This window comes from Erythrolamprus reginae, chromosome 5, assembly GCF_031021105.1.
Source record: "Erythrolamprus reginae isolate rEryReg1 chromosome 5, rEryReg1.hap1, whole genome shotgun sequence".
Taxonomy (NCBI): Eukaryota; Metazoa; Chordata; class Lepidosauria; order Squamata; family Dipsadidae; genus Erythrolamprus; species Erythrolamprus reginae.
Window position 1 is genome coordinate 82,676,320 of NC_091954.1, and position 144,179 is coordinate 82,820,498.

Genomic DNA, 144,179 nt, shown 5'->3' on the forward strand with positions numbered 1-144,179 from the left:
AAACCATTCCACTCCCTGACATGACTGGACAATCAAATGCTTAGAAACAGGAGTTAGTAGAAACCTGACATTTGATAGGCAGAAAGTAGACTATCATTCACAGTAGAAAACAGCAGAATCTTAAAAGCAGACTCTTACAGATATCTGTTCTGAAAGCCCACTGTATTTAATGAGTTATGTTTTTTGCTAAATGTGAGTATAAGAACACAACTACATTAAACAATATATCTGTCTATGTTTCTCTAAATTAAGAGAAACATAGTACATTTTTAAAGAATTTATTTGACAGCAAGCTAAAAGCACCACATTTCAAATTAATTGTTTTTTACTAAATAATTCACTGTCTCTTTACCTTCCCTTATTTCCACGGGTGCTTGTTCATATAATCATTCCTAATAAATTGTGAACATGGAAACAAAACAAACCAGAGTTAAATGCATGACATTTTCCAAATAAAATTAGATAAATACAGGTAATCCTCAATTTACAACCACAATTAAACTCAAAATTTATGTTGTTAAGCAAGAGAGTTATTGAGTGAGTTGCACTTCATTTTATAATGTTTTTTCAGTTAAGCAAATTACTCCAGTTGTTAAGTGAATCATGCAATTAAGTGAATCTGGCTTTCTCTATTGACTTGGCTTGTGAGAAGCCAGCTGGGAAGGCTGCAAATGATGACCACATGATCTCAGTGCAACTGTCATAAATACATTCCAGTTACTAAGTACCTGAATTTTGATAGGGGATGCTGCAAACAGTGGTAACTATGAAAACCAATCATAAATTGCTTTTTTTCAGTGCCATTGTAACTTTAAAGAGTCAACTATTGTAAATTGAGGATTGCTTGTAAGTGTAAGCATGGTATCCCCTTCATGGTTTGTTTGTTTGAGTTTTTTTGGCAAAAAAGCTGGCTAGAGATTATAACAGGTTCATTGGAATAACGTTTGCATGTTTCTCATTCTGTGTTCCTTTTAAAATTGCAAGCAGTCCAGACTTGTCAGGAGTCAAATGGCCTCTAAACAGTCAAGTTAATAAAATTATCTCAAATGCAAACCAGGATCGGTTTTCTCTCCAGCAAATTGATTTCCCACATCTATACATTGGAAATGAGAAAGAAAAAGTGTATAATCCAGTGTTTCCCAACCTTGGCAACTTGAAGATATCTGGACTTCAACTCCCAGAATTCCCCAGCCAGCTGGCTGGCTGGGGAATTCTGGGAGTTGAAGTCCAGATATCTTCAAGTTGCCAAGGTTGGGAAACATTGGTATAATCTGATAAAAAGAAAACAGATATAATTCCTGCCCCCTGGAAAAGATGATGATTTAGACAAGTCTTTGCTCCTACCATTTTGCTTTACAAATAAAAATTACAGTAGTCCAAAGTACTGCCCTTAATTACTTCTCAACTTCATTAAAAACCTATTTATTATGTTATGTTACTTTTCCTCAGCCAGGTATTGTGGAAGAACCTTGGAGTCCAACTTCTATCACCAACTTCTATCTTCACCTAACCCCCCAAACTTTATTTACCCTTAGACTATCCATCCACTCTTGACCTCTCCCGATTCCTAAGAGGTCAGTAAAGGACGTGCATAAATGCATCAGAATGCCTTCCTAATGTTTCTCTTTTACTAGTATCATGTATATGAATATTATATCTTTGTATACCAACCATACTTGGTGACAAAACAAATAAAAATAAAATAAATAAAGCAAAAATAGCTGTAGGATGCGTCTTGGCTGGGAATTATGGGGTTTAGTAATCTCAAGGCGTCGGGAAGGCCTCATTTCGGGGAGGGGGGAGCCGATTGACATTGTCTTTCTCAAATGAAAAGTTATTGCTCGGGTGTGTGTGTGTGGAGCAACCCAGCCATGTTATGACTTATGGACTTCAACTCCCAGAACTCCCCAGGCAGCAAAGCTGGCTGGGGAATTCTGGGAGTTGAAGTCCACAAGTCTTAACATGGCCGAGTTTGGAGACCCCTGGCACTGTGGAGAGATGAACGAGAATGCAGAAAGGACACGAACGACCAGCCTGGGCAAAACTTGAAGACCCGAGCGGTTGCCAGGCTAACGCCACTCGCGGACACCTCTCGGTCCTGCTTCGGCCGGTTCTGCCAGCTGCAAGTGAAGGGAGGGCAGCGCTACACTGGGATAATTGAATTTAAATGAGAGAGAGAGAGAGAGAGAGAGAGAAGCGGCGCTGCCTAGGCTACCAAACAACAAGGCGCCTCCATGAACACGGGGTCCTACCTTCGCCCGCAGCCCCTCGCCCGCTCCGCGCAGCCTCTACGGGGAAAGCATCCCGGGGCATCTTTGGAAGCTCGCCCGACGCCTCAGGCAACAAGTGACGGGAGACGCTGCCCTCGCGCGCCCGTCCGCTGTGCGGGGCCGCCTTTTCTGCGCGTCACGCGGAGGTGGAAGCTTTTCTCCCCTCCCTCAACTCTTGAGAAGCGGTTGCTTGTCAAGGTGCACGTCTGAGGGAGATAAGGAGAAGGCCGAGCGCTGGACGTGGAAGAGGCCGGGACAGACCCGGAGGCCTTGGCAAACTCGAGGGGGAAGTTTGCGAAAGGGCAGCCCCGTCGGCGCTTGGCGTTGCTTTGGCGTGCCACGCGATGCCAGGCGTTTCTATTGGTGGTTTTAACAGGTTGAAAGGTAGCCAGCCGATTGCAGTTCGCTTGTTTGTCAAACATGTATAGCACGGGTCCTCAAACTTGGCAACTTAAAGACTTGTGGACTTCAACTCCCAGAATTCTCCAGCCAGTTATGGAGAATTCTGGGAGTTGAAGTCCACAAGTGTTAAAGTTGCCATGTTTGAAGACCCCTGTAGGGTGGTAGTACACTGCTCAAAAAAGGGAACACTCCAATAACACACCCTAGATCTGAATGAATGAAATATTCTCATTGAAATACTTTGTTCTGTACAAAGTTGAATGGGCACAACAGCGTGTGAAATTGATTGTCAATCAGGGTTGCTTCCTAAGTGGACAGTTTGATTTCACAGAAGTTTGATTTACTTGAAGCTATATTGTATTGTTTCAGTGTTCCCTTTACTTTTTTTTTTTTTGAGCAGTGTAGTTTGTATAACATAACTAAAAAGTAACAATAAAAGAGGATAATAGGACAGTGGGACAAGGATGGTAGACACAGTGGTGTGCTTATTTATTTAATTTTATTTGTTTTGTCAAGTACGTTTTGGTGGTATACAAAGATATAACAATGTTTATATACATAGTGGTAGTAACAGAGAAACATTAGGGCAGGGTTTGGAAGGCACGCTGGTGCACTTATGCACGCCCCTTACTGACCTCTTAGAAATGGGGAGAGGTCAACTGTAAGGTTAAAGTTTTTGAGGTTTGGGGAAGAAACCACAGAATCAGGAAGTGCATTCCACGCATTTATCACCCTGTTGCTGAAGTCTTATTTTCAGTAGTCAAGTTAAGAGCAGCTTACCATCAGCTTGAACCTATTATGTGCTTGTGTGTTCAGTGGATGAAGGTAAAGTAATCATTAACAGGAAGGATATTTTGGTATATGATTTTATGAACTACATTTAGATCAGATCGGACGATGTAGTAATAAATTGTCTAATCCCAGTATTTCAAGTCTGGTGGAATAAAGTATTTTGTTGCGAGCGGAGGAGTGGAGGACTCTTCTTGTGAAATATTTCTGGACACTCTTGAATGTATTAATGTCTGATATGCAATACAGGTTCCAGATAGGTGAGCTTATTCCAGAATTGGTCTAACAAATGTTTTGTAAGTTTTGGTTAGCAGTGTAATAGTGCCAGAGAAGAAATTGCCTAAGATTAGAGATTCAGATGAGAGGAAAAGTGAAAACCAAAGCTAGTGTGAGTAAAGTCATGCCTGCTACCTGAGCAATTCTTAAAAGATGAAAGGTTCTGACATTGCCAACAGTTTTACATGGTTCACTGCAAGTGGCAGAGATATTGGGGATAGCATAGCACAGCATAGCAAAACAGAAATTGGAAGCCCTCTGAATGAATGGGGTCCAAATCAGGCCTGGACAACCTGAAGCCTCCAAGCAGCTTTGAGCTGTCCTCCCTCAATTTGTAAAATGTCAATAAATTCCCTGCTGCTGCTTTGTTTCTATCCCTCCCATTGCCACCCATCAGACAGTTGATTGTTTTTAATTTCTCAGTGTGGCTCTTTTCCTTCTCCAAGTTGAATAACCTGGTCTAAACTTTCCAAACTAAGGATTGCATTTAGCTTTTTTGAATGACAAGCAAATAGTCCAATTAATGGATAAGCCAACACATTTAAGCCCAAGCATTTAGGAGGTTCCCACACCATACCCAAAACTTCCAGGACAGGACAGGAAACATCCTGCCTTAGAACAATCAATTTGAAGACTAAATTTTCTCATTTGTAAGAGCTTCATTATAATTGTCATGTATAATGTAGAGTTCTTCTCACATTTAATTGTTCATTTAGTTTTTTTATCCATATAATTTCCAACACTGTGTTTGAAATATATTAGCCGCCCAGAGTCCCTAGGAAGTTGGGCAACATAAAAATCAAATAGATAGATAGACAGATAGACAGACAGATAGACAGACAGACAGACAGACAGACAGACAGATAATGAAAGTTCTGTTTCTACAGTAGTATGTATTTCAGATATGGCAACCAACTGATATTATAAAAGCCTTGAGTAATGACCATGCATATAGATTTTTTCCAAAAAGAATTAAGTCTCTGCTTTCAATAGTTTTAGTTTATATTAAGATGTAAAAATATATTTAATGCACATTTAATGTAGCATGACCTTACTTTATTGTACTGTTGTATTATGTGGAAATTAAAGGGCCAAAGCTTCCTAAAGGTTTGGAATAGTAGAGAGATATGACATCATATGAAAAAGAACAGCTTTATACCTTGTTCCTAGAATTTCCTAGACCACTGATGGCGAACCTATGGCACAGCTGCTACAGGTGGCACCCAGAGCCATATCTGCTGGCACGCAAGCCATTGCCCTAGCTTAGCTCCAATGTGCACGTGGGTGCCAGCCAACTAATTTTTGGTTCACAGAGGCCCTGGGAGGGCGTTTTTGGCCTCTAGAGAGCCTTTGGGGGAATGGGGGAGGGTGTTTTTACCCTTCCCCGGTTCCAGGGAAGCCTTTGGAGCCTGGGGAGGGTGAAACATGAGCCTACTGGGCCCACCAGAAGTTGGGAAACAGGCCATTTCAAGCCTCCAGAGGGCCTCTGGGAGGTGGGGAAAGTTTTTGCCCTCCCCCAAGAGACATTGAATTATGGATGTGGGCACTCACGCATGCACGATAGCACACGCACACGCGCTTTTGGCACCCTAGGAAAAAAAGGTTCGCCATCACTGTTCTAGACCGTCTTCTGTCTCATACATCCAGCAGCTGGCCAGGGCCGACAGAGTCAGCCTTCTCCAGGTCCTGTCAGCCAGTGTTGTCTGGTGGGCCCTAGGGGAAGAGCCTTCTCTGTGGCTGCCCTGGCCCTTTGGAACAAGTTTTCCCCACTCTTTCTACCTTCTATAAAGCTTTGAAGACCCACCTTTGCTGGCAGGCTTGGGCCCATTGAAACTTTGACATCTTTCCCTGCCCAATGAATGAATGTCGGATGTGTGAAACTGTTTGCTTAGTTTTAAATGTGGGTTTTTAGAAAATTGTTTTATGTAGATTTCTAATACATTGTAAGTCGCCCCGTGTCTCAGAAGGGCGGCATAGAAATTGAATTAATTAATTAATTAATTAATTTCTGGACTTATATAGCTGGTTCTCAAGTCATCCATAAGTTAATTAAGCTGGTTGGATTCATATAACATGCAAGGCTAAAATGTGGCTAACTGTGGGAGACAGGATATTGGGTTAACTAAATTAAATTAACTAAATTAATGGTTTCAATCTTTTATACTGTATTCTAAAGTATTTATTACTTATTTTATCCTGCTTTGATTATGAATCTACATACAACCAGCATAAACAAAACATTACTTTTCACATTATTTTTGTTATCAGTTACAGGCAGTTTTAAGAACAATGTTCTTTTATTATTCTTAAGAAGAAAGCTAATCGGGACTAGTACGAATTACTATTAGTAATAGTATTAACTGCTATTAGTGGATCAATTTACGTTTAAATAACTTTTCTCATACATACAAACACCAATACACAAAAATAATGTAAATTAAGCAGTGCAAAATAAGTTTTATTTTGCCTCTTGAATCCAAAACTTTCATAGTGCAGTCTTGTCTTAGATATAGAAAACTCAATATTCAGGTTTTACTCTTGAAATACCCTAAAATTGCTTTGCTTGGTCGTCTTATAAGATCATCAGGGGAGGAAGTCGCATTCCACCTATATGACTTTCTCACACTAACAGTAGTATACATACCATTGGTTGAAAAGCACTGAGTAGACTAGACCTTTTATACTGTTTCCTTTTATAGTGTGCAGTTTGGCTTTTAGAAATGAATATCCCTGGATTTATGGACAAAGTATTAGACTAGAGGAAATTGTGAGAAGACACATTTTTGCCAATTTTTATCACCATGTTAGAATCAATTCCTCCATGGAAGGATGGATAGAATGGATAGATTTTCTGATAATCTTTCCCGAACCAGGTCTTTTAGGTCTACCAATGGTGCACTCATTGTCACTTTAACTGAGTCTATACATCTTACGATAGGGCATCCCCTTCTTCTCTTTCCACCTTTCATAGTATTCCAGCCTTCTCCAGAGAGCTTGAGTATTTGCATAAAAAGGATAAACAAAAGTGTCTCCAGTGAGAGCTTTGGGTTGATTTAATCAACTTTCAGTTTGTTTTCCTAACTGTCCAAGTATTCTCAAGCATCTTCAACATCAAAGTTCAAAAGCATTCATGTTCTTCCTATCTTGCTTTGTCAAAGTTCAACTCGTCCGTCTGGTTCATCATCTCCAGATGAACTACCAGTATTTGGTAAAATTAAGGATTGCTACAATATGACATGGCTGTGGCATTGGAAAATGAAAACGAGAATAAAACCTTTCTTTCCAGTTTTCTTCTGGAGTCAGTGATGATTCCCTTCATTAATGGGTGGAAGCCTTTATCTTCACAAAGCACTATGCCTACTGTAGATCCAATGCAAGGATTTTCAGTTATAATCTGTTAGGAAATAATATATACATTGCATAATTATTTCTCAAATAATTGTTTTACATTTACAATCATGTTTTGAGTACTTTGCAAAGTTAAAAATAACTCTTTACCTGTTTTCCATGGAAAAAAATTCAGCTGCAAAAATTTATTTACTCTCCAGAAGGTGAAATTCTTGGAATTTCATAATTAAGAGACCATAGTGGTGTAATAGCGGTGGGATTTAATGTGCCAACCGATATCAGTGACATCAGTTGGCAAAAGGTACACTTGAGAATAAGATTTGCTGGTCTTTAAAAATAGTTGGGAAAACAAGATTTTACACGAAGACAACATTTTTGTTAAAACATTTTATCCAAGTGTTTGTATAAATTGATAAATACGTATTGAGTTTCTGAATCAGCTCGTTAAAAGTAACAAGATTCCTTTTCAGGCTTAGAATTTTGGGAAATAAACTAAAAATCCCAGCACCATCTCTTTTAATGAATAGCAGAAAAATAGTTGCTTTGACATAAGGCCCAAACACTTCTCTCAAATTATTTTTAAAACAGAGAGCCCCTTAATAGAATAAATCTTCAAATCCAATGTCCCCTTTTTAAGGAACATGTTAATGCAGCAAAACTTACCTTTGTATAGAGCTGTTCTGATTAAGTTAAAATATGCAAATTGCAGTATATTTAAAAAAATTGTAAGAAATATTATTTTGCCTCTTATCGAAAAAGATAGAGTCCTAGGGGTATATAAATTACTTGGTTTAATTTTCCTCTTCAGAACAAGTTTATACAAATGCATTTGTATGTGTGTATGTCCAAATTAATAGGCCACTTATATTTAATTAAGTTGCTGGAAGGTTTGGGGAGAGTTAGAAAGTCTAAGAAATTCTGCCTACGGTTAGGTCAAAAATATCATTAGTTTTATTGGTAGCAAACATAATTGTGTGCTAGAAGTGCCTAAGTCAATAACTTTTAAATTACAAGAATCCAAAGTGATTAGCAATTTATGGGAGTTTTAACCAGTATGGCAACAGGATCTATATTGAATAAATTCTGTTTCCTATCTAGCAAACCTGGATGCTATTAAAAGAAAGATAGGCAGGACCAGACCTGGTTACTATTAGGAAGAGTAACCACTAGAAATCCCAGGCCTGAACTGAAAACAAAAATGCATGCATCCATTATGGCATCCAGCAAGAACGAAATGGGTAACTATTCTAAAACTGCCTTATAATAGTTCATTTTATTGTAAAGACTCAGGAAATTACTAGAAAACCCATGACTTATCAGGGGCATTGTTTCAAAGATATTTCCTTATTTAAACAGAGAAACAGAATAGCCACAGGAGTAAAAAAAAAATAAAAAACAAAAAACAAACCAAAGCAAGAGTAACTTTCAACTTCCTGGTGGCTCCCCCCCCCCCTTAGTTTCTTTGTGGAAAACTCTCAGGAATCATAAACCAACCTTCATTCTTGTCAACATTTCTCCTGCATGCTTTCCACAAAGTAAATGAGGAAGCTGTTAGGAATTCAAGAGGGAATCATGGCTCCCAGATTCTGTAAGTTACACTTTTTGAGGTACCTTGGCTCAAAAATTATTGCCCTATGATACACAGTTTCACCTAGTTAAAGATCATGATGTGGGTTTTAATAATAGTATATAACAGTACTATGCAAAAATGTTAGGGAGTTGTTAAAAAATGTTGTAAATTAAGAATACTTTCAGAAATAGAAATGTTTATTTTTATTCATTAACAAAATAGAAAGTAAATGAACAGAAGAAAAATCCAAATCAAGTCAATATTTGGCATGACTACCCTTTGTCTTCAAAACAGTATTAAATTTTTATACTTGAACAAAATCAGGGAGTTTGTAGAATAAGTCAGGTGTATGGTTAACCAATTACACAAGCAGATGGTAATAATTATATATTTCATATATACAGTAGATTGAACCGATCTAACTGAAACAAACACCTATGCAGGAGGCTTAATGCTGGGTGAGGGACAATTAAACTGCTACTAAGGTGAGATTGTGAAAGACAGTTTGGTGTCATTGTCACTGATCATATACCATGGCAAAACTGAGCACAGGAGTAAGACAAACGGTAGTAATATCCTGCATCTCTCCCAGGCAAAGATTTCAAAGCAGACTGGGGTTTCAAAATGTCTGTTTAAGCTCTTTTGAGCACAAAAAATCCAGGCAATGTTTAGGATTGTAGATGCAGTGTTTGGCCAAGATGCAACAGATGAAAGACACATCATACTTACTTTTCAACATTGAAAGATGTCCAGCAGTGCCATCAGCATAGAATTGGTGGAAATAAGTGGGACCCAGGTACACTCATCTGCTGTCTGGAGACGTCTGGCCAGAAGTGGTCTTCATGGAATAATTGTGATCAAATAACCATACCTTCAATGTGTTAACAAAGCTAGAAACAAAGCTAAACAATTTAAGTATGCACAAAATCCGAAGAACTGGGGTTCAGAAAAATGGCAGCAGGAACTCTGGACTGATGAGTGAAAATCTGAATTATTTGATGGTAGGAGTGCCTGCAGGCAAAAGTGACATGTGGCGATTCCTTGAAAATGGATTTGGAGATTTAATCAAAATCAAATGGGTCCTCGATGCTAAGAAATACAGGCAGATAAAGGCAGACACGCCATCAGCGAGGTGTGCGATTGGTCCCACATGTATTCTACAGGACAGGGTACCCAGATACCGCCAGAGTAAAGATGAACAAATAGTCCTGGAATTGATGGTTTGACCCCAGATCCCTGATCTGAACATCATCAAGTTTTGGGGATCACATTTAAGAGACAGAAGGATATGAGGCAGCCTACATTCACAGATCTATGATTAGTTCTCTAAAACGTTTGGAACAATCTTGCCAAGTTTCTCAAAAAAGCTATATGCAAGTGTAACTAGAACAATTGATGCTGTTTTGAAGGCAAAGGGTGGTCACACAAAATGTTGATATGGATTTCTCTTCTGTTCATTTACTTTCCATTTTCTTCACTGATAAAACATACTATTAACACTTCTATTTCTGAAAGCATTCTTAATTCGTTGCATTTTTGCATAGCTCTCTAAAATTTTTGCACGGTACTGTGATGGTCCACAGGTCTTCGGAGAGTTCCCAGTTTTACTTAATCATCATTCTCTGTACATGAACTCTGTAACCAAGGGGGAAGACTCCACTGTGTTATATAAAGTTCTGTTGTTCCTCATGTGATGATTAGAATGCAGTATTGGCCACCACATTGAGGTCAGCTGTAAGTGTCCTTGTTAAATGCCATCATAACTTCAAACAGTCACTGAATGAATGGTTATTAACCAAGGATTACCTATACGCATATTTTTTTAAAAATATTCTAAGTAAAAACAAGTACACAATATCAAAAAACAATTAAGTACACATTAACTGGTCTAATTAACATTAGCAATTCCAACTGCAAGAATATTTTCTATATTTCTATTAGTTTTTCATATTGCAGACAATAACTCAAAATGATCTCCATTGCAGGAGAAAAAAAGGGAAAAAACAAAGTTTTTTCAAATAGTCAGGGGAAAACATTCATTGCTAATAGCAACCCTACAATGCAGAACCAGGCTTACCACCTTTTATCTGCCTAAGCAGACTTAAATATTCAGTACTGGGGAAAAACCTGTTATACAATTGTACAAATAAAGTACAGCAATAACACATGAAAAGCTCAATGAGAACTTCATCTTTACAGAATTCAATTAGTTCTCTTTCCTATTCATGCTATATACATTTATTTTTTTTTTAAAAAATGTTACTGTTACATCCAAATAATATTTATGAATTTAAGCTAAAACTAAATTGATCAGCAGCACTTCATGATTTTTGCACAAAAAGATAGAATCTTTGTGAACTCATTGCTGTAAAACTAGGTTATACAATATAGGAACTACAGTACATAAAATTTCATTTGGTATCAGATTACATATAAAATGCTATCACAATTTTTTTAAAAAATCAAATCTTAAAAGCTTCATCCTTTACCCACCTTGAGAAGGAGAAAGTACTTGTTGCAAGAACTGGAGATTTAATAAGATCAAAGTAACAATATTTATTGCATTTTAAGATTGCATTTTAAAACAGTAAATTAATAGTGCACAGTGGCTTCATTTGAACCTCCTGAAAAGTGAGAAATTAAAAAGATGTAAAAACCCCTTCTACCTCATGAACAGAGCATAGGTTAATGTGCTTCTCCAAGGGGCAATATTTGGTTTAATAAATTGCCATCCCTGTGCTGTAATACATTTGACTTAGTGCTCTGTGTACACTAAAACCATTTATTTCAAATTTGTTTTGTCTACATTGAATGAAATAAAAACATTGCTCTGTACAATTCACTGAGCAGTGAATACAACAGCAAAAAGTATGATACAATTTATACAGACTAATGTTTTCCCATTTCTCCTATAAAGGAATCAGAACAAACCTAATTAGTATGCAACTTCATTTGGAAGATCTCAAATGACAAAAGGCCAAATATTACAGCCCATAATAGTGCCGAAAAAAAGATTCTTCCCCATATTAATTGGAATATGAATAAAGTGTAGGTGGAAATAAAAACCAAACCAAATCACCAGACTTTTATAAATTTACCAAATAGTAAATTAAACACGGTTCTTTAAAGAAATGTCTAAAACAGAGCAGTATTTTTGAAATAAATCTTACCATCATGTGTTTTTCTTGTAATCCAACGTATACAGTGCACAAAGTGCTAAGCAACACTACAGAAAACACATTTACATCAACACTGAAGATTTGGGGAAATGAAATTTCAACAATTTTATTTTTTTTAATGAGCTGTATTTTCTAAATTAGTTTTTATTTATTTTTTCCCATTTTCATACAGTATTGAAAACAAAAACGCGGCACATTCACATTTTGCCGAGGAAACTGTAAGGATGATCTCTACAGGGATAAATGCTGAGAAGCTTGAAGCTCAATCATTTTGATGTTGAAAAACTTTCTGAAGGAGTAAAGGCTTGATCTGACTGGTCTAGAACATGTATTGTAATTTAATAGAAGATATGGTCGTCTTAATATTTAATGATTTTTAAAAGAACTTCTCAGTTCATGCGAAGAATATAGTCCAAGAATAAATCATAGTTGTGGGACACGTTTTATGCTACGTAAGTGTATACTTTGCGGTCCTCAGGTGTTCGTGCCAAATATTCTCGCTCAATAAGTCCTTCAATACGCTTTTTAATAACAACTGGACTTGGGAGGAATCGTGCCTTCAGTTGTTGAGTTACCTGGAACAGAAGGTAAAGTATTTTAATATTATTTATACTAGCAATTAAGCAGATCTGGATATGACATTGTGTGAAAAACAAAACATGATCAATTATTGATGCTTTTACAAATTTCATGAAATGAAAAACTAATTCTGTATTTTGGGGCTCCTCTGGTATTCCTGACTATAAGCAAATACAGTAATACCTCGTCTTACGAACCTAATTGGTTACAGGGGGAGGTTCGTAAGACGAAAAGTTCGTAAGACGAAACACCTGTTGAAACAGCCGTGGGTGCTTCCCAGCGTCCTCCTGAACCCGAACGCCAAACCCGAACTTCCGGGTTCGGCGTTCGGGAGGCCGCCGAGAAGCCCCCTGGCTGTTTTAAAAGGTGACAGTCGGGCGGCGGGGCTTCTTGGTGGCCTCCCGAACACTGAACCCGGAAGTTCGGCAAAAGTTCAGGTTCAGGAGGCCGCTGAGAAGCCCCGCCGCCCGGCTGTCACCTTTTAAAACAGCTGGGAGGCTTCCCAGCGTCCTCCTGAACCCGAACGCCAAACCCGAACTTCCGGGTTCGGTGTTCGGGAGGCCACCAAGAAGCCCCCCGGCTGTTTTAAAAGGTGACAGCCGGGCGGCAGGGCTTCCCAGCGGCCTCCTGAACGCCGAACCCGGAAGTTCGGCAAAAGTTCAGGTTCGGGAGGCCGCTGGGAAGCCCCGCTGCCTGGTTGTCACCTTTTAAAACAGCCGGGGGGGCTTCCCAGCAGCCTCCTGAACCCGAACGCCAAACCCGAACTTCCGGGTTCGGTGTTTGGGAGGCTGCCGAGAAGCCCCGCTGCCCGGCTGTCACCTTTTAAAACAGCCGGGGGGGGGGGGGTGTTTCTCGGAGGCCTCCTGAATGCCGAACCCGGAAGTTCGGGTTTGGCGTTCGGGTTTAGGAGGACGCTGGGAAGCCCCCCGGCTGTTTCAAAAAGCGACAGCCGGGCGGCGGGGCTTCTCGGTGACGGCGGGTTCGTAAGAAGAAAAAAGTTTGTAAGAAGAGGCAAAAATTTTCTGAACCCCGAGTTCGTATCTCGGGTTGTTCGTAAGACGAGGGGTTCGTATCATGAGGTACCACTGTATATGGAATTGGAGCTAAGACTGTCTCTAAGCAGATGCAAGCACTGGGTTTGGCAGGTAATCAGAGATGGAGATGCTTGTATTTGGGTACCAGGGCAGTAAATTAAAGTCAAAAACATCATGAAATGTGATGATGGCCAGCAACCTCACCACTGTTGTCCAAAACAAGGTATGACTGCTTTTTTCCTCTGCATTTTAGCTGTAACTCTTCAGGAAGAGCAAACCTGCTTTCAGTTATACATGCTATATTACATCAAAGTTAGACTGACTATAATATACCAAAATGGAAGCTAGGGTTTCCCCAACCAACTCAAGGGACTGATTTTGAGACTGAAGTGGCCTGGGTGTAAATTATTTACTTCTAGAAAAAAAGGGTTCAGTGTGTAAGTTTTTTAAAAGAAGGATCACTAGCTTTGGTGGTATAAACTACTTTTATGGTTATTATTAAGATTATAAGATGGGGCTAGTACTAGAGCATCACCCAATCTTACCAAAGTCCTTCCTCAGGATATATGCCTAACTCCATTTGTGAGTACTTTTAAAGAATTGCTTTAACTCACTTTAATTGCGAGAGTTTCCATGAATCTTTTCAGTCTGAAATTTTAATTTAAAATTGTTTAGAAACTTAAATACTTTAATTTCAGCGTTTCACTGATGAATTAAATTACCTCTGCTACTAGCACATTATGTTGCATCTTCTTTCTAGATTTCATTATCCGCACTATAGCAGCCTCTATCTCATGCTTTCTGTCATCATCTACTTTTTGTCTTGTTTCTTTTCTTTCGGGGTCTGACTCTCCTTGTTTGGCAGCAACTGAAAGAATAGAATAGACAATTAAAATTAAAATAGTATTTTTAAAAGTAGTAATCATCGACAATTTGAAAATAAGTCAAAGTATCTAATAATATAATAGAAACATAGAAGATTGACAGCAGAAAAAGACCTCCTGGTCCATCTAGTCTGCCCTTATACTATTTCCTGTATTTTATCTTAGTATGGATATATGTTTATTCCAGGCATGTTTAAATTCAGTTACTGTGGATTTACCAACCACGTCTGCTGGAAGTTTGTTCCAAGCATCTACTACTCTTAATAATGAAACCTATTTGATTTTCATTCCTTAAACAGGGTGAGATTCTTATGCTCTTCCCAGATAAAATTCCCAGCATCTTTCATTGATTAGGCACCCAGAAAATGTTGAAAATTGTCTTTTGGCAATATCTGGAAGGCAAGAGTAATTTGTTCCTCATTTAAAAGAGGACTGATGCTTTTCATGAAGAAATACTTTAATGAGAGACGTTTTGTTTAAGTCTCCAGAGGCAATATATTAACAGACAAAGGATGAGTCTTGGCAGAAGCCCTTAGATAGAGAATTACCTGATACAGAATCAAAGAGATCTAACTGATAAATAACAAAGTAAATCCAAGTATTTTGGGACTGGATCTAGAAATATGAGAATGAAAACCTTTAGATTTGGGAGTTTCAATGGAATGCCTGAGAGATTATCAATACTAGAAAGGAGAATGGTGTTAGAATGGAAAATAAACTAAGAATCACCCCCCCCCCCTTATTGTTTTTTGGACAGGACAGTGAAATATTTGAAATCATTGGAGAAGAAGCCAGAGAAGAGGAGCTGTGATGAAGGGTGAGAGAGAGAGAACAATCAGGAATCAATAAACAGTAAAACTGACACCCAAGTGAAAGTGAACATACCTGTTTGAATTTTGACTCTGTGCAGTTTGGATGTGAATTGATCATTCACTGTAAATATATGTCCATTTTCTATTTCTTTTGATTTTGGCTCCTTTGTAAGAACCCGTTGTGTAGGTTTTCCACATGCGAGGGACTGCAGCGCTCGTACTAGCTCTCTTTCAGGAATATCTGTCTCTTGTTGTATCTCCTATATCAAATTGAATAAAGATTTTGTACAGAAAAAGGCAAATCTTTAGAAAGAGCTCTTGGGGGACTATCATTCAATCTCCTGATCAAACAGGAGAGGTCACAAAAAAGAAGCTATGGTGATGTCATCAAAAGAGCATTATGGAAACTTCAGTCTATGTTCAGCATTTTTAAGGGTCTTAGAACTGGGAATGACAGACATACTGCAAGTAGTTGGGGTGAAGAAGAAAAATTGAAATGGTTTTCTCTTCAGAGGTTTAAGATTTCCATTCCCAGTTATTGAAAAAAAATAACACCCACTCAAAATTGGTCTCTTAGTAGTTGAATTTATGTGATGTGTATTTAAGATATGGGATGACCAAATAAGATATTGGGGAGTTGAATACAGTTTTTTTTTAAAGTTTTAACTAAATTGCCAATCTATTAAATATTCACTTTTAAGATTACTTTGTTCTTAATTTCACACTGAACCTAAACGCGATGCGTAATATCTCAATGCGATAATCTAACTATAACACCCCATGTTACCTGCATTTTACAGCTCATTACACAGCAAAAAAAGTGAGCATTACAGAAAAAATATGCAGCATGAAAGTAGTAATAATAACACTAAATACTCCAAATAAAAATAATGGGAGAGAGGAATTGCAGCATATCAATTTCATTTACAATGTTGTAATATAATTTCAAGATTATATTAAACAATGTAAAGCATAACAAATATGGCATTCTTATATTTAATTAACAAAAGAAAATATAAGATAATTAGTATTCTAGTTATTAACATTGTATATCACATACAGAATTTTTATGCAATTACTCAAATATATGAATGATTCATGATCTGTGAAAATAAAAGCATATTCAATAGATAGAGGATAGTGAACAGCTAACAAAGACTTAGCTCATACCTCAAAAGTATATTTTTCTCTGTTATTAAAAAGCATGAGTATTGTCATCTGGAAAGTAGAGACTTGTAATATGTGCTTCCTTGTATTAGAGCCAGTTACTTGGGCACCTCCTACACCAACCTCTGATCCATCTTCCTGTTTTAATTATAAAAAATAAAATCAAAAGTCATTCTAGAAATATTTTTATTTACTTACTAATTGAGTAATTAATGTATTTACTAAAAAGCTTAAATTGTTACATACTTTTCATTTAAATGCATTTATTTTTGTTTTCTTGTCACAGGACTTAAATTATTTTGCATTTAATTGTGGGCCTTTTTTTTTTAACAAGTTATTAGAAAATCAAAATTGCCAGTGTATCTTTTAAAAAAACTTTCAAACTGTACCTATAAGCATGGAATGCAAAAGTATCTGTGTATTAAGCCAAATATAGTTCATTGACAGAGAAAGTAATCTTTGGAGCAAGCATAGTAAAAAACTCTATTTCTTTTTTGTCTTAGCTAATGATGTCTTGCATATCTCTGGATGGTTTTGAGAAAAGAGCAGAAACAAACCACAAAAAAGCCAAGAAGCCACCAATAAACCAGAACTGAGGAATTTACAGTTTCTGTTGGATAAAGTTGCTCAGATTCAGATAGACTTGCACTCTGATTGGGCAATTTAGACAGAGATGATGGGGCAGATCTTAGTCCTATTGTGAGGGATAAATTTGAGCCTGCAACACCTGAGGAAGTGGACAAGGCTATGGGAGCGATGAGTTTCTCCACTTGTTTGTTGAACTCATGCCCCTCATCATTAAAAGACCACTTGATTTATAAGCAAAGGCACTTACTTTTTTTACAGGGCCATAGAAGGTGGCATTAAGATCTGCAGAACCCATGTGATGTTGGAGTGTTAGCTGCCGTCCACTATGTTTGGCTAAATAAAATCTACAAAATTCAAGAAAATCAATCAACAGTTACCTAACTGTATTGAGAATTTCCAACAAAAAGTTTTCTGAAGTCCGCGTAAACATTTTATTAATAATATTTATTATAAAACATTACATACTAATTATAATCTTAGAATTATGAACCAAATATGTAAGATGAATAGATACACAAACGTAATAAATAAGAACTTAATAAAACAACTGCATGAAATCCAAGTAATGTTTCTAAGCCTTCAATGTCTACATCCCCCCCCCCCAAAAAAAAAACTTGCAATAGTAGAATACTATTTTTGAAATACCTAGTGAGATGCAGAATAATTTAGCACATAAATGCTTACAAAAATCTGGGCATTAACTATGTTTTAAAACAAACAGATTCCAAGCCAAATAAAAAAGTATCATATGAATTTCTTACCTCCTAAATATTTCAAAAGCATGCCTGGGGGCTGGGGGAATGTTGCACTTTGGTGTGGCCGACTGAGTGGGCCAGTAACCCGTTGTTAGAACCCGCACTGTCAGATCAACACCGCCTAGTGAGACCTATAAAAATAAAGACAAATAATGCATTGTATTCTCTTATAATTCTGTCCTTTCAATATTCAACATATTTTACATATCTAGATATAGGAATTTATATTCCTAGTTTTCATTATACTGGCACATAATTTATTTATCAAATTTATACAACTACCCAGCTAACTAGAAGAGACCGTATTTTGTTATATAATATAAAATATGAAGTGATGCTGAAAGAAACATTCTATTGAAGAATCAAATTCATCAGATACTCCAGACATTGGGACTATAATTGTAAATGAAAGTTTAAATCTAAAATCCCTTTGAAGCTTTCAGAACCAATAGCCATTCTTAACTGTTTATCATATAGGTCAGCGGTCCCCAAACTACGGCCCGCGGGCCGGATGCGGCCCGCTGAGGTCTTTTAACCGGCCCGCGGCAGCTCACAAGATTTTACCGATTGATATAATAAGAGGGAGAAATAGAGAGGGAGAGAGAAATGAAGAGGAGAGATAGAAAGGGAGAGAGAGAGGGGGGGGGAAGGAGAGAAAGTGTGAGAGATACAAAGAGGGAGAGTTAGAAAGAGAGTGAGTGAGAGAAAGAGAGAAGAGAGAGAAAGAAAGAGAAAGAGGGAGAGATAGAGAGGGAGAGAAAGGAAGAGGGAGAGATGGAAATAGAGAAAGAGAAAGAGAAAAATGAGAAAATGATGGAAGGAAAGAATGAGGGAGAGGGAAATGAAACAAATGAGAGAAAAGGAAGAGGGAAGAGAGAAGTGGAGAGGAAGGAGGGAGGGAAGGAAGGAGAAATGGAGTTTGTTGATTTAAGTTTAAATTTACTTGTTAATAAAGAAATATACAGTGATCCCTCGCGGTTTTTCCCACCCGATGACGTCACTCTCTTCCTTCCTTTCTCATCTTTCTTTCTCTCTCTCTTTCTCTATCTTGCTTCTTCCTCTCTCACACTCTCTTCCTCCCTCTCTCATCTCTTTCTTTCCTTCTCTCTCTTTCTCTATCTCTCCCCCTCTTGCTGGCGGGCGGCGGGCGGGCGGGCGAGCGGGGGCATCAGCGAGGAGCCGGGGTTTCCCCTTTGCGTGCAGCAGCAGCGAGCAGACGAAGATCGGGGTTTCCCCGCCGCCCACGCAAAGGGGAAAGCCCGATTTGGCTCCTCGCTGCTGCCGCCGAGCAGATCAGCTGCTGGGCGGCCGCAGCAGCAGCGAGCAGACGAAGATCCGGGTTTCCCCGCCGCCCACGCAAACTCCACCATCTGCGAATGCGCGGCCATGGAAAAAGGGCGCGCATGCGCAGATGGTGTTTTTACTTCCGCAACCCTACATCGCGAAAAATCGATTATCGCGAGGGGTCACTGTAAATTACTTTATTACTTAATTATTAATTACTTAATTACTTATTACTTCTTCTTTATTTTAAATATTGTATTTGTTCCCATTTTGTTTTTTACTTTAAATAAGGTATGTGCAGTGTGCATAGGGATTTTGTTCATAGGGTTTTTTTATAGTCCGGCCCTCCAACAGTCTGAGGGACAGTGAACTGGCCCCCTGTGTAAAAAGTTTGGGGACCCCTGATATAGTTAGTACTTGATTTAGTAGCACAATTAAGCCCAGAATTTGTAAGTTGTAAGTCATTCAAGTTGTAAGTTTATTTTTCAATTTAAAAAGTTTTTTAAAATTTATAGTAGTTAAAAACATGATATACACACAATATAACACAATATAAACAGATGAAAAATATAAGGAAAAAAAAGTACTTGACAGACTATCCAGTTTGCTTATATAAATTAATCATCCCTTTTTTTCCTATTAATTTTCCCAATATCTATATAAACTTGAATTAGTTTTGAATATCCTCATCATACTCGCTAACATTTAATCTTGGTTCTCCTTGTTTCCCATCCAGTTATAGAATTTATTCCAGGTTTCAAAATAATCTATGTCCGATTTGTCCTTCAATTCTAGTATCAGTTTGTCCAAATGTTAAAATTTTGAATAGAATTTTTTCTTCTGTAGGGACATCTTTACTTTTCCATTTCTGAGCATATGCTATTCTTGCTGGTTAAAATGTGCAACATTGTATACTTTGGGGTTTTTTGTATTTGTCAATGGTTATTCCTAGGAAATTCCTTCACAAATAGCACATTCACCTTAATAGCTGATAAAAACAATAGAGGAGATTGGATATAACAATGTGCAAAATATTTTGCGATCTATTTTGTGAAGGAAAAACTGGTATTGAGTGATTCATTTTCAAAGTGAAACATGTACATACTGGCTATTTTGTCTAGAAATGAAGCAAAATAGAACTATTCTGTCCAAGTAGTAGTTTGGGGCAAAAGGAATAGGGAGAAATGCAGTAAGCTGATGGGAAAGAGGGAAATTGCAAAGTAACTAAGAACACAGATGGGTCAAGGGCAAATGACAAATAACTGCTGAATAGAGAAAGGAAGCAATATACAAGTAGTCTTTAACTTAAGAGCACAATGGAGACTAAAATTTCTCTTGCTAGATATTTGTTGTGAGTTTTGCCCCATTTATGACCTTTCCAGTGACAAACGTTTAGTGAATCACTGCAGTTGTTAAGTTAGTAACATGGTTGTTAAGTGAATCTGGCCTCCCCATGGACTTTGCTGGTCACAAGATCGCAAAAGGAAGATCACACGATCCCCGGACACTGCACCCATCATGTATGAGTCAGCTGCCAAACACCTGAATTTTGATCGTGTGATCATGGGGATTCTACAACGGACATAAGTGCGGAAAACGATCAAATCACTTTTTTCAGGGCTGATGTAACTTTTCAGTCACCAAATGAACTGTTGTAATTTAAGGGCTACCTGTACCCCCTTTTTGTTGCCTAGATTTTGTTTCATCCCAAATCCAGAACAAGATGAGAAGATCCTCAAATCTCAGTTAGATAACTTTCAAGTTATTATAATCTATAAGAGATGTTGTTATATTTTTAAAATGTATGAATTACAAAAAGGTTTTCAATGCAGCACAGTAAGTACAATGTGACACACTAAGTACTATCAGATCTTAAATTAGCTTTCATTACAAAAATCAAAATCTGCCATCTGCTGGTGAAGCAATTCAGTTAGATTTTTGAAATATATCTAAACCAGGATTCACATGTAAGGATGGAGTGACAATTATATGCAAATTAATGAATACTAATTATGTATCCTGTCCCTAAAGCCCTCAGAATCACAGCATGGATTTATTTTGTAACTCCAGTATGGAAGAAGTGATTTTAGAATGAAGGGCTGGACTCAGAATCTCTGGAGAGGGGTGGCATACAAATCTAATAAATAATAATAATAATAATAATAATAATAATTATTATTATTATTATTATTATTATTATTATTATTATTATTATTATAACAACAGAAGTTGATTTCTCTGGCTAGAAATATGTACTACAGTGGTATCTCTACTTAAGAACGCCTCTACTTAAGAACTTTTCTAGATAAGAACCAGGTGTTCAAGATTTTTTCGCCTCTTCTCAAGAACCATATTCTACTTAAGAACCCGAGCCCGGAAAATTTTCTCAGGAAATTTGAGAGCAGCACAAAGGCCCGGCCAGTTTCCTGCCATTCCCAGCCATCTCAAGCTTTTCTGGGCTGCCAGAGAAGCCTTTTGGTGTTGCTTAAGGAGGCTTTGGCAACCCAGAGCGAACAGAGGGAGGTGTGTGCTCCTCCTCACCGTCTCAGTGTCCCTTCTTTTTTTTAAGCATCCTTGTTTCCTGGTTGAATCTCTTCTTGATCGTCTGTCCTTCCATTGCTTTGGAGAATAACGTAACCACTCCTCTCCATGGCAGCACCTCAAATATTGTAACACTGCTATCATGTCTCTCCCTGATCCTTCTGTTAGCTAGACTAGCCATGCCCAGTTCCTGCAACCACTCCTCATGTGTTTTAGTCTCAGTCCTCTAATCATCCTGGTTGCTCTCCTCTGCATTTTTTTTCTAGAGTCACATTTTTTTAGTGTGGTGACCAAAACTGGTTGCAATACTCCAGATACTGTCCAACTCCAGGGATTATAGAATGGTATTAGTACCCCACTTGATCTAAATTGTATCCCTCTGTTAATGCAATTTAGAATTGCATTGGGGTTTTTTGGCTGTCACTGCACACTGCTGGCTCATGTTTAGCTGATTGTCCAGTAGGACTCCAAGATCCCTCTCACAGTCAGGAATTTAACAAATTAAAAGATTAAATGTATGCAGGATCTAAATAAAAAACCCTGGTAAGTAACAAGAGGAATATCCGTGGAAGACAAATACAAATTTTACCATGAATATCAGAGTACAAGATGTTTTTACCTTTGGAAATTATTCCAATACCAATTGTCAAATGAGTTTATTTCATTTTTTAAAAACTACTGGAAAGTAATAATTAGATCAGGGTTTTTTTATATCAATGGCATTAAGTTCAAGAATCCTAGAATATGATTATGGAATATATGGAATAAATATTGGAATAAATATTAATCTAACTTTTCTGTCAGCTGTGGGAGTATGCATTAGTGCAAAAAATACCTCTGTACTTGAAAAATAGGTTTGATATCAAATTTAATTCAAGTTGGAAACCATTCATGAACTGTTATCACACTGAAGCATTTGAAGTCTAGACTTCTCTAAATGTTTTAATAAATGAGGACAGAACTTTCTAGATAAGGTAGAAATTCTGGGCAATGGTTTAGATATAATTTTACTGCTTATTTTTTATTAATTATTTAATATTATTTTAAAATGATTTTATTCTCTTTTATTTGCAGTAATAGCCTAATATTACTCTAACATTTTTATTTAGTTTTACATAGTTTTTAATTTCTATCCCAGGAGTATTAAACTCAATTTCATTGAGAGCCGCATTAGGATTGTGTTTGACCTCCGAGTGTGTGTAGGGCCAGGGTGGGAGTAGCCAGCTCAACATCACTCGTGTCAGGGTTACTTGTGGTGTCCTTATGAATCTGCCAGTGAAAACAGGCTCCTGAGCTCTATTTTTGGCTGCAACAGCCTCCTGCAACCCTCTGCCAATGAAAATGGAGCTTGCAAGGGCTGCGGTTGTTTTCACTGGCAGAGGCACTGTGGCCAATCCTTTGCTGTTTTCAGGGCATCCCCTGAGCCGGATATGGCCCCCAGGCCTTGAGTTTGACACACCTGTTCTATACTTTTCTTTTGTCTTATTTATTTTCTGGATTTTGGGGGTGGGTGGGTGTTCTGGTTTTTAAATATCTGGTGTTTTTAAATATCTGCTTTAAAAAAAAGGTATATAGCAAATTCTACCACCTCATTACAATAAGTTGTATCATTTCCTTTTTTAGAAATAACTTTTGAAAACATTACTGTTGTCTGGTTTCAATTCTTTTTTACTCTTACTTTTTCAAATGAGTTATAAAGCTTAAAAATTGGGTGGGAGTTTATATTGAAAATCTGTGGGGAAATAAACATATAGTCCATGTGAGAAGGTCACAGAATACTTAATCATTGGCAAAGTTATTCAAGAGTGAGGAAAAAAGTCCAAACTCCTATACCTGCCAAATTCATTTTTTGAATTCACTGCCTTCAGGTATCTGTACAAATAATAAAAGCATGCAAGCAAGCAAGTTCAATAAATCAATATCTGGATCCAGAAAAAGACTGATTTTTGGGGGGGTGTTATATGAAATAGATGGCCACAGCATAGAATCTAGTTTTAAAGCATGGCTACCTATTCAGAAATATAAGCATTTGTAAGAGAAGTACCAAATATACAGATTAGTATATAGACTCCCGGAAAGTGATGCTTTGAAATGTGTCTGTGTCCCACTTAGAGTAGCCATTCTTCAAAACAGTTGTTAAGAAATACTTCTCATACTGTCAGAAGAAAATTACCTACTATTAAATCTTTCCTAAAACAAGTTAAAACTTCAGCCACATGTCCAAAAGAGAGGGTTCTCCAGTCTATTGCATAGCAAAAATGTACTAAAATAAACATTATGATTTTACTATATAAATGATGCACTTTGCATACCCAGTAGTTGCATTTGCAAGATTTCTTTCTTAAGATCCCCCACAACAAATTATTTGCTATGCCTTAGCAGGGCACACCTGACAAAGGTTCAGACATTCTCTTCCAAAAATTCAAAATGTCACCACCAGGTCAAAAAGTCTGTGAATCCTTGAAATAAGTCAAACATTTGCATCTTACCCCTGTGGCCTGTAGATGTTGCCTAAATTCATCCATTGTTGTGTTTGAGATGCTCATGTCCCTGAACATTCCTTCCAATTTTGATGTGAACTGACATCCACATTCAGTCTGCAAAAGAAAGAATTATTTATAGCATGATTTAAACAGAGATGAAGCTCTTAGGTTATTTAAAATTTCAATGTATAACTATTTAAGTAAATTTTAAAAAGTTATGAAAAAATAACATGGTTCCAGACATAAATTAATCAACAGTAAATATCAACAGGCAATTACGCTAATTTATATTTTGATTATCAGATGTCTAATTATTCTAATAAATTTTACTGAAAATAAGAATTTATTATTCAAATATTTTAAAATTCAACATGGAAATGAGATTGGGAATATTCCCATTAAATCTCTTTAAATTGATATAGTAAATATTCACTTTGACCTTTAAAAGCATAAATCATTCTTAAAATATCATTGCAGGTACATATTAATTTAAACACATACCAAAAGCAGGAATGTAAAATTTTATGTTTGGGGATGGGGTAAGAATTTTGCCTTTTAGGAGAATTATTTTTAGAAAGCATTAGCCTAAAGCAGGAGTAGGAAAAGTTGGCTCTTCTATGACTTGTGGACTTCAACTCCCAGAATTCCTGAGCCAATCATGCTAGCTCAGGAATTCTGGGAGTTGAAGTTCACATGTTATAGAAGAGCCAGGTTTGCCTAACCCTGGCCTAAAGTATCCAAATGCTTCTTCCAAGCAAAGGAGGAAAAGCATGGTCTCTGGATATGAAGGTTACTTGCAGCTTGAAGAAAAAATACTTCCCTATCCATTACGACTCTCTCAATAGTCTACAATGACAACTCTTGCAACATTTCCCATCTTTCCAGTGTAAATGCATATTCAATGTTCATAGAAAGCAATTATCTTAATTTTATCAACTTTAGCTATTTGAACTTCTCAGTCTTAGTATAATTTCTTAGCCACTCCACCACAATGGCTTAATAATTCTTTGCTGACAAAAAAAAATGTTTGAACTAAAAATAATTTGTTTATCATTGTATAACTTTTACAATTAACTGACCCAACTCTACTTCAATTTATCCCACTGAATAGATGTTACCATAAAATTAAAGCTAAGTGGAAAATTCACTAAGAAATTGTTATACTGCTCTTACCTTTAGCTTAGATATCATATTTTTTTCTGAGTCATCTGAAACACTCTTGTTTGTAAGAAGCCTCCTTGCTAAGTGCTGCTTATAATATCGTTCAAACACATCTTTTTCTTGCATAAATCTAAACAAAACCATCGCCTTGTCCAATATAGTCTCTACCTCTTGCTCAGTTAGCTATAAAAAATAAAAGCAAAGACAATATATTAATTATTAGAATATTCAAAACTATAATTTTTATAGAAAATATTTCTCAAAACTAAATTCTCTTGCTATTTATTTAGGCAGGGATTCAAAAACCAGGAATAGATTATCTGATCCATTCTATTTGTGAACAAAACAAAAATCAAAACTTATAAATAAGTATGTCTGCAAGATTTACAAGGTTCATATTAATAAAATTAAGTTACTTAAGGTTTTAGTTTTGAATCTTTAAAAGTAACAGCTTAAAACAACTAGGATGTCATATGTAGACTAGTTTCATTTCCATGAAAAGCTTTATAGGTAAAACCCAGCACCTTGAATTGTACCTAGAATCAAATGGTTATTAGTACAGCTCACAATTGGAAGTGCATGTAAGTGAGAGACCAGCTGGAGCTTCCAAATAGTCATCAAGGGCAGCTTCAAGTAGAGTGCATTGTATTTATCCAATTATGATGTAAGTAAGGCAAAAGTGACTGTAAGCAAGGCCTCCCAAGTCAGAAGTGGATATAACTGGTGCATATGGCAAAGCTGTAGAAAATGTCACAGCTGCCACCTGTTCTTCAAATAGGAGCCATTGTGCATTGCAGCTGTTTGCAGGAGTACTACTCCATCAAGAACCTCCACAATCCACAACCACTCATTCTTACAAGAGATGAGTTTGAACCTTTTTTCTTCATCTAAATCCCTACAGATCCCAGAACTTCATCAGCATTGGAGGGTCTGGATCTGAGCTGCACAACAGAGAATCATCAGCACATAGATGACACGTAGCTTTGTGCCAATGAACATAATTGTTAAGTTGGAGCAGGAAGAACTAAATCCTGAAGCATTCTGCAAAGCAATGCTTTGCCCCCTACCCCCTGCCCAATTCCAAATCATAATAATTCTGAACTAGCCCTGGAGCAAGGATCATCATGCCTCCCATCCATGGAAAAAGCATGACCAGTGCTTTCTTAAAGTAATTACAGATCTGAAAACTAACTGAAAGGGATCTAAATAATGTAATTCCTTCAAAATTCTTTTGTAATAGCAAAGAAAAAGGGATGAGGATAGAGTATTATTATTATTTATTAGATTTATATGCCGCCCCTCTCCGTCTATTTTTAAAAAATCTACGTATTTAATTTTTTATATTGACATTCATTTGTAACATTTATTATTGCACTATGGAAATAAATTAGCATATAGAAATATATATCTTTGTAGTTGTTTTGTCAGAAAAACTGAGTAATTGTAATAGAAAGTATACTTACTCCCTTGACTCCTTTTTTTAGCTTATCATCAATAAATAATGAGAGATACTCTGGAGATCTAGAGTTGAGGTTAAGGAAATATTCAAAATCACCCGCAATTGTTTGTTTGAAGAGCCTGTCATTATTAAAAGATTCTTGAAGGAAGCGGTCAAACCTACTCTTCAAATCCAGTAAGCCCTTAAAACAACAAAGCATATAATTTTTTAAAGATTTCTATTACATTCTAAATGAAAATCAGTCACCATTGTTCTCTCTCTCTCTTTGTGTGCATGTAAAACATATTTTCCTGATAATGAAAATGAGATATGAGGGAGATATATACCGTGTTTCCCCCAAAATAAGATCCTGCTTTATAGTTTTTTGAACCCACTTGGTCTTACTGCCATGAACTCAAAAGCCCGATTGGGCTTATTATGAGGGAATGTCTTATTTGGGGGGAAACAGGGAGTGTGTGTGTGTGAACACACACATATATAAAACAGTTAACTTTACATTGTATCTACAGTATATTCATAAATATATATACAGTGATCCCTCGAGTTTCGCGATCTCGATCTTCGTGAAACGCTATATCGCGATTTTAAAAAAAATATTAATTTTTTTTAAAAAACCACTTCCGGGTTTGGCTTCGGGACTCAGCTGGGAAGCGGCGCGGCTGTTTTAAAAGGTCGCAGCCGGCCTGGGGGGCTTCCCAGCACCCCCCCGAACCCCCAACCTGGGTCTTCCCGGCTGCCCACGCAAAGGGGAATCCCCGGCTCCTCGCTGATGCCCGCCGCTCGCCCGCCCGCCCGCCAGCAAGAGGGGGAAGACCCAGGGAAGGTTCCTTCGGCCGCCCAGCAGCTGATCTGCTCGGTAGCGCAGCAGCAGCGAGGAGCCGAATCGGGGTTTCCCCCTTGCGTGGGCGGCGGGGAACGCAAACTCCACCATCTACGCATGCGCGGCCATAGAAAAAAGGGTGCGCATGTGCAGATGGTGTTTTTACTTCCGCAACCCTACATCGCGAAAAATCGATTATCGCGAGGGGTCTTGGAACGGAACCCTCGCGATAATAGAGGGATCACTGTACACACCTTTTCCCTTTAATATAGCTCTTTCATAACCTTTATATATGATCTTTATATCTATTTTCTAGCCATTTATACCATATAATAGTTAACCTGTCCATTTCTAAACAATCAGGAATATTGTGATTTATTATCATTTCATCTGACAGTGTGTTGCTCTGCTTCCAGTTTTGTTCTTTAGAGTGAGACTTTCACAAACTAGTTTAGAGAAAGTTTTCAGTGGAAGGAAAATGGGAGCTGTGTAGACATTTTTGACTGGAGTATTTTGTGCATCTAGTATGAACCATATTAGGAAGCTGTCTAGAAAAGGAAAACTGGCACTTTAAGTAAGATAATTATTTTCTCTGTTTAAGATACGCTGGTCTAGGTGCCACATGGAATGATCTATATGAGTGAGATATCTAGCTGTTTACTGAAAGTGAAAATATTTTTATTTGTCTCAAAGATGCTTTTCCAAAAATTTGACTTTTTTTTCTTTGAAAACATTTCGCTTCTCATCTAAAAAGCTTCTTCAGTTCAGACTGGTGGAGAATGGAAGCATTTATATTCTTTTCAGACATCTAGTTGTTGGCACTCTGAGGGTGCTATAATTTTGACATCTATGTCAAAATTGAACAGCTGTCCATCAACAGAGGGGGAGGGATACGACACCACCTATCTTCTGTTTACAATACAGTCCTTTCAGCAGTCCCAAGGCATTCCACATTCATTTAGTCTGATGGTGACTTAGAGCAGTGTTTCCCAACCTTGGCATCTTGAAGAGATCTGGACTTCAACTCCCAGAATTCCCCAGCCAGCGACTTAGAGGATACACAGAAACCCCAAGTGGCCCCAATGATTCTCAGAACTAGAAAACAGATGACTGCAAAGAATATAAATCCTTCCAATCACCATGAGTCAGTTAGAACTGAATAAATTTATTGGATGAAAAGTAAAATGTTTTCGAAGAAAAGGAAAATCAAAGTCCAATTGAAAAAAACTCATTTGGGATTGAAAATATCCATTGGTATTTTGCTATGTGAATACTTTTGTAAAATGCTTTTGTAACTTGAAAGCTTATTCAAAATGCCTCCTTCAGATTAAAATCATAAACTTTCTAGGATTTGAGAGGAAATAACTTTTCTGAGAAATGTCTGTTTAGTCATGAAAAATCTAGCTCAAGCAATTCTCAATTATTTCTCTTTGCATATCTCTACTATGAAACATTGTTAAAGCAGTACTTGAATTATGTAAGTACATTTCTGCTAAAGGAAACAGCGTCATAAGGAAAAATTAGTATTTAAAGGCTTTGATTACCTGAATATAGTCCACTGGGTTTTTTCCTTCACCTTCTTCAGATACAAGTGCTTTACCTTGTTCCCTCAAATAGGTACTCATACATTCGCACATTGTCTTTAAACCATTTGGGACACGACTAAATAATTTGTACATACACGCAAGATCTGCAGTAAATATACACATACATTTTATATTGTCTACTACTAATATATTTGTAACCTTACAAAGCAAATAATCCAAATATGATATTTCTGATGTTTCATTAAATTTTCCAATTTTCCAGAAGTAGGCTTACTTTTTTCCTCCTAAGTTTTTTATTTTGTTTTATATATTATATATCAATGCCTAAACAGTGTGGCACCTGGGTGTCATACATTCTAATTACCGGTACAAATAAAACTAGTAGAATTAATCATAGTTATTACGTTCACCCAACTTATATATTTCTAATAATAATGCACATTTATAGTTGTAGTCTGCCATTATTCAATTATTCCATGTTTTCTCGTTATTGCTTTTATTATATAAAAGTGTATACTAATATTTTTCCTTTCTCTTATTTTATTTTAACCTTTAATCATGTCACCCTTTCATTAAAATATGTTTTATTTCTATCCTACCTAGCTTCTAAGCATGTCACTTACATTAAAAAGAAAGGAAAGGAGAGAGAAAAGGGCAAATCAGAACAAACAGGAAAAATCAGCTATCCATTATCTCTTATCTGCTTCAATACTTTAATTGCTATAGTTTTCTATAAAATGTTTTTATTATACCTTTTCCTTTATAATACATTTTCAATTTTATGATGGTCCATCTCTTTCCTTCTCCTTCCCTTCCCCCTTCAGCTTCTCTCTACTTCCCTCTTTCCTTCTGCTTTCCCCTCTACTTCCCTCTCCTCCTCTCCCCTTACTTCTCCTCCCCCCTCTCCTACTCCTCTGTATTTAGTTCCCTCTCCTTTCCCCTCTCTACTTCCCTCTTCTTCCGTCTCCTTCCTTCTCCTCTTCCCTCGGTGTTTTTCCTCTTCCTCAACCACCCCACTCCACTTTCCTCTTTCCCTTCATCTCTCCACTTCTTTTCCTTCCATCTCTTTCTTTTCCTTGTCGTATATAAATTTTCATTTCCCTACAAAATACAGTGTATTTTCCAGGTACTGTCTCTTTCAAACATAATTATACATTTTCTTAGAATTACATTAGAAGAAAACAAACTTAATATCTACATAAACAGTGTTGTTTGGGAGCTCTTAAAAAAAACCCCAAATCTTATAGTGATAGCAGTAATAATTATAATTATAGTAAGATACTGATAATATTTATTCTTTGTACTAATATTTTTTCATTATGTGATTAATAATTTAACCTTTTAATTTCTAGCTTTTGTTTCTATTGTTAATTATTGATACATACGGCCATCTTTCAGTTTTTAATCTTCATAATACTTGAATGTTGTTATATAGATATATACGTAATGATATTTTCCCCATTTCTCAATTCTACCTCTATCGCCATTCTCATGCACACAATGCTTGGCTTAAAAGGTATTCTACAGGTATGCCTCAACTCCTGCCCATACCCCCCCCCCCCCAGCTCTTATTAACTTCTTGGCACATCTCCATTGTTCTTTCCCTCGGATCTTGTATCTTCTTGTCTCATTCGCATTTAACCTAGTTATTTTATCTACCTGTATCACTTCTTCACACCTTGAGTCTTCAAAAAGCTTTTCATTGATTCTTTCCTCATTTCATGAGAATATTTGTGTATAACTTTAATTTTTTGTCTCTTGAGGTATGAAAGATATCTAGAATATAATTGCTTTTTCTCTTTCAAGTGTTTTTGCCATCTCGTCTTTTTTATTTTGTATCATTTGTTGTGCCCCCCCGCCCTATTTTCTCCTCTATTTCCTGGGATTCCTGTTCTTTATTCAATGCTGTTTTTTTCATAGCTCTCTGGTCTCACAGTTATATCTCAAATCAATTGTTTTATCTCCCTATGCTTCCTTGTCATCTCTTCCTGCATATTTTGGTACATCAATAGTATTCCTTTTAATAATAAATTTATTTCTCTTTGTTGTGATATTTTGCCTTTTTTTTTTTTTTACTAATTTAAGATTTTACTTTACTTTAAACTTTACCCAATAGTGAAAATCCCAAGTTCTTAATTGTCTATCATACCAAGGAAAAAAGCAAATATTCTAGCAGTTCACAAATCACTCTGTTGAATAGTCCATTAGCTGTCTCCTTAGTTTTAAAGCAAGTCCAAATTGTTTCACACCCGCGCACTGTCCACCAGATTTGTACATTTGTAATCTTCACAGTTTCTAGAAGTTAAATGTTCTCACAATCTGTCTCCAAGCTGAAAATATAATCAGTTATAGGTGTTTTCTCCTTCTCTTTTAGACAGAACAGGTATTCACTTGTCACTTATTCATTTCTGTAATGTCTTCCCCAACCAGAAGGTGTTAGTCTTTTTAACATTTTTGTTCTTTCTTTTCTGGGTCTGACAGTTACTCCCAATTTTTCTTTGGGGTTCAGGAAAGACCCTACCACCACTTCAGTTGAGTTCCACTTTCCTTAGGGGGGGCTTTAGGGAAAACTTTGCAGCAAAAATTAGAGATTTCTCACCCACATCATGCGCACTGTTGCAAGATCTTTTCCTTCTTCTCTTCCATTTCAGCTGTTACGGCTTCAGTTCAGCAATAATGGCCATCCTTTCTTCCATTGGATAAAAGGGTTTTTTTGGTTCAAATGAGGAGACTCTGCTCTCCTCACAATTTCCAAAGCATCCTTTCTTTCTTTCTTTCTTTCTTTGTCACCCCTTCAAGGTGATTTGGCCCGGCAGGGCTTTTACAAGTGGGAGAAAAAGATGGGAGTTTGCGGAGTTCTGCTCGTCTGTGTCTCTATGCCATGATTTCAACTGCCCTCTCAATACTTTAATTGCTATGCTTTTTTGGACTTGCCTTCTATATTCCTCTCTTATATTTTTATCTCTATCTGCATCTACTTCTTGGCTGGTCAATCTAAGTATTTCTCCCATCTACCCTCTTCCACTGCTAATTTCCAAAATTTTTGCCAAACCCGTATCTCCCTTTCAAAAGTATTTTCCTATATCTCCAATTGTCTTTTCAATTCTCTTAAAATATTTTCCCCTGGTTTAATTCATCAATCGCTTTTATTTTCAATATTATCTCCTTCTTGTCTTCTTTTGTTCGCTGGTTCTTTTCTTCCATTCTTTCTGTTGGCTTCTCCCTTTCCTGAGTGTCTTGGTCTTTATTAATCTTTCCACGTATAGTATATTCCATTTGTCTCATAGTCTCCTTAAATCTTTTCTCCATGATGTCCTTTGTATTTTGAAAAAGCAACACCATCTCCTTCAAGGTTCCACCCATTTCTTCCTTATAAATAATCTTATGTTGTTGTTTTTTAATTCAACTTTTATCCAGCAGTCCAAGAACCATTTATTCAATTCTAAAGTTGCCCTTCAAGGAGTACGCTAATCACAGTTCTTTATATACCATAGGTAAACAATCAGTTCTGTTTAAATAGTCCCAGAAGTTATCAAAAGCCTCTTTACGTCCCCTTTACAGATTCAATCTTCTAGTATAACATTCAGGGATTCCTTTAATTAAATTGCTTCCTTGTTTTCTTATTTGAGTCTTCAGTAGTCATATGATAGTTAGGAATAATCCACTAAATATTTTCATAGTTGTTGATATAAGTCCTCCCAGACTTGTACATTTTTCTTTTGTCAGCAGGTGGTATGCTCAACTTAAATTTCTGTATTGCCACTAATTAGTGAAAGTAGTGAAACTACTAAGACTCTCTCCCAGTTGCAGTCACTCTTCACCTATTTCCCTCCAGCACCAGTCTTAGTAGTTTCACGGTTGTCCCAACTTCATGCAGCTATCTTTAGGCTGCCTCTTCACCTCGCCGTGGCTGAGAGGAAAAAAGAACCCTAGGTCAGACAGGAGAGCTGCGACTCTCCATGACCTCACAGGGTGGCCCTCTTTGCTTTACTGACCCTATAGGGTGGCTTTGGCTTTCGGAGCCTACCAATGGAGGAAACTCGGCACAGGAGCATGAGACCCGCCCCAAGTATCCGATCCTGCCACAATGTCAACCGGAAGTCCTGAGAAGCAGGTTTTCTTGACCATAGCCCTCTCCATCTTAAATCAGCTTGCTTTGCTTTTTTGTTATCATTTTGAAATCACCTGGAATGTCTCAATTAGCATTCATCCACATGGAGCTTCACTATTGTTGCAGAAAGCACTGCACAGACTTACCTTCTGTTTTTCCATTTTTCAACATGTGAACTAGACCAGAATTTTCCATTTCCACTATGGTTTTCATATGCTTGGAAATAAGCTCCCTCTCAACAACCTTGACAATTGGCTCTTCAGTTGATTTATCAAGACAGTGCATCACACGTTCTATTTCTTCATTAATTCTAGCTTCTACTTTCTTTATATAAACTGAAGCACTATTTTCTGCTAAAAATTTCTGACTTTCCATCTGTAATAAAATAGAGAGAAATAGAACACTACATAAAACACTAAAAAAAGTAAACCAAAAGCCATTCAGTTGCTCTTAGAAGTAATTGCTTAAGGGACTTAACCATCACCCTACTGTGTTAACTCATGCATTAATATCCACCAATATCTAATATCCTCTATTTAGCCAATGAATGAATGAACACAGGCTCGTGTTAAGGGCAAAAGGAAAATCTGAAACAAGAACCACTCTATGTTAGGGGCCAATAACAATTTTCCAGACTTGGATTTATTAATCTGGAATTAAATAACTCAAATTTGTAAATTTGTGGGATGGGAGGATGTTCTTATTCCTATCTGTAAATACTGAAAAGCAGTATTGTACCTGAAAGAATTCTGCTGACATCTCCAGAAATGGAGCTTCAAAGTCTTCTTCATAGACTGATCTTCCTTCAAGGCCTAGAATCATTAACATCTGGCAAGCATTTCTTATTGCTCCTCTGTCAAAACAGTAAAATTTTCAGATTAGGTCAATTTTTGTAAAATTAATATTTGCTAACTATTCAGTAAGTGGTTCCTGTAATATTTCCATATCTATTTTATGTTTCACATGAAAGCAAATGCTATATGTACCACAGCTCCCAATAAATGAAATAACTAGAACATTACTGAGAAAGATCTTTTATATTATCACCCAAAGATACATAATCATTACCAAAGCCCCCTCCCCCCCAAAAAAAATAAGAGAAGAAAAAAGAAATCAACAATAGTTTTTAGATTGATATGCATTTTGGAAAAACTTCATTTTATTCCTGAAAAATAAATTGACAAGAAGTTTCTGGATGCAATTCAAGGCACTGGTCTTCATTTTTAAAGCCCTATATGACATTAGGCCAAGTTCCATGCAACAGGTCTGGTCCCAATGGTTTCTACACATTCCACCCAACCTAGCAGAGTGGGCAAACTCTGAGTTCACTCAATGAAGCGCTGTTAACTCGTACCTTGGAAGCATGCCCTCCTCTCTTACATGGCAACTGCCTTATGGAACAGCCTCCATTCAGGGATACCAACAGCCCTCTGATTTGTTGGCCTTTTGTAACTAGGAGTTAATTTAATGGAACAATGAGGTGTATACATGTTAATTGTCTGAAAAAAGATTTCTATGGGGGCCTCAAGTTGCTTCTCTCCAACAGATAGGTCAATAATTTATTCTTTTGCTGTCAGAATTCTACTAGTTTGATAGCCATATAAGATAAAGTAGAGCTATGATTATATATTCAGCTATGAATCACGAAGCGCCTCAATTCAGTTGCTGTAGGTACTGTGAACTGTGTAAATAGTAGGTTGAGCTCCCCCATAATAGGCCAAAAAACTAAAATTCCAGAGTTGAAAAATGTAAAATAAAATGTTAGATTGAAAGGGGAAAAAAACAACTAACAGCAAAAAAGCGATTGAGAATCAACCCCCCCCCCCAAACTTATAGATTTATCCAAAATGATGTCAAACTTAATTTATTTGTGGAGACATACCTATCTACCACTTCTCCTTTCCGTTCCCTTGCAATCATGTCTAACAAAGTCTGTCGGAGATGATCTCTAATGCACCCGTACCGTACAACTTGATCTCGAAAAATTATTAATCCCAGATTGTAGACATTTTCCACATTGTTTTGTTGTACATAGACACGATCCTAAAATCAAAATACAAATACAAAGCCTCTATATAACATATTTTATTTATAGCAGAGTCATTTAAATCTGCCTGAGCATCTCTAAAATATGTTTTTATTCAGTTTCTTACCAAAATATTACATTTAATAGTATCAAAATTGCTATTACTATTATTAAAAATGTATACTGGATAAATGTATTAATCATTATTGGGTTCAATTCAAGCCTAATCATACTTGGAATAGAGCTATTGAAATAAAAGGGACTTAAATTAGAAATGAGATCAACGGTGACAAAATATATAATCTAGACTAAACTGGGCTCCAATCCAGTTATAGACTGGATTACAGACTGTGGAAACTTCACACTAGCATCTTGTTGTGTGTACTTCTCCATTCTTCCTCCATACTCTGGGTCCTTGGTTTCCAAATGAGATCCAAAAGTTTCCACAGTCTGTATTGATTTGGGGAGCCATGTCATCTGCTGGTGTTGGTCCACTGTGCTTCATTAAATCCAGGGTCAAAACAGATGTCTACCAGGAGATTTTGGAGTACTTCATGCTTTCTTCTGCAGCCGAACTTTATGCAGACTTCAATTTTATGCAGACTTTATGTGGACTTCAATTTTCCAGCATGACTTGGCACCTGCCCACACTGCCAAAAGCATCAAAACCTGGTTCAGTGACCATAGGTTTACTGTGCTTGATTGGCCAGTAAACTCGCCTGACCTAAACCCCATAGAGAATCTATGGGGCATTGCCAAGAGAATAGGCGTTGATTGCTTACCTGAACGCCTCTTCTCGTACGGTGAGCGGGTACAGCAGTCACATGGGTTGCTCATGTCCAATCCGGTGGAACTGAGCCTAGTATTAAAAAAGCTTGCCGGATCCGCCCCTTCCCCAGAATTCGCGAATCCATAGACTAGGCTCAGTTGTGAAGCTCTGTAGTGTTCAACTCTCATAGTTAGAAAAGGAAAGATATAGAAAGGTAAAGAGAACACACAGAAGGGCGGGAAGTGACTGCTGTACCCGCTCACCGTACGAGAAGAGGCGTTCAGGTAAGCAATCAACGCCTATTCTCCGTACTGAAGGAGCGGGTCCAGCAGTCACATGGGACATACCCAATAGATGGTCCCTAGGGTGGGATTAGCTTGCTATCATGTGAGATAACGGATTGGAGTACCCTTCTGCCGAAGGCAGCATCCGCTGAAGCGTAAGAATCAATTTTGTAGTGCCTGATGAAGGAATTTGGCGAGGCCCAAGTGGCTGCTTTGCAGACCTCCTCCAACGGGGCTTGAGTCGCCCAAGCGGCCGAGGTGGCTGCGCTCCTGGTGGAATGCGCAGTGATGTTCCTTGGAACTGAGAGGGAGGCCGACTCGTAGGCCTTAGATATAGTCCCTCTGATCCAACGGCCTATTACTGATGAAGACACTTTGGCCCCCATGACTCTGGGATGATAGGCTACAAAAAGTGCTTCTGACCTCCGAAAGGGTCCTGTGCGTTGGATATATATTCTCAGCGCTCTGGTGAGATCCAGGGTGTGCCATCTAATTGCCAAGGGATGGTCTCGTTGGAGGCAGAAGGAAGGTAGTACAATATCCTGAGATCTGTGGAACATGGAACTGACCTTGGGTAAGAAGGTGGGGTCCAGTCGCAAGACTACCTTATCCTGATGGAATTGGCAAAGGTCCTGCCTGATTGAGAGGGCAGCTAGCTCCGAAATGCGTCGGGCAGAGGTAATAGCCACCAAGAAGGCTACCTTAAAGGATAGGTACCTGAGGGACGCCGATTTTAGGGGTTCGTATGGTGCCTGCGTGAGGGAATGTAGAACCCGAGGCAAATCCCAGGATGGATACCTGTGGACCTTGGAAGGTCTGAGGTTGGCTATGCCCTTGAGGAATTCCTGGACTTCAGGGAAGGATCGGAGAGGCTGTCTGCGGGGACCCCCTAGGACAGATGAAATGGCTGCCAGATGACGCCGGAGGGTGCTGGTGGAAAGTCCTTTATGGAAGCCTTGCATAAGGAAGGAAATAATTCTGTGTATGGGGATGCACAGAGGGGAGAAACCTTCCTGTAGGCACCACTGGTGAAACTTGGACCACGTGTGGTCGTAGATTCGATTGGTCGAGCCCCTCCTGGCCTTTAGAATGACCTCCACTGAATCGGGGTCATGACCACGCAGTTCTAAATCTCTCCTGATAACAGCCAGGCGGTGAGGTGGAACCACTCCGGGTCTGGATGGAAAGAGGCCCCCTGCCGCAGCATATCCCCCGAAACGGGGAGACGCCAAGGGTCCTGGACGGACAGCTGTTGGAGATCTGCGAACCAGGGCCGGCGGGGCCAATGAGGGGCGATCAAGATTACTCGGGCCCTCTCGGTGAGGACCTTGTGAATCACGTCCGGGAGGATTGGAATTGGAGGAAATGCGTAGAGTAGGCCTGGAGGCCATGGACTCCGGAGGGCATTGATTGCTTCCGCTCCCGGGGATGGAAATCTGGAATAGAAGCGAGGGAGCTGGGCGTTCGCATTGGTCGCGAAGAGATCCAGGACTGGTAGGCCGAATCTGAGGGTGATTTGGTGGAACAGGTCTTGGTGAAGGTTCCACTCTCCTGGGTCTATCGTTGCTCGGGATAGCCAATCCGCCTGGACGTTGAGACTCCCCGAGATGTGATCGGCTAGGAGCGACAGGAGATGTTTTTCCGCCCAAAGACCCAACTTGAGGGCCTCCCTCATGAGAGCCTTGGATCTCGTGCCCCCCTGTCTGCAGATATGGCTTTTTGTGGCAATGTTGTCGGTGAGAATGAGAACGTGCCGGTTGGGAATGCGAGGAGAGAAATGCTTCAGAGCCAGGGAAACGGCTCTTAACTCTAGCCAATTGATTGGCCTGGAAGCTTCCTCCGGGGACCACGTGCCCTGGGCTATCATCCCCTGGGCGTGGGCGCCCCATCCCGATAGACTGGCATCTGTGGTGATGACAAATTGATCCGGGCACCTGAACGGGGATCCTCTGTCCATGGCTGGAGACTTCCACCACTTGAAGGATCTGCGAACACTCAGTGGGATGACAATGCGTCGATTTGAGTTGCTGTGCCCCGATCTCTGAAAAGGCAACAGTAGCCACTGGAGTTCCCTAGCATGAAGGCGAGCCCAGGGAATGATGCCTATGCATGACACCATCTTCCCCAAAAGGGAAGATAGAGTAACTATGGATACTGAAGGATTAGATAAAATGTTAGAAATTAACTCCACTATACTGAGTTTTCTCTCGGGAGAGAGAAAGACCTGGGAGGATTTTGAATCAATAATGGATCCCAGGTGAGAAATGGAAGTGGAAGGTTGGAGGTGGCTTTTATCAAAGTTGATGGAAAATCCATGGTCCTGGAGGACTGACATGGTGACAGAAAGGTCTGTTTTCACTCTCTCTAGGGAGTTCCCATGAATTAAAATATCATCAAGATAACATAAAATGTGGATGGGAGACGCCCGGATATAGGCCGCCAGGGACCCCAAGAGCTTTGTAAAGACCCGAGGGGCCGAGGAGAGGCCAAATGGCATCGCCCTATACTGGAAATGCCTGCCTTGAAAAGAAAAACGTAAAAATTTTCTGTGGCACTTGGCTATAGGAATGTGAAGGTAGGCCTCAGTGAGGTCTAAGGAGACCATGAAATCTCCCGAGTGAATGGCGGCCAAAATAGAAGACAAGGAGTGCATCTTAAACTTCCTATATTTGATGAATAGGTTTAGTTTCTTTAAATCCAAAATGGCTCTCCAACCTCCGGAGGACTTTGGAACCATAAATAGGATGGAATAAAAACCTAGGCCCCTCTGACCGGAAGGGACCGGTTGAATGGCTCTGATGGACAAAAGATGAGAAATGGCCTCCTCCATACGGTTACAATCTGAGGATGACCTGGGAGAAGGGCAGGAAATAAAACGTTTTGGGGGAGGAGAAATAAATTCTAAAAGAAGGCCTGATTGAACAGTGTCAATGACCCAAGGGTCCTTGGAGGTGAGACGCCAATTAGAGGCGAAATGAGCCAGGCGACCCCCTATGGGAATGGAGGTAAGATTACCATCTAGGTTTTTTTGAAGCCCTGTTAGAGGAAGCTCCCCTTTGGAAACGAAACCCTCTACCCCTGGAGTTCCTGCCTTGGGAACGAAAGCGGGGGGAATACTGACCTGGAGATCTCTGATAGGAAGCCGCTTGCTCTTGCTGGCGCCCTGGGCGACGAAAGGACTGCGTTTTGGTAACCTTTTTCGTGGTTGGACCCAAAACCTTCTTCTTGTCCGAGGTCTCCGTGAGGAGTGGATCCAGAAGATCACCGAAGAGAAGGTCGCGCTTTAAGGGGCCCTGGGATAACTGCCACTTTTGGCGAACTCCCGCTTGCCAAGGGCGAATCCATAGGAGTCTTCTTGCCGTTGTAGAGGCTGCAATAGACTTAGCAGAAAATCTAGTCGATTGTAAGGTGGCATCAGCCACGTACTGGGCAGCTGCAAAGACCTTGTTGAAGTCTTGTTGACCTCTCAAGTCATCGGGAGGAATGTGCTGTTGAAGTTGGCGAAGCCACAGCAGCATGGCTCTGGAGAAGAAGGAGGCCGCTGCAGAACTTTTAATAGCCCAGGAATCAGCGGTGAATCCTCTTTTGAGCATTTGCTCGATGCGCTTGTCCTCTGGGCGGAGGACTTCCTCCGCCTCGCCTGGCACAGCCGCTGCCGAGTGAAGAATCTTGACAGGTTCATCTGGTTTGGGAAAGGATAGAAGCTCTTCATAGGAAGAGGAGAGTTTATACAACTTTCTGTCCTTGGTAGAGGGATTAAGGCCAGAGGCTGGAAAATCCCACTGTTTGAGTAAGGCATCTTTAAACAGTTTAGGCATAGGAATTACCTCGTTATCCTCCTGTTCCTCTGTGAAGTAAGGTAGATTCTCCTCCGGGGGATCAGTGGAAGTGGAGGCTTGTTTCTCCTGGGCCGCTAATCCCGTAGAAATTCTAGCTTTGAGGAGGAGAGATTTGAACAGTTGAGAAGGAAAAATAGTAATTGGAGGGGGGACCTTTATTTGGGATTCCTCATCCTCTGATAATCCCTGAAAAGGGACTTCATCCTCCTCAACATCCTCATATTCATCCTGGGAGGATTCTGAATCATCCTGAATAGGAGCTCTGACCGCTGGGGAAGAACCCAAGGGGCGGGAGGAACGAGAAGGAGGAAGAGGTAAGGGAAGCTCATTGATGGTAGAGAGTTTGGCATCAATGGCTTTGGACAACACAGCAAAAATAGATTGGAACTCAGGAGGTAAACTGGAAATATCAGCAGAAATGGCAGAAGAATCCCTAAAGGCCTGGGAGGATCCTGGCTGGGGGGAATCTTCAATAATATCTGGTTCCTCTGGACCTATGCCCCATAGGTTAGGTTGGGGTCTGTCTAGGTTTGGCTCATCCAGAGATAACACAGGGACCCCTGAGGGAGGCAGACTAGAGGCCTCTGGTGGGTCTTGACTACTGATTACTTGGGCCTGCACTTTCAAACGTTTGGCTGATTTGTCATGAATTTTTTGTAGGGCTAGGTCCCTTCTCTTCTCGGCCCTGGTGACCTTGGTCGAGGGGCGGGCCCCTGGAGAAGAGGAGGAAGAGGCCTGGGGGATACTAGTAATCTCATCGCCTGTAGGCCTGGCCTCTCTGGGACCTTTAGTTGTGCCTCTCTTGGGAAAAGTAGCCATAGTCTGACAATTAACAGAAGACAAGGCTGAGCCAATAACTGAAATATAAGGAGAAGATTTCAAGGACTTCCCAAGAGGAATGGATCCTGCTTCGAGGCCTCGAAGCTGCTGAAACGTGAGGACAATCTGGGCAAACCCAGAGTTCGTGCCCCCAAATCCAGCGGGGCCAGCCTCCCTAAACTTTGTAATTAAGTAAAACCAAGGCACTCTGGTTGGAGGCTTAGCCGGTGGAGAATTTAGCCTGGGACCCCCAAGGCCCGCTCCCGGATCCACGCGGTGGACTGAGGCCTACGCGGCTGGCAGAAGGCCAACACGAGAGGCCTAGATTTTTAAAAAAAGGGCGCGAAGGCCTTCGCGCCGAAAAAATCGCTCCGTAGAAATTCTTAAGGGAAAAGCGATCGACTAAGTCCAGGAGACTAGAAGGCGTCTCACTCCGCAGGAGGTATTTTATAAGCCCTTAATATTTTTGTATACAATAAATAATCAATAATTCAATGGATAAATACTTGCACCGGGACCTCCAGGCCAAGGGATTAGAAGAATCCACAAGCGGCCGCAGGAATCGTAACCGGCAAAACCGCCGGGGGAAAACGAAACCGCAACTTCTCCCAAGGAAAAAAGCCGAGCCGCTTCTTTTCTTTTTTTCTTAAAAACGGCTGGCGCAATTAGTGCAAGTAATAAATAAAGACAATAAATCTTACTACTTTTTTGAAGGAAAGATCGAAGGGAAGGTGTTAGAATGTTGAACGAGCTATCACAATACAACCGCAGGATATGCGAACTGAGCGAATTCTGGGGAAGGGGCGGATCCGGCAAGCTTTTTTAATACTAGGCTCAGTTCCACCGGATTGGACATGAGCAACCCATGTGACTGCTGGACCCGCTCCTTCAGTACGGAGAAACATGAGAGACATGAGACCGAACAATGCAGAAGAGCTGAAGGCCACTATTGAAGCATCCTGGTCTTCCATAACACTTCAGCAGTACCACAGGCTGATAGCTTCCATGCCATGTTCCACTGAGGCAGTAATTGCTGTAAAAGGGGCCCAAACCAAGTACTGAGTACCTATGAACAGTTATACTTTTCAGAGTCCAATAGTGTTTTATGTACAATTCTTGTTTTATTGATCACATGTAAAATCTTATTTTATGAGATGGTGGATTTGGGGTTTTTAAATGCTATATACCCCATAATCATCACAATTATGACAAATCACGGCTTGAACTATCTTGCTTTGCATGTAATGAGTCTCTCCTTTTAAGTTACATTACTGAAATAAATAAACTTTTGCACAATATTCTAATTTTTCAAGTTTCACCTGTATTTTTAAAGCCAGATAAAATATAGAAACAAGGTTTTTTCCTCTGTATATCAGTTAATTATGTTAGTTTGAATCAATTTTTCCAACATTATGGAGTAGGAAATTTTTGCATTTCAATTAACCTTTTTTATAACCAGAATTTCAGATTTTACTTACCATATACATCAGAATATCTCTAATCATCACCATTGCTGTCTGGTGATCATTCCATGCTTGGTTTAATGTTTGAAGAAAATTGTTATTTAATGAGTTTAATACATCTTCTCGCACCTGCAACAACATATTTAAATAAATTCTTTACTATAAATCAGAGATGAACATTTATATCCTGCATTATCTAGAATGAATGAAGTCAAACACTGATTTTTGGGAAGGGGGACTGAAGGGGCAAAAAATAGGGAATATTTTTCCTACACTGAATTCATTAAGTAGTTGCATAGTGAAAGCAAACAATAGCATCCTCTTTATTATCTGAAGCAGGAAAATGTTAATGACCTGCAGGACTCTGCTTTCCTGACAAATAAACAAATGAATATAGTTTGTAACCACTATAGGACTACTGCTCCATCAGTTATTTCATTTTTCTATTGCTGTCCCTCTGAATATAAACAGGTGAAGAGAATTTTCAAAATTCCCTATGATGTGATTACTTTGTGAGAATACCATGTGCAAATCATATGAAAAGGTTTGGTAACTTTACATTACAGTTTGGAGGTGTTTATATTCTTTGCAGTCATCTGGTTTTTTTAGTGTCACTTGAGAGTTTATCTGTATTTTCAGAGTCACCTGAATAAGTGTGTAAACAGGTGTGGAACCTTCTTGGGATGGCTGAAAGGGCAGGTTGCAGTCCCAAGGAGGTTCCACACCCTTTACACTCTGATTCAGGTCACTCGGAGGATACAAATAAACTCCCAAGTAGACTCTCAGAGAGCTAATAAGCAGATGATTGCATTCCCCACCTGTCAGAATTCTTGGGTAATGTGAACTGTTTTCAAAGAGAAAAAACAAGAAAGTTCAGTTGCCTTTTGGAAAAAACACTTTTGAAATTATCATGACTTAGATGATTTATAATCTCCACAGATACACTACTATTTTTCTCTTTCATCAGCTACAATCACCGATCTTTCATTATAAATCATCAACAAGACAACCCACTGGAAATACAAAACATGCTGAAATCAGCATCCTATCCTAAGGCCTTAATGTCCCACTGGATTGTATTATGCCCCCAAAGTATTCTTTTTGTTGTATTTTAGGATGTTAAAATGGTAAAACAGACATTCTGCAGAAATTTAAGTATGCATACAAGCTCTTACAAAAAGCTAAACCTCATAAACTGAACTCTCTTTTTTGCATTTTAAGGAGCCTAATGTATCAATTTTATCCTTTCAATTTTCTCCAAAGCAAAATTAAAAAATCAACAAAAGGCCAGATCTTAAAATTTGAGTTGCTTAATCCATCAACATTACACTGTCATCAGTCATGTTCTGCATTGCTCAGGCAGGAAAGAAATGCACCAAAGCCAAAGTATACTTGTCTCTGTTCTAAAGACAGCCAAATGTTCAAAGAAGATATTACTTTCTATGTTTTCAGTGCATTATTATTGTATTCAGATACCTTATTTATAAGATGCTCTGTAACCACTTCTCGTAATCCAGTGTATAATTTTTCTCCATGTTTATGTAATACCATAGTATATGCATTTCTATACAGTTCTTCAAAGCTGAGACCACTGTTGTTTTTACGCTGAATTTCTTGGATTGCATTTTTCAATAGATCCCAAATGCTGTTAACATATTTTTCATCCATGGTCATCTGTATGTGGACATAAAAAAATAGAGTTAAGATAAGAGTTTATTGGTGTCAGGTTTTCAAAACATATGTATTTTAAAACAAATTAAAGGCCAAATTTACTTAAAAGGTAGATGCTACTGCATTTAAGAGAAACCCCCCCAAAGAAAGAAAGAGTGTGATAGTGTGTGCGTGTGTGTAGATAAGTACAGACAAAAATTCATATAATTCTGTCCAACTTCCCTGTCTCTTCAATCATTATTCTCAAAACCATTGAACCCAATCTTGCAAAACAACGTATGCTGCTTTCTTGCATGAGCATATGTTTATACAAGAAAAAGCACAATCAGGTCATGTCTATTGTATAAAATTGTCCATAAAGTTACCGATCTCATTTTCATATCCAGACATTCCATTCCCTCAACATAGAAAAAATATTGCAGAAATATGGATTCAACTAGCACAAAACTAGAAATGTCTTGTGTAACATAAATTCAAGTGAGTTCAATTTGTTTTCCTCCATGATATATAGGCATGGACTCTGTTGTGCTTGGCAATGACCTCCTTATCTGGGATTAGCTAATAAAGTCAGTCCTAGCTAATACCTGGATCATGAAGAAACAGCAGATACATTGGCTAGATAATTTGAAAAATCATCCTAGAAACAAAATGGCAAGCAACGTTCATATACATACAAAATTATGTAGTATATTCATGAAAGCCCTAGAATCAAGCTTAACATGGACAATATGTTATATTTTTAACTGTGAAGAACGAGGTCAAGCATTGAGCCATTTTTTTCCCTCTTCTTTTGGCAACAGAGGAATGGTGTGAGTAAAGGGGATCTAAAGGCCATCTGCAGGAAAACTAGTGGGTTTTCTTGTACAGTTGGTTGATGACGATGAAAATGACTGATCCACCCACCTCCCCATCTATTTCCCTGTCTCTGTCTTTTTGAATGTTCTTCCCTCTGCAGTCCCACATTCTTTCCAGCTGACCTTCATTGACTTCTTCCGCTCCTGATGAGGTGGGCCTGGGGGAGGCAGCTGCTGGCAGTGGCACATCCCTGAGATCTTGGAAAGGTCACACAGAGCCAGTAACTGTCTCATGAAGAAGGGGGGGGGGGAATCTTGTCAAGAGCAGAAAAAAGATGGTGGCAAAGGCCAGCTGGGGGTAGCAGAGGGCAGGGTGAGGGGAAAGGAGGAATGTAAGCTGACGTAAACAGCAGAGATGGCAGGGGAGATAGGCGGAGGGGGTAGCTGGAGGTGAGCACAGCAGGGCAGATTCTCACCTAACAATATTGGAGTCCTGCCCTAATGAGCTCAACAGGTACAACTGATAGTAAAATGGCAGAACTGTTACTAAGTAGTAAGGCTATGTGATGTCTCTTGGCATCACTAGCAACTGCTTTACATAGTGATAGATATTCCAGTCCTAATCAGAACTGATAAGTGAGGACTACCTGCATTCTTCAAATCAGCATATTAGAATGAGTAACCTTCTTCCATGGTTACTATTTAACAATTGTAATTTATAGGATTTTGCCTTTGATTCCAGAATTTGCAAATACAAGTTAGCCATTCATCCCGATCTTCCAAAATTTTGTTTTCTGCTCTTTTAAAATTATTTAAATCAAGCCCAATATAGCATTTCATGCCAGTAAATCCCAGCTTAAATATGTGTTGTGTTTTAGAAGCACTTGTGTAAAAGAAAGTACTTCTTTTATTTGTCATGAATCTCCCTAATTTAGTTTCAGTGGAGATCCCTAGTTGCAGCACTGAGGAAAAAATACCTGTATCCAATTTGTGGTTTTATATGCATATTGTATCCTTATCTTTTCACTTTTTTCACTGAGAAAGAGCTTTTCTAGCCTCTTTTTAAAAAAATAAGTTTTCTAGCCTCTTAATTACTTTAATTGCTTCTCTCTTTTCTAAAATGCTGCTACACTTATCCATCCTAAATGGATAAGTCATCCACTTAAATGACTGCTACTCTTATCCATCTTATTCCAAATACAGGTAGTCCTTGACTTATAACAGTTCACTTATTTATTTATTTATTGGATTTGTATGTCGCCCCTCTCCACAGACTCGGGGCGGCTAACAACAGCAATAAAACAGCATATAATAATAATCCAATACTAAAACAGTTAAAAACCTTTATTATAAAACCAAACATACATACAGACATACCATGCATAAAATTGTAAAGGCCTAGGAATTGTAAAGGCCTAGGGGGAAAGAGTATCTCAATTCCCCCATGCCTGGCGGCAGAGGTGGGTTTTAAGCAGCTTACGAAAGGCAAGGAGGGTGGGGGCAATTCTAATCTCTGGGGGGAGTTGGTTCCCGAGGGCCAGGGCCGCCACAGAGAAGGGTCTTCCCCTGGGTCCCGCCAAGCGACATTGTTTAGTTGACGGGTCCCAGAGAAGACCCACTCTGTGACTGTTCAAGATTACAAAGGCACTGAAAAAATGATTTATAACCAATTATCACACTTACAACTGTTGTAGCATCCCTAGGGGCATGTGATCAAAATTCAGATGCTTGGCAACTGACTCATATTTATTACAGCTGTAATGCCCTAGGATCATGGATCACCTTTTCTGACCTTTCGACAAGCAAAGTCAATGGGGAAGACACATTTTAAAAACAAATGTTACTAACTTAACAACTGCAGCGATTCACTTAACTGAGGCAAGAAAAGTCATAAAAGGGAGCAAAGTTCACTTAACAACTGTCATGCTTAGCAAAAGAATGTTGGGGTTCCCATTAGAGTCATACTGTTGTTATATAAATGAAGAGGCAACAGCCATTGCGATCTCTGGAACATTTAAAATTGATTAAAAACTACTAAAATTAACTAAGCTTTTGTTAGTCCTCTACTAACGTCGTCAGAGTGTTAAAATATTTCCTACTACAATCAGTCAGATATAATCCTCATATGGATGCAATGGTGTTTTTTTTTGGCTTCTTCTACAAGCACACAATCTCTTCACTTTAGCTTTTCGGTAAATTTGAGATTAATCAAAGAGTATCTGTACATTTCCCTTAGTTCAATTTCAATCAAAACAGTAAAGTCTGGTTCCTGACATTAAAACAGAAGAGGATCTAATCAACTTTTGAAAGTGTTGAAAAACTGTTCTGAAACTGACAAATGGTTCCAATTGAACTGTCAGGGAATTTAACAATTGCACAAAGAGAGAAAACAAAAGAGCTATATTTTTTTAAAGGGGGGTATTCACATTAAGGGGAGGTGCAATCACTCAAACCATGCTACAGAATCAATGCTGAATAAATTGTTGTTAAAGATATATTTATTCTTTTAAAATCTACTATTCAAATAGAATTACACTTCAAGACAGATTATAAAGACATAAAAATTCTGTGCTGAATACAAAAACCCATAGCAGCACTCTCTACTGCCGTGATGGCGAACCTATGGCACCTGTGCCACAGGTGGCACCCGGAGCCATATCGGAGGGCATGAGAGACTTTGCCTTTAGCTCCAGCGTGCCAGCTGATTTCCAGCCTTGGGAAAGGCCATTTCGTCTTCCGGACACTTCAGTGAAGCTTCCCCGAAGCCAAAATAAATAAATAAAAATAGTCCAATGGACAAACCGGTGGTTTAGAAAAAGGCACTCCCAGTTTGCTGTTGTGATGTTTTTTACACTCCAGGGGGTTCAGGGAAGCTTCCTGAAGCTCTGAAGTGTAAAAAACAGCATAATAGGCAAACCAGAAGTGCGTTTTCCAAACTTCCGGTTTGCCCGTTGTGCTGTTTTTTGCACTCCGGCGTTTCAGGAAGCTTCCCTGAAGCCTCTGGATTGCAAAAAACAGCACAACAGCATACTGGAAGTACGTTCTCCTGAACTTCTGGTTTGCCTGTTTGGAAATATTTTTCTTCTAGTACACTAAATCACAATGAGTAGGTTCAAACACCAGAGTAAATTCAAATAAACAAAACATGATGATGATCAGAACTAATTTCAAATGTATGCATGCACATACAAACACACTACCATATTTTTCGGAGTGTAAGACGTACCTTAGTTTTTGGGGAGGAAAATGGGGGGGGGGGGATCTGCCTACCATATATTCATCTTGCTAGCGTTCTTAGTCTGGTCAGCTTCAGCACATTATTTTATCCACTGGTTAGGGCTTAAAAAAACCTTATTAGGAGAGAGTAACAATGAAACAGCTTACAAGCCAGTAAGAGCTGGGAAAATCATTAGCACCTGGTTAGGGCTGTTGTAAACAGCCCCGAGTCTTTGGGAGGGGTGGCACAGAAATCCAATCAATCAATCAATCGATTGATTGATCAATCAGTCAATAAATAAATAAACGAACAAACATTTGGAGCAAGTAGAGCAATGAAAAAAACCTGCAAAGACTTAAGGCTTGGAAAATATTATTTGCAGAGAGAAACAATGAAAGAGCCTGCAAGGTAAGAGCTGGGAAGATCGTTAGCAGCTAGCTAGGGCTGGGAAAAAAAGCTTTGGGGGGGGGAAGCTACATTCAGAGTATCAGACCCACCCAAATTTTTTAGCCTCTTTTAGGGAAGAAAAAAGTGCATCTTATACTCTTAAAAATACAGTATTTGTATATATCTAAATGTCAAATCCCATAAATATTTCATTAATATATAAACATAAGTGGTAACAGCAATCAAGTGTTATTCTCTTATGATTATGTGAATAGAAGAAATGGATGATCAGGATCAAGGAAGTAATAGCAAACCCTGGTTTACTGTTCTTTCTCAAAAACTCCTATAATTTACCAAAGAGAAGTCACTAATCAGATTCATATAAAAACAGCTGACATTACAGCATGGAACAACCTTAACAAATATAATTCCAAAGATTGGAAAGAATCAAGCTATATGTTATGTATATGTCTATGGTTAATTGTGGAAGACACTGCAACAATTCATTGTATAAACATGAAACCACTTCTCTTTTAGCAAACAGAAGTTAACAATAACATTAGAAAATGTAAGTTTCATGCATTATTTTTTCCTAGATAATTTCTCACAATCTGAGTCAACTGCACACCTAACAGAAAAGAGACATTCAAAACTAAATCAAGACTTTGTTCTAACTGAAAATATGCATGCCTTCTCTGTAAGTTAAAACACGGTATCTTAATAAAGCTTAATATAGTGTCTGTGTGTGTGTCCAGAAAGAGTTCTAATATTTAATATTGTATTTATTGATGGTTAATTATATCAATACAGAATGAATAGAAATACTTACTCAGCAATTTAAGAATCTAATAAATTACCAAAATTCCATTTCAGACCAATTTATTTCAAATTCTGTCCATAATCATGAATTACCTTCAAGAACCCAGCAGTTACACATAGAACGACCTATCAGCATTGCTGAGACAAACACAAGAGGCTGGGTGAAACAAGTCAAGCACAAAATTAAACTTCCAAGAACATACTAAGCTTAAGAATATGAGCAACTGCAAAGTTAAGATACAGCAAATAAAGTAACTAGGGATTAAACCACATAATGGACCACCTAAAACCAGAAAATTTATAGGCAATATGTATACCGAATAGATTTTTCTCCAAATCAAGCATCGGGAATAATGTATTACCTCTGAAGTGTTTTCTTTACAATCATTTTCTAGAAATCCTTTAAAAGGATTGTTTTCAAGTATTTCAGATAGTTTTATAAAAACCGTCTTCATTAACATGTATACACCATTCATACAGAAACTCAAAGTTCTAATTTGGTTACTAAGAGGCATAAGACAGTCTGTGACGTCATTAGAATGTTGAGGTACTCTTAATGAAATGTGTTAAGACTATACATGGCTTCTTGTCACAATAACACTGCAGGAGAAGACTTTATTAAACTCTGAATATTTCAATGTAAAATGAAGAAAGTTCAGATACATTTGGAATAATCAGGTATGTTAATTTAGCCATCTGGAGAAATAAAGCAATTTTAAAGATAAATAAGCTGAAGGTATGGATATCTCTAGGACTACTTTGTCTCAATCCATCAACAAGAGCTGAGAGAGAAGGTTTGCTGAAAAGCACACCACCAGGGGAACATCACCTTCAGGGACCTGATCTCAAGTCTTCTCAGTGCTGGCTTCTTCCTATGAAACAGTTTCCTACAATGTGCAGATCATCCTCATACATCTGCATTTTCAGATCACTCTTAAAATCATAACTCTTTTTAAAAACATATGGGTATGAATAAGATCGTGGTATTCTCACTAATTGACATTTGCAAGACAATAATATAAACCAAAGAAAGCTGTCTTACCCATTTACTTTTATATTGATTAAAAAGACAAATTCAAAAATACAGACACCTTATCTTTTCTAGGTCTTTATTACTCACATAACCATTTACACTTTTAAAAAATTACTTAAAGCTTTTAGGTCACTCTAAACCTTTTAACTCCTTTATGAAGCTCAAAATATTATTTCAGTCCTTTATAATTATTATTTTGAAACCAGAAAAACAATGTATACAGAATAATCATTTATTTACTGATACAGTACAATGGCCAGTCTACTTCTAAATAGTTAACAATAAAACATAAAACAATAATCCATAGAATAAACGTTAGCTTACTTGAATGTTCGCTATATGTCTGCTGTGGGAGAGTCCAAGCATGGGAACAAACTCTGGTTGGTGTTAGGGACTGAGTTTAAATTTAGCTTGCAGTATGCACTCTATCTGCTTTGCTAGTCAGTTTTCAAACAAAGGCATAGATTAACATTTGATGTAGAACAGTCAAGTAGTAGGTGCCATAACCCTGGATCACACAAACTCTCCCCGCAGGCACAGAGAAGACTATTCAGGTAAGTCAACGCCTCTTCTCCTGTGCCGTGCTAAGGAGAGTTCAAGCATGAGATATACCCAAGCTCAATTGTTTAGGGCGGGAGAAGGCTGGTCTAGGGGAGCAGACTCTCTGTAGTACCTACCTACCAAAAGCAGCCTCGGCAGAGGCAAACACGTCCAGTTTGTAATGTCTGATAAATGAGGAAGGCAACAACCACGCAGCCCCTCTGAATATGTGTTCAATGGAAGCTTATGTGGCCCAGGCCACTAAGGTGGCTACTCTATGGGTGGAATGTGCAGTGATCCTGCCAGGGATAGGCATGGACCTCCTTTTAACCATAGTCTTTACCCAATTTAGCTGTGGCCCAGGCCTTAGCAAGCAGCTGAAGGAAAAGAGCTGGATCAAAGAGCCCCTTTAACATAGGGCTGACAGGCCCCTCCTGATCTAGATCAGACAATTTCCCCTCCACTCACAGCTCATCTTCAGAGAGAGATTGATGGCTAACATTGGAAGGAGCCAGGTAACCCTGATCCTGAAACTAGTAGGCATCCTTATACCCCCAGAGATCTGCCTGGGGGGGCAGATAGGCCCCCAGTCCATATTGTTGTTGCTGCTGCTGCTGCAACTCTGCAATGCCCTCTTTGATGGCTGATCCTCTCCAATGCCTCAAGATGGGAGGCATGTTCTGTTCCCACCAATTCTCAGTCCTGAGCCCGGACACGGTTGGTGCAAAGATGGCGTAAGGAATACTGTGAACTTGGGGTACTGAGGCCTGGACTGGAGCGGGGATGATTTCAGCAGCGACAGCTGGCTGAAAGCCATCTCACTGCTAGATTTTCTTATTCTGGCAATTTCCTTCTCCACAGCTCTTTGTCTCTGTCATTCTGCCCTTCCTTCCTTCCTCGATGAGAATCTGTGAATTGAGGATTTTCCCTTGATCTTGTCTGCCACGGCTAGGCCCACAGCTCTAAGTCTGATTGAGGATCTGTGAGAGGAATCAGAAGCTGGGGGTGACCAAGAACCCCTTTGTGAGCACCCAGAGCCAGATCTGTCCTCCTCCATTGGGAATCAATCCGGGAGCCCCTTGTCTGAAACAAAGGAACAAGCCAGATAAGAGGCTGGCCGGCCCAGTCTCCCAATAAGTGAGGACATGCACAACGAGTAACCAACTTACCCAGGTGTGAAGCTAGGGTAAGGAAAACCTCTGACCTCAACTCAAAAAGAGGCAGCCAATGCAGAACTGCGACCAGAACTCTCACTCTATGAGCCTGACTGGAAAATGTAGGCACTATGAAGTCTAAATGCTATTGCTATCCCTTCTACTACGTCCCGAGAATTCGGAGATGGGCGGCATACAAATCCAATTAAATAAATAAATAAATACTTGACTGAGTTTTGAAAACTGATAACAACCAACCAGTGTTTGTTCCCATTCTTATAGTCTCCTTAGCAGTGTGCTGGAGAACACTGATTCAATACTGAATCTTCCTGTTATTAGGTACTCCCTTCTTTTCCCACCTTCAAATTTAATTAACATTTTGATTTAACAAAATCCTGCCTTCCTAAATAGTCTGTTAAATTCAGATTTGGCTGTAATGCTCTTCCATATTCTTTCCCCCCCACTTTTTTTCCTCTCCATTTGACCCTTGCCAGGCATATCGTCACATATTTTATCAGGGCTTTTGATACTGTGAGGTTAACATCTATTTTATGTGATTCCATAGCATTATAAATTGATAATAAATCTGACAATTTGTCAGATTTCATTCAACCATTTTTATATTTGATATTTGGAGTATTAAATATGGCTGATCATGATACATGCCCAAGTACCCAACAGCCACTTTGCAATAGGCAATATGGCAAGGATGAAAACATTTTGAATTATGGGACTTCAATTTCTAAGAATTTTTTTCACAATTATAGCCAGTAGTAAACTGGCTCATCTAGAAGAAGTATTACATTCTTTATTAAAATATGTATGATCAACATATTATTTCATTTTACAGATGGCACCTTTCATTCATTAAAGTACCACATGTCACTGTCTCAGTATTTTTATTCTGTTAACATATCTGTACTGTACATCCAACCTAATCATAAGTAGAAAAAAAACAATCCCCCCCCCCTACCTTTTGAATTACTTACATTCTTCTGCAGGTTTTTTTTATTATACAAAAGTTTTCATGCTATTTATGCTAATGAAGAATCAATTTCTGTGTCATAAAATGCTGGGTTGACTCAGAGGAAAAAGAAAACGCCAAACTGTTAAGAAGAAATATATCTGAATCTTTGAAAAATAGAAAATATGAGAAATGTATCTCTGCCATGATTGGAATAACCATAAACTGAAGGACATTGGAATAACCATAAACTGAAGGGATTCCCACAGGTTTTCAATATTCTGTCACAGTACCTAACCATATTAAAGTATATTCCAAGACTTTTAATGACTCCCATTTCTTGACTTTCCCATCGTAAAAAGCTGACACACTACTCTTAATCTATTGTTGGCTTATTTTTCAATACATCATATAATTTGAAAAATACAAAGTATGTATTTACATGCAAAATTCTGAAATGCCTATATTTGTCTGATGTGTTATATCAATCAAATCAATTAATAGCTTCAGTATACTAAATAAAAGCTATACTGATTTATAATCATAATTCATTTTCCAATTGGGGAATATATTTATTATTTGGGGTATTTTGTTTTGTTTGTGCTCTAATATTTTTATAAACATAAACAAGTTTATAACTTTTTCTTTTTGCATTTACATTTCATTATTTCATGAATGGTTTACATTTAATGTTGTCAAATAATATTAATTTAAATGTTTTTGCCGTATCCAAAATTTCTCATGTAAATTCTCTTGATCTGGAACTGTTTCCTTCTCCATCTCCTTCTCCAACAATAGGCAACCAATTACTGCTATTCAGCAGCAAAGTTTGGCTGAAGCACTATATTTATACATACAATTCTATATTTCAGAAAACAAATGTTTAAGGTATTACCCGGAAGAAGGAAACAGAAGTATCAACAACGATAATTTCAGATTAAGCTGAAATTCTTGTATTGTTTTCCAAACTGTCACTTATAAACTAATTTTAAAAAACAGCAAAATAAATACTTCCAGGAATCAAAGTCCATGTTTGCTGTTGCAAATCTTTTTTTCACAAAAAGTACAAAGCTTTTCCTTTTCTCATACAAAAAAAAAACCAATTAGTCAAGCGACTGTAGCAAATAAGTCAGCAATAAAATGTAAAGCAACTACACTTCTATACAAGAAATTAGGAAAGCATTTGGAATTTTGGTCTTATACTTGAACTATCCACTCATCTCATCCAATGAGAATGACAAGCCCTAACAATCCTTCTAACCGCACATCAGGGAGAAATTAGCAGGCTATGGCTTTAACAATTTTAAGAAATAATTTCAAAAGCCAGATTATAACAGGAGATGGAAAACTGATGCCTTGAATGCTTGATGAAAATATTGAGAGCATCTCAATACTAAATCAAGTAAACTATTAGAAACACTATATTAATGAAGTTAAAGCCTTAATATTTTATAAATACAGTGCAAAGGCAACAGTCACTAGAAAAAAAAGTACAGTGGAACCCCGACATAAGAGCTGCTCTACTTAAGAGCAACTCGAGATAAGAGCTGGGAGGGGAGAGATATTTTTGTTCTACTTACAAGCCCAAATTCGAGATACAAGCGCCAAGGAGCTGTCTCCTGAAGCCAAACGCTAACTTCCGCGTTCGGCTTCAGGAGACAGCTGCGAAGCGGCGCGCGTGTTTTAAAAGGTTGCAGCCGGCCTGGGGGGCTCGGGGGGGGGCTTGTAGCTTTCTTTCTTGCTCTTTTTCTTTCTCTCTTTTACCTTCCCTTCCTCTATTTCTTCTTTTCTTTCTCCTTCCCACCTTCTTCCCTCCCTCCCTCCCTTCACTCATTCCTCTCTTACTCTCCCCTTTCATAAGTTTCCTTGCTTCCTTCCTCTGTTCCTGTCCCTTCCCTCTTTCCTTCCTTCCTTCCCACCCTCCGTCCATTCATTCACCCATTCCTCTCTTGATCGCTTAAAGCCGGTCCCTGGTGCAAAAAGGGTTGGGGACCTCTGTCCTACAGGATTGGGTGGCAGAGAAGTTGAACATATGTAAATTTAAAAGTTTAAGAAAGTTTACAAGTTAAGTGAAAGAAACTTCATTATTCATTTATATGTACATGTACATTTCTTCATTAAAAACATGTCTTTCTGCATAATTTAGACTAACTTTGTGAGTTTTTTGAGGGCTGGAACCAATTAAAATTATTTACATTAATTCCTATGGGGAAAAGTCGTTCAAGATAAGAGCTGCTCGACTTAAGAGCCCAGGTCTGGAACGAATTAAACTCGTATCTCGAGGTACCACTGTATATGGAAAAATATCTGGTTTCACTTAGATTAGTAAAACACAATTAAATGTAAATATTAGAAAGATCTATGTTCAAATGCCAATGTCTAGGTCAGTGGTGATGAACCTTTTTGGCACCAAATGCCCAAACTCGAACGTGTGATCATGCCCCGGAGTCCCAGAAACTCAAAGTCCAGCTGGCTGGAAACCAGAAGACCAGCTGGTGATGTCATGCAGGCCCACAGAGAGGATTTTGTGTATCACTTCTGGCACACATGCCATAGGTTTGCCATCATGGATCTAGCACATGTGCCAGAGGTGGCATGTGGAGCCATCTCTGCAGGCATGTGAGCTGTTGCCCTAAGTCACCTCCACTGCACATTCATGCAGGCTGCCAGCTGCCTAATCAGAGAACGCTTCAGGCACCCTTAAGGCTTCACTAACATTTACCTTTTTTCCCCTTTTTTAAAAGTTTACATTTTTATAATGCACAATCCAGCTGTTGCTTATGCATGTAAACTCATCCAGTTGCCAACTGAACTCTAGTTTGTGGAACAATCCAAAATTATACAAATGAAACTTGAAAATTTGGACCTGGGCAACCTAGAACTACGCCATATATGGCCTGACCTAACCATAGTACACAAAATTATTTGCTACAACATCCCACCTGTCAATGACTACTTCAGCTTCAACTGCAATAATACATGGGTAAACAATAGATACGAACTCAAAGTAAAGCACTCCAAACTCGATTGCAGAAAATATGACTTCAGCAACAGAGTGATCAATGCCTAGAATGATCTACCTGACTGTTGTTGCATCCTCAAAACTTTATCCTTAAACTGTCTACCATGGACCTCGCCCAATTCCTAAGAGGTCTGTAAGGGGGCATGCATAAGTGCACCAGCATGCCTACGGTCCCTACCATACTGTTCCCATTTATTTGTACTTATTTCTTCTGCATATATTTTATTTATTTTATTCATTTATTCATTTGTCCAATACACAAATACATAGGAAGAAATAGACATGTAGTAATATATATAAGGGTAAAAGTGAACTTAGAGGAGAGGAGTTGCGGAGAGGGGCGCCATACAAATCTAAATAAATGAAATGAAATATGAAAGAAAGAAAATATATATGATAAGTGAGAGAAAGGAAAGACATACTTATATACTTAAACCTGTTCATAATTATTTGTTTATACAGTATGTTATATTCATACTTATGCTTACTTTATCATACATAGTTGACAAAATAAATAAAATTAAATTAAAAAATGATTTTCAGCTGGCCCCACACACACCATCCCTTCCCTGAGTCTCCATGCGGCCCATTTTGGATGCCAGGTAAGTAAGGGCTTGTCCGGCGGCTCTGGGAGGGCGTTTCCAGCCATCAAAGGACCTTTGGAAGGCTACAAGGGAGCCATTTTTGCCCTCCCGGAGGCTCCAGAAAAGCCTCTGGAGCCTGGAGAGGGCAAAAAAACAGGCCTACCGGGACTACTGGATATCCAGAAATGGGCTGTGTCTGGCCTCCGAAGAGCCTATAGGGGGCCAGGGGAGGCCATTTTCGCCCTCCCCAGGCTCCAGGAAAGCCTGGAGAGGGTGAAAAACAGGCCCCACCAGAGGATTCAGGGAGGCTTGCTAGATGCAAAATGGGGCGCAGGGAGGTCATGGGCCCATGTACGGGACAGTGGAGGGCATTGAATTATGGGTGTGGGCACGTGCATACGTGATATCGCACGTGCACATGTGCATTTGGCACCCAAGGAAAAAAGTTTAGCCATCACTGGTCTAGACCATCTAATCATTGAAGTGCAACATTGTTTACATAAAAAGAATCAGATACAGCTAATCCTCCACTTACGTCCACCATTGAGCCCAAAAATTGTTATTAGGTGAGACACTTGGTAAGTTTTCCCCTATTTTATGTCTTTTTAAGTGAGTCGATGCAGTTGATAAATTAGTAACTCAGTTGTTAAGATAATCTGGCTTCCCCATTAACTTTGCTTGTCAGAAGGTTGCACATGATGATCACATGACCCCGGAACAATGCAACAGTCATAAATATGAACCAGTTGCCAAGCATTAGAATTTTGGTCCTATGACCATGGAGATGCTGCAAAGATCATAACTGTGAAAAAATACTCGTAAGTCACACTTTTAATGCTGTTGCAATTTTCATCAGTCACTAAATAAAAGGTTGAAAGTCAGAGAGTACCTGTGCTGACATATAGCTTGACATTGGACCTGCATCACACCGAAGGGAGGATTCCACACCTCACCTATACAGAGTGTCCTGGCAGACACTGTGCGATATGAAAATCCTACTCAAGCCTGTCCATTGTGGCAATTCAAAGCCCGTACCTTTTTTTGTGGGTCATTTAGGTCTATCTATGTCTGAATATTCAGCAAACCATGTGGCTTTCCATTGGGAAGGGATGTTAAAGTTGTTGGGTAGATGTTGTGCAAGTGTCAGTGGGGGCTTCCTGGATTTGAGTCTTCTAACTATGAATGAGAAAAATTGGCATGCATAAGAGTTCATAATTTTTCTGTATTCTCTCACTAGTGCATCTTGCCTTCCTACAGCGGGCGGTTCTATGTGGCTTAGAACAGGAAGCTAGCAAGTGAAAGTGGTTTTAATGCATCCAGTCCTCATGGTCTTGTTGAGTCTAGCGTTTAACCTATTAACATGGTAGTTGTTAAGCTGCATAGGGACACAGTATTCTGCTGCAGAGTAGACGAACCCTAGTGCTGATGACATGAGGGTGTCAGCTGAAACACCCCATTTAGTTACACATAATTTATGTTACTCCTAATATTTATTTTTTGCTGCTGTGTTCTCTACATGCATCTTATAGACGAGAGTTTTGCATAATCTTCTTACCTTACTTTTGTTATCCCCCATTATTATCTGAAAGGACCTATCAGGGTTTTATTAGTCAACAGACATTTTTGCAGGGGATAGTATGGCACAATTTGTATAACCACCCATCCTTCCAAACTGTATTTTATGCTACAGTTACGTACTGTATATGAACACAGCTATGGTTTTGGGCCCTTGTTGGAATTATGTTTCAATATAACTTGTGTGAAGGGGTGTGAAACTCCTCGTGGTGCACTCTGGATATCCACCAGTGTGAACTAAGTGAACTGGCAATTGCTGGCAGCCAGAGTACTCTGTAGACTTTCTAGCTCTCAAAATACATGGCAAGGAAAACAATTGAATAAGAGAAGGTAAGATGACTAAATATTATCACCAATATCGCAATCATGACCTTGCAATAACTCATTGTAGTAGTTACTGACAGACAATCCAGGCAAACTAATATCTATCAGAGCTTGATAACTCTGAAGTGAATGACTGACAAATATAGATATCCTTATTTAGCAACCACAACTGAAAAGGCAATTTTGTTGTTAAGTGAACCGGTTGTTAAGCGACATTTGTGACTGTGCTTACAGTCTTCAGCTTTCTCTATTTTGCAGACTTGTGAAGGTCATAGATGTGGGCACTCATCATAAAATAATTGGCGCAATATCATTGTAACTGTGAACGTCATTGTTTGATGCATTCAGTAAACAAGGATTATTTCTACTACACTTGCACTGTATTTTTCAGAAGTACCATAAGTCATCACATACAATCTATAAAACAACCTCAGTCTTTTCTTGAGTTTCTCAGCAGTTGATCTATATTTTAATAGTTCTTAATTCATTTCTTGAATAAAAATGAGTTTGGACTAATGTTGTGCTTTTGATAAACCACCAATGGAAAGCATTAGTACAGTGGTACCTCTACCTAAAAACGCCTCTATATTATATTATTGGCTAGAACTGAGTTAATTATATTATAATTATAAATTATATATTAATTAATTAATTATTAATTATATATTATATTATATGTTTCTCCTTCCTTCCTTCCTCCATTTCTCCTCTCTCCCTCCTTTCATTTCTCCTTGCTTCCTTGTTCCCTCCATTTGTCCTTCCTTCTTTCTTTCCTTCCTGTCCACTTCTCTTTCCCTTTCTTTCTTTCTGTCTCTCTCTCCATCACAAATGCCCAAAGAAAGTTAAGTCAACTTACACAAAAGGTGGAGAGGGTGAGGCGAGAGCTCCGGTGTAGGCAGTCAGCCGAGCAACAAGCAGGCACGACATGACCACCTTTTTCCCCTCGCAGGTGGCGAGACTGTCCGACTCCACCGTACGGCGTTTGGAAACGGTGCGCGGTGTTTGGATTTTGCGTGGGTTTTGCAGGTGATGAGGCTGTCGAATACCACTGCGCGTTTGGAAATGACGCACGGTGTTCGGATTTTTCCTGTGCGTGCATGCACGCGCGCAGGTTGGACCAGCTTCCGTGGGTGGGCCGCATGCGGCCTGCGGGCCACCACTTTCCCAGTGATATACATGTACAAACAGGCACACTGTTTAACCACACTGTTGCAACCACCATCCTGCCTATTTTAATACCCCCCTTTCAAACACCAATGCAGCTATCACCAAATTAGCAGAGTTGAGTGAATCAGAATTAATGGGTCCATGCTAAAGGCTGGGAACAAGATAATCATGATTCCTCTCAACCACCGAATTACTTTAAATCAGTGATAAGTTTTATAAGTGATAATTATATAAAAAAGTAGATCAAAGATTGAACATCCTTTCTCTACTATCTTGTCTTGGATGTAATTGCTTCAGATGTTTTTCCCCCCACAAACCTGCAACTAATACCCGAGGCAAAATACTTTGAAGTAGAAAAATATAAGATTCCTTATCACCCACATCTCCCTGTTTCGGTAGCATTTTAACAATTAATTATGTCTGGTTAGATACTGCAAACATTTTATAATCTTAGTCCAAAGAAAAAGAAAGCAATTTAGGGAACTTAAAAGCATACACATATGAATTTAAAGAACAACTGTTTTCTGAAGGACTTTAAAATGAATTTTATAAACTATTGAAACTTATATCAAAATTAATTTTGAATATACTGTTCATACATTATATACTTTATATTTTATATAACAATGTGAAATGGAGTTGTTATCTTCAATTATTCATACTTCAAAGCAACTGGTTGTTTTCTCAGTGTAATGTGAGAATGCTACTAGTTGTTACTTTAGTTAATCACAAACCATAGTTTGCAAACCATAATAGTTTTCATTTTGATTAAGAAAAACTTGCATACCAAAAATATTTCTATATAATTGTCTCTATATAAATATGGGAATGATGGCCTTCATTGATTTCACATTCTGAAAACCTAAAAATTAGGATAAGAACGTTTTAGGCTAAAAATGGCAAATCAATGAATGAAACAAAGCAGCATAGAATATTACAATATAATTCAAACTACTCTACTGTGTTTCTGCCTCCATTACACTAAGGAAAATAATATAATTAATTTGGGATCCCACTGAAATACTTTGTATTTATATCTAAAAAGGCTGTGCAAATCATTTATTTATTTATTTTATTAATTGGATTTATATGTCGTCCCTCTCCGAGGACTCGGGGCGGCTCACAACCTATCAAAGAAAATGACAATACTGTACATCTAGATCCAATTAATATAATTTAAAAAGTTAAAAGTTCTAATATTAAAAACATTCATTACCATTCACTTTGTGAAAACACACTAAAACACTAGTTAGTCAGGGAGGAAGATCTAATGACTCCAGGCCTGGCGGCATATATGAGTCCTTAAACTTTTTCGGAAGGCAAGGAGGGTGGGGGAAATGCGAATCTCCAGGGGGAGCTGATTCCAGAGGGCCGCCCCCCCCTTCCCGTTGTCTGGTTGAAGGGATCCTGAGGAGGCCAAGTCTGTAATCTGGTCCGATGCCATACAGGGCTTTGTAGGTCATAACCAACAGTTTAAATTGTATCCGGAAACTAATCGGCAGCCAATGCAGTCCGCAGAGTGATGGTGAAATATGGGTATGCCTTGGGAGGCCCATAACCATTCGCGCAGCTGCATTTGGGACCATTTGAAATTTCCGAACACTCTTCAAAGGTAGCCCCATGTAGACAGCATTTAGAAAGAACATTGGTGTAATCAGTGAAGGGCGCAGTGAAGGGCGCAGTTAATACCTTCTACAGGAGCACCCTCCAAGGCCGTTGCAGGCATACATACACCCATTGGGAGCGTGCACGCCCATCGGTGCAAGATTTGGTTTCTCCACATGTGCAGCAAGCGAAATTTCCTGTGAGGACACACGCGAAAACAAGTTTTTGGCGATTTTTGCCAATATTTTTGCTTACGTGCATGGACATAAGCAAAAACAAGATAGATGAAAATAGCCAAAATCTCGCTTACGCTAGTGTCCTTACAGAAGACTTCACTTGCTGCACATGCACAGAAACCAAATCTCATATGGGTCACACAGCTGCATCCTGGAATTTTGTACTGGGACAGAGCACTTGAGTACACCGGCTGCTGCCTACCCCTGGGTGTAATCTGTCAAATTATTAATGCAGGCATATCCAGAAGATAGCTGCTCCAAAGGCTTTCTATGCAATATACTCATATGTGTATAGGTATAAACATTGGCACTCTGGATACTAATGAAACAGCTATGTATGCCTGTATACCAAGTTTTATAGAAGAAGAGCCCTATATGGCTCAGGACCAGACTATCTATGGGACCGCCTCTTGCCACATACCTCCCAGAGACCAATTAGAGCAGAAAGAGTCAGCCTCCTCCAGGTCCCATCAACTAAGCAATGCAAGTTGGTGGGACCGCAGGGGAGGGCCTTCTTTGTTGCTACCCTGGCTCTATGGAATCAACTGTCCCCCAATATCCGCACTGCTCTTACCCTGCTGGCTTTCCGTAAGGCCACGAAGACCTGGCCATGCCAGCAGCCTGGGGGCCCTGAATCAACAACTAGCTTGGCCACGTATATGAATGTACAGTATATGGATGGCATGTATGCATGTTGTTGAGTTATTTTATTATGAGTCTTAATTAGGGTTTTTAGACTGTATTTATTGACTTCTTTTTATTGTTCTGCAATTTTCTATTGTTGTAAACCACCCTGAGTCCTTCGGGATTGGGCGGCATAGAAGTCAAATAGATGAAGGAAGGAAGGAATGAAGATGTTTTAATACTTAAAGAATAGGTACTTGCTTCATGAAGCATCTTTACTGAATGCTTTGAGCAACGTTATCTAGTGATCATAAATAGAATTATTCAGCAAACATTTATTGGAAATTTTATTTAGGCATTGACAAAACTATACCTAGTTGGATTTCCTCGGAGTGAGTCAAACTGAAAGTCTTCCAAAGAAATCCAATGCTGTATACTTGAGAACTCCTGGTTTATAAGGTAGAAGTACACTAAAAATAAGCTAAATTTATTGACCACAGAGATAAAATGTTATCTGTGAATATAGTTATCAATAATCTTATATTAATCTACATGATTTTATGATGCAAATTACAAATTATTTAGGATAGAATAAAGCAATGAAGCATTTTGCATATTTAAAATGTTAAGATCCAAGCCAGAATAAAGAACTTTTTCATAAATGGTTACCAATAATAAATGTGAATCGTTAAGGTATCACAAGAACCCCTGTAATCTTTTTTTTGATACAATGTAATATCTAGATTGAAATCACTGTGAATAGTTCAAAAATGGTTGATCATCCTTTATTCTATTATTCATATTATTATATTTCTAAGTGTTTTTCAAAGAGGAACAGAATAACTCAAATATATTAATCTACATATTTTTGTGTTTTATCTACATCAAAGGTTTCTTACAATTTCTAAACCACAAATTCTAAAGTTAGTCTTCCACAGGTTTTCAAAAGATATTAATAAGCTGTAATTGTTAGCTGATTTCAAGGGAAAATTATAAAATGGATTTTAAACTACAATATGATTGGACCGTAAACAAGTTTTGTATTTTTAACACTATTATATTTTTGCACTGATAAGACCATGAAACCCTGAAAATGTATGGAGACAAAGAAAATTGACACCTAAACAATTACAGACTGACTCCATGTATTAAACATGAAGTAACTACAGAAATATGATTCAAAGAATGTTGAAAATATATCACTGTATCTGAAAGTATACACTCAAGAATACACATTATATACCATATTTATCAATGGCATATAATTAAAGGCAACGTGACATTGCCATTGGTTTACTTGTTTGTTTGTCTGTTTATATATAATATTTATTTATTTGTTCATTTATTTATTAATTGGATTTATACGCCACCCCTCTCTGAGGACTCTTTTGTTCACATTGCATTTTTAAAATGTATGCCCACTCATAATCCCCCCCCCCTCAAAGAATGGTTTCTCCTTTCAGGGAAAACATGTTCTTAAGAACCTATCACTTAAGTTTCTTAAGTGAGAAGGAGGGGGAAGGCAGATGGAAGAAATCCAACAGGATTTTCACAAAACATACAATGTATGCTCCTTTTCCAAGGAAAACAGATATAAAAGATAGCACAAACATGGACCAAGGACTTTCTAACAAACGTTTAGGACAGCAGGTTAATCTCATCAGAATAACATATTAAGAAACTTCAAATAATTGGTAATAAAATCATATCTTCATAAATTAATGCAGTGCTTAATCATATATTCATACTAGTAGGTGACCAATATAAATAATCTGTTCTTAAGTCCTATTCATATCAACTCATCATGAGGTAGGGTTGTCAATTTGTATATGTAATTAAATAACTGATATTTATATTATATCCAAATTATATAATTTACAGTTACTGTATTGTTCTATACAAAAGTAGAAAAATTAGAACTATTTCAAAAATGTCCATGCTACTGTACAAAAAAATCCATGTTTGTCCACTCAATTAATTCACTAAACTTGACTCAATACTTTTTAAAATTAAAATGTCAGAACTAGTACATATTCTAGTTTTAGTTCATTAACGGGACATTACTGATGAAGCCAATTAAAATGCATATTGCATTAAGCCATGAGATCCAGTTTTAATTTAACATAATCTGCAGATCTACCTACGTTTCTTTATTGTTATTTAGGATTTTTTTTTGTGGGATGATCTATATATCGCCTAAGCAAAACATATCATGCTGAGGTTCACTGCTACATATATATCAGAAAAAAAACCTGATTTTGACTGTTCTCCAAACATTTTCTATTATCAGAAATAGAGTTGATACATATTCTTTGCACATAGAATCACTGACTTTTAAATGGGGCATCCATTTATACTCTATGCATGTTGTAACAGTTCTACGCTTGTTACTATCAGAAAACTTTTAGATATTTACTAATATGAAACAATTTCATGGGAAGAAAACAGTAATACTCTGTGAACAATGTTCACTAATCAACATTTTACAAGCTCATCTGTAAGAAAGCAACCAGAATAAAGAATATTTATCCTGACTACAAACTTTGTTTCTCTTGTTCAAGTTAACTTTTGTATATACAGTACTAAAATATTTGCTGCATAGATCTCATTTACTAAACTTATCAGGCGACTAGAACATCCAGTGAATACCTTCCTCATAATGTATTAAAATACTAAATGTGTTACTAATATGAATAGACATATTGATTACAGTAAAAAAATAACAAAACTTCCTTAAAAAGAGTAACATTCTATCCTTGAAAAAAATCCCACTGGCTCTACAGTCACTTCAAAATCAACTAAATTAATCAAAAAATAATACTGTATTTCAGTTCTTAAGAAGCATCTACTCAAATACAGTTAAAAAGGCAACAAGATTTAAAGAGCATTTGGAAAGCATATCTAGTAAAATAGACGGAAGGTTCATATAATTTTTTTTAAAAGCTGTTAAAATTATCAATTATATGAACTCAGGCCAAACTACAGAAAACCACTAAATTTCTTTGTAAACTGAAAGGGATAGTGACATTTTATTTTTAATCTATTTAACCGTATTTTCAATAAGGAATTGTAGAATGTACAGTACTGTGATAGTTGCCAAATTACTTGTTAAATGGATGAAGTTTCTATCTTTACTAAGACCAACTATTTTTTTGTCATTGCATTCCTTAATCCAGTGTTTCCCAAGCTTGGCAACTTGAAGATATTTGGACTTCAACTCCCAGAATTCCCCAGCCAGCGAATCAACTCGCGGAATGATGGCTGGGGAATTCTGGGAGTTGAAGTCCAAATATCTTCAAGTTCCCAAGCTTGGGAAACAGTGCCTTAATCAATAGTGAAGCTTTTGCTTCATGGCAAAATGAAAAGTCTATTGCCTTTCACATTTATAGCTATGTGTCCAGCAGACGTGGTTGGTAATACACAATGAGGATTTTAGTGGGTATACACATAGTAAAATACATGATGAAGGTTACAGAGGATATACTCATAGTGAAATATATCTAAGAAAGAATAGAAGATATAGGAATAAAACATATCAATGAAAGAATAGAAGAAGATATATAGGAATAGAAGAAAGATATAGGAGAGCAATAGGACAACCTTCAGTTGAAGCAACTGTCAACTGAAATCATCACAAGGTATATGAAGTAATTATGGAAGAAATCACCCCCCAAATGACAACAACTGTGCCCTACTTCAGAACTAGGTTGGAGGGGGGGGGGTTGCCTTCTGATTTCAAACTGTGCAGAATTTCGGTTGTTGCTACTGGCTCCAATAAAGAGAGGCAACTTTGCAAACATCCCAGGTGGGTCCGCTGACTGAGGCGCGACAGGTACGAGGCCGAATCGAGGTAGGGAAGAGGGAAAAAAAGAGGCTCCGGCCACTTAGCAGCGAAATTAAAAAGAAACAACAGGATCCCTTACAAAGGCCCGGGAGAAGCGTCCTTCCCTGGGGCAAACGACGGCCCCTCCAACCTCCCTCTTCGCTTCCTGTGACGGAAACTTGGGCTCTCCATTGCTCGCCCAACCGCGGCAACCAGGGGCTTGCCGTATAATCTCCTGAATCTGCAAGGCCCCGAAACCCCAGCCTTGAAAGTCAGTGAACGGCCGGGGTCGCAGGAGCGAGAGCGCAGCGGGGCTCTCGGGGGCCCAATGAAAGCAGGAGAGGCCGGCGTCTCGTCCCTCTACCAGGCCGAGCCAAAGGCAGGCCCTGCGCAACCGACGCAGCCTCAGTTCACTCACCGGGAACGCTCGGATCCGCATTTTGGTGTCCCTCCGGCTGCCCGTCCCCTTGCTCAGGTTCGACATTTTGGGGCTCGGCGGGAGCGGAGCCCCTTCCTGGGGACCAGGAGGAAGCGGAAAGGGATCGGGGAGAAGCTCCCTCCGGCGACAACAACAGAGGCGCCGGCGACCTTTACTCAGACTGTAGTCAGTTTTAAAAAAAGAAAGAAAGCCGAGCCGTGGCAGGCCCAGGCGGCCGTCTATTCTCGCTCAGCAGCGGCGGCGGCAGCGGCGGCGACTCCCTCAGCCTCCTGCGCCTCCTCTTCCTCCGCCGCGATGGCGGCCAAACATCGCTCAGTGCGCAGGGCCGAGAAGGCCCCCTCCCCTCTCCCCGAGACACAGACACAGACAGATCAGGCGGGGGCGGCGGCGCGAGAGAGCGAGAGAGAGAGAGAAAGGGGGGGAGGGAGGAGAAAGGGGAGGAGCACAGCCGGCGGGGAGGAGGGATGAGGGGGAGTGGCGTGGAAAACCTAGCGAGGAAGGGGGGGGGAAAGGAAAGATTCGGCAAGTCTCGCGAGAGCTCCAAACGGCTGCCGCGGCAAACGAAAAAGTGGGGTGGGGGAGGAAGTATTGTCTTCTCCTCTACTGTCGCTGGGGGCGCGCAAGCGAACGGGGCGGTAATTGGACGGCGGCGGCGGTGGCGACAGGGATTTCGTTGTCACGCGGTAAAAGCTCAGAAAGAGGAGGGCTCATTCATACGTAGCGTTGCTCGACTGGTTCTCTCCCTCCCCCCCCCCCCTCGCCGTCGCCCGCCCCGTCTTCAAGTTTGCCTGACACGTATATCAATGCCTAGTTCTGGCAATCCAGACATCTGTGGGGGTCTGTTTGGTTTCTTCTTGTCTGCCCAGAAACAAAAAAATATTTATTTATTTATTTATTTGTCAAACAAGTATAGTATTACAGTACATACTAACATAACATAAGTAGAACGTAGTAATAGAAAGGATAATAAGACAGTAGGAAAGAGACATTAGGCACAAAAGTGCACTTATGCATGCCCCTTACAGACCTCTTAGAAAAGGGGAGAAGTCGATTGAAGATAATGTAAGGTTGAAGATTTTGGGGCTGGTAATGAGTTCCAGGCGGCAACCACTCTATTGTTGAAATCATATTTTCTGCAGTCAAGTTTGGAGCGATTTAAGTTCAGTTTGTATGTATTACGTGCTCTTGTGTTGTTGTTAAAGGTGAAGTAGTCACTGACAGGGAGTACATTATGATGTATGATTTTATGAACAACAGTTAAATCAGTTCCGAGACCACGTAGTTGCAAATTTTCTAGATGTAGTATTTGAAGTCTGGTGGAGTAGGGTAATTTGTTACGTGAGGAGGAGTGAAGGACTCTTCTTGTGAAGTATTTCTGGACTCCTTCAATTGTATTAATGTCTGATATGCAGTGTGGATTCCATACAGGTGAGCTATATTCTAGAATAGGTCTGACAAATGTTTTGTATGCTCTGGTTAATAAATCAGTGTTTCTAAGAGAAGCTAAGTAAGATTAATTTACGTTTTTAGTGGGCTGAAAACTATAGGAATCTGTGGCTTTCACAAATCTAGTCCAGTGTATGTCGCATCGCAAAAACAGTAATGAAACCAATTCAGGCTTCTTAATAAACTTTATTTACAGTAAATCAAAACTCAGGTTGCTTTTAGACAGATCCATATGAAAATTGTTGTAAAGCGTAGCTTTCATCCTAACTGCCATCTAACTAATACTTTTGGAGAACAAAAAGTAGATTACGAATACATCTAGTCTTTGACTTACAGCCGCAATTGAGGCCAGAATTTCTGTTGTTAGAGACATTTGTTAAGTGAGTCTTGCCCCATTTTATGATCTTGCTTGGCACAGTTGTTAAGTGAATCACTGCAGTTGATAAATTAGTAATCTGGTTGTTAAGTGAATCTGGCTTCCCCATTGACTTTGCTTGTCAAAAGGTTTCAAAGATCAAATGACATTGGGACACATCAACGGTCATAAGTATGAATTAGTTGCCAAGCATCTGAATTTTGATCATGAGGATGCTACAAAGGTTGTAAGTGTGAAAAATGGTCATAAGTTAATTTTTACAGTGCAGTTGTAACTTTGAACCATTACTAAATGAACTGTTGTAAGTCGAGGACTACCTGTACTGGCTAAGTACAGCCATGTAAAGAATCGTAATACAGTGTTCCCTCAATTTTCGCAGGTTCGAACTTCACAAATGGCCTATACCACAGTTTTTCAAAAAATATTAATTAAAAAATACTTTGTGGGTTTTTTTCTATACCACGGTTTTTCTCACCCGATGATGTCATATGTCATCGCCAAACAAATAAATAACCAAAAAAAATTATTGTTAATAAATAAATTATGTTTATAAATATCAGGATCACTAAGTGTCTTATTCAATGGTGAGCACCAGTAATAATGGTGAGTAAATGGTGACTAAGGGAATGGGAAATGGTAATTTAGGATTTAAAGTCTTAAGAGATGGCTTGTGATACTGTTCATAGCCAAAAAAGGTGTTTTTACTTCCACATCTCTACTTCGCAGAAATTTGACTTTCGCGGGTGGTCTCGGAACGCATCCCCCACAAAAACGAGGGAACACTGTTCAATCCTGTGCATCTTGTTCAACATGTTAAGAAACCATATTTTACAAACTACAGCATGGGAGTTATCATACAAATGCTAAGCGAGACCAACCACAATAAGGCTATTACTGTGACTGAATTCTGCTAAATTACATTATTATTGGAATAAATAAATATAGCAAATAAACTTTCAGGTTGCCAATGTGAGGGACAACAGTACATTTGCATGTACATCTTCAGATTAACATGTCCAAGAGCCATTTGAGGGACAAAACAGATGAGTATTTTGCTTCTTCAGACATTCAGGGAGTAAGTGCTGAGAGGTTTCCATGCTCCCCTTTAAAAATTTTAAATTGGCTAAAGAACATCTGGAATAACGAAAATACTGTTTCACAGTAAAAAGCTAAAATACAAGCCATAAACAAAGTCATAACAGTATGGAAGGATATTTTGTGAAAACAACATTTAACAAACCATTGATAGGTGTGTCCATTCATTATGCAAGTTTCCTATTAAAAGTTTAAGACTATATGACACACCAGGAAATGAATTGCTTATATCAAAAGAAAACAACAGCATGTATTTCTTGTTACATTTTTACTAGCTATCAGTATTCTTTTAATAGGAAACAAAAGTATCTTTTATAAATGAGTAGTGTTGGAATATGTGGAATTTAACTATGCCACTGTAAATATATTGCATTTCTACCCAAATTTGGAGTAGACAAGTATGAAAGCAAACATTTTTAAGAATGCAAAACAAACCAAAAAAATGACTTAATTCTTTTGAGGCATATAATTTTATTTCTTGATAAAATAGAAGCAACTGTTCTTACCTCACTAATCACATGAATTACTGAGTTTGAAATGCAAAGAATGGTGTAATATAAAAGTGACACTGTCATTCTGCATATCAGCATAAAATTAAATGTTTTGTGGAAATGGCATTTCAGAAGTTAACTAAACTGTATAGGCTTCTGGTTCATGAGCTCCTTCATCCATCTCCCTGCTTGGAGAACTTAAGAATTTAATTTTTAAAAACTTTATTATGTCAGGTGCAAATAATTAGGACCATAATTTAAGTTCCAGCTAAGAAGATTTATTGTTCAAGCCTATACATAAGGATCTAGTCAACTAATGGTCAGCACTAAATTGGTGCTAGGTAAGCATCAATGGAATTCAAGGGGTGCTGGACTTGGAGCATTTGTGAACACATAATGATTCTAGACTGAGTCATCTCTTGACTCTGTCCCCAGGTTCTGCCTCTTCAACAGGTTCTCTGGAATTTTATATAGATACACACACACATGTATTTGTTTTCGTATATTTTCACAGGTACAGGTATGAATGTCTTGGCATATTCAGGTTTCTTCCCATGTAAGTTTCAGAGATTCCTGGTGACGTTTCAATGAGATCCCACTCGTCATCTTCAGGCTGGTGCTTTTGCCTTTGTGCTAGAGCGAGCTTTTGCTCTAGCACAAAGCCAAAAGCACCAGCCTGAAGATGACGAGTAGGACCTCATCGAAATGTCGCCAGGAATCTCTGAAACTTACATGGGAAGAAACCTGAATATGTCAAGACATTCACTCACACATATATACACATACACATAAGAGTATATGTTCTCCGGGACCGCCTTCTGCCGCACGAATCCCAGCGACCGCTTAGGTCCCACAGAGTTGGCCTTCTCCGGGTCCCGTCGACTAAACAATGTCGTTTGGCGGGTCCCAGGGAAAGAGCCTTCTCTGTGGCGGCCCCGACCCTCTGGAACCAGCTCCCCCCTGAGATTAGAACTGCCCCCACCCTCCTTGCCTTTCGTAAACTCCTTAAAACCCACCTCTGCCGTCAAGCATGGGGGAACTGAGATAACTTCCCCAGGCCTATACTGTTTATGTATGGTATATTGTGTGCATGTTTTTTAAATTATGGGTTTTTAGTTTTAATTATTAGATTTGTATTATATATTGTTTTCTATTACTGTTGTGAGCCGTCCCAAGTCTACGGAAAGGAGCGGCATACAAATTTAATAAATAAATTTAATAAATAAATATGTTCTATTTGTTGTTTACTTCTAGGTATGGTTTAAAAAAGGAATTCATAAGGATGAAATCAAATAGCAGTTGCACTTAGAGTTATATACTGACTTACAATGCTTTATAGCCCTCTAAGCAGTTTTCAGAGTCAGCATATTGCTCCCAACAATTTGGGTCCTCATTTCACCCACCTCAGAAGGATGGAAGGCTGAGTCGACCTTGAGCCTGGTGAGATTTTGAACTGCCAAATTGCAGGCAGGCAGCAGATGCACTATTGCACTCTAACCACTATGCCACTATGGCTCATACTGCTATTTGTAGGTGAATTCCTGTGGCATCTCTGTACCAACTTTGGGCTGTTTGTTGTTTGACAGATTTGTGACATAGATTTCTTAAACCCAGAACTACAGAATGGAATGTTGAGATGATGCAAGATCAGTCCTACACCATTATGCACATCCCCAAAATAAAAACAGAATACAAATACAGAAGTCAAACATGTTAAAAAATAGCAAAGTAAGAAAGCTTCCAATTGGTAAATGATAATCTGGAAAATGAAGTAGAAACATAACTTCCATATTCATAATATAGCCATCTTGTTCTCATAATAACAAAAAGAAATATGTCCAACATTTCAACAGCTATCAAGGAACTTAAAGGGATTTTTTTTAAAGGTAAGTTTTAATTAAGAATTATTATGAAGTTGCTCAGAAATTTGATTCCCTATTTTCTTTTAAGTCTTATTTTTTGGCGATTTAAGGCCTTCCTTTGAACTTCTGACATAAACTACATAATTAAATGCATATATAACATAATATGGAAGAATTAAACATGCTTTCATAATTTAACCAAAATTAAATATAATTTGCTGTTTGATAAAACTGATTTATACAATATGCAAAGCTTTAAAGTGTCCTGCATTATTTCAGACTGATAATGGGAAATATTTTTTTTCTTCTAGATATAATTTGTATTATGTGTGTACCTCCAACCACATAAAATTATCACTAATGTGTAGAGACAACTTAGCTTGCTTATATCCAAATCTTTTTTTAGCAATTAAACTAATCAGATGTTTAAAAGTAAGCCATTTTGATATAATGGTTAAATTCATGAGTCTGGAAAGCATGAGACAAAGAGTCCTAGTCCTGTTTTAGGCTTAAAGGCAGCTGGGTGACTGGTTATACTCTCACAACAGTAGAAAGGAAGTACTGTAATGGCAAACTAATTCTGAAAACTCTATGTAGATAGTTATCTAGTCACCAATAATAAAAATTACCTGAAAGCATGTGCACACACAAGATATTTAACTTGGGGGTTCTGGACTCACAATCCCTGCTTGAACAGCAGGTAGCAATTAAGCTAGAATAATATTTGTACAATTTCATGTTGTATACCAATTGTGCTTTTTCTTGCATCGAGAGTTTTTGTGCTCAAGTCACTTAAGCCCTGATCATCTCATGTTTGGATTATTTCAATGCATTCTACATGGGGCTACCCTTGAGGACGTTTCAGAACCTGCAATTGGTATACAATGTGGCAACATAGGCAGCTCTTGGGGGGCCCCTAAGTTGGTCCATGTTACATCGCTGTTCCACAAGCTGCATTAGCTACGGTTTGCTTCTGGGTAGAATTCAAGGTATTGGTTATTATCTTCCATGACAAAGGTTCCAGCTAACCGGGATTGATCTGTTCCACCCATACCAGTGGAAACCACATGCTGCAGACCTCGTCAGTCAAGGAATTTCAGTTGAGGGGTCCAGGAGAAGATCTTTTTCTATCATAGATCCTGTCCTTTAGAGCATTGTAGCCCCCAAAGTGACATCTACACCCATCTGTATAGTTTTTAAATTGTTGGGGTTTTTATATAATTTTATTATTAGATTTGTTCCATTGTTATACTGTTTTTTATTACTGTTGTGAGCCGCCCAGAGTCTTCGGAGAGGGGCGGCATACAAATCTAATAAATTGAATTGAATTGAATCTTCCTGATCTTCTGTAAGGGCCTGAAGACCCAGTCCTGCCAATTGGCCTGGGGCCTCAGTTAGGGGTGCATGCTCTGGAGGTGACTTTTGGATTAAGAGGAGACTTCACCTCTCTCTGTGTCCTTCATGCTGCTTGCAAATTATCATTATTGTTATTTATTGTTTTATCATTTTAATATTTATTAGTTTTTAATATAAGCTGCCCGGAGTTGCTTCTAGATGAGATGGTGGCAAACAAAACAAAGAAAAATTTAAATATCTGCAGATAACAAAGGATGGCCCAAAGCTGGCTGGTCCTGTTTCTTGTCAGCTTTTCGTGGAAGAGATGTTTGTGTTCCAGGTTGAACGTGGAGTTCAATGACAATATAAAATGGTCAAGTTTGGAACTTGGAATGGAGGTCAGCATGTGTAACCTCCCATTCTTTACATGCATTTAAATATCCTGAGGGAGTTTGTAGTTCACAGCTGAACAAGGTTATAGGTTTCTGGGAATTCAGTTCTGTTCTGCAAATAGCAATAGCATTTAGCATTTAGACTTATATACCACTTCATAGTGCTTTTATAGTCCTCTCTAAGCAGTTTACAGAATCAGCATATTGCCCCCAACAATGTGGGTATTCATTTTACCCACCTCAGAAGGATGGAACACTGAGTCAACCTTGAGCCGATGGCGAGATTTGAATTGCTGAACTACAGCTAACAGTTAGCTGAAGTAACTGGTCCTGCAGTGCTGCCCTCTAACCACTCTAACCAGCAAAGGACTCCTCATCCAAAATCAATGACCTCCAATTCAGGTTCGGGTTCATAAAGGCAGGATTCAAAAAGCTAATGAATATTTAAAAGATGGGAAGAACTCTATTGGATATCAATACTTAATCCAAGTTTTCATAGTGGACAGGTTAAATATTAGGTCCCACAGAGTTGGCCTTCTCCGGGTCCCGTCAACTAAACAATGTCGATTGGCGGGGCCCAGGGGAAGAGCCTTCTCTGTGGCGGCCCCGACCCTCTGGAACCAGCTCCCCCCTGAGATTAGAACTGCCCCCACCCTCCTGGCCTTTCGTAAGCTCCTTCAAACCCACCTCTGCCGTCAGGCATGGGGGAACTGAGATAACTTCCCCAGGCCTATACTGTTTATGTATGGTATGCTGTGTGTATGTTTTCTTAAATCATGGTTTTTTAGTTTTAATTATTAGATTTGTATTGTACACTGTTTTTCTATTACTGTTGTGAGCCGCCCCGAGTCTACGGAGAGCGGCGGCATACAAATTTAATAAATAAATAAATAAATAAATAAACAAACAAACAAACAAACAAACAAATAAATAAATGATTTAAGAAGAGTATCTGAAAGCAATTGTAGTCACGGTTTCATCCCTGTCAAGGAATGTCAAGGACTATCAAGGAAAAGCCAAAAGCAGCCGGTATATTTTGTCTGTTGAAGACGTTTGGTTCCTCTAGTATCTATTCTGCATTTTGGCCATGCCCATCCTGCTGGGAATGAAATTAAGGACTTCCAAAGAGCAGAGAGGGTGCTATTTTGCAGATTGAATTTGCAGTAACAGTGACTTTAAAAGACATTCTCCCTCTCTCTCCCTCTCCCTCCCTCCCTCTCTCTTCACGTGTGTGTGTGTGTGTGTGTGTGTGTATTTGTGTGTGTGTGCACGTGTCTTGTTGATTTCCTTTAAAATCTATGACACATATCCAAGAACTTACCTTTGAAGTCTACTTAGAAGTCATAATTACAGATTTCCTGCTTGTTATGTTTAATATAGATTAGACTTTCCTCATCCCTTATGAATGTGGAAAGCAGAAATTCAATCCCACCTTTTTACTATCCTGTAATATAGATCTGATGAATATTTTTCACTCTGAAGGCCACCTTTCCCTCCCTCCCTTTCTCTAACTTGAATATATATGCTAGCTGTATGACAAGAGCCACAATAGGTGATTTTCAAGCCACGTGTAGGTCCACAGATATCCTATTCCTCTCTAGAATCCATGTATCTACTGGTAGGTATGCAAGTATTTATTTAGTTGATTTCTATAGTTGCCCATCACAACAAATGACCTGTGAGCAGCTCGCAATTCAGAAACATGTATTACAATTAAAAAATTTAAAACAATAAAAACAATAAAAGCCATTAAAACACTAAAAATCATTAGAAACATAGAAGACTGACAGCAGAAAAAGACCTCATGATCCGTCTAGTCTGCCCTTATACTATTTTTTGTATTTTATCTTAGGATGGATATATGTTTATATCCATCAGTTACTGTGGATTTACCAACCACGTCTGCTGGACGTTTGTTCCAAGGATCTACTACTCTTTCGGTAAAATAATATTTTCTCAGGTTGCTTTTGATCTTTCCCCCAACTAACTTCAGATTGTGTCCCCTTGTTCTTGTGTTCACTTTCCTATTAAAAACACTTTCCTCCTGAATGTCTAACTTGAATTAAATAAGTTCAACTAACGAACTAAATTTAGTTAGACAACTAAAATGACTAACTTGAATACATACAAAATAAGACATCTAGCCCATTAACAATATAGCCAGAAGTGGGGCCCTTGGTGCATGTAGCACCCCAAACGGGGTCTTTAAAACTTTATAGAAGGCTAACAGGGTTGGGGCCATTTAATCTCCAAAGGCAACTTAAAAAAAAGTGTCTTCTAGTCCAGGGGTCCCCAAGACCTGGGCTGCAGCCGGTGAGCAATGGGCAAGTGTCCACATGCATGAGCCACATGTGAGCAGAGGATGATTGTGTAAGTAGTGAACATTCACACTGATGCCCAGAACTTCATTTGTGCAAGCAGTGGGACGTGTACCTGTCATTTGTTTGCAACCTGTCATGTTGATAGACTCCTCCCCTCCCTCCCAGGCCGCCAAGCCTGAAAGGTTAGGGACTAGTGTTCTAGTCCCCATCACCCAACATTCTTTCCCCTGCCCTTTCTCCAACATATTCATCTCCATGCTGCTGTTTAAAGCAAAGTTTTACAGGTTAGTTGGACTGAGGTAGATGGTATTACACATTTTGAAATATTGATTCCACGGTTTTTGTTAAATTTATAGCGTTAAGCTTTAAGATAATGAATGCAAAGTACATTGGCCACTTTAAATGATCTGTAGGATATTGGTATTGCTGTCATGGCTTCCTCTGTCTGATTTAAGGAATAAGAAACAGTGATCAATCATGTTATCAAACAATAAGGTCTTAAATTTACATCAATAGTTACCCAAGCAACAATAGAAAAACAAAAGAAAACTGGAGAACCATATAAAACATACACTACAGAAAATGGTTTTTATATTTCTCTCTATATATTTCTCTACATGCATTTGAAACCAATATGTTTATTTCATATATGTATTTGTTAAGAATAATATCCTCATCTTCCTTCAGGAACTCAAAGGGAATTTATTTTTATTTTATTTATTTTTGTCAAGCATATATAAGATTAGAGTAAAAGTATAAACATATATACATGAGATGATTTTGGGTACGTGGGAATATTAAGACAGGTACGGTAGGCACGTTAGTGAGTTTATGCACGCCACTTACATACTTCTTAGGAATGGGGTGAGGTCAACAGTAGACAGTCTAAGGTTAAAGTTTTGGGGATTTGGAAAAGAAACCATAGAATCTGGTACTGTATTCAAGGCATTGACCATTGTGGCTGAAGTCGTATTTTCTACAATCAAGTTTGGAGCGGTTTACCTTAAGATTGTATCTATTGTGTGCTTATGTATTGCTGTGGATGAAGTTGAAGTAGTCATTGAAGGGCATGACATTATCGCAGATAATTTTATGTGCTACACTTAGATCAGACCAAAGGCGGCATAGTTCTAAATTGTCGAAACCCAAATCTCAAGTCTGGTGGCATAAGATATTCTGTTGTGAACAGAGGAGTGGAGAACTCTTCTTGTGAAATATCTCTGTACATTTTCAATTGTATTAATGTCCGATATGTAGGAGTTGTATTCAAGAATTGGTCTAGGAAATATTTTGTAAGCTCTAGTTAAAAGTACAATATTACCAGAGAAGAAGCTATGCAAGATCAGGTTAACAACTCTTAATACTTTTTTGACAATGTTGTTACAGTGGGTTCTGGCACTTAGATCATTAGAGATGAGTACTCCAAAGTTTTTAACAGAGTGAGAATCATTTACAAGGTAGTGTCCATCCAGCTTGTAATTTGTCTTTTGATATTTTTTTTTGCCAATGTGCAAGGCATAATTCCTCTTCCAGTTTTCCCCATATACATAGTCCTTGATATGCAACTTTTTAGTGACTATTAAAAGTTATGACGGTCCCCCAAAGGTACTTATCACCCAATTCCAAAGTTCCTGTAGCCAGGACAGCTCCTATGGTAACGTGACTGCATTTTGCACTCTTGACAATTGACATGCATTTATGGTTGTTTGCATTATCCCATGGTCACATGACTGCAATTTATAATGCTTTTGCCGAAAACAAAAATTTACTTCTGATATTCAGCAAAACACGCCACAGTGAATAATGAATTTCCTTAATGACCACGATATTCACTTAGTCACCATGAATTTGCTAAATTATTGCAGTGATTCACTTAGTGGCCACTTCAAAAAGTTGTAAATTTGGATCAGTCATTGGGTTGCCCACTTTATGACCATCATGACTTACAACAATTTTATGACCATCATGACTTACAACAATAAGGGGAGGCTCTATTACAGTCATAAATTGAGGACAACTTGTATCAACAATCCTGAAAATCACTTAGTATACTTACATTGTAGAGAGTAGATTTGAACTTGGATCTCTCTAGTCCAGGGATAGGCAAAGGTGGCTCTTCTATGACTTCAACTCCCAGAATTCCTGAGCCTATCATGCTAGCTCAGGAATTCTGGGAGTTGAGATTCACATATCATAGAAGAGCCAACTTTGCCTATCCCTGCCCTAGTCCAAGGGTGCAGTTGGATTGACACAATAGGGTTCCTAATTATGGTCCTTTGTGTGGCCTATTTTTGTCCAAGGAAATATACCAAGGGCAGTTCATTCTGGAAAAGTCATATGACAATTCTAGCATCTTATGCAATCACATATTTCCATTTAGTTCTGTACTTTCAAAATAGGACTTTTAGAATTGATTGGTACAGCTTTTCCAAATGGAATATTTTTGCAGGCTTCCCATCCAATTCAGCCAATTACGGTAAATCTAATATTTAAATGCAAATAAACATTCTTGGGAAGAAACTGTTGTATGAAAATGTTATTACCCATTCTCTATCATAATATAAATTCATCACAAAACAATATGTAGGATGAAAAAGGAAACGGCAAGTAAAGTTTGGGAAAATTAAGACTTTGGTCATTGAAAGCTTTGGAAATCTTATATTCCCCTTAATACAGTACTTGTTGTGTTGTGATTCAGCCTGAGGCTCCTCAGGGACCAGCTGCGTCTCTACTGGATCCATGCCCGGAGGAGGAGGACAGTGAACAGGAGGGGGAGGAACAGGCAGACGGGGGAGAGGAAAGTCAGGAAGAGGATGAGGGAGAGCAGCCTGAGAGCCCCGGGGGGGGCTCTCCCCAGCCAGTAGCCTGGACTCATTGGATGAGGAGGCGCAGGCTATAATTGACATGAGACAGCGACGTGCAGCTCAGAGACGGGACCAATTAGAAAGGTATTGGCATCACTGAATTGGCAACAGCTGGGCTTGGGTGTGGTTCTCCTCAGCAGGGTTTAAAAGTAAGGCCAGCCCTTGGAGCCATGTGGAGCGTTATCAACTGGAAGTTCTGTGACCCTGCTTTGCTTCTCGGTGTCTCTGATCTTGGCTTGTGGCCTAGAAGCCTGGAAGACTTGGGGGAGGCGTATGTTTGTTATCTCCAGCGTTGTTTTTGCCAGCAAGAATCCTGTTTTACTTCATGGCCTTCGTGAAACATCTTTGACGTTCCAGCGTGTTCCTGTTTGTAAGGACATTTTCTGTTACCTGTGTTTGCTTTGAATTCTATAAACTGCCTTTGCTTTTTACCAGTGTGTCTGGATTCTCTTTTTGGGTTGGTGTTTGCTTCTGGAGGGACCCAGACAGAACATGTTGTAAGTCTTTCTTCCAAATACAGGTGCTTAGGAATACACTTCTCTTATGGATCCAATTGGATTTTCATACATATATCTTTATGTTTATGTTTAACATTTTTCAGTATGTTTTGTTTCTCTCTCTCTTTTCACCTCCCTCCTTAATTTCATAGGTCACTCCAAACAGGAGAATACAGCTTCCATATTCTACCAGACTACGTCTACGTTATTCTGAGCAATTTCTGGTGCCCAACTTCCTTGAAGTCTTAACTCATAAAGGTGTTCTAATTACTGCATCATGCCATGGCACATTTTCAAAACAAGTTGAGCAAGACAAAATATGCAACACAAAAGCACATAGGTGGAGTTTGCCTCTTGCTTTTTGGTGTCAGTATGTCATCCTCCATAGCTTCCTCCTGGATTAGATTCTGTTTCCCTATTTTTCTCATGCATGAGAGTTATTGATTTATTGATTTGTTAAATTTATTTGCCACTCCTCTTGCTGTGGGTCTACTCTGAATGACTTACAACAAAAAAACAGGGAGAAAAGGTTAAAATATATAAAAATAAGAATAGTAAAGGAATGAAACAATTAAAAAAACAGTGGAAGTATAGTAATTTGAAATTTTAAAAGATGAACTGAGGGGGAACAGGAAGCACAGGGGAAAGGAGGGATCAGCAAGAAAGTCTAGCAACCATGTCCAATAATGTACTTCACAATTAAGTCCCCAGGCCAACTGGCAAAGCAAGTCTTCAGGTCTTTGTGGAAATAAGAAGGTGGGGACAAACCTCACCCTGGCAGGGACAGGATGTTTCAGAAGGCTAGTAGTACATCAGAGAAGGCCCTTCTTCTGGATCCTACCAGTCAGAGTTCCTTAACCAATGATATCTTCAGCAGCCTCATTTTTATTTTTATTTATTTTCATTTATTTATTTGTAAAGTGTGTATATGATTACAGACAAAATACAGTAGTACCTTGTGATACAAACCCCTCCTCATACGAACTTGTTGAGATACGAACCCGGGGTTCAGAATTTTTTTGCCTGTTCTTACAAACTTTTTTCGCCTTACGAACCCGCCACCACAAACACCGAACCCGGAAGTTTGGCAATAGTTCGGGTTCGGGTTTGGGAGAACGCCGAGAAGCGCCGCCACCAGTCTGTCACCTTCCGAAACAGCCAGGGGGCTTCTCGGTGTTCTTCCGAACACCGAACCTGGAAGTTCGGCAAAAGTTTGAGTTCGGCGTTTGGGTTCGGGAGAACGCCAAGAAGCGCCACCGCCCGGCTGTCACCTTCGCAGAAGAGCCATGGAGCTGTTGGCCAGTCGGGAGGCTCAAACGGAGGTGGGGAATCCCAATAAGGAATTCCAGGGGTGGAGCTTTGACATATGGAGATGTCCTTCCTGGCCAGCCAAAACGTGGACTCCAGGACGGCCGTCTTCGGAAGGTGACAGATGGGAGGCGGCTCTTCTCGGCGTTCTCCTGAACCTGAACCCAAACTTTTGCCAAGCTTTTTGGTGTAAGGTAAAGAGATTCTGGGAAAAGACATAGTGATAGAATTAAAACACTGACAGCTAAATCTTTAGGAGTAAATAGCATTTGGAACAAGAAGCTACATCCTGGTTTCACCAGGCTAAGATTTCCAGCAATATAGTTTCTTCCAATCATGGGCATTTGGTGTGTGAGTACAAAGGTCAACATGTGCCCAATCACTTAGTTGCACAAATGATTTATATACTTGCATTAATGATCCCGACAAAAGTACACAATCATGGTGTTTCTGTGTATCATTGTGGCACTATGAGTAGACTGTTTACTGCAGACACCACTGGCCCCAGTGTAAACATTGTGAATATGGAAATAATTGTTCTGATTATAGTAGCAAAATATTTTGACTCAAATCAAGCAATATTTATTGTTAGTTGCTGCATAAACTTCCTCAGGTAGTCATAGAATATCCAAAATAGCAGTCACAAATGCAAGGAGCTGCTTGTAAGTACAAGACTAGAGTATATTGTTGCCATGGTTCAATTTATAATTGATCCATTTTATTAATTAGTTTATAATTTATTATATGTTTGAAATCTTTCATGAAGTACCCATTCCTGAAAAAGTATCAAAATTATACCTTTGTTATTTATTTATGCATTTGTTTAATATGTTCTTATGCTATCCTTTCTTTACAATGGGCTTAATTAGAGTTTGGATTAGCTGGAATTATGTTTGCAAAGAAATGCCTTAATCACATGGACAAATGACTTAAAATAATTATTTTACACTAAAATCTTATATACTTGAGCTGCCAACAGACCTCCTACAACATTATCTGTACTAAAGTCAAACTGAATTACAATTTTTAATAATTCAAAAGAGAATAATAGTTAAAACATGGAAAGTATCAAATTAATTCAAATCAAATTTAAGTTTTATTCTGAATCTGCTGATCTCCTAGACTGAAAAACGTTTCTTGCAACAAAGAAGAAACAGTCTCTTGGTATCAAAAGGAGATTTGACAAGAAAAATGTATGATGTAAATTACTGTTCTTTCTTCTCTACTCTTACTGACACCAGGGATTCTAATTTATAGTTAACTTAACAGAGCTACTGATTTTAGAGACCCTTCTTAAGTATGCAGTTAATATAAGGATAAATTGCATAATACTCCTTCTGAAAATATGCCCAAAGTTAAAAAGTGAATGTTGGAAATGCAAATCTTTACCTGGTACTTACTACCATATGTGGTGGTCATGCCCAGAAACAATTTTTTTTTTTGATTATGACTCAAAAAATATTAAAAGAGATACTAGAGTATGAATTAGAACTAAAACCTGAGACTTATTTATTGGGACTAATTAGAAGTCAACACGAAAATGCTAATTATTATTTAATAATACATATATTAACTGTGGCTCAACTGGTTTTTGCTCAAAACTGGAAAAAAGAAAACGTACCATCAGAGGATTTACTAATTAAGAAAATATTGGAATATGCAAAATGGAGTAAACTTACTTTAGAGTTACAGAATAAGCAGGATAAAGAATGCTATATCATGTGGGGTAAATTTTATAATTGGATTGATGGAAAGAACGAAACAGAATCACTGTAAATTTAAAGAAAAATGGAAAAACCGAAGATACAGAAATGTAATTGTAAATATGTTTTTCACATTTGATGTTTTTGTTGCACATTGCTTTTCTTTTCGTTGTTCTGTTGTTTTGGTTCTCAAAAAAAAAAATATTTTTTTAAAAATTGCATAATACTCCTGAGCACGCAAAGAGAATTGTTCTTGATATTCTTCAAGTGATAAACGGAGATGAAGCAAAGTCAGAAGCACCAGATATCAACTGGAACTTCTTATTGCAATGTATAAGTTTGAACCATTCTTCCTGACTAAAAACAAGCATCTCTTATTGGAACATTTGGATTCAAGGCAGGAGAAAATGATGTAATATTTGAATCTTGCATTTGCTGTATACATATGGTACAAGTCTCAACCTTTTCTTTTTAATTATTGTAATTTTTAAAAAATCAAATGCACAGAAAATCTACCAAAAAAAAAAAATGAACAAGAACAGTAATATCCAACAAAGTTCACAATTTCATTATAAAAACAAATAAAATTCAATTCAATAAACAAATAGAAAATTATACATTGAATTAAAATAAATCACACACTCACAATCACACTTATATTCAGGCAATAACAGTGTATCATTCTGTGTATTCCATTTGTCTATTCTTGTAAAATATTTTGAAAACATACTGTGTCATTCTTTATCATTAGGAAATATAATTTTACAAATTAACATTTTTGACCTATTATTTGATACCAGGTTCATCAGTACTTTTCAGCATAATTCTCTTGTCTTGGCTATTTCCTATATCCAGTATAATCAATATTTTTTAGAAATGGTCAGTTTCTGTAAATTTGTAATATAATTCAAGACAATGTTGGCACCTTTAACTTAAAAACATTTTTTTTTGTTTTAATTGTCTTCCAGAAAAAGAAAAAAAATGGGCTTGTTTGAATGGACCTTCATATTTCTTGTAACAGTACACAGAAAAATCTAAAGTCTATTCTTTATAATGATTTTTTTCAATAGACTCAGAATAAAATATTTTTATTAACTTTGTCCAAAGAAGCAAACATGGATCCCCTGGGGTTCCATTATTGGAAGCTTTTATTGCATTAAATCATCAATGCAAATAAAATATAGCATCTCAAATTTAAGGAAGCTAAGGTTTATTTCAATAAATGCTCAGGGTTATTATATTGCCTTTGGTGTGTATTAGGCAAAGGGAATTAAAACCACTGGAATAATTACAGTAAAGTAACTTACAGACTCTTGTCAAACTTTGCAATACAACATCTTACAATCTATTTATCAAGTAGATTTTTTACACAAATCTTTGCTACACTCTGCATCAAAACTCAATATATTGTAGATTACTGTAAGGGCAAATTTTGTATGTCTAACTGAGGTAAGCAAGAAAATGTAAAAACTTTCTTTAATTACACCTTGATCCAAGAAATTGCCAAGAATTAACAGATGTACTTAATACATTTCCAATAAAGCCACAGAAGTTGATATACAGTTCAATTTTTATTCTACATAAATATGGATGATAAAATAAATGCCCAATTTTTAAAAATACTGGTAAATTAAAACCTATTTAAAGATATCATTTTCTACCCTAGCCAATAGAATCCTTATGCCTTTCTTTTATTATATCTTTCTTTACCTAGTCTTACTATTAGCAGTTAATGTGTTTTTTCCATCCAATCTTGTGACTTTTTTAGTATCTTTAATAGAGATGATTTTATCAAGAATGATATCTTTCAATCTCTTCTTGCCAAATCATTTCTAGTTCAAATTTTTGCCTGATAAAATCCTGAGTGACCATTGCTCCACTTAACTTCAATACATTTTTTAAATTAAGATATTAAAATTGAAAATTTTTGCATTAATCTTACACAAAAAGCTCTTTAGGCCCTGTATGAGCCCTGTAAATGCTGTTCAGTTGTAACCCATTACTACATTTGTCCATGTCCTAATTGCACAGGGAAAAAAGACAAAATACATAAATAAATTGGCTAGTAATGAATACTATTTTTCATATTTTAATAGCTAATTTGTTTTAAATATTTAATAAAATTATTGGTAAGATGTAAGAAACTTGAACAGTAAAACCCACTCATAATATAGAAACCCTATATTTTATATAATGTAAAACACTTACCGAACTGAACTCTAAATCAAGAATGAAAACGACTAACCGTGATCAAAGTAATATAAATTGCAACGTGAAAAAGTATGAAACTATAAATTTATCCGTATCACCAAGATACTGTACTTATTTGAAAATCCTAAGAGGTTGATATATGAACTTTATACATCAATTTGAGAAACTCAAACTGCATTGTGCATTACTGCAGTCAGAATAACTTCAGCAGTTGGCATTTTGGGAAATACCGTATTTTTCACTCCATAAGATGCATCTGACCATAAGACACACCTAGGTTTAGAGGAGGAAGACAAGGAAGAAAAAAAAAACCAGGCAAAGCCTGAGAGGACCACAGATAGGTGACCCTGCCTATTAATTTCTGCTCTGCCTATTCATTCCTGCACTGCAAAAAAGAGACAGAAGAGGCGGGCAATGACGAAGACAAAAGAGGCGGAGTTCAGCACTGTAAACGGACCCTACTGTTACGAACCAGTTACTATTCACCAAAGTCACTGTCCAGCTTTTGGGTTGGGGGAGAAGTGCATCTTCTCATTTATGTCACCAGGCTTGAGGCAATCAGATCATGGTCCGCTGGCTGATGAATGTTATGTATGGGTGATGTCTGAATGGGTACGATTGTTATTTTAGCATAATTGGGGATTTTAAAGTAGTTTATCTAGTGTTAATTAATTGGATTTAGCCATTGTGTTTATTGCTTCCTTTTATATGTTGTAAGCTGCCCTGAGTCCTCAGAGAGGGGCGGCATATAAATCAAATAAATAAATAATTAATTAAATAATTAAATAAAATTTTATGGAGCAAAAATATGGCAGTTGTTTTGTAGTTGGCTGAACCGATAGGGCAGCCATTTTGTAAGCTCAGCATGGCCATTTCAACTATGCTCTTCAATTTGTAAATATGTCCCCTAAAGTGGACTGTCTCTGAGAAATGTAATGTATACTAGGCCATCATGCCACTTGGCCACCTGTTTTGGAAAATGAAAGGCGTTTCAAAAATAGATCAATTAATGTTAGTAAGTTGCACTGCATAGAAATAAAAATAAAAATAACTTATTACCTCTTATTCATTTACAGATGCATATTTAATATTGTATGTTGCATAATACTGATATTGAAAATAAGGTTAGGTGAAAAAGGAAAACAAAAACACACCTACTAAGCTGTATTAAAACCAGCTGGGTGACAATATGCTTACCACTGGCCCATGTTGAAACTGGGTTGTTCACAAGTTTGCTAATTTAATTTAGTACTTCATGTTAATTAGTGATATACATCTACTGCTAAACCTGTAATTGCACTTTTGGAGCAGGCAGCCTGTTAAAAAAACTTAATCTTTCCTCATGATGAAGTGAAATTAAGGGAAGTTGCTTATCAACTTATTTCTGAAATGGCAAAGACTTCAAAATATCCCTTTGATACAGTATTTTGAATATCCCTTTGATCGTTTACAATTTCCTCTTTGGTATTATTTTAGTTGAATTGTTTAAGATTGTATTTTTATATGTGGATTTGGGTAATTTTAATTCCTCGAGTAAATGGCTTCATAGCAGTAGTGGGTTGCTCCTGGTTGAAATCAGTTCTTAGAACCGGTACCAGTGGAAGTGGGAGGCTCTGCCCACTGGTAGCAAATTAATTCAGAACCTACTACAGCTTCATAGAGACTCTAGTACAGAGTCAATGATTTTATTCTCCTATCCCTTTAAATTACTTCATTTATTTCATAATATGGCAAACCAGTCCTGATGTGTTGGGTAATATTTCCTGTTCATCCTGCTGAGTAGATTTCTGCAATTCTACTCTGAAGTTTGTGTTATTTTTATCCAGTGTAAATGAAGTATATTCCTGAAATCCTCAGAATGGACCAGACTTCTGGTTTGGTTTCTTCTACCCTTCATAATAAGAATATGCAGGATTCATAATTTAAATAATGGTTTTTATAAACTAAAAATAAATTTCTATGACCCTGTTTAAGATGAGGGATTCCAAGGGCTATACAAAATCTGAAAACATTGTTAATTTCAAAAAAACTAGTGATAAGGTAATACCAAGAAATGGAAAAAAAATATTACACCAGTGAAGTAGTTAGATTAAATTTATTACTATATTACAAGGACTAGCAATGCAACATTCATTGGCACATAGCACCCACAACATTACGAGATGGAGTTGGTAGTGGCTGCTGTATTTAAGTTAATAGTTTAGTCATGTGCTTCATTGCAGGAATTCACATTAAAGTGCTCTTACAGCTGCCATTTGAACCACATGTAAGAGATGCACTGGTTTTCTTCGGTGTTCTGCACTCTGTAACAACTATTCATTTTAAATATAGTAAATTATTTGCATCAGCTTTGTCATAGCAATGGTTATATGACAATATATTTCTCTTTTCAAGAACGTTAGTAAAGTGCATAAAGTTGTAAAAGGCAGTGTGGAGAAGAATGAATAATCTTTTTTCTAATACTTATAATTTTATCTCTATCTGACTCTATCTCCCTTTCTCTCTCTGTATATCTAGTATATATCTCTATCCATTGTTGGCGCTCTCTGAGATTGACTGTTTGGAGACATTTAATTACCAAACTAGGCAATGGCATTAGTGCTAGAAGGAAGTGGTATTTGCTCTCATTTTATATACTAGTGGTTTGACTTGCGGTGTTGATGGAAGTGATCTTAGTAATTCCTTGATGAGGCTGCTGTTTGCCTTTGCTTGTTTGTCTGCATTAGTAGTTCCTTGATTGGGTATTGTTTACTTCTTGATTGTCAGTTTCCTTTTTGGTTTTTTGATATAATTACCTATCTGGTTTGGGTTTTGATATAATTGCTTATCTATCACAAGGGTGTCAAACTCGCATCATCACATGACGTATCGGGATTTCCCCCCCTAAACCAGGCAGGGGTTGGGTCACTACTTCAACTTCAACCACAACAACACAAGAGCACACAACAGATTTAAACTTAATATTAACCGCTCCAAACTTGACTGTAAAAAATATGACTTCAGTAACCGAGTTGTCGAAGCATGGAACTCATTACCGGACTCCATAGTGTCATCCCCAAACCCCCAACAATTTACCCTTAGATTATCTATGGTTGACCTATCCAGATTCCTAAGAGGTCAGTAAGGGGCGAGTACAAGTGCACTAGAGTGCCTTACGTCTCCTGTCCTATTGCTCTCCTATATCTCCCATACCTTTCTTCTATTCCTATATCTCTTCTTCTATTCTTTCATTGATATGTTCTATTACTATATCTTCTTTTCTATTCTTTCTTAGATATATTTTACTATGAGTATCTCCTCTATAACCTTCATCATGTATTTTACTGTGTGTGTGTGTGTGTGTGTGTGTGTGTGTGTGTGTGTGTGTGTATATATATATATATATATATATATATATATATATATATATATATATATATATACCCACTAAAACCCTCATTGTGTATTGGACTAAATAAATAAATAAATAAATAAATCCGACCACAGCCGCAAGTTTGACAACCATGATCTATCATCTATCTATCTATTGTCCGTCCATCCATCTGTCCATCCACCCATCCACCCACCCACCCACCCACCATTTTATTCTTCAAGGAAAAATTGTAATTTCTGTATTACTGTTCACTGACTTCAATATATCAGATTTCATCCACATAGGCAATTCTGTTGTCCCTACACCAGATAAATCAAAAATAAGGTTCATATTAATATGATTACAGAGATTAAGAGCCAGAGTGGCACAGTGGTTAACTGCTAGCTATAGTTCAGCAGTTCAAATCTCACCACCGGCTCAAGGTTGACTCAGCCTTCCATCCTTCCGAGGTGGGTAAAACGAGGACCCAGATTGTTGGGGAAAATATGTTGATTCTGTAAACGACTTTGAGAAGGCTGTAAAGCACTATGAAGTGGTATATATGTCTAAATGCTATTGCTATTGCTATTGATTTCTTTTTCTACTCCTCCCTTCCATACTACCTCCATTTGAATTCTTATTGTGATGAGCTAATAGGTCTCACTAATCAGTTACATGTTAATTTCTTAGCTTAATTTCTTGGCTTACTTTTTGCTTGGTTTTGTAACCTATTCAACTGATCCATTGGCATGAAATGAGCATCTATAACTAAAAGAAAACAAATCAGGAATTGATCAAGCAATCTATGCATACTTTACTGATCTGCAAGACAGAATATGCTGGATTTTGACTTTTTCCAATTAATTATGGCACAATACCATGTATAAGTATAGTTATTTATTTACACTATCATACATTTGAAGATTCCTTTCAAATATCTTATATTTTATACTGTTTGGAGTTTTTAAAATCCAAAATGCACTTTGTAATCCAATTTTACTATGTGGACTGTTGAAGCAAGTACAGATATAATTGATCTTGGACATAACATATGACAATGATGCTGACCTCTAAGGATAGTTGCATTCATCAAACTACTTTGTACTTCATTACACATATTATTACTTTAGATTTCAGTCTTGGGCAGCACCATTTCTGTAATATTTGCTATAGGAAATTGCCCTGTGCCAGTTATATTTCTCATTTTTACTAAAAAGAAAAAGAAAAAAACCCAACCATTTACATGTCTTAGAACTTTGTTAAAATGGTGTTTATGCAACACTTGATTTTGCTGTACATTCCAGTTCTGCTATCACTAATTAATGACATTATTCTTTCAGAGCTTTTTTCTCTAGTGTTCTAATTCCTGTAATGCTAAATTTCCATTCCCAAATTCATTCACTGAAATAATCTCACAGTAGATCCAATTTTGAGTCTGGATCATTCATCATTCTTAATGTTTGTTGCTATCTATATCCCCCTAATATATAGATTCTTATTTTTATTCTTTTATATAGGTAGTCCTGGACTTATGGTAACGACTGAGACCAAAATCTCTATTGTTAAGCATTTGTTAAGTAAGTTTGGTCCAATTTTAAGACCTTTCTTGCCACAGTTGTTAAGTTAGTAAGACGGTTGTTATTGCTATTGATTTTGTTTGTGAGAAGGTCACAAAACAAATAACATGAGCCTAGGACACTGCACTGTTATAAATATCAGTCAGTTGCCAAGAATCCAATCTTTAAACACATGACCATGGAGATGCTACTATGGTCATAAATTTGAAAAATGGTCATTAGTCACTTTTTTCAGTGCTGTTGTAAATTTGAAAAGTCTGTTGTAGCTGTTGTAAATTGAGGGCTACCTTTATTGTGTTTTATATCTGTAGTATCCTTTTGCTCTTTTACTCAAAGTTTCATAACTGCATAAATATTTAATCCATGATTAAAATACTACATGTCTCTTTATGTGTCAGCGGAGAATCATAGTTCCCTAAGAAGGTATATATAAAGTCAGAACTAAGCTTGCTTAAAATTACCCTGGAAGCTAAATGTATCAAATAAAGCCAGAGTAGTGTTCAGTATTTTCTTGGAAATCATCTGGAGAAATTATTTCCTACAACTCTAAGCATATAAGGCTGCAAACTAAAACATTTAGAACATGAGCAATATAGTTATACAATTAGGGAGCAGCTATTACAGCTGTAGTACCAAAGATTTTATTAGGATAGTAGTTGGGGGAGAAGATAGATAAATCCATAAATGCAGAATGATGAAAGAATGATGAACTACATCACTACTACGAATCAGAGAGATGAAGACAGATATTGGTAGTCTTCAGGATTGTCATTTCTACAGCCTGGAAACTCTGCACTTTTGTGCTATATAATAAAACCTAAATATAAACATGTGATATAGCATGGACTAGTCAGACATATAGTCCAATTTCATTTCCCCATACTGACCAATTATAGTCTTAATTGGTCTACCTACCTATTTCCTACCTAGCCTTTTCCTATTTTTATTTTCCAACAGTTGTTCAGAGGATATTAAGGGAACCACTACAGATTAGAGAGATGACTGTAACCGAGCAGTGTGGGACTTTTGTACTAGGAAATTAATATTAAGAATGCATACCGTAGATATTCCTGCCTTTTCAGCCAGTTCTTTAATTATCTACGACTGATAAAACCAACTTATAAGGGCTAGCATGACTATATGCCAAAGTGCTGTTGCCTTCCCCCCCCCCAAATAGTACCTATTTATTTATTTGCATTTGCATGCTTTCAAACTGCTAGGTTGGCAGGAACTGGGGCAAGAACGGGATCTCAACCCATCCCATGCTTCTTGGGTGTCAAACTACAAGCCTTCCAGTTAGCAAGCCCAGCAACTTAAGTGGCAGGCCACCCCACCCCACTGTGACTGAGCAACATGGGGCCAACTATAATTTTGTAGTCTTAATTATTTTCAAAGGGCTGTTGTAAAAAAAAACCCCCATAGAAGTCAGAGCTGTACATGCCTTCTTAAATTCTGAAGGAAAGGGCAGGATATAACTTAAGCGAATAATTTAATAATAGCATTAACTTGGCTCAGACTGATTTCAGTTTTGGAATGCAACAGGCAGAGCCTTTCCTACGTTCATAAGTAAATGTTTTTCTTATCAACATATAATTACTACCATATTTTACAGTGTTGAAATGTTATGTTATTAAATGCATGATGCTTTTCTAATCTGCGATATGTAAAGGCATACTTGGAAATTCTCCCTCTAGTGGGCAAATTGTAGCAGGTTCCCATATCATATTTGCATGAAAAACAGAGATAAAATATTGACATAGAAACATAGAAGTCTGATGGCAGAAAAAGACCTCATGGTCCATCTAGTCTGCCCTTATACTATTTTCTGTATTTTATCTTAGGATGGATATATGTTTATCCCAGGCATGTTTAAATTCAGTTACAGTAATACCTCATGATACGAACTTAATTGGTGCAAGGAGGAGGTTCGTAAGACGAAAGGTTCGTAAGACGAAACATTGTTTCCCATAGGAAACAATGTAAAGTCAATTAATCCGTGCAACCAAACCCCCCCCCCCCCCCGCAAAAAACGGCTTTCGGCGACTGCTGGGAAGCCGCGCGGGTGTTTTAAAAGGTGACAGCCGGCCTGGGGGGTTTCCCAGCACCCCCCTGAACCCAGATTCGGGGTTTGGGGGGTGCTGGCAAGCCCCCCAGGCCAGCTGCGACCTTTTAAAACACCCGCGCTGCTTCGCAGCTGTCTCCTGAAGCCGAACGCGGAAGTTCGGCTTTAGCGTTCGGCTTCAGGAGACAGATGGGAAGCGGCGCGGCTCTTTTAAAAGGTCGCAGCTGGCCTGGGGGGCTTGCCAGCACCCCCCCGAACCCTGAACCCGGGTTCGGGAGGGTGCTGGCAAGCCCCGCAGGCCGGCTGCGACCTTTTAAAACACCCGCGCCGCTTTGCAGCTGTCTCCTGAAGCCGAACGCTAAAGCCGAACTTCCACGTTCGGCTTCGGGAGACAGCTGCGAAGCGGCGCGGGTGTTTTAAAAGGTCACAGCCGGCCTGGGGGGCTTGCCAGCAACCTCCCGAACCGAACCCAGGGTTTAGCAAAATTTTACCTCTTCTTACGAACTTTGTTCGAGTTACGAACCGGCGTTCGGGAGGCTTCTGGGAAGCCCCGCCGCCCAGCTGTTACCTTTTAAAACAGCCGTGCGGCTTCCCAGCAGTCTCCGAACGCCGGTTCGTAACTCGAAAAAAGTTCGTAAGAAGAGGCAAAATTTTTCTGAACCCCGGGTTCGTATCACGAGTTGTTCGTAAGACAAGGGGTTCGTATCTTGAGGTACCACTGTACTGTGGATTTATCTACCACGTCTGCTGGAAGTTTGTTCCAAGGATCTACTACTCTTTCAGTAAAATAATATTTTCTCATGTTGCTTTTGATCTTTCCCCCAACTAACTTCAGATTGTGTCCCCTTGTTCTTGTGTTCACTTTCCTATTAAAAACACTTCCCTCCTGAACCTTATTTAACCCTTTAATATATTTAAATGTTTTGATCATGTCCCCCCTTTTCCTTCTGTCCTCCAGACTATACAGATTGAGTTCATTAAGTCTTTCCTGATACGTTTTATGCTTAAGACCTTCCACCATTCTTGTAGCCCGTCTTTGGACCCGTTCAATTTTGTCAATATCTTTTTGTAGGTGAGGTCTCCAGAACTGAACACAGTATTCCAAATGTGGTCTCACCAGCATTCTATATAGCGGGATCATAATCTCCCTCTTCCTGCTTGTTATACCTCTAGCTATGCAGCCAAGCATCCTACTTGCTTTCCCTACCACCTGACTGCACTGTTCACCCATTTTGAGACTGTCAGAAATCACTACCCCTAAATCCTTTTCTTCTGAAGTATTTGCTAACACAGAACTGCCAATACAATACTCAGATTGAGGATTCCTTTTCCCCAAGTGCATTATTTTACATTTGGAAACATTAAACTGCAGTTTCCATTGCTTTGACAATTTATCTAGTAAAGCTAAATCATTTACCATATTACAGACGCCTCCAGGAATATCAACCCTATTGCACACTTTAGAGTCATCGGCAAATAGGCAAACCTTCCCTACCAAACCTTCCCCTATGTCACTCACAAACATATTAAAAAGAATAGGACCCAGAACAGACCCTTGTGGCACACTGCTTGTAACCCGACTCTGCTCAGAATACTCGCCGTTAACAATAACTCTCTGATGTCTACGCTTCAGCCAGCTGCAAATCCATTGAACTATCCAGGGATTAAGTCCAATCTTCACTAATTTATCTATCAGCTCTTTATGTGGAACCGTATCAAAGGCTTTGCTGAAGTCCAGGTAGGCAATATCCACGGCACCACCTTCATCCAACACCTTTGTGACATAGTCAAAGAAATCAATGAGATTAGTCTGACATGATTTGCCTTCAGTAAAGCCATGCTGATTTGGGTCCAATAAGTTATTGTTTTTTAGGTGCTGATTTATCCTCTTTTTGAGTAGAGTCTCCATCATTTTAACTACCACTGATGTCAAGCTAACTGGCCTGTAGTTACCAGCTTTTTCTCTACTGCCCTTCTTGTGGATAGGCTCAACACTGGCCATTCTCCAATCCTCAGGAACTTCTCCTGTTAACAAGGATTGGTTAAACAAATCAGTCAGGGGGGTAGCAATGACAGATCTGAGTTCTTTAAGAACTCTGGGGTGGATGCCATCTGGACCCATTGCCTTATTTATCTTTAATCGTTCAAGTTCTTCTAAGACATCGGCTTCTAAGATCACTGGAGCTGAATCCGTACAGCTGGAAGCAATGCTATATCCCACTATAGTATTATTTTGTAAGGTGTCTTTTGAGAAAACTGAACAGAAGTAGCTATTGAAATGGTCAGCGGTCTCCTTATTCCCATTAATGCATGTATTATTCCCGGTGCTAAGCTTCATGATGCCGCAGCTTTTCTTCTTCTTATCACTAATATATCTGAAGAAGATTTGGCAATTTCTTCCTCTTTTGAGGCTTTAGCAGCATATATTATCTGTTTCGCCTCCTTCTGTCTCATTTTATACACCTCTCTATCAGCTATACTTCCAGACTCTTTATACCTCCTATAGGCAGCCTTTTTTTCATTGACTATAGCCCTTACATCATTGCTAAACCATAGCGGTTTCTTCTTCCTTTTACCTTTAGTTATTTGTCTTACATACAGTCCAGTGGCTTTTAAGATGGCCTTTTTTAATACAGTCCACTGGGTTCTCGCTCCTGCCATTTTATCCCTCCCCTTTAATTCATTATCTAAATATTCCCCCATTGCATTAAAATTTGTTTTTCTGAAATCCAATACTTTGGTTGCATTACAGGATTGCTCACAATGAGTTTTTACATCAAACCACAAACATAGATGGTCACTGCAACCTAAATTTTCTCCCACCTTGACCTCTGAAACCCAATTCCCATTCGTAAAAACTAAATCTAGAATATTCTCCCCTCTAGTTGGTGTCTTAACCAGCTGTGCCAGAGCTGCTCCTGTAAAGGCCTCTACTATATTCTTACTTTTGCATGTAAGGGCACTGGGGATATTCCAGTCAACATCAGGCATGTTGAAATCACCCATAACCACAATATCTCCCTTTAGTGCCATTTGGGTAATTTCATCCACCATCTTGTTGTCATATTCCTCGGATTGCCCTGGAGGCCTATAGATCACCCCAATTCTAAAATAACTTCTTGTGTTGAAATTTGTACTTTTTTCTAAGAATAAGTAGCTTTGACAGAAAGCTGTAAATGCCCATTCTGTTGCCCATAGGCCTGGCCACATTGCATTTCAAATTTATTATATAAATCTGCTATCATTAAGTAGAGCCTTGGTGGTGCAGTGGTTAGGGTGCAGTACTGCAAGTTACTTCTGCTGATCACCGGCTGCCAGCAGTTTGGCAGATCGAATCTCAATAGACTCAAGATTGACTCAGCCTTCCATCCTTCCAAGGTCAGAAAATGAGGACTCAGATTGTTGGGGGCCATATCCTTACTCTCTGTAAACCGCTTAGAAAGGTCTGCAAAGCGTTGTGAAGTGATATATAAGTCTAAATGCTATTGCTTTGGTTGGGAGATACTCATTGACCATGGGCAACCTGACAAGAGAAGAACTTCTTCTAATGCAGTTCCTCCAGAATCCACGTGTTACTGTTTAACTTGCAGCTGAAATGGTAGACAGGGCAATTCCACTTTTGCAATTGGTTTAAAATCTAGAGGCAATTGGTTTAAAATTATTCAAAGTAAGTATGCCCAGTATGTGGACTTTGAATTAGAAGCAAGCCTTCTGTGTTCCTCAGCAACTAAGATCTACACATTCTTGATCCAAATTAAAATATGATTTTATGAGCCTTATTTTTCACAAACAACCTTAAGGAGAAAACAATCCAATGTTATGTTTTGGTTTACTGTTGGTTCTTTTGCGATTTGAGTTATAATATTTCTGAACTTGTATGATATATGGGAAAAAAAGGAATGGGTTTCAAGCAAAGAAAAGTAAATTGGCCCATCTGTTTGTTAAAAAAATTACAGCCATTTTTTTCTTCATTTGTTTTGCTCTTGCTTGATGGTAATAGCAGAATATCATCAAGAAAAGCTAAAGGTTTTTTGGGGGGGGGGGGTTATTTTGTTTTTTGTTTTGTTTAGAATGATTTATTATTTTATAAAATATATGGTTTATGACTTGTGTTACAAAAGAGTTGCAGAGGTTCAATATTTCCCTAAGGTGTTTTATAAAGCAGAAATTTATATAGTATGTGATAGGATGGAAGACGGTCTAAAAACAAAAAAAAATGCACGTTAAGTGTTGTGGTTAGCTCTGGCCCAGCTCCTGCCCCAAGGAATGTGCAGGTGGATGTGGGGGAAACATCCACATGCCGCAGGCCTGTTTTGCTCCCGATGGAATCTGCCGACGAAGCCTCCTCTGACCAAGGAAGTGTGAGTGACAGGGAAGAGGGGAGTTTGGCAGACAGCCCAGGAGGAGATCAATCATCTGTATCATCCCTGGATTCTGAACAAGAATTAATGACACATCCACGCATGCATAGAGTGATGAATAGGAGACAACAACTGAAGGATTATTACAAGAGAAAATGAGGCCACCTGTGGTTGGGTGGGGCTGCTGTAATTAGTGTTACAGATAAAAGTGCAGCTTGGTGTTTTAGCCTCATGGCAGTTTATCTGATTCATTGTTTCGTCAAGATTGTGGTTTTTGTGCTGTTCAAGATTGTGTGTGGATTCTCTGGACTTTAGAATTGGACTCAATTTCCCAGTTATTGGGTGAGTGATTGGATTGCATTTAACCTGTGCCTTGTGTGTACCAGAAAATCCCATTGACATTTAAAAAGGGAGCTGCTTCTGTTTTTCTGTTTATAAAAACTTTTGGGTTTTCCTTTTATCATGTGATGTGTGTCTTCCTGGATTAATTACCCTGTAATTAAGGGCGGTTGGAACACACCGGCAGAACATTAAGATTAAGAGATGCAGAAGAAGAAGACAATAAATAAGATGGATGAATGAAATAGAAGAATAGTATAATATCCTTAGAAAAATAAAAGTTGGTGGTGACATGTCAAGATGGCTTTTGCAATCACCAGTCAAGCTTGGTTTGATGGCATTTGATCAACTAATTATGTTTCTACAGTTCAGTTCTACATGAAAAACTCTTGTTTTGTTACTTGTTTTTAGCAACAAAACCTCTCTGACTCATAGATAATTTTGTCTCCTTTCATAGTGTACTGGCTGCTCATTAGAATTATCTTACCTAAAAGATTCAATTGAACAAAAGTGTTATGTGGGCCATGCATTTGCTCCATTGAGGGCACTCTAGAATCCTGACGTTGATCTTCTGGATTTTTAATCGGAAAACACCCAACCATCCTATACTTCCGTTTTCAACTTCAGCACCACGGACCCCTGGACAGCGATGTCAATTTATTGGTGTATTGCAGCTTAAATCAGGGGAAGTTGACTGGAAGTAGGATCGGAAAGATCTTTCCGCGATGGGTAACCCAGTTGCTCTGATTGGTCTTTTCCTCGAGAAGGGCCAAGACAACATTGCAGTGGATCCCAGAACAGAGTCATTAGATTGCTGCGGGATGCGTGAGCGCGTTGGGGTGGGGGAGAGCATGGGGATTGTAAGCAAGCCGCGCTAGCTTGCTGACTCCCCGATTAGCTGCTGACTCCGACCTCCCAGTCTGCGGGAGAAGCTGGTTAAGGGGGATGTCTAGATATCATCTGGCATCATTCGAGAGAGAGAAAAGGGCCATACCCACCATATACAGAACAGTAGACATTCTAGACCAAGAATCCCAATCTTCGGGAATATGACAGTGTTGCACAATTCGTGCATTTGAGATGCGTCAGAATGGTAAGTAGCGATTGCTCTGCGACCACCACCATCACTCCCCTTGGGTTTATTTCTATTTGGAGAGGGACTCTTAAGGATGAGAGGAAGAGGAGAACCTTAGACTCTATGCCGATATATGCCAGTTCAGTTCTGTTACCTGTCTAGGAGAGAAAGGGGGGACGGATGGAAACTCGATCCACGCAGCTGTCACTCCAGAACAGCTCTATTAACTTTAGAGGGAATGCTCTCGGACCAATTTCTTGGAGCATCCTAAACTGGTGCCGCTTTGTCAGTGCTATCTCGGGTGAAGTGGTTTGCGATCCCATTCCAGGGATCTTTGGAAGGGCCGTTGGAGAGTTGTTCCTCCCAGCCCCACTTCAATCCCAATCGCCAATAAACTCGGAGGACTGCTGCTGATGTCAAAGAGAAGACATGGGGTCCACCTTTTTAGATCGGGGAGAGAGCAAACATAAGTACTACGAGTAGTAGGAACGTCTGCTCACTCGAGTTGAAGTCAAATAAATATTCCTCATTCTTGGGGATGACGTTTGGCTTCCCCCGCCCTCCCGTTCCAAGGCTGTGTTCGCTTTTCCTAGTTGCTCGCGTCCAATTCCAAGTAGGTGGAATAGCGATAGCAGGGAAATTATTTGTTTGCTATACGTACTAGGTACGTATTAACCTAGTTTGGGGGGCTATACTGTTTCATGTTTCTTTCAGTAGCTGTGCCGTGGAACGTTGGATACTAAAGCTGGATTCCTAAACACAGCTTTATGTGAGCTCGCAATTGGTTGAAATTCTTGGCATTGAGCATCGCTCCTCCGAACGTTTCATATTTTTATTTCCTCCTCGGGGACGGCGATGGAGAAGCGCAACTAAGCAAGCGGGGTGGAAATAATCGTTTCCCTTTCTCATTACGTGTCAAGGTTATAAAGTCTGTGAATGTCTGGTGCTGAGGTTTAAGACTTTTAGCTGTCTCTAGAGGGCTTCCACGGTATTAAGGAGCATATTTACCTATCCATCTTTAAAACAGCAAGAAAAGGAGGAGCTCATTTCACGATAAAGTATTTGATTGGATATCTGATATCCTTCAGATCTTTTAAATTACAATTCTTTCCAGAAACCTTTCTTAGGATAAAAGAGATTGTAGTCTAACTTATCTAAATGGATCTGTATCTCTGGAATTTATTTATTTATTATTTAGATTTGTATGCCGCCCCTCTCCGCAGACTCGGAATATTGTGATCAGATTCTTTTCATATAAATCATATAAGAAGTGGACAGTTTGAATGATGAAAGTTGGATGGATTTTATATGTCTGACACTTAGTGTTTTCTTTCTTTCTTTTTAAATAATCCCAAGGAGACAGATACAGCTAATCTGTTAGTCAAGCATGAAAAATGAATAGCAAGAGGACAAGTTTAAAAGCTACCGGGGATTGAAATTGTGGAATGAACCTACATTGATTCATACAGTTGAAAGAATCTATACCTAAAATCATGTAATATTCTCTAAATTGTACTACCAATAATATAAACCTTTATATTTTCTACGATGACTTCTTACAAGGTCAATTTTGTTTCCAAACCAAACCTACCAGCAAACAGATTACAATATAATTAGATAAGACAAGTATTTCAATTTTTCCACTGGATTAATTGAGCAAAAGCATGTTTGTTTGTTTCCCATCTTACATCAGAGTAACTCTTTTACCACCAATTTTTTGCAGAATTGCATATGCAGAATATATGTAAACAATAATAAACTGTTTAACGTAGAGTGACCTACAAATGGCTTTTAATAATTTTTTTTATATCCCTCCAATTATTTTTATATCAAAATTGTAGAAATACTACAATTAAACATCTCTATTAAAACAGAAGGACTTGCAGCTTTAAAAAGATGAGTCCAAAATACATTGGGATTTATTTATGCAAACATGTACTGACTTTTATTATTAAGATTTAAAACGGCAGTTTATATTTCAACTGTTATTGGCTAACATTCTGTATGCTAGATAATTTAAGACTTTAAACCTAATGGTCTTTGTTTAATGCTCTTCCTCTCTCTGTTCCACTGTGCTTTTAAATGGGAATATATAGCATTATTTTCTAAGTCTAGGTCAACTCTGCCATTCAAATGCTTTCAATATCAGCTGCAAAGTAAAAGCTTGTTTAAAAGGAGTTATTGAATACATATATATAGAATTTAGTGTAAATGTAATTACACTAGTTTGCTCTAAGATTTCAATTGATGGTATAATTGTCACAATGATGTCTTAAAGCTAAGAAGCACAGATTATCAATACCCCCTCCAATCAGAAATCAATATTTTTTAAAAAGTAAAACGGTGTATCATTATGTCTCTATTTCACCAGTTATTGTCAGGACCAAAATGGAGCTAAAATTAGTAATATCATAGGTGATAATTTTAAAATAAAATAAGGTTATCATTATTTGACTAATTCCTTTTCTTTTTATATATACTGATTTTATTAAAAATTACAGTTACAAAGGTAAAACTAATATAAGCAAAAAATACAAAGTGCAGAAAAGAAAAACGGAAAGGAAAAAAATAAGAATATAGTCAACAAAAAAAATGCACAAAGACTTTCTCTTCCATCAAAACAATTATTTGATCAACTCCTTTTCTTTTTCTTTTTTTTAAAAAAATAATAATTTATTGATTTATTGAAAGGGGAACGGGGAACAGGGAATACAAAAAATAAGAAGGAGCGGGGAGCAGGGAGTACAAAAAATAAGAGGGATGGGAAAAGGAATAGTATACATATCCAATTAGCATCTGTAGTATATATAACTTATTGTATATAAGTTCATAGTATTAGACTAAACCTATTCGTATTACATTCACGATTTACAGTTGGAATGAACAGAGACATATGTCCGAATATAATCCATACCTTATGTTACTTAATGTTTGTCAATTCAAAGTAGTGGACTATAAATTGCCTTATTGCATTCAAAGTTTTAAGCTGTATAATTTTTTATGTAATACATATTATAATTTGAAGTGGGATTAGTAAAGTATTATAGTTATTAGTAGATATGTGAAGAGGTGGGAATTGGGTGGGGGAAGGGACGGGTAATGGACAGGGAAGGGTAGTACCTGCAGAAATAGCAGGCGTTGGTGTTTAGTGACTTGTTGTTTGCGGTGCGTGGTGAATGTAGTCGATAGAGATAAATCGAAGTTGATTTGTTAGTATTTATGCATGTATATCAGTAGGATTAAACCCAGGCAGTGTCTAGAAATCAATCAATCAACTCCTTTTCAATTGTCCATTGTATTCAATACTTTGTTTTGAGAAATTTAATGAAATAATTTGCAATGAGTTTACCAATTCTTTATCTATGTTCGGTATTACCTTTCAAGAGCTAAATGGTTCAATACTATTTTATAAGATTGTTCTAAGACTTTTTATATGATCTACTGAAAAAGTTGTTCCATGTGCTGTGCCTGTGCTGAGCTATGGCTGGCAAAAATAAGCAGATGAAAGAAAACAATAAGCAAACTCAGGCCTGGCAATGTACAAGACCCATGAGAAAACTGTTCCTTCAGACAAAACTAGTTGGAATGATATAGTCACATAAACTGACCTAGCTTCTAATCCGGCACTAACGGCAGCTTCACATAGAGTGCTTTATTATAATTCAGTCTGTAATAGAAATTCTTGTTATTCTCCAGTGAAGTGTTAAATTGAAGACATTTCCCAGTTTACAGTAAACATATTCATGGAAGATACAACGCCTTTATTGGTGGGCATTTTTAATAATCCCACTTAACACGGGATTCCTACTGTCGACAATGTTTGAGCAATATATAATTTGCCTCTAAATAAAAACATGCCTTGAATTTATCATAGTATAAAACAGTGGTCAAGCCACATCCTGATACAATGGTACCTCTACTTAAGAACTTAATTCGCTCCGTGACCAGGTTCTTAAGTAGAAACATTCTTAAGTAGAATCAATTTTTCCCATAGGAATCAATGTAAATGCGTGCAAACCCATTAGGAAAGAAATAAAAGCTCAGAATTTGGGTGGGAGGAGGAGGAAGAACAGGAGGAGGAGGAGAGTCACTCTTGAAGGAAGGTGAGGTGAGAGGAATCAAAAAAATCCAAAACTTTAAGGCTTAAAAAATAAAGAAGGACTCTGAGGTGGCGAGGAGGAGCACGCGTCTCCAATACATCTGGCGCGAGGCTGCCTCCCATACACTTTGATTCTGTTGTTACATCCTCGAAACCCAAAACTGTTTACTGTGGACCTCATGTCATTCATAAGAGTTCTGTAAATGGATGTGCATAAATGCACCAGCATGCCTACCGCCCCTGTCCTACTGTTATTTGTACCCATTTCTTATGCATATTCTTTACTTGTTTATACTTATATGTTTGTACGTTATGTTCAAACTTGTTTTCTCATAGATGCTTGACAAACTAAATAAAATAAATAAATAAATAAATAAATAAGTAAGTAAGTAAGTAAGTAAGTAATAACTAGGATCTTGACTTGCATCTGAATCAAACTGGCAACTGTGTAGATTGCAAAGCAGAGATGGTACATCAGCTTATTGAAACATGGCCATTATTGCTTCCACTGCTGCATTCTGGACTTGTTGGAACTTTTGGGTGGCCTTCAAAGGCAGCCCCAGGCAGGGTGCATTGGCATAGGAAAATAATTAAGCACAAAATATTTTATATATGTTTACTTAAGAAATGTTTGCAAAGATTGCATAATAGACATACATTGGTACAGAAACAATAAAACCCAAAAGTATACATAGTAGCAGAGACAAGCACTAGATGACTTATCAGCTCTTTATTCAACACAGCCTTAGTTATAAAAACGTAAAGAGGCTTCAGTTTACTGTTATATGGAAGTCAGCCAAGAGGGCAAGACATATTTTAGAAAATAAATGGCCCCTTCACCAAGGAGGTTAAAAACAAAAGCCTCATATTTCCACAACATCTTGGTTGCTTCAAGATTCTCACTCTAGTTTACTTTCATTGGCTAAAGTCCATTGCTACTTTTTCCTTTCTCCTATTTTAGATTGATCTCACTTAGTTCAGCTTCAATATTTAGGGCCACCTTCCAACTTTTAGTCATTGTGATTACTAGAGAAAAATGTTACATCTTTTGAAACACACCCTACAATTCACAACCAAAATCTGTGAGAACCATACCAGTCTTGGCTCTCCTTCATTATTTCATTAATCTCTTGTTAACATTTGGATTCCAACTATCTCCTTCTGCTTTCAAAGATATTGTTGGAGATCAACTATCCCAGTCATGGGGAGGTCTTGAGATGGAAATTAGCTTGGATTCATCACATAAACACAAGATGGCAAGGTCTGACACCCCTTTCTCCCAAATGCCTTTGAGCCTTATTTGGTCTTATAGCTGACAGTCTGGGGAGATTCCTGCATTAAAGAAAGAGAGCAATAAAGTAGCTAGTTTGAATTCACACATGACTGGTTGTTTGAAGCTAGTTGTTTGAGTCTACAGTTATAGCATTCTAGCCTATTGTATTACAGGCAATGCTAGATAGTCAAGGGAGTATAATCCCAACAATAGCAAGTGTAAATTATCCTTCTAGTAAAGTACAGTATTTTACTATTAACATTGAAATCTAAATAATGCAATTTTATTTTTCACATATGGTATAATAATATCAGGACCTACTAATAATCTTTGAGAATAGCAAGTAACAGAACTACAGTGATACCTATGAATTAATATTACTTTAATTAAAAAGAGAAAGAGCAAAAGAAAAAGTGGGATGAAGAAATCAGAAATTCAAGCAAAAAACAAACTCAGATGGAAGCTCAACTCATAGACAAGAGTCAATCAAAAATAGAATTGATTTTCAACATAAGTTTACAGATGTCTCAGCAAAAATGTTTTGATAAACCTCTTCCTGATATATGTTTTACCAATGAAAAATAAATATGGGAGAAATAGCCAACTTGATTACAGATCATGGAAAATGTAGCAAAATATTTCTTGAAGATGACCTACTGAGAAAAGCTGTTATTAATGTTTATTTTGGTAGTTTTTAATCCACTAGAATGACTTTGCTTATAAATGTTAATAACTTTTCCATAGAAATTCAACTACATTAAAAGATCCAGATAGAGGGTTTGTAAATAAGTAAAGAATTGTAATACAAATGCAAGAATTATCGAGACTCATAGAGTGCCATATTAATTCTCTTTCTCTATATTTCTTACTTCTGTTTCTACAGTATGGATTTATAAACACATGCCTAAAGTCTCTGGTAGTTGAAAAATATGGTGAAGAAATATGGGAAAACTTAAGGTAAGTTATGTCTGGAACAATTATTCAGAAATTTCAAATGTTAGAAATTGCTTAAAGCCATTATTATAAAAACAAAGTACTGTAGCAGGGTTTACCATTTGAAGATTGGTCATGAGACCTAGAAAACAAAGGATTTGATACAAATCCTTTGTCAAAGTCTAACATATTTATTAGACCCCTGGAGTTATACAATGGGGCTTGACAGATTATGCAATAATTAATTATTAATATGACTAAGCCAAGTTTTGATGGGATCCTTTGATAAAATTTTGAATGAAGTGCTCTTCTGAAGGGAAATGCTAAACTTTGTTACCCTTTGAAACACTAGATTAGACTGGTCATCCTACTTCAATTTTTTTTAAAAAAAACCCCAAACCAGCTATTTTTCAACCCAGTGGAAGGGTACAGCTAACACTAATCGTTCTGTCTTGTTGCTTTGGTTCAAGGCACCCAAGGCAGAGCAATTTAGTTTTGCAAACTAAAACAAAACTCACCATGACAGTATGGCTTGAGGCAATGCCTTGATGCAGAACAGAGTCAGTTACAATTGCCTACTTGTTAAGTAGCCTTTTCTGGGTCTCATGGCCAATCTTCAAATGGTAAACCCTGCTGCTTTATGGTAATTGAGGATAGATAAGAGAAAGCAAAGGGTTGTGGCTGCCACTACTAGAGCAACAGTAGGACTGACACCAAGGAGGGTGTTGATCTGTTGATCTATTGATCTATCTCACAACCACATGTTACTGCTCTGTCACCCTAAATGTCTTCTTCTTCTCTTGACCATTGTGCAGGGAGAATCTGTTCTCCCTCTGCCATCCAAAACACAACGCATATATTCATCAATCCCATCTGACTTCAGACTACATTTAAAAAAAACCCAACAACATGCCATACTTTGGTTATGGGGATTCTCCTTTATCTCTTTGCAACCATGTCGTGATTGTCTGGATCTTTTCAACCCAGACATGATATGTCTATTGTACAGTATTTTCTCACTCCATATCCTTTACAGGCAGAAATAAGCTAAAGAGTGATAACGGTAAGCTACAAGCCACCTGAACGTTTGAAGGCATTACTTTTAGCTGTTGCAAAATGGCCAATTTTGAAACATCCTCATCTTCCTTCTTTATCTACTTCCCCCTTCTTTCTTCTCCATTCTTAACTGGACAGTTTAATTGGGCTCTCATATTTGGTTTACCATATCTCCACTATTGTATTTGATTACTCTATATTTGTTGAGTGTTTAAGGAAGGAATGAAGGAACCCATGATGGAATCCAGACTCCAAACTGGCTTCCTCACTTGTAAATATTTGACAATATTTACAACATTGGGTTGTTGTTTTTCTCAATACACATTTGCCATTCTAGATTAAAGTATAAATCTATTTTGAAGCAATAAATAATATTACATAGTTTCAAATAAAGCATGTGAAAGATCCACTGCTTTTCTGCTGCCTTGGAGAACTCTCACAGACAATTACAGTGGTGCAATTTCAGTTCCATATATGAAGAACACTGAGGAGATGATTATGTACAGGTTGTCTTCATTTGACATAGTGCTCAACAACCGTTCAAAGTTACAACAGTGTTGGACTAGTTTTATTTACAACTGGTCCCCAAAATACTACCCATCCCAGCAGCCCTATAGTCACTTGAAAGTACAATCTAGGTCCTTGGCAACCGGTTTGCAGTTAGTGGTTGTGTCCCTTTGTCACATGGTTGTCATTTGTTACTTTCAGCTTCCCCAACCAAAGTCAATAGGGAAACCAGTGGAGAAGGTTGTGAATTGTTCCAATAAGTCACTCACACCCTTCCCAACCCAACAGCAGCCACACAACTGGTCTTGCCATTCTCATGCCATGCTTCACACCATACATTACCTGCTTGCTGGCTTGCTTGTAAATCATCTGAATGCACTTAATGTCCCACAATTCTTGTTTAACAAGGACAATGAGAAGTGCCAGGATTGTTGTTGCTAAGTGCAGTCACTTGATGTTGTAGGTTCCAATCATATTGCTTAGCAATGGAAATTCTGGCTCCAATTATCATCATTAACTAAGGACTACCTATAGTGGAATAGACATTCTGACAATGGCATGAAATGCTAGCTAATGAAATTGTTCAGTTCCATAAACTCTGTATAATGAAACTATCCTTAACTATCTCTCTCTTGTGTTGTTGAATTGATGCTTATTTATTTATTTATTTATCTATCTATCTATCTATCTATCTATCTATCTATCTATCTATCTATTTATTAGATTTGTATGCCACCCCTCTCCGTAGACTCAGGGCAGCTAACAACAATAATAAAACAACAACATGTAACAAATCTAATATTTAAAATAATTTTTAAAAACCCTTATTTAAAAAACCCCCAAACATACACACAAGCATACCATGCATAAATTGTATAGGCCTAGGGGAAAGGGAATATCTCAGTTCCCCCATGCCTGATGACAAGGGTGGGTTTTAAGGAGCTTACGAAAGGAAAGGATGGTGGGGGCAATTCTGATCTCTGGGGGGAGTTGGTTCCAGAGGGTTGGGGCTGCCACAGAGAAGGCTCTTCCCCTGGGTCCCGCCAAACAACATTGTTTAGTCAATGGGACCTGGAGAAGGCCAACTCTGTGGGACCTAACTGGTCGCTGGGATTCGTGCGGCAGAAGGCGGTCCCGGAGAGATTCTGATCCGATGCCATGAAGGGCTTTATAGGTCATAACCTATAAGCTTCCATGTTGAACTTTCCAACAAGGAGTTCAACTTAGCTCTCAGAATTCTAAATATGAGCATTGGCCCAAACTTTTATTGTTCATCAAAGAGGGATGAGGTGGGAAGGCTACAACTGCCACTTCATCTATACCAGGACTTTTCTCTCTGGCTTGCCATTTTATATTCTGTTAGAATGGATTTCTTTCTTTTTTTAAAAAAATCTCTCTTGTCTCCATCCTTTTGCTTTTTGAAGAATGTTTTTTTCAGTAATATTTCTCTGACTGATAGTGAACTTCAGTTATATCCCACAAACTTATAAAAATATACTGAGTAGCAGATGCTTAAGAAAACATATTCTATCATTATGCAATTAATGGATGATAAATAATTAGGTTATGATATTGCTTGGTTATTGTTTTGATGGTTTCATAAATAGTATTAATATAACACCGTATATGACTGTATATTGCCTATGTCTAATATAATGCTGTATATAATCCTGTATATTGCCTATGTTGCTACACTGCTGAACGGGGGAAAGATTACAAGTAATGTGAGAAAATACTATTTTACTGAAAGAGTAATAGATGCTTGGAACAAACTTCCAGCAGACATGGTCGGTGAATCCACAGTGACTGAATTTAAACATGCCTGGGATAAACATATATCCATCCTAGGAAAATACAGGAAATAGTATAAGGGCAGACTAAATGGTCCATGAGGTCTTTTTCTGTAGTCAATCTTCTATGTTTCTATGTTTCTAACAAAGAAGATATAATTACTACTTGCAATATAAAATCAATATACAATATACTGGTATATTAGATTTGCTTAAAGTATTCTATTAGTTACACTTTGCTTTCCTTTGGTTAAGAATGTATAACATTTGCACTTCCATGTTAATCGAGACATAGATTTGTTTCTTCCCAAAATGACCTCTCTGTCTCTCTCTGTCTCTCTGTCTCTCTGTCTCTCATTCTCTCTGTATATATCTATATAGAGATAGAGATAGAGAGAAGATAGAGATGATAGAGCAATTATTATGAGATTTGTTCGTTTTGTCTTTTTTGCTATAGAGTCCAAACTGGAGTACAGGATACTTTTTTTACCTTTGAAGTTTATAAAGATGAGATCACAATGCAACTAATTAACAAGGCATGTCAAATTTTAGGTATGTATCATTTTGAATTAATGCCAACAACCAGGCATTGTTGCTCCCCCTCCCCCTCCTCCTCTTCTTCTTCCTCCTCCTCCTCCTCCTGAGGCTTTGCAGCAAAAAAACCTTTCTCTGATGTCAGATATGGACAAATTATGACAAGCAACTGAACAAGTGCACATAGATTAAAATGAAAATCTCTCCCCCCTCCCCCCTTCTCTGTACTGTATGGTATATATGTTTAGGTGTGTATGGCATATCCAACTGGCATAGCATCCTAACTACATATTTTCAATGACTGGAGATCAGAAAAAGTAAATTATGGGTGTGCATAATTTAGAAATTGGTTTCTAATCTTGAAACACAAACATGCAATATTTTAATCTATATTTATTTTCCTAGATGTTTCCCCAGACATGGTCCTAAAACAATTTGGAGAATATTTCTTTGAATTCTGTAAACAGTCAGGTTATGATCACATGCTGAGAACGCTGGGAGGAAATCTTTATGAATTTATAGAGAACCTGGATGCATTACATGGTTATCTCAGTCTGTCTTACCAGGCAAGTGGAAACAAATTCTATAAGAGTAGAAGCGAAATCTGATTCTTCATGATGAATCCACTCATCTTCTCACTAATAAGACAGGAAAATTATGATGTATATGTTTGTGGGTGTGTACATGTGTGTGGGTAGATGGATGTCTGTGGGCACAAATAAAATTATTTTCATCAGATAACCAGCAATAATATTTTTTTATTATTATGACCTTATGATCATCAGAATTGAGGCACTTCTGTTGTAATCCTAAGAAAGATTTATCTTTGGAGATTCTATTTGGATTCATGAAACTTCCATGGTGGTGTGCTGCAGTCTCCCCCACTTTCCATTAAATGCCAGTTCCAGATGATAGATTTTTCCTAAGAGTGCAACAGACAGGAAGACATTAAATTCCCACACTACATAAAAACTTTCGAGGTGATGATGTTTTTCAAAAGGAAACTTGTATGACAAGTAGCTAGTTGTTTTACAGAAAGAATTAGTTGCACTTCAACCATGGGGGTCATAATTTTAAAAAATTGTAGTATGCAGTGAGGAAGAGAGCTGATTAGATGAAAATTAATCTGATGTACTATAAAGATGATGGATGGACATGTAGAAAGATGTTGTAATGTTTCCACACTGCTACCAGTATCAAGGAGCAGATTTCTGATGCCTCAAAATGAGCAACAATTGCAACATGTCTTTTACTATGATATCAGTTATTAAAATATGCATGTGGGCCGCCATGGAGGAATGGTTGGTGAATTCACAAAACTTGGTAAGATGAACAAATTGACTGCTTTTATAATAAAAAGGACAATTCCTATGTTTAGTAGTGATTGGAAACCCCTTATGGACATTTTGTGTACTATAAAAATGAAAAAAAAATTCCCACCCAACTTGTGATTTATGGTTTTGATTATTGGACAGGATATATTATAGAAAGAAGGAAGTCATGGTGTAACTTTAAAGAGATACATTAAAATATAATTGTACTTAAAATTGCTCTGAAGAATATGAGAAGCCACTTATTTATACCTTTAAACCTTTCTCTGCAGCAAGTCAATAGAATAGAATAGAATAGAATAGAACGGAACGGAATGGAATGGAACGGAATGAAACAGAACGGAACGGAATGGAACAGAACAGAACGTAATAGAATAACAAAGTTGAAAGGGACCTTGGAGGTCTTCTAGTCCAACCCCCTGCTTAGGCAGGAAACCCTACACCACTTCAGACAAATGTTTATCAAACATCTTCCAGTGTTGGAGCATTCACAATTTCGGGAGGCAAGCTGTCTAATATTATTCCTTTTGAGTGTTTTTTCAGGAGATGAACGCTCCGTCCTTTAGGGTAGAAAAGAATGAAGATGGCTCAATGTATTTGCATTATTATTCAGACAGAAAAGGCTTATGTCACATAGTTCCAGGTAAGTTGATATATGTACATGTGTTTAATATGGGCTTTGAAATGCTGTGGTTTTAATCAACAATGGTTATATTAATATTTGTGTACTTTCCTTTTAATAGTTAATTAGCTAGCTAGCTAGCTATGCCAAATATCAGAGTTTGTTGCAGAAAATTAAATCCAGAAGCACACACAGATAACTGATTCAGCTGGATTCATTAACTTCTTTATAAACATAGTAATATATTTTTACAATACCACAAGTAGAGTTCTTCTTCAACATAGCAGCAGTTACAAGCAAAATACAAGCAGCTTCTAGTTCAGAGTTCAGAGAGAGACAAGAGACAGAGTACAGAGTGAGCTGAGCCATGCCCAGTCTCCTCGCTTCAGTTTTGATTCTCTGCACAGACTCTGTAGTGTTTAGCTCCCATTAGCTTACTTAGTTGCTATTGTTGCTATGCCTATTTATCGGCTGACCTTGTTCCCATTGGCTCTCCCAGTCATGAATATTCTAACATTAAGTTCAAATTTCAACTACCACAAAATTTCCTGCTCCTGTGATAGACCATCAGATCTCTTTAACATAAGATGATAATGGTGGCATTTATCATCTTCATGCTCTATTGAAAAAATTATCTCCTTTGGGAGGTTTGTATGGAAATAACATGGTGCTATATAAAACATTCATTACTGATAATCTAGAGAATTTTATTGTATTTTCAACTGTATTCTGTATTTATTATTTCCTTAGAATTATTATTGTATAACTTTTGCCCCGGAACAATGTCAAAGGGGCAGATGAAGATGATGACAACAATATCCAAATAATTAATGAATTAATGAATATTTTAAAAATATTACATATCTCCCCTCCCATTTTTCTGAGTTCATACATTTCCATTCCAATTTTATTGGAATCAACCACCAGTCTCAGGGATAGAAATGGAACCAAAGTAACCTAATGAGCACTACGGCTGTATGAGATTTGAACCAATAAAACTTACATTTGTTTGAAATAAAATTAAAGCTGTTTATTAAGGCTGACAATTGAGATTGTTGTGAGCAGACTCACCGTATAGTGTTTGAGTAAATATGCTAAAGATAATATTACATAAGCATAAGAAATATCACTTGGATTTTTTCTTCTTCTTTGGATTCAGGAATCATTGGTGCAGTAGCTCTGGACTTTTTTAATACTGAAATTTCAATGGAAATTGTCAATCAGACAGAAGAAGAAGAAAGAACAGAAAAAAAAGAACACATTGTATTTCTTGTAACACAAAAACCTGTATTTTCCTACAAAAGAAGAAATAAGTTCTCTTCCTCACATTACCTTCCAAATTCTGGAGCTCAGGCGGAGAGAAGATTGAATAAAGAGGTACTATAATGCCTTTTTTGGTGAGTGGGAGGGTAGCCTAGTGGTGAAGACATTTGCTTCCCACTCTGAAGATTAAGAGTTCAATCCTAGTCAGTAGCAGATTGTTCTCAGGATGCAAAGAGAGAATATGAACTGGGAACTGCATATAGGTTTTAGGAAAGACATCTGATCCATAAACACATCTCAGCTCTATTTCCAGTCACTTTGACTCTAAGGTCGTAAAAATAATGCTTTTTTGTGCAGAAATACCAATGTATGTGTGCGTATGTATATATTTTAGGCATATAAAAATAAATCATCAATTTATACATACCAACTCTAAAAAATGTAATTGCAATAGCGTTTGGACAGGAGGCAGAGGTATCTGCAGGATATGGTACAGAGCGACATGATCAAATACGCTTGCTTACAAATTTGAAGGTATATATGGATAAGTATATTCAAAAGTGCTTCAATTTTTTGAAATAATGAGGCATATTTGTACTTACTTCAAGTAGTTATAAATATGAAGTATAGCATTTTAAATTGTTGTAATTGTGTTTCACAATTATAGTTATACTTTTGTTAGGAAATAGTTTATTTCTCAGTTTAAAAAAATATATTTAAACATTTTGTGATTGCTTTTGATGTATCCCACAGGAACATGAAAGAAACATGAATAAGATCAGAGATAAAACAAGTGTCAAAAGGAGCCACTGGGAAACAATCAGAGGAATTGTGACAATAGGAAAAGGTAAATGGATTGGCTATAATGTCAGTTGTTTTTTTATACAGTAGAGTCTCGGTTATCTGTCCTTCGATACTCCGACATTCTGGATTATACGATGTCATGGCTGCTTGGAGGCGTGGCTGTATGCGCTTTGGGGAGGCCCAGACATGTCCCCAAACATGGCAGCCATGATGGGGAAGCAAGCTGGGTGGAGGGAAGTGGGTGAGTGAGCCACATATAGTAGAGTCTGGATTATCCAACATTTTTAGCTATCCGACTATCAGCCCATCCATTTATATCCATCCAGAATATCTTCGGGACCACCTCCTGCCACACGAATTCCAGCGACCGGTTAGGTCCCACAGAGTCGGCCTTCTTCGGGTCCCGTCGACTAAACAATGCCGTCTGGCGGGACCCAGGGGAAGAGCCTTCTTTGTGGGGGCCCCGACCCTCTGGAACCAGCTCCCCCCTGAGATTAGGATTGCCCCCACCCTCCCTGCCTTTCGTAAACTCCTTAAGACCCACCTCTGCAGTCAAGGAATAGGGGAACTAAAACATCTCCCCCTTGCCCATGTTGTTTTGCCATTTGACTGATTGACTGTGTGCCTGTTTTTTATATATATTAGGACTGTTTTATGAATTTATTAATTTTAAATTGTAATTAGATTGGTGGGCATTGGATTTGTTATTATGTACTGTTTTTTATTATTGTTGTGAGCCGCCCCGAGTTTGCGGAGAGGAGCGGCATATAAATCCAATAAATCTAATCTAATCTAATCTAATCTAATCTAATCTAATCTATAACTGAGACTCTTCTGTATATAAAAAAGGTAAAGGTTACCCTGTCAGTCATGTCCAACTCTAGTAAGCTGGTTTCTTGGGCAAGAAAGCCAGTGTTATCCAGAGATAATTTCCATAGTCAAATGACCAGCATGGCTATATGCCAAAGATGCATGGAATGTACCTTTCTGTTACCTTTCCACCAAAGTGGTACCTATTAATCTACTTCTATTTGCTTGCTTTCAAACTGCTAGGTTAATATCCTTGAGCCATTGGTGGGATTCAACATTTTTTACTATCGGTTCTGTAAGCATGACTTGGTGGCCATTGCATGGCTTTGCGGGTATGGCAGGGGAAGGATATTATAAAATCTCAATTCCCACCCACTCCAGGGGAAGGTTACTGCAAAATCCACATTTCCTCCTAATCAGCTGGGACTCGGGAGGCAGAGAATAGATGGAAGTGGGGCCAGTCAGAGGTAATATTTACCAGTTCTCCAAACTGTTCTGTCTGGGTCACTCCAGAAGCCAATACCAACCCAAAAAGAGAAGCCAGACACACTGGTAAAAGGCAAAGGCAATTTTATAAAATTCAAGAAAAACACAGGTAACAGAAAATGTCCTTACAAACAGGAAAATGCTGTATCTTCAGATATATCCACGAAGGCCAAAAGTCCATGCAGCAATACAGAATTCTTGCTGCCAAGCTGAGGCTGTAGATAGCAGACCTACACCTCCCACGGGTCTTCCAAAGCTGCTGGGCCACAAGCCAGGAACAGAGACGCCGAGAAACAAGACAGGATAACGCAACTCCAAACTGATAACACTCCACATGGCTTCAAGGGCTTGCCTGCCTTTTAAACCCTGCTAAGGAGGACCTCACCCAAACCCAGCTGTTCCTAATTCAGTGCTGATAATACTTCTTTAATTGCTCCTTTCTTTGATCTGACCGTCTCTGTCGCATGTCAATGACGGCTTGAGCTTCATCACCTAATGACTCCAAACTACTGGCTGGGGAGAGCCCCCCCCCCGGGGCTCTCATGCTGTTCTCCTTCATCCCATTCCTGATTTTCCTCTCCCTCGTCCGACTGTTCAGCCCCCTCCTCTTCGCTGTCATCCTCTTCCGGGCATGGAGCCAGCAGAGACACAGCCGGTCCCTGAGCAGCCTCAGGCTGAACCACAACACAAACTACTCAAAATTTCCACTACCGGTTCTCCAGAACTGGTCAGAACCTGCTGAATCCCACCTCTGCCTTGAACCCAGGATGTCAGCTCCCCAGCTGACAAGTTCAGCATTTTTAACCACTGAGCCATCACACCCCTCTAATGTTTTAATAGTTTCCATTAAAAAACTCAACAGGAAGCATTTTACAGGGAAATCCACCACTGATCCTGAATTTTGATTATATAATCAATCAATTTTATTTTTAAAATGTGAATTGTTGGTAGTACAAACCCAATAGGACAGGGGATGAGATATTTAAAAAATAAATGACCCGACTCTTAATGTTCAAAGAGGTAAAGGTATGTTCACTTTTACAGACTCTTACTCTTCCATTTCAGCCAAATTAGGTATGTTTTTCTTTTAATGCTCCAATTCGAAATTAATGTTAGAATAAATATTATTTCAGTATTTCAGTGCTTGAAACTGTACCATATTCATATACATTAAAAAAAACCATCCACAGACTTGAGTCCTTGAAAGACAGGAGTGACTATAAGAATGAATATTTATATATAAACAAACAAACAAGCAATAGGCTCCTGCTGATTCTGAAAATATCTCTTTTTCATATTACAGGTCGACTTCTTAAAGGATTTGATCCTGTCTATCCTAGGACTCTCTGGATTGACCCAAAGACATTTTGCATTGGGCTTCCTTTCCATATTGTTTTTGATGAACAGGTAAAGAGTCAATACAGTATTGGATTGTTCTGAAGTGCATGTATGTCTTTCCCTAAATAAACAGCATTTGCTCCCATATAAATAAATAGTGGACACAGACATAGGGGCCATTTACTGTACTGTAATCCTAGAAGAAGGTACGACTGTATTAATGTATTAACAACTGTATTAATGGTTTACATGCTGTGAGCCATCCTAAGTCCGAGGAGAAAGGCGGCATAGAAATTAAACAAACAAACAAACATATCACAGATGGATGCTACATTTGCGCTCCTTTATTCCCTGATAATACTTCTGAAGATTTAATCTAAAGTCAGTCAGAATGTCTGTCTGTCTATCTTCCACCAACCCACCCAGCCACACACACACACACACACACACACACACACATCCATCCATCCATCTGTTCTGTCGGGTTCTCTGATAGACTCCCCCCAAAAATTCACAGGTACAAATTTCAGACACACACACATTTGAAAATTCAAAACAATGTTCTTTATAATGAAAATTCACTTAAACTAAGCCCTCTTTTGGTATAGCAAAGAGCACTCGTCTCCAAACAAACTGGTAATTTGTACAAGTCCCTTATCAGTTCTGTGATACTTAGCTTGCAGCTGTGAGGCAATTCACAGTCCTTCTTCTTTCACAAAGTGAAACACACTTTGCTCTGGTTTAGTTTCAAAGTGGGGAAAAATCAGCACACCAAAGGTCAAAGTCAGTAAAGCAGTCACGAAACACAACGATCAGATAATCCTCCACAATGGCCAAACCCACAGGCTGCTATTTATAGCAGCCTCACTAATTACCACAGCCCCACCCAATCACAGGTGGCCTCATTTTCTTTGATAATAATCTCTCAGTTGTTGTTGCCTATGCATCGCTCTCCGCATGCGTGGCTGTATCATTAACTCTTGTTCTGAATCCAAGGAGGAGCCAGATAATTGATCTCCTTCTGAGCTGTCTGCCACACTCTCCTCCTCCCTGTCACTCATGTCTTCTTGATCAGAGGAGCCTTCATCAGCAGATTCCACCGGGGGTAAAACAGGCCTGCAGCATGTGGATGTCTCCCTCACATCCACAGTCCTTGGGGCAGGAGCTGGGCCAGAGCTAACCACAACACCATCCATCCAATATCTATATTATTTTTACTTAGAACTACAAGCTTGTTTACAAGATTATTTCTTTTGGGATAATAATCCCTATATGTTCATCCCATTTCTATTTGTGTTGCTAAATTATTCACTAGAGTGCATACATGCACACATACATACATACATACATACATACATACATACATACATACATGTGTCCAGTTTGTATTTTTCCACACTAATGCAACTTAATAGTTATGCATAACATAGTGATGGGGTGTTGCAGAATGCAAGATAAAGGATGGAGAATGGTTAAACAGTTATAGTTATAGAATGAAGGAAAGATTAAGAATACAATTGTAGAGCTATTTTCATTTTAAGAATATATGAGTAAGCAGGCTGGATCCCTTAAATTCAAAGTTGGCAGACTTTATTTCACACTGTAATAAACCAAGCAGCAGATTCAAAACAGGGAGAACAGATTCAAACAGATTCTGATATCACAATAAAGGAAATATGCTTATCTGCATAAATTATCTATAGGTCACAGTATACTAAAGCAGCAATGGTATTTTTAAAAAATATATGCACAAAAGGGAATTAGATGTGCATAACAAAATATAAAGACATCAATATGTTACATGCACCCTGACATCTTCAAATGAAAGAATCGGTCATGTATTTGCTTTATGATGTTTGATAAAAGTATTGCATCATTACTCTGATGATGTCACGAGGAACCTATTATTTGCTTCATGCTTGCCTGCCCTGCAATTGACTATGGAAGAAGCCCTGCGCAAACATCTTTAGTTCTACCTGCTGCTAGGCAACATGCATATAGAGCAGCTAATTAGGTCTGCCCACTGCTGATCCCTTCTGTAGGGATTCAAGGAAGAAGTGAGTCCTTGGGTTGCAGATGGTTTGGCTGTAATGATGTAGATGGCAATGGCAACACTGATAATACAATCCAGCAGTTTTGGACAATTTATCCAATTGGTAACAATTATAGAAAGCTGCATGTAAATGTTTATAAGATGACATTTTATTGACAGTGGAATAAAAATAGGGAAAGTGTAAGCAAGAATCCTGTTTTGTTTTCTTTTTAAAGCTCAGAGTGAAACAAGCTGGGGTTAGTATTCAAAAGATTGTGCCTGGCCTTCAAACCTTGGGCATTCGTCTCAATCAGTACTTCACTATTGTACGCCCTGAAGTGAAATTTACCATCTCCAGTGTTCAGAGATTTATCAACAGCCAATTTGTTTTCCGGACCAAGAGAGAAATGATGCCGGACTCTTGGAAGCAGCGTCCTATGTTAGAACTAAGAGGTAGTTTTCCCATTTCTTTATAGCTATCAGGCAATAACACACTGAAGAGATAACTATGTCACGGGAAAAACACAAATTCTTTCTAAAGTTACGCTTCTGTGTCCATAGGCTGAATTGCTTCATTACAAATGGTAGAGGCTTCTCCATAAAATATAAAATCTCTGAACACAAGCATTTTAAATATTATGGAGAATGTGGCCTCCTTCCGGATCCTTTTTCCATAGGCAAACCCAGAGCTGGCTTTTCGGATACAAATATAGATCAATGGTACACATTATGTTGATGCATGGCTACCACAAGCAAGTGTGCAAATTGCACAGTGCAGAAAATAGCTATGCCTCGGGGGCAGCAAATTGTGACAGTGGTAGTAGCCTGGTGCTCTATTGCAGGGTGGGAAAATACCCATCCCATAGGTATTTTATGCATTTGCACATGCATTATAGATAAAAAGAGAACGAAATGCCAGGAAGCCATTGCTGCCATGTGGTTTGACCTTTTGATGGAAAAAAGCTTTTTGCACAAAGGCACCTTACATATCAGTGGCAATTTGGGGTCTCTGCCTAAATTTAGGAGGCCATTGGAAACAATATTATGGCCATTATATGACAGTGTTGCCTTGGCCTTTGATTGCCTTCCCAGTAGAGGGGTTGTGAGTTTTTTTGTTTTCTGGGAGGGTCAGAGCGGAATCAAATTGGGAAGAATATATTATTATTATTATTATTATTATTGTTGTTGTTGTTGTTGTTGTTGTTATTATTATTATTATTATTATTATTATTATTATTATTATTAATTGGATTTGTATGCCGCCCCTCTCCGCAGACTCGGGGCGGCTAACAACAGTGGTAAAACAACATGAGCAATCCAATTAATAAAAACAACTAAAAAACCCTTATTATAAAAAACCAAACATACACACAAACATACCATGCATAACTTGTAATAGCCTAGGGGGGAAAGGATAACTTAACTCCCCCATGCCTGGCGACAAAGGTAGGACTTAAGTAATTTGTGAAAGACAAGGAGGGTGGGGGCCATTCTAATCTCTGGGGGTAGTTGGTTCCAGAGGGCCGGGGCCGCCACAGAGAAGGCTCTTCCCCTGGGGCCCACCAAATGACATTGTTTGGTCGACGGGACTTGGAAAAGGCCAACTCTGTGGGACCTTATTGGCCGCTGGGATTCGTGTGGTAGAAGGCGGTTCCGGATGTATTCTGGCCCAATGCCATGTAGGGCTTTAAAGGTCATTACCAACACTTTGAATTGTGACCGGAAACCGATCTTAGTAGTAGATGCTTGGAACAAACTTCCAACAGACGTGGTTGGTAAATCCACAGTAACTGAATTTAAACATGCCTGGGATAAACACATATCCATCCTAAGATAAAATACAGGTAATAATATAAGGGCAGACTAGATGGAGCATGAGGTCTTTTTCTGCCGTCAGTCTTCTATGTTTCTATTCAATATTTAATGCCTGCCCATCCTTATTCATTTGTTTGAACCAGGGCAGATGATCTGGATGGCGTCTGTTCAGTGCATGCTGTACCTTTGTTCTCCTCTGCTGCGTACATTGCATGAGTTGGAGGAAAGACACATGCACATTTCCGACATAGCTCCCCATGATGTCACTAGAGATTTGATCTTGCTCAACCAACAGCGGTTGGCCGAGATGGAGCTCTCCAATCAACTGGAGAGGAAAAAAGAGGAGCTGCGGATCCTGTCTAAACACCTGGAGGAAGAAAGAAAGAAAACAGAGGCCCTCCTGTATGCCATGCTGCCTAAACATGTTGCCAACCAGCTCAAAGAGGGGAAACGAGTTGAGGCAGGTGAATGCAATGAGATACAGACACGGTTAGATATGTTCAAGAGTGCGATCAGTAATTATTATGATATCTGTTTCTTGGAATCAATGGTAGACATTTAAGGACGTTGTACAGCCAGTGCACAAATGTTTTTATCTTCAAAATATATGGGCCTTGACTAAAGCTATGTTAGGTCCCACCCCTGCCCACCGAATACACTGCTATCAAACAAATTTGATATATTGATTCTATTTCAGCACTGATTTATTTTTTCTTCCAGTAATTTTTGTTTTAAAATCCCACGGCCTTCACTCTAAGAATGCTACTTTCTGTCATTTCCAATTTCCACATGGTGGAAGTTAAAAGCCTTGCTTAACATTTTCAGCAAACAACAATTGATATAATATAAGGCTTTCTTATAGAATGCATTCCTGTTTTGTAAAGCTGGTATTTTTGTTGTTGTTGAATCCATTGGACCGGTTGTTAGAAAATATCTTAATATAACATAGTGCTTTGAAATTTCTTTGCATATCTTTATAAATTTTATCTCTTGCCCATTTTCTTGGCCAATTCTGTTTTCAAAATTACAAAGAAGCTGGATTATTATAATTTGAAAAAACATTTCACAATTAATATTTTTGTCAAACCTGAAGCTGACATTATCAGAGCCATGTTGATGCTTCAATTTTGCTACACTGGGGCTGAGGGATAGGGAGGGGGGAATTGAGATAGCTGGGATTTTGTATCCAAAACAAATTACAGGTGACTGTTTTAAAAAAAGGGGGATTTTTTTTTAAAAAAAGCTCTTCAAATTAGGTGAAAACTGTGGGAACATTCAGAGTCAGTTTTACCAGATCATGCCAATATTATTATTATATATTCCAATAACATTATTGGAATACCTTGCCTTGGAGTTCTATTTGCTATGGACATATTACTTGGAACCCTGACAATTTTATAAATAGATGCTAAAATATTAAGTATATTAATACATTTATGCAATATTGTTGAGTTTTGTGACCAATTTAATGATGAAACTAGATGTGATTTCTAAAACTCCCCTCTCTTCTTTTTCCTCTTTAACTATAGGAGAATTCAAAGAATGTACTATATTATTCAGTGATGTTGTGACTTTTACCAACATTTGTGCCCAGTGTGAGCCTATTCAGATAGTCCTCATGTTAAATGCAATGTATCTACGATTTGACAGGCTAACCACAGTACATGATGTCTATAAGGTATTTTCAATTGATACCCTGAAAGTGATATTATGGGGAGAAAGGAATAGAGATGTCAAAAATAGCTCCTCTGTAACCCTATTCTGTTTTAGCAGAGGATCATCAGAGGTCTGTATTTACTTATAGGTTCCCAACAATCTTTGGAAAGTTAAGCATTAACTAAAATATAAAGTGTCTGCACAAATTAAAAAAGCTAGATAGATCTCTGGTAGTATTGATGGAAGTTCTTGCTGGTAGCTCCTTGATTGGGATATTATTTTCTGCTTGATTGTTTGCATGCTAATAAAATAAATAATAGATAAACCACATTTATACACCATTCAAAAGAGACAATAAAAAATCTAAAAAGTAAACAATTGTCTCTAGCAACCAACACCCAGATAACCAGGGATTAATGCCAGACAAGTGACCAAACTCAGAGTGTACCAAGGACTCCCAATATTTGTTAATATATTTACGTAATTTTTCAGTAAAACACTGATGCACAATGAGATGATTAATGTTTAAAATGTGAAAATTCCATGCTGATGCATTAAAAAAATGTAAGAGAACAAATAATGTCTCCTTTTGCAATGCCAGGTAGTATCATCTTGCTACATAAAAGGTCACTTGCAAGTTGTGAGAAAACCTCTACGGAAATATTTTTCTTCCTATTTGTAGAAAGAGAAAGACGGGAAAGTTCCATCTTCCATCCCCTGTCCTAATGTTTCTCTTTTACTAGTATCATGTATATAAATCTTGTTATATCTTTGTATACCACCAATACGTACTTGACAAGACCAACCAACCAACAAATAAAATCTTCAATCTGGTTGTAAATAATATACTTAATGAAACTCAACATCGTCTTTTGAAATAAAAGTTGCTGTCTGTTTATTTGTTTTGTTTAGGTGGAAACCATAGGGGATGCCTACATGGTCGTAGGGGGTGTCCCTGTGCCTGTATCAACCCATGCTGAACGGGTTGCCAATTTTGCCCTGGGAATGATCATAGCAGCCAAAGACATTAAAAACCCTGTTTCTGAAAATCCTATTCAGGTGAGTAGAAAATTGAAATACAAAAGGACACAATTTCTGTCTCAGTTAAGACAGCGTCAACAGAGGGATAGCATCAAAATCATAGCATTAGTGAGGCCATCCCTGAACTACTCTGCCTATTTCTGGTCACCATGATATAGGGAAAAAAAGAGGCTGAGAGCCTAGAACAGTGATGGCGAACCTTTTTTTCCTTTGGTGCCGAAAGAGTGTGAGTGAGCACTATTGCACATGTGTGAATGCCCACACCCACAATTCAATGCCTGGGAAAGAGTGTGAGTGAACACTATTGCACATGTGCGAATGCCCACACCCACAATTCAATGCCTGGGAAAGACGAAAACAGTTTTCCCCGCTCCCTGGAGGCTCTCTGGAGGTCCTCTGGAGGCTGGAAACCTTATTTAACCATTTAACATATTTAAATATTTAAATTTGAAAGTATATATTTAAAAAGAGCAAATAGGTTCAGCACGAATCCCAGCAACCGATAAGGTCCCACAGAGTTGGCCTTCTCCGGGTCCCATCGACTAAACAATGTCGTTTGGTGGACCCCAGGGGAAGAGCCTTCTCTGTGGGGGCCCTGGCCCTCTGGAATCAACTCCCCCCGGAGATTAGAACTGCCCCCGCCCTCCCTGTCTTTCGTAAACTACTCAAGACTCACTTATACAGCCAGGCATGAGGGAGTTGAGACACTTTCCCCCCAGGCTTTTTTATATTTTGTTTTATGTTTGGTATAAATGTGTTGTTTGGCTTTTTAAAAATATGATAGGGTTTTATATGCTTTTTAAAAAAAATATTAGATTTGTTCTACTATAATATTGTTTTTATTATTGTTGTGAGCCGCCCCGAGTCTTCGGAGAGGGGCAGCATACAAATCTAATAAATTGAATTGAATTGAATTGAATTTAAATTTATTTACTTATCTATCTATCTATCTATCTATCTATCTATCTATCTATCTATCTATCTATTTATTTATTTTGAACTCTTGTTCAGATTAGGGTTGGGATCCACACAGGATCTGTCCTTGCAGGGGTTGTTGGAGAAAAAATGCCACGGTATTGTTTGTTTGGAGATACGGTGAATATAGCATCCCGGATGGAGAGCCATGGCGTGCCAAATAAAATTCACCTCAGCGGCAGTGTTTATCAGTGAGTAATGTTATTGTTCTTAAACCATTGCTTTATTATTGCCTGGCCTGATTGGAAGTTGGGAAAGAAATCTAAGAAAGCTAGAAAGTATCAGTTTGGATTGGACTTGGGAAAATGGTTTTATATTTATGTAGTTTGGATTATGGATAATATATATTCTTTTATGGAGTGTTTTATAAATGTTTAAATTTGTCTTTAGAGGAATTGAAGGATGATTCATTTTAAAATAAGCTTTTAACTATATTTTAACTGTCTAGATTTAATTCCTTGTAAGTCAGGAATTGTAATTAGAACAAGTTTAGAACAATTCTCTTCCTCCCATGTATCAATAAGATAAAATTATAAACAAAACTGTTCTCTCCTCCCTTCCCTTCCCCTCTCCTGTCTTTCTTCAAAATTCTTTCAAAATTTTCAATTTTTTTCCTATTTCTATTTTTCTAACTTTTAAACAGCATTAATTTAAAGAAAAAATAGAATTTAGTTTTTAATTTGGTATAATAACTCTGGAAACTAATACTAAAAAATTATGTTCTGCTGAAGTTATTGTGACATTAAAAACGTAAGACTGAAAGCAATACGGTGATACAAAGATTCCTCCAACAAGAATGAATGAGCATATAGGTATAACTTTTTACAAATCTGTTCAGAGTTATTCTGTTCAATTCAGTGGGTTTATTCAGTGTAGAAACTTCAGATGAGTTGCATTATGATTCCCAGAATTCACAACCAGGATAGCCAATTGCTGTATTGTATTATTTCCTGAGTAGGTTCTGCCTTGAAATCCTCTCTTTTTTTTCTGTTTTTTTAAAAAGTAAAATAATTTATATTGAGCGAAGTTTTTATAAAGATTTTTTAAAAAACGAAGAAACATAGAAGGCAAAATAGGAAAAGATTATAAAAGAATAAAAGAACAGTTGGAATAACAAAAAATAAAGAAAAAGAAAGATATCTAAAGAAGTCACTTTTATGGAACAGCTACAGTATGCCTGCACCTTCCATACTGAATACATTCTGTTTTTCCCATAAACGAATATTTTTAATCAGTAAATCTCCAAATCAACTGTTCGATTCTTGCAATTTTTAGCAAAAATAAATAAATAAATAAATAATCCATGAAATGTTTCCAGTCTTTTATAAAAACAATTCCTTACTTGATCAAACAAGTCACTTTAGCACTTGCTGCAAACTTCACCTGTATTTTGCATTAACTCTTGATTCCTCCCATCCGCCATATAGATACATCTGGATAATTTTTTTAGCCACTATTAAGTTTTGCTACTTTTTTTCTCTTTTCTGGCAGCCATATGTCAACATCTATAAAAATAAGATTTCTGTATATCATATTCCATTTAAACACATTTCCAATTTAGAGCATTCCGAGTCTGAGGAGAGGGGCGGCATACAAATCCAATAAATAATAAAAATAATAATAATAGTGATTCACAACGGTATACTAGGTTTCTAATACTGAAATACTGATGTTGAAGGCACATGGTCTTGGCAGGATTGGCAGAAAAGTTATAGCTGTAAAAGCTTGACGCTATTTTTCTGGGATCATGATTCATTTCTTGCACCTGGAATTATAGCAGATATTACTGTACCAGTTTTACCAATAAAGCCATCCAGTAAAATAGTTAGTTATGTAGTAATGTTGATTGTCACTATTGCCATTTATTTACTAAAGACAAACCTTGAGATCTAAAATTTCTGGAACAATAATGTGTGTATGGGGTGGGGGATGGGGAGAAAGCTATTTCCATAGAACTTTTCAATATCCATGAAACTATACTATTTTCTATTAAACTATTTGTAAAAAGGTTGATTTCTGATTTATTGCAGTAAAAAAAAACCAATGACAAACATTATCCGCTATTGCTTTTACATATCAGATGCCTCAAAGAAAAGAATTTTGACATTAAGGAAAGGGGAGAAATTGATGTGAAAGGCAAAGGGAAAATGCACACGTATTTTCTGGTCCAAAATACAATTGCAACTGAGAATGAGATAATGGGAAGACCAAGTGAAGATGCTGGTGTTAACCCCGAATCTTCTCAATTATCTCAAGATTGCACTGTTGACAGCATGCAAAACTCTTTCTCACAAGGTACAGGAAAATAAAAGCAATGTTTTTTTTTTATTTAATTTTTTTCTTCTTTCTGATACCCAATTTTTGATGACATTTATTTATTTACTTATTTACTTATTTACTTATTTACTTATTTACTTATTTACTTATTTACTTATTTACTTATTTACTTATTTACTTATTTACTTATTTACTTATTTACTTATTTACTTATTTACTTATTTACTTATTTACTTATTTACTTATTTACTTATTTACTTATTTACTTATTTACTTATTTACTTATTTACTTATTTACTTATTTACTTATTTACTTATTTACTTATTTACTTACTTGTTTACTTGTTTACCTGTTTACTTGTTTACTTGTTTGTTTGTTTGTTTATTTGTTTATTTGTTTGTTTGCTTTGTCCAATACACAATAATACACAATGAAGCTTATAGAGATATAGTAGAGAAGAAATATGAGATATAGGAGAGACTATAGGACAGGGGACGGAAGGCACTCTAGTGCGCTTATGTACGCCCCTTACTGACCTCTTAGGAATCTGGAGAGGTCAACCGTGGATAGTCTAAGGGTAAAGTGTTGGGGGTTAGGGGATCACACTACAGAGTCCGGTAATAAGTTCCGTGCTTCGACAACTCGATTACTAAAGTCGTATTTTTTACAGTCAAGTTTGGAGCGGTTAATATTAAGCTTGAATCTGTTGTGTGCTCTTGTGTTGTTGTGGTTGAAGCTGAAGTAGTCTTTGATAGGCAGGACATTGCATGACATGGTTTATGCATCTGAGACTGTACCACCCATGCATAAAATGAAAGTATTAGCCAGCTTAGAAGGGAATCCCAGGAGTTGTAGAAATGGCAGAGGGCATTTGAATTCTGCACAATGCGAGCTCATTGGCCTTAGAATACTGACAGGATGCTTGGAATGCTGGGGATGCCATCCTTGTAGAGAACATGACTGATTGCAATGAAGAATTTCAAACTGCACATTTTCTAACATTTCTTTTTGTCTTTTCTTAAAGATGTCCCACTAAATTCAGAAAAGGAATTGCCTCCTATTGTAGCAATGAAATATGCAGATAGACCCATAGAAAACCACCCCAATGTTAAAGGAAAGCATGAATCAAGAACAAAGGATTTAACAGGTAAAAAGACGAAAGTACACTAATGAGATTGGGACCATAAAATCATTAATTTCCATCTCCTCTTCATTAAGAGATATAATAGCCATTTCCCTACCATTCTGTGTCTTAAAACTAATGAAGTTATCAACAAATAATCCATCATCCAATGGCAGTAGAATGCTTACATTTCTGCAACAGACCTCACATCACTTATACTCAAGAGAGTGAACCATCAGGAGAAACTGAATTAAGGTAATGTTGAATTTGTCTATGCAGATTTTCAGTTATTCAGGTCATGATTGTCCCAAAGATGCTTTTTCAAGCAGAAACTTGTTTTTTCTGTGAAGATGTTTGGCTTCTCAACCAAGAATCTCCATACCCATTTGCCTCACTCAGGTGACCTTGATGACCCAAATGAACCTTCAGGTGGCCTTAGTGACTCACTAAAATAATGCAAGTGACCTGCTGTCTACAAGGAGAATAAATCCTTCCACTCTCCACATCCAGTTGAAGGTGAAGAATCTTCATGAATGAGAAGCGAAATGTCTTCAAAGAAAAACCAGAAAGTCTAGTTGTTGCTTGAAAAAGCACCTTTGGGATAATTGTGAATAAGAGGGAAAAAGTTGAATTAGTTTCTCTGACTTTCAGTTCTATAATCATGTTCATCATCATCATCATCATCATCATCATCATCATCATTGTCAGGTTTCCCACAGAGTGGGCCTTCTCCGGGTCCCGTCAACTAAACAATGTTGTTTGGCGGGACCCATGGGAAGAGCCTTCTCTGTGGTGGCCCCAGCCCTTTGGAACCAACTCCCCCCAGAGATTAGAATTGCCCCCACCCTCCTCGTGTTTCGTAAACTTCTTAAAACCTACCTCTTCCATCAGGCATGGGGGAACTGAGATATTCTTTCCCTCTTGGCCTTTACAATTTATGCATGGTATGTCTGTATGTATGTTTGGTTTTTATAATAAGGGTTTTTTTTAGTTATTTTAGTACTGGATTGGATTGTTACATGCTGTTTTTATCATTATTGTTAGCCGCCCCAAGTCTACGGAGAGGGGCGGCATACAAATCCAATAAATAGATAGATAGATAGATAGATAGATAGATAGATAGATAGATAGATAGATAGATAGATAGATAGATAAAACTTAGTCTTGAGATTGTGCATTAGCAATGCAATTGTTTTGTATCAACTGAGTTATGATTTAAATATTTATTGGATTTTGCTTATTTATTCAGTTCATTGTGAGCCTGTGGAGTTCCAACTGGAATGAAAGATACTTGTTCAAATGCTATGAAAACATTCTATGTAACAAGCTGTATCTCTACTCATGTGTGATTTGCATGAGTAGCATATGTGTAGTAAAGCAAACAATGGGGTTACAGGGTTAGCCTTATCTTCCACCCAAACCCCAAAGCTTGTTCAGCCCCATCGTCCACCATAGCTGCCACATTCAGTAATATGTGTTCAGTTTTGTGGTTAATTGACCTCATTCCCAAATTTCCTTGTCATCAGGTTGGAATTTGGGGAGTTGAAGTCTATACTTCTTAAAATTGATAAAGTTAAGGAACACTGCTTTAGAAAAATAGGACTAAAATGTTTTGATGTAATTTAATCTTACCATAAGCTTAAGTAAAATAACTGAATATAATTAAATAGCAATTCCTTATGTATTTAATATTTTTTCTCTGAAACATTGCATTTGGCATCTTCTATTGAAGCTGGGTGGGAATGCGGTGTCTCAGTGGCTAAGGCGTTGAGCTTGTCAATCATAAAGGTTGGCAGTTTGAATCCCTAGCACTGTGTTAATGAGTGAGCTCCCGTTACTTGCCCCAGCTTCTGCCAACCCAGCAGTTCGAAAGCATGTAAAAATGCAAGTAAAAAAAGAGGGACCACCTTGGCAGGAAGGTAACAGCATTCTGTGCGCCTTCAAAATTTAGGCATGCCGGCCGAGGAATTGTCATTAGACAGTACTGGCTCTGGCTCTTTGGCTTAGAAACGGAGATGAGCCCTCTCCCCAGTCGTGGGCTATGAGCCGAAATGATAAATGTATTATTTATTTGTTTATTTATTTATTTGTTTGTTTGTTTATTTATTTATTGGATTTGTATGCTGCCCCTCTCCGCCTAAATTGCCGCCTAAATTGCGCTCGCTGCCGCGGCTCGTAGGTTCTTGCAGGGCCAGTGTGATTTTGTGAAGGTAGCAAAATCACGCATGGAGCTGCAGTTGCGCCTGTGTTTTGGTGAGGGTTTTTTGCTTCCGCGCATGCCAAAACACGGGCGCACCTGCGGTTCCGTGTGTGATTTTGGTACCTCCACAGTGCAGCAGCAAAATCGCACTGGCCCCGCAAAAACTTACGAGCCACGGCGGCGAGCGCAATTTAGTGTTCTGGCTCGTAGCCTGTCCCCTAGAATTGGGAATGACTAGCATGTATGTGTAAGGGGAACTTTTACCTTTACTTTCTTGAAGCTCTGAGAATCCTTTCTAAGTATTTGTAACAGATCACATGAGTCCATCTATTGTATGGGATTGTCTATAATTCTTTAAGAAAGAAAAATTTGGGAAGACATCCTGTCATGTAGCATGTCTCTGTTGGAATCAGAGCACTGTGCTGTTCAGCAGATGGTCTACAATAAAGTTTAAAGTTTATACTATAGTTTTAAACTCAACCCAATTTCTAAGCATGGCTTATGATGTACAGTAGCTATTGCCACCAGACCTGTGATCTTAATGGCCTATCACCAAAAGAACATATGTGTCTTTACAGGAGAACTGCATGATGCAGAGACCTTTGCAAGTCTCCATGATGACCAGCAGCCAAACCAAAATCCATACAATTTCATGCAAAGAAGACACAGGCCAGCTGCAGAGACACCACAGATCAGGAACGTTAGATCCAATTTCTGTAACTTGTTTTAATGTTCACTTTAGAGTATTTCTGTGTTCTATGATACTATATTTCATTGTTGCCCCATGGAACCTTCATTCAATGTACAGTACTGTGATCCAATATGTGTTTCAAGATCGTCATTTTTTTGTTTTCACTGGTAGCAATAACAATGTCAATATTATTATGGTCATAGTATTGACTTGTCTTATGTATGAGTATAACATTACCTCATTTATGACAAGGGAGAGTCAGTCAGCATATTTTGTACTGCCTTTTCTCTTGTATGTTATATTGCAAAAAACATTGCTGAAGTCAGGTAACACAATATACGAACAAATTCAACATTCCTGGCCTCTGAACAATATGCCTCTCATTTATTTGTAGTTTTAAATTTACGTATGGTTTCAAAGTCTCACAGAATCTGCTGTCTTTGTTTAGTGTGGGTATAACTGTTTTGTCTGTATAAGTCCTGAAACTCATTTGGAACAGCAGAAGAAATGGTTTGTCCCTCAGTCCATAGTTTTTAACTATGAAAAGTCTAATATCCTATGCTCTCCTCTCCTGTCCCCCCCCCTCTCTCTTTCTCTCTGTGTGTGCATACAATATTTTCATCTAAACACATGCACATAATTGACCAAAGGAAGTAAGGAAGGAAGTATGCATCACAAGGACCCAACCCTTTTTTAAAACTTATGTTATGACATTGTGATGCATATTTTATAATTGTGATGAAATCCAATCTTATGCAGCTGCCCCTGTCTTCTCCCCCCTCCCCCCTCCACACACTCCAAGATGTACAGGGTTCCCTTGACTTTCGCAGGGGATACATTCCAAGACTGCCCGCGAAAGTCAAATTTCCGAGAAGTAGAGATACTCCCTTCCTGCCTCCCCCTCCGTCCTCCATTCCTGGTTTTACTTACACACAGAACCTGCAGGGGCAATGAGGCGGCAAGCCGGGGGCTTTGCTGTGCTCGCTGTGGTGTCAATGGGTGGCAGTAAGGCTTGGCTTCAACTGGAGCGTACTAACGATCCAAGAATTAAAGGGGAGGGATTGGGAGGCTGGAGCGGAAGCGGAGCTTTTATTTAAAGAAGCAGGACGGCTGGGGTGGGGAAGGAGGAGGAGACTTAAAACGCAGTGTTGTACATCGGGTGGCCCCGGAAAACCCTTGGTGTGCAAAAAAATCACAGAGTATTTTTTAAATAATATTTATAGACTTTTCGCGAATATTGGACCCGCGAAAGTCAAGGTTACACTGTATAAGGATAAAGTATCTTCTTTGTTAAGAGTTTAGGAAGAATAGTAGTTTAGTCTGGAGCTACAGGTTTTCCCTAGCCCTCTAACTAATCTGACAATATATTCAGCACTGACGGAAATAAAGGCAGAAGGAAGGCATCATGGAACTACAACTTTAAAAAAAATTCACTGAAAATGGATGAAACGTTTTTGACTTTATTAATAACTTTTTTGACTTTCTTATTTAACCCTGCACTACTAAAAAAATAAAAACAAAGCACAGATCCGCAACTATGGCTATAGTCTACAGCTGATTAAGGGAGGAGCATGTTTTCCAATCAGATTTATTATCTACTAATTTGAGATGTTTCTTTGTATGGCCATCATTATGAATGTGTTTTCATGATTTATGGTATTTTCTATTTGGGCAATAAATGTTTTATATGAGATATTAAATTAGCCTCTTTTTATTGTCATGAAAAGAAACTTTGTGATTTAGAAGGAGATGTTTATCTGATACACTGATGTGCAGCTTTGCCTGCTGATATGTGTAGTCTACTTGTGGGACAGATATATAGACAATGAACTGCTCCAAGGTACATAAAATATTCAATTTGCTGCCATTCTTCTGAGTCCTACTGTTGAGATTGGTGGGGAAGACAGGAGAAAGAGTTGTAGTTTTTGCTTGATGCCTTTGGCCAGGTTTTTTATTGCTGGATTCAGGACAGCCAAGCATAGCCTTGCTTAAACATAGTTTAGCTGTTCCAGAAGAGCCATTCTCCTCACCCTGGCCAAACATACAGCTACCTCTCACCCACCCTGCTCACTCAAACCCGGGAGCAACAGGGACAATCCACAGGCTCAGCTGCAGGGGATCAGCTCCAGGTGAGCTCACATCTCCCAAAGCTGCCGCCGTTGGAGCCACGACAGGTGGGAAATGGGCACAATGGCTGTATGTTCAGGCAGGGCAAAAATGGCCCTGGCCCTGTTCCACCATGCCAGCAAAGAAGGACAGAAGTTCCAGCCCATCCGCCCCATTAGTGAAACAGGTGGCACGAAGGAGACTGCTCAGCTGGGTTGGGTTGGGTGGAGGAGGAGTTGTGGAGGTTGGGTGGTGGAGGAGCTGTGGGGTACCCCCTCCCCTCCCCTGTTCTCTGTGCATGAAGATGGACCTCCACCTGCCCTGAACACCTCGCTGCTCCCGCACTAATGCCTTGGCTCCGTTCAACCATGCTTCTTTGCTAGTGTTGTAGCTGAAGCCAAGAAGGTGACGGGGACAGCTGTGGTGGCAATGATGCTCTAGGATGACACATGAATGGAGACATACCATTGTTGGGCCAGGCTGCCCGCCCTACCAGGCCTAGAGCACTTTCTTCCTGTTCCCGCTGAGAAGAGAGAAAGAGGAAGGAAGGAAGGTAGGTAAGTAGGAAGGGGAAAGGAGAGAAAAAAAGAAATGAAGAAATGAAGAAATGAAGAAAGAAAGAAAGAAAGAAAGAAAAACTTATGACCACAATTGAGCTAAAAAAATTGGTTGCTAAGCAAGAGCATTGTTAAGTGAGTTTTACAAGTTGCCCATGGCCATCTGATCACCTGACCACCAAGACACGCCCACCTGAAGCAAAACCCACCTGACCTCCAAGCCACACCCATGGAATAAGCCAGGCCCCCAGAACTGGCAGTAAAAAAAATTGGAACCCACCCCATGGTTCCTAGGTATCATATTTTGCAGGAGGGGATGAGCATATTAAACTGGAACCACTAAGAGTCACCTTCACATTCAGCCTGGGAACTGTCTTTGTACTACTTTCAAAGCCAGTGCTACCTTGCAAGCTTATTGTTGAGGAGAGAATATAGAGTGAGAGAATGCCAGGTATACTCCCTTGAAATACCAAATGAAATTCCTTTGAGATGCAGACTAGAAATCTAAATAACATTAAAAGTAAATCAAATCAGTCTGAGGAAGGCTGGTTAACACTTTTATTAATACAAATTTATTAACCATATTGTTTACAAAATAAAAAGCTATTGTTATGATTTACAAATAGTCTATAATTGCTTAAAATCAGATAAAGAGTATAGTCAGTCATGAAACAAGGAAATAGAATGACTGGCCACTGAATTGAATACTATTATTAATCCTACTAACAATAACTCTAATACAGTAAAACATTGAATGAACAAGACTCCAAGTTATATGACTTCAGATGTAATGGGCAAAATATCCACCTTTTTATTCCCTGAAATAGGGAACATGACCATTGCTTTCTCAGGATAAGATACTTACCGGTAAGAATACAAAAGCAGGAAAAATAAAATGATGTTATTTTATTCACATATGTATGCTGTTTGCATTTCTTCAATTATATACCAATAACTTGAAAACCAATGGATCACATAAAAAAGGCATGATATATGGCATATTTTTATGATTGCAAAAATAAAATAATATAATATAATATACCATATATTTGGAGTATAAGATGAATCTAAATTTTAGAGGTGAAAAACAAGGGAAAAAGTATTTACAATAAAAACTTGACAGCTTTAAGACTTGTGGACCTAGAATTCCTTCTGCAGTCATGCTAGCTCAGGAATGGGACTTTAAGTCCACAAGTCTTAAACCTGCCAAGTTTGAATATCCTTGCATTCCTAACCCATCACCCATGTATCTTCAAACTTGCCAGCTTTAAGACTACTGAACTTCAACTTCCAGAATTCCTCCTTCAATCATGCTAGCTGGGGTAATTAGAAGGCAAATACAGCCCCATATTTGTGAAAAATGGGCATTTTGGTGGCATTTTTTCATAAAAATGGGGTGGGCAAAGGGACTAGGAAGCCTACACGGAGCTCCTGGATGCTGAGGGATGGCAAAAATGGCCCCGTTTTTCACAAAATTGGGGACATTTTTGCCTTCCTCCAGTCCCCAGGAACTCTCTGCAGACTCTCCAGACCCTTTGCCCACATGATTTTTTTGACTAAACAGATGAAAAATGTCCCATTTTTTGCAAAAATGGGACCATTTTTGCCATCTCCCAGCACCCAGGAGCTCTCTGTAGGTCTCCCAAATCCTCTGCCCAAAAATGGGACACGGGGGTGGAACTTTCTGGACAGCAAAAATGGCTGCATTTTGTGTATAAGATGCACTAACATTTCCACCCTCTTTAAGAGAGAAAAAGGTGCGTCTTATACTTTGAAAAATACGGTATTTTCTCCATAAGATTTCCTGTTTGGAGGGTTATTTAAAAATGTGCATATGTGTATATAAATAGTTAATTTTCCATTTTTTTTCTGTGTAAATGTTTTGAATAGAATAACATGAATATATTTTGGAAACCAACGGTTCTGCCCATATAGTTTTGTGCATTTTGCTTTTTGCTGCATCTACTATTAATTAAAAATATATAGCTTAATAAACAATATTATTTTAATATGTCAATATTAAAACGTTAGATGGAAGAACTAAGCACTTAAAAAAAAAAGCTAGAGAGGAAACTGTTTAATGCAGTCCTTTAACTCACTGGATTTTTTTTTTAGCATGGATGCAAAGCTGTCCCGATGGTGTCTGTCAGATGTTTTCTTGTCTTCTGCTAGAAAAGTCAGCCAGTGATCTGAAACATTATTTGCTTGGGTGATTCTCTGAAGGTATTTGCCAAAGCACTTTGCATGAAATAACCCAACCCTTGGGCTACATCAAGATAGTTTATTCCCCAAATCTGCATAGGTCTTCTAAAAAGTCGCCAGTTCACATGTCCTTTTCCATAATGGTGCTTAATTGTTTTGTGTTCTCACTTTGTAAGCAATTGAAAGAATCTTGATTTCCTGAATAAGGCGACAACAAGAAACTGACAGCCTTTACTTTGCCCCTAGAAAAGAAATGCATGCAAAAGATTTTAAATAAAAAGCCTTGTTTTAATTCTCGAGCAAAAACCCACCAATGCAATGCACTAGATTTATTTTTGTAAACCGACCCCACCTCAGAACTGACATCTCCAATAGAAAGCTTTTGATGGTCCAGTGCTTGGAGAAAGAAAACGTGGAAAATGAGATGTTCTGTATAAAAGCATTGAGTGAAATATGCTTTCATCTTAAGAGGTCACCTGCTCCCACTCCTATCAACTTCCACGCCCCCATAGTCAGAAATTGGTCTGTCAACAATTAGCCCATTTTGTAACTAAACCTGGCAGCCCATCCTCGAGGTACCAAAAGATTGTAAGAAAGGTTGGCAGAAATATTCAACAACGTGCTGATCCAAAATTAACTTTCCATTCAAAATGTTTTTAAAAGTAGATCTAACAAACCAAACTCAACTCACCTTGCTTACCAGATGTTTTCCAATCATCACCAGTTTTTTCTCCCCTAACTGAGCCTGATTCAACATTTTGTCATGTAATCCAACTTACCTGCACTTGAAAACTTGATCTTGAAAAGATCTGTTTTTAATTGATGAGATTTTGGCACAATCTTTGTCTTCTTTGTTGGATAATGGTCCATCTGAAGTAAAGACTGGTGACTTGTTCATCCCATTAAATTCAAGAGAAGCCTTGAAAGGATTCTTCTTATCACCTCTGTGGTGTTTATTGTTGAGAAGTGAAGGCACGGATGAGATAGAATAACGCCTGACAGTCATAATGTTATCTGCAGAAAAAACATGCAGCACATTCCAGTTATTCCAGTTACATAGAAAATGAATAGCATTGTATTTATAATTGTAAGTCACCCAGAATCACTTAGTTGAGTTGAGTTGGGTTGAGTTGGATATATAGTTGTATACCTGTTAAACAGTCACCCACCTGTGAGCAATACACACTAGGCGGTCCAAAATTTGATGATATCTCACCACCATACCCAGAAACCATATGAGAGTATGACAAATGTGACAGACTAGAAGAGAGAAATCAAAACAACCCATTTGATGTGGAAAAAGCAATAGGCGATACTTGGAGAATTTATAATATTATTGTTGCTGTTGCTTCTGATTATGGCACTACAATTCAATACAGTAGAAATAGTTAGAGATCATGGAAATTTTAATTCAAACCTGGAGTCCATATAATTAGGAGGAATTATCTCATTTTGTTGGGAGAAAAGTTAAGAGGCAAGTGAAGTATAATATAGGTATATTTATTCCAGTCTACCCATATTCATTTTTTAGTTTTCCCTTTCTCTAAGAAGTACTGGTTAGTGCACAGTCTTGGAACTGGACATTACAATAGGCCAAATGGTAAATAATGATTTGCACTTCAGATCAAATCATTTGTTATCCAACCAGTTAAGATCGTTCTGTGATGGTCATTTCTTGCCTAAAAAGGGGGAATCAAACAAAGTTTTTTCTTCATACAGGTAAAGATGGTTCTGTTTAGATAAATAGTTTAGGATTCACATTTCTCTAGACGTTATGATTACCTTTGAATATAATTGTTCAATATACTTGGAAAGAGCAACTATTTTTATTTTGAGAAACTATTTTTAATAGTCCTCTTAATTTCAGAAATACTTCTAAGAAAACACCTCCATGATTATTTCCTTGCCACTCTAATGACTTTAAGATATTTTGGGTTACAATTCTCACAGTTACCAGGCATAATGGACTTTGGGTGTGTTGGATTTGAATTTTGGATTGTGTAATACCACACATCTGAAGACTTCAAATTGGAAAAGACTCTGATAGAATTTGCAGTCTTCTTATATTGGCTCATGTAAGTCTTATTCCATAAATCTATTATTATCACATACCTAGGAGAAATCCCATGTAATAAATCTTATTTGTACTACTATTATTATTTAAAGTGCTTTGCTTCACCTTGAAAGGTGATCTCGTACCTTTGCTATTTCGCAGAGTCAGGCTTATTAAACATACCGTACATCAGATAATGCAATGTTACAATTATTTGAAAATACCATAACAGATCCAAATCAACATGATGCACAGTTTTGTTACTTTCCTCCGCTTTCATGTTACTTTGACAGTGACCAAGTTCAAAATTCTTAATTTATGTTAACCAGTTTTTAAAAGTACATACCAATTTCCCACTCCCTTGACTTATTTGTGCTTATAGAACTTTTTAAGGGAGATTAAATTTCAGGTTTGAAACTATACAATTAAGTTCTTTGAGAAACTTGCTGAAGAAAATGTCAATATTCGTGTAGTGAGAACATTAATTTACATCACTAGTAATAAAGTAAGCCACTATGGCATACCTAGACTCCTGCCCTACAAGTAGGCTATGTGATTATAATTCTCATTGTACGAGTTCCCAATTTCTTATAGGATCTCATAAAGATGTCACAAAGATCACCATCTACTGTTTTGTTTTGTTTTTCTTCAAATGTTCTTTATTTTTAGATTCGGGTAACAACTTTGTTCCTCATACTTATTTTTACAGTGTTGGATAAAAGAAATCAGGACTGTAGAAGAAGGAATGGAACAAAGGAAATAATGATTCTTTCAGAAATTTCAGAGGAATAAAAAATATTTCATAGGTTTAAGCCAGTAGAAATTTTCTTGTGGCATGCAATTTATCCTGTCTGGTGTCTAATTGTTTCTTTTCCTAAACAACTCCTAGAACCTTTATTGCTGCAAAACATCATTATCTCCTTATCTATGCAGTCTCACACATTATTCATGCAACTGGAAACATGATTGTGTCATATATTTCAGGCTAGAAATATATGGTTAGAAATTTTAGGTCATGACCTAAACTAGCATTTTCCAATTTCTTAGATTTTTTTTTTAAAAGGATGACAATTACTTTAGTCTCCAGATCATACAAGGAAATCTGGAGGATGACATCTTCAGTTCAATAATATTTGGGAGCTGGGTTTTGAAAAAGCGATAACTTAGTTCACACAATATTCTAAGCCATGATAATGTGATTTTTTTTTTTACTTTAGTTGAGTATATTGCATGAAATATGTCCACCAAAGTTTACTTAGTAAAATATTATTTAACATAGAAGACTGACGGCAGAAAGAGACCTCATAGTCCATCTAGTCTGCCCTTATACTATTTCCTGTGTTTTATCTTAGGATGGATATATGTTTATCCCAGGCATGTTTAAATTCAGTTACTTTGGATTTACCAACCACGTCTGCTGGAAGTTTGTTCCAAGGATCTACTACTAATATTTCCTCACGTTGCTTTTGATCTTTCCCCCAACTAACTTCAGATTGTGTCATCTTGTTCTTGTGTTCACTTTCCTATTAAAAACACTTCCCTCCTGAATCTTATTTAACCCTTTAACATATTTAAATGTTTCGATCATGTCCCCCCTTTTCCTTCTGTCCTCCAAGCTATACAGATTGAGTTCATGAAGTCTTTCCTGATACGTTTTATGCTTAAGACCTTCCACCATTCTTGTAGCCCTTCTTTGGACCCGTTCAATTTTGTCAATATCTTTTTGTAGGTGAGGTCTCCAGAACTGAACACAGTACTCCAAATGTGGTCTCACCAGCGCTCTGTATAAGGGGATCACAATCTCCCTCTTCCTGCTTGTTATACCTCTAGCTATGCAGCCAAGCATCCTACTTGCTTTTCCTACTGCCCGACCACACTGCTCACCCATTTTGAGACTGTCAGAAATCACTACCCCTAAATCCAAAGCATAAATCAACATCATGAACAAATCCAGTTCTTGGCCTTGTTTCTGATTCCAACAAAAGAAAAAGATGGACCAGAGAGTCACGAATTGATCATTGGCAGTTTTAGTTACACGGTACCTTTTTGTTCCTGTAGAGTCAGAGCAGAGCCAGCTGAAACACTCCTGCGCAGAGCCACTAGGGAACCAGGGGCCTCTTCCTCTGAGTTTGAGAGGTTCCTGGATTCTTCCTTTTGAGGGGTCTCTTTGGCACCCTCTTCTCGCGTTGTTTCCTTCTGCCCACCAAACTGTAACTTGCCTCGAAGGGCTTGGTTTTCTTGTACCAGCTTGAAGATCTCGGACTGCATTTCGTGGATGACTTGCACGAGCCTTTTTTGTCCCTCCATTTCTTCCTCCCACATGCCAGACTCCCAGCTCCAACACAGCTTTCTTTAAAAAGAGATGTTGAATCCATAGCGAAGGGCTCAGGTGGCACATAAATGTATCCCAGCAGAAAACACTCCCATCCAGCTTTCAGCATTGTGCCATCTTTCATCACTAGAGGAGCTTGGATAGACTGTCAAGGCTTGAAGAAGCCTCTCCATGATTTATTCATTCCGGGTTTCATTTTTCCAACTGAGCTTTACTCTGACAGTGGCCACTTTGATGCAAAGACAGACGGAGGCCCTTCCTGTAGCACAAAGCTGATTTGTGGAGTGCAGCCACTATGAGAATTACTAATAGAAGCAGGCCCTCTGTGTTTGTTTTGAGCTTCAGATTCAGGGGGTTTGCTGAGCATTTCTACCCTAATACAAACCTGATTTAACAATGATGGAATGTTTTAAGTTCAGCATGATTCTGAGATGAATTCAAACTTATTCCACATGCTCCTCTTTATATCCACGTTGAACATTTGCTTCACTGTTCAGCTCTTTGTTTTGTTTTTAAGATTTTATTCCATAGAAACAGAAGTCTTCTCATATGCAGGACCAACAATTCCCATTAAGCCATGGCAAAAAATCACTCATGTATTACGCACAAATATCTTTCTAGCCCGTTCCAGTTAGTATGATTTGTGACATTTGTTTGAAAAAAAAGAGAGCACCGAAGTAAGGGGAGACAGCTCAAGCATGAATCTTGCATTAGAATTGAAAGACAATATCAGTGGCAGCTCCTGTTACTTACTCTCTCTGTGTAGGTACAGGATAATATCCTGTGGGTGCAAAACAGTCCTAAGATTCATCTCTTTTCTTTTTCAGGTTGGTACAAAAGTTATTTCCAAGGCAATACCGTTGGAAGCAATCTTTCATTTTTCGCCCTTTAATTATTAATTAAAATATATATTTTGATTTATTATGCAAAACAGCTGACCATGATGGAAATCATGGCTTAAATCCCAAGGAACATTAATAGAACACATATCTGTGCACATAATGTTTTAATCCATGTTCATGCGGACACTACTGAAAGATTACACTATTTTTTTTTTAGAATAGAATTGAATAGAATTCTTTTTTGGCCAAGGCTGATGGGACACACAAGGAATTTGTCTTTGGTGCATATGCTCTCAGTGTACATAAAAAGACAAGTTACATTCAACAGGAATCATGAAGTACAAGAATGATTGTCATAGGGTACAAATAAGCAAACAGGAAATAATATCAATATAAAGGATATAAGCAACAAGTTACAGTTATACAGTCACAAGTGGGATGAGATGGGTGATAGGAATGATGAGAAGATTCTTCTTGTTTCTAGTTGTCTTGTGCAGTATTCCATAGTGTTGTTTTGGGGGTAGGAATTGAAACAATTTATGTCCAGGATGCAATGTACAGGTTCTCAATGGATGGCAAGTTGGCAGTGATAGTTTTTTTCTGAAGTTCTGATTATCCTCTGAAATCTCTGTCTGTCTTGTTGGGTTGCAGAACCAAACCAGAGAGTTATAGAGGTGCAGATGACAGACTCAATGATTCCTCTGTGAAAATGTATCAGCAGCTCCTTGGGCAGTTTGAGCTTCCTGAGTTGGCACAGAAAGAACACTTTTGTCGTGCTTTTTTGATGATGTTTTTGATGTTATGTGATCATTTTAGGTCTTGATATATGATAGAACCTAGAAATTTAAAAGTCTCTACTGTGCTGTCTAATATTTTAAGAAGTGGTAGAATGGGAGGGTTTCTCTTAAAGTGTACCACCATTTCTAAAATTTTGAGTATGTTCAGTTTCAGATTGTTCCGATCACACCACAAGGCTAATTGTCCAACCTCCCATCTGCAGTCATTGGTATATAGAGAGTGGTGAGAACACCCAGCCTTGGGGGCTCCCTATGATAATTGTAAAGGTATCTGATGTGATTTTGCTTCCTGTCTGTTAAGTTGCTTATGATCTATTTATAAGTGTGTTCAGGTATTGCTAGATGATTTAGTTTAGTTAGAGGAATGTCTGGTATGATGGTATTGAATACTGAACTAAATTCTAAAGAGAGGACTCTTATTTAGGTCTTTGGAGAAATGTTCTTTAATTCTTCGCAGATGGTCTTGTGAGTTTTGAAATCCGGAGAGAATCACAGAGAATAATATAAAATAAATAAAGTAGTAGAAGAAGCCCCAAATTTTCTCAGAACAAATTCTGTTGCTATCTTTCTAGGAAATGGAATGTTGACAAGATTATTAAAGGAATGCTGTGGAATGAGATAATTTATCCATCTCCTAAAAGGGAGATTTGAGTGCAAAGCAATAAATAATGTACAGTGATCCCTCGAGTTTCACGATCTCAATCTTCGCGAAACGCTATATCGCGATTTTAAAAAAAAATTAATTAAAAAAAAAACCACTTCCGGGTTTGGCTTCGGGAGTCAGCTCGGAAGCGGCGCGGCTGTTTTAAAAGGTCGCAGCCGGCCTGGGGGGCTTCCCAGCACCCCCCCCCGAACCCCCAACCTGGGTCTTCCCGGCCGCCCACGCAAAGGGGAAACCCCGGCTCCTCGCTGATGCCCGCCGGTCGCCCACCCGCCAGCAAGAGGGGGAAGACCCAGGGAAGGTTCCTTCGGCCGCCCAGCAGCTGATCTGCTCGGTAGCGCAGCAGCAGCGAGGAGCCGAATCGGGGTTTCCCCTTTGCGTGGGCGGCGGGGAACGCAAACTCCACCATCTACGTATGCGTGGCCATAGAAAAAAGGGCGCGCATGCGCAGATGGTGTTTTTACTTCCGCAACCCTACATCGCGAAAAACCGATTATCGCAAGGGGTCTTGGAACGGAACCCTCGCGATAATAGAGGGATCACTGTACTATCAACATTCTACAACATGCTTATTGTTACCTTTCATTGAACATATCATAACAAGATTATGTGCCCAATGCTGCTTTCACTGTGGAACACCTCCGGGAGTCTGTTCTTTGCTTCATTCATTTACTATGGTGTTGATATGTCCCAACTGTCTTCCTTTTCTATGTCTCTTGGAACTAGTTTTCCTCCAAAAACGAAGTTTACTGAATATGTGTGTATGTATGTGTTTGTTTGTTTGTTTGTTTGTTTGTTTATTTATTTAGTTATTTATTTACTTACTTACTTACTTACTTACTTATTTACTTATTTACTTATTTATTTATTTATTTAAATTTCTATGCCGCCCAAACCTAAAGGATTCAGGGCGGCTTACAACAGTATAAATTACAAAAGCAATAAAAATATGACAAATATAAAGTCTAAACTATAAAACCTTAATTAAAAGCCATAATAAACTAACCGGTCAACATGAGTACATGACATTCAATTTGGCCATGATAGTTGTTGATTCATGGCCCCTAGGCCCACTGGCAAAGTCAGGTCTTCATGGCCTTACGAAAAGCCAATAGGGTGGGAGCAGTAAAGGCATTGAGGGCAGCTGATTCCCTAGAGATGGGGTGGCAACAGAGAAGGCCCTTCCCCGTGGCCCCGCCAACCTGCATGGCTTAGTTGATGGGACCTGCAGGAGGCCAACTCTGTGTGCTCTTATAGGTTTCTGGGATGTAGGCAGAAAGATATTGTCCCGTAAATAGTCTGGCCCTAAGCCATATAGGGTTTTATAGGTAATAACCAGCCCCTTGAATTGTGCCCGGAGACTAATAGGAAGTCAATACAACTTGTGGAGCGTAGGTGTTATATGGGTGTACCAAGGTACACACATGACAGCTCACGCGGCTGCATTCTGGACAATTTGGAGTCTCTGAACATTCTTCAAGGGTAGCCCCATGTAGAGCTTACTGCAATAATCAAGATGGGAGGTGATGAGGGCCTATGTGCCTGTGCGTAGAGCCTCCTGGTCCAGGTAGGCAACTGGTAAACCAGATGAACCTGAGCAAAGGTCTCCCTGGCTACAGCCGAGAGGTGGTGATCAAGGCTCAGCTGTAGATCAAGGCTAAGAAGGACACACAAGTTACGGACCCTATCTGAGTGGGTCAATGTTTCTCCCCCCAGAACAATGGAGGGAGAAACATTGCTGATACCATTGAGCTGTAGGGGGTGGAAAGGTGAAAATCTTGGTAGACAAGGGTAACAATCAGAACCTGACAAGTGTTGAATGCTTAGATGTGGTTTTCATCTGTTTCAAAGTTCAAAGCCATTTGTTTTCCACAATTATCTTTCAGGGCTCTGAAGGCACAGAATGTGTTATATAGCCATCCTATTTCAGCCTGTTGCTTGGCTCAGTATTTCATATGAATACTTCATTATCTATTTGCTTTTTCCCCCTTTAGTTTCTTGCTCTATAATCAAATGCTGCCATGGAATTATACTGTGATCTAGTTTGTACAGGCAGCAACACTGCTTGGCTTGGCAGGGAGAGCAGGACTGAGTTATTTCCAGGGTTCCAGCTTTGTGTGTACACAATTGTGATAGCCAGAGAACATTAGCAGATGTGAAAACTCGATACTCATCTGTTTTGGCCTGCAGGAGTTCAAAAGTTGATCTGCTCTGGTGTTGGAAGCAGCCAGGTTACTAATAGACAGCAGATTAGCTCAGAGGGCATGGCAAGGAAGTCAGCTTGCCCTTTTGTCTTGGTTTAATAGGGCATTTTGAAGAGCAGGTTAAGTAGATGCGCCCTGATGCGTTTGCAGAAATGCCTGTTTTTAACTTTGCGGCACTACAGCAGGAACCCTTAGCTTACAGATTTGTGCACAGCCATCTTACCAGGATGAAACATTGAACACAAGAGTATTGTCTCTTCTAGGAGTAGAGGTCCAGTTTTACTCTGCATAGCCATCACTGTAAATCATCTTTGTGAACACAAGCTGATACTCTGCAAGAAATCAGCCCATTCTATCTGAAGAAGCCAGCTGATGGTTTATGGAGGCAAAGATTGACCAAAAGTCAATCTTACTATATTTTGCCAAATCAATGGCTTCTTGATGAAAAACTCTGCCACAACTCTTGCCCTTTTGCACAGACTTCTGCGTGCAGAGACGAATTGTGGCACAGATTTGTTTGGTCCTGCCTGAAGCAGGACTATGGTCTGATAGGACTCTGTGTGCATGTATAGCAGCGTTCCTTGTAAGCTGCGCGCGTGTGCACACGCGCGCTCCAAAATACCCCCCCACGCTCCCTTTTCCATGGGCACGCGCTCCCCATCCTCCTGCCAGCCCGCGGGGGGCGGGGGTGGGAAGGCGCCGGCAGTAGAAAGAAAGGGAGCCATGGCCGCCCCTGCCTCCCCACGGTGCCTCCGCCCCCTCGTGCCCCTGGCCTTTCGGCCCTGCCCCCGCCCACCCGATCCACCCCCTCTCCTCCTCCTCTGCCTCCTGCCTTGGGGCGTGACTCTGCGGCTTCTTCTCCTCATCTGCGCTCCCAGCCAGGGGGCTGCGAGAGTGGGTTTTCTCCGAGGGCTTCGGGAATGCCCACCCCATCCGTCTCGCAGCCCCTTTGCTGAGAGCGCTTTCGTCCCGGACCTTTCAGCAAGGGGGCTGCAGTAGAGGCAGGGCAGGCATTCCCGAAGCGCTCGGAGAAAGCGCTCTCGCAGCCCCCTTGCTGACAGAGAGAGAGCGAAGGGGAGAGAAAGTAAGTGAGAGAGAGAGAGAGAGCGAAAAGGGTGGAGAGAGAGATAGCAAGAGAGAGAAGAGAAAGAAAGAAAGAAAGAAAGAAAGAGAGAGAGATAGAAAGAAAGAGGGAGAGAGAAAGAAAGCAATAGAGAGAGAGAGAGCAAGAGGGGGAGAGAGAAAGAGAGAGAAATGACTCTTGATTTAAAGCATATGGTAAAAATCACCCAAATAATAACAGAGAAAAAAACCCCCAGCCGTTTGTGTGTGTTTGTGTGTGTGTGTGTGAACTCTTGAACCATTTCCAATAGCTCACCTGTTATTGGAAATGGTTCAAGAGTTCACACACACACACACACACGCACACACACAAGGGGGGAGGAGACAGGGATGGAAAAAGAGGAGAAGATAGTAATAATAGTAATAGATTTTGGTTTTGTTTTATTATTAATTTCTTTTAATAAAAAAGAAGGGAATTTTTTATTTATTTATTCATTCATTCATTCATTCATTCATTCATTCATTTATTTATTTATTTATTTATTTATTTATTTATTTACACATCTATGCCGCCCAATCCCAAAGGGACTACCGCTCAGACACTATACTTTTCCGCCCACACCGGGAAAAAAATAGAGGGAACATTGATGTATAGATAAAGAATTCATTCAGATTCACCTGTAACTAGCACTCTCCATATCATTAAGAAGAAGCTTATTAATTTTAATCATAGGTGATTGTCACAATTCATATTATTAATTCAGGGGCATAGCATCTTTGGTTTAGCATGATATGTGAATCTAAATATTGTAACTTATAAATTACAGCAAGTCTCTTCACGTAGAGTGAATCTCATCAGTTGTGGCTAATCAGCAATCCCTGTCTAAAACGATTATGACTTAGTACAATATGGAATCTGGTTGCAATCTACACAAATTGACATTATCCTAGGAGAGATTAAGGAGTTATCCTGCTATTGTCGCAGACTCCATGAAAGAGACTTGTTGGAGTAACGTTTTGCAGAAGCTAGCCCACCCAGATAGCCACAGCAGCTAACCAGCTTGCCCCAGACCAGGATATCAGGAACCTTTATCCTGAAGATAATTGAAGACACTTACTGCAGAGTTTCTTAGGAAAATGTTTACTTATTTAGTAGCAAACCTACACTAACTATGTACACTGTAACTTTCTAGTAGTTAATATACAAAGTACTCACAATTCTCTACCTACTATTCTCAGTTACAATATTTAGCTACAATTCTTCAGCCACCACAAGCCACCTAATTTACAAGCCACTCTAAACTATACTAAGACACAATACCTTCAAGCCAAGCCACAGGCCACGCCTATGCAAAGGTGCATTATGTACTTTTGTCAGCCAATCAGGTTGCATTACAATTTGCACATTCACAGTGATTAGGCAGTTTTACATTGTTCAAGTTATACAATTCTCTCTGCAATTTGGAATATTCTCTCAGGTAGGCCTGATCCTGACAGCACTCAGTGCAATGAAAAATAACACTTGAAATAAGAAAGTCTATAGAACATAATAGCTCATTTTATATGATAGACAACTCTCGAAAAAATAAATTAGGGCTAACTTTCAGTACTGCCTGGACATGGAAGTTGCAGTTTAACTCTACTGATTAATTTTCCTTTCAAAAAAAATATACAATCTGTTTAAAAAGTGTTTTAAAATCACATATAAAACATCTCTTGACACTGTGAAAGCAAAGACACTTTTCTTTCTGCTGTTATGGTAGTATCTGCTGCCAGGCTCTGCATATATGAATGAATGCAGC

At 38.3% G+C, this 144,179-nt stretch overlaps 4 protein-coding genes across 4 annotated transcripts in view; 1 reads left to right on the plus strand and 3 right to left on the minus strand.

Annotated features, from left to right (window-relative positions):
* FAM124B (family with sequence similarity 124 member B) overlaps positions 1-2,410 on the minus strand; it is an 11,917-nt gene extending 9,507 nt beyond the window's left edge. The window contains exon 1 of the mRNA XM_070753302.1: positions 2,253-2,410. Within this exon, the coding sequence (XP_070609403.1) occupies positions 2,253-2,313 (61 nt within the window). The 5' untranslated portion in view covers positions 2,314-2,410. The remainder of the gene's footprint in view (positions 1-2,252) is intronic.
* A 9,528-nt stretch (positions 2,411-11,938) lies between these two features.
* On the minus strand, positions 11,939-66,695 carry CUL3 (cullin 3). Its single transcript, XM_070753303.1, has 16 exons — positions 66,217-66,695; positions 43,736-43,933; positions 42,275-42,388; positions 34,942-35,102; positions 33,798-33,912; positions 33,206-33,434; positions 28,946-29,091; positions 26,586-26,762; positions 25,135-25,305; positions 23,968-24,075; positions 17,660-17,784; positions 17,146-17,242; positions 16,314-16,448; positions 15,217-15,403; positions 14,170-14,315; positions 11,939-12,409 (listed from the first exon to the last, which is right to left on the minus strand). The coding sequence occupies exons 1-16, from the start codon at positions 66,280-66,282 to the stop codon at positions 12,278-12,280; spliced, it is 2,307 nt and encodes a 768-aa protein (XP_070609404.1). The 5' UTR covers positions 66,283-66,695; the 3' UTR covers positions 11,939-12,277.
* A 29,859-nt stretch (positions 66,696-96,554) lies between these two features.
* On the plus strand, positions 96,555-127,600 carry LOC139168612 (guanylate cyclase soluble subunit beta-2-like). Its single transcript, XM_070754236.1, has 16 exons — positions 96,555-96,689; positions 103,160-103,233; positions 107,020-107,114; positions 107,502-107,662; positions 108,971-109,070; positions 110,209-110,426; positions 111,066-111,159; positions 113,716-113,819; positions 116,019-116,235; positions 117,741-118,061; positions 119,127-119,275; positions 120,166-120,312; positions 121,306-121,460; positions 123,350-123,564; positions 124,572-124,694; positions 127,449-127,600. The coding sequence occupies exons 1-16, from the start codon at positions 96,555-96,557 to the stop codon at positions 127,598-127,600; spliced, it is 2,460 nt and encodes an 819-aa protein (XP_070610337.1).
* Positions 127,601-132,547: 4,947 nt separating this feature from the next.
* CCDC195 (coiled-coil domain containing 195) lies at positions 132,548-136,786 on the minus strand. Its single transcript, XM_070754084.1, has 3 exons — positions 136,522-136,786; positions 133,206-133,440; positions 132,548-132,668 (listed from the first exon to the last, which is right to left on the minus strand). The coding sequence occupies exons 1-3, from the start codon at positions 136,784-136,786 to the stop codon at positions 132,548-132,550; spliced, it is 621 nt and encodes a 206-aa protein (XP_070610185.1).
* Between the last annotated feature and the right edge of the window lie 7,393 nt (positions 136,787-144,179).

What these genes read in the sequence shown, in the direction of transcription:
- CUL3 (XM_070753303.1), bottom strand. Translation starts at nt 66,282, where the DNA reads ATGTCGAACCTGAGCAAGGGGACGGGCAGCCGGAGGGACACCAAAATG. An exon ending in GAAAAATGGAAAAACAGAAG is followed by an intron (nt 29,092 to 33,205) that starts GTAAGTCTGTGC and finishes TATTTACTGCAG; the next exon opens with ATCTTGCGTGTATGTACAAA. An exon ending in TAAAAAAAGGAGTCAAGGGA is followed by an intron (nt 25,306 to 26,585) that starts GTAAGTATACTT and finishes TATTTTTTATAG; the next exon opens with CTAACTGAGCAAGAGGTAGA.
- LOC139168612 (XM_070754236.1), top strand. Translation starts at nt 96,555, where the DNA reads ATGGGTAACCCAGTTGCTCTGATTGGTCTTTTCCTCGAGAAGGGCCAA. An exon ending in TGGGGGAGAGCATGGGGATT is followed by an intron (nt 96,690 to 103,159) that starts GTAAGCAAGCCG and finishes CTGTTTCTACAG; the next exon opens with TATGGATTTATAAACACATG. An exon ending in AAGAACAAAGGATTTAACAG is followed by an intron (nt 124,695 to 127,448) that starts GTAAAAAGACGA and finishes GTGTCTTTACAG; the next exon opens with GAGAACTGCATGATGCAGAG.
- CCDC195 (XM_070754084.1), bottom strand. Translation starts at nt 136,786, where the DNA reads ATGGAGGGACAAAAAAGGCTCGTGCAAGTCATCCACGAAATGCAGTCC. An exon ending in GACTCTACAGGAACAAAAAG is followed by an intron (nt 133,441 to 136,521) that starts GTACCGTGTAAC and finishes TTTTTTCTGCAG; the next exon opens with ATAACATTATGACTGTCAGG. An exon ending in GATCAAGTTTTCAAGTGCAG is followed by an intron (nt 132,669 to 133,205) that starts GTAAGTTGGATT and finishes TTTCTTTTCTAG; the next exon opens with GGGCAAAGTAAAGGCTGTCA.